The following is a 144,179-nucleotide window of genomic DNA, read 5'->3' on the forward strand; positions in this document are numbered from 1 at the left end:
AAGGCGTGCGCCACCACCGCCCCGCGTGGCTTTTATGTTGTAATTATCAGGAAAGTGTCAGAATAGCAATTTTTTAAAAGTTCAAGGAATTATCCCCTTAGGTCTAGAATAAAGTCTAGAGGGCCAGCTGATTTCAGCCAGTGCTAATCCGTGGAATTTTGCCCAAAAGAAAAATGGCCTCCTGGGCGTCAGCTCCCTTTTCTATGTGGCCCAATCAAAATGTAGGATCCCGGGCGTCCGCGTCCTCACTTCCGCCTGGCCTTCCCTGACGCCTAAGTCCTCTGCGAGAGTCGCCGCCGCGCTGTGCTTCTTCCTCGGGACAGTTTCCGCAGTGGCTGCGGGCCGGCAGGATGAGCGCGGTGCGGGCGCTGCGGGTGCCGGGCCGTCATGGCTACGCCGCCGAGTTCTCCCCGTACCTGCCGGGCCGCCTGGCCTGCGCCGCGGCGCAGAACTACGGCATCGCGGGTGAGCCCGGGGCCGCGCCGCCGTCGCCGCCGCCGGGGCGGGCGCGGGAACGCGCTTCCGGGGGCGCGCGGTGCCGCCCGCCACCGCCAGGGGGAGACAGAGGCCCGGCGCGTCCTCCTAGGTCCCCTTCTCCCGACAGTGGGCGTTTGAGCCCAGGGGAAAATCTCCAGCTGGTCTTTTTCCTTCCTTAAGAAGGAAGGATGCACTTCTCAGCGCTTGGAAGGTGGAGGCAACAGAGTCACAAGTTCAAAGCCACCTTCAGCTTATACGTAGGGGGACGCTGACCCTGTCTTTTAAAAAAAAGACTAGAAAAGTACTGTGCTCGCCTTTTGCTTTCTCATGGAGAATGGAGAAATTTGCAGAGCTGTCCAGACGCCCGAGCCATGTATTTAGCCTTCTTTTAACTCGTACCCCATCTCTTGTTTACACAGTGTGTGGCAAACCATTGCATAATGTCAGTGATCCGTAGTATTTGTTTTGTCTACCGTAGGGAGAAAAAAAATATGGTTTCTGAAAATCAGTGATAAATAACGTATTTTCTTAGAGTTTTCACCATTAGCTCTTAGGGCTTGCATGGTCAGGTTTTCAGTCCTTGGCCTCCGGTTAGGATGAATACTTTAAGTCTCTTATAAAGGTTCCTTATAAGGAGCTGGTATATTTAAGATTTATTATTTTTTTTAGAGGTGTGTGTGTGTGTTTTGCTTGTATGCATGTCTGCGAACCACAGCCATGCCTGCTAAGGTCAGAAGAGGAGGTTCAAAGAGGGTGTTGGATCCCCTGGAACTGCAGTTCCTGATGGTTGTTAGTCACCAAGTGGGTGCTGGGACCAGAAACAGGGTCCTCTGCAAGCAGCCAGTGAGGCATCTCTCCAGCCCTAGAATTGGTACTTTTTCATCAGTCATGTTTAAGTGGAAGAACTTTAACACCTTGCAAATGAAAACATCTTAGTGATCACACGAACTCAAAGCTTAATTCTTTTAAGACTCTAGTAACACATGGGTGCGCATGTAAGCTTAATTCACTTTGATCAGATATTAGTAGAGTGAGGAGGGTCATCAGGGGAGAGAAAGAGACATTCGGTTTTTTTTTAATCAAAAAGAATTAATTGCTGGCAGATAACTGAAATTAATACTGTTTTAAACATTTGGCCAAAGAATATATGGTATTTCCACCAATACTTTGTCTCAAAATGCCACATTAGATGTGTTTTACATGTATCGTCAAGGCAGGAGCACAGTCTTGGGGGTCTATAAGCACAAAGTTTCTCCTCTGTCAGTAGAGATGGTAGCACTAACTTGAAAGGTTTGTGTGCCTAGCACCTGGCCTGTTTTGAGTTGGCACTTGGGTATTTTCCCCCTATGCTGGTGTCTGGATCTCAGTCAGGCCAGATTAGGTAAGTGAATATTTATGAATCAGGCATACTATGTAACTTGTAGGCCTTTTGATTATGTGGTCACAGTTATTTTAAGGGACATTTGTGGTAGTTAAAGCAGGTCCACCTTGCCTCATGCTCTGTCTTAGATGTGTCCTGGAAGCTTCAGCAGCATGACCGTATTTTTGTTTTTTTTTCTCTGTAGGCTGTGGAACCCTATTAGTGTTGGATCAAAATGAATCGGGACTACAGGTTTTTAGAAGGTAAAGTGTCTGTCTTCTCTGTTGCTGTGGTAAGACACCATGACCGAGGCAACTTAGAGAAGAAAGTGTTTAGTTTGGGTTTGTGGTCTCAGAAGGTTCGAGTCTGTAGTGACAGAGCAGGGCACAGCTGCGCAGGATCAGCTGAGAGCTCACGTCTCGATTCACAACTAGGAGGCAGAGAGATGCATGCTGGGAATGGGGCGAGTCTTTTGAAGTCTCAGAGCCTGCACCCAGTGGCACACTACTTCCAACAATACCACGCCTCCTAAACCTTCCCACACAGTTCTGTCAACTGGGGGCTGAGTATTCAAACGTATGACCTGTGGGGGCCATTCGCCTACAAACCACTGTGGTGGCTCGAATTAGTATTAAGCTTACGTATATTCTCAACCACTGTCAAAGTCTTAATACTATCCCCCTTTGAATATTTGCTGCTAATAGGTTTTGATTTATGATATGAAAAGAAACTTTTGCATTGGCATGATATAGAAATTATTTTTTCTACTTAGGCTTATGGCACATTCTCAAGCTTATTAGTGTCCATTTAGAAACTGCATATTTTGCTGGGTGATAGTGGCGCATGCCTTTAATCCCAGCACTTGGGAGGCAGAGCCAGGCGGATCTCTGTGAGTTTGAGGCCAGCCTGGTCTACAGAGTGAGATCCAGGACAGAAACCAAAACGGCATATTTTAAATTTAAACAGTGTAGTCTGTGGCCCACCCATCTTTGCTGTCTTAAATATCATTTAGCTTTGCTCAAGCCAGAACTAATGCCCATTTTATGGATTACCCAGTGTTTCTCTTCTCTCTGTACCTGTCTTCCATATTGATTGATGGACTCATAATACTTCATTAGGGTTAGTCAAAGGCAGAGAAGAGGGATTCTGTTAGAATGTGACTTCCTGTTCACAGCCCAGGTGAAAGATTTATGCAATAAGTATCATACAGCTCAGAGGAAAGATTTATGGGAGTGTTTAAAATTATTGGTCTCAGTATTTTGAAGCGCTTGCTGGTGCATGCTGGGAGTCACAGGCTACTGCAAGCAGCATGCCCTCAGTAGTTAGCATCATATTAGTGGCTGCAAACCTCCTGTTAGTTCAGCTTTCTAGTTATCTACCTGCACTTCCTGGGCCATTCTTCCTGCCTTTCTGAACCTGTTTCTGGGAAGAACCTGCTTTATTTATCTCTTGTGGTTTGGAAGACCAGATGAGATAATGTGTGTTAATACATGTGGAAAACTAAGGAAAAAAAAACTAACGATAAACTTGAGATTGTTAATCGTTTTCTGATCATGTATTTTTTTTTAAATTCTGGTGTAGCTTTGACTGGAACGATGGATTGTTTGATGTTACCTGGAGTGAAAACAATGAGCATGTCCTTGTCACCTGTAGCGGGGATGGCTCACTACAGCTCTGGGACACCGCCAAACCCACGGGGCCCCTCCAGGTCTACAAAGAACACACTCAGGAGGTAGGAGGGAATCTCTGGGATGACTGCTTTCCTTTCTTAGACTCTGGTTGAAATCTCTTTGGGAATGAACATGGGGAAATGTTTTCAGGGGACAAGGGTAAGCTTTAATGTCTCTTGTTCTTAGTAGATGTCACTTACTATTTTATTATCCAAACATTAAGTAGCTCTTGGCCTAAGACAAGACAAGAAAAGGTCAGGCTCCTCACTAGGCAATACCAGTGCCTCCAGCAGCGTACTGTGGCATCGTTTCCTCCACAGAGCGCCATGGTGTTTCTCGTGCTCTGTGAACATCCCTGCCATGCAGTGCCTTAAGGGGGGGGGGGTGTTCACAGGCTGTGTCATGACTGTCCCTATGCCTTAGAGAGACTCGGAATACATTCAAGTGGCAGCATCAAATACCAACCAGGAGGCTGAATTTACTAAAGGAAATTTAAGATCCATTGTTTGTAGTGTGTGTGTGTGTGTGTGTGTGTGTGTGTGTGTGTGTGTGTGTGTGTAATATGGACTTAGGAAATAGTTTAGACTTTAGAAGAACCAAACTGCATGCGTAAGTTTTAAGAAATGTGATGAAGACATTCTCTTTTGGTGTTTTACCTTGAATGTTTTAACCTCAAAGTAGCAACGGAGCCTTCAGATGCAGACTTGAAAATGTGCTCTCAAATTTTTAACCTACATTTATGCTTGTGTCATTGTAGGCCTTCAGTAAGTGTTTACTAATTAAATGGGAGACCATTAGTGTTTTGTGATAAAAATTGAGCTGTGTGAGCATCCTAGATAACATTATATGCATGGTTACAGTTATTTTAAAAAACCAGTATTCTACTGTTAGAGCTATTAAAAAAATCGGTATTTCTACAATTAGTTCTAAAAATAATGAGTGCTTTCTCTTACTTTCTTGTGTTGGGAGGGCTCCTTGAGTAGTGTGCTGGTGTATGACTGTGGTTCTAGAAAATTCCCTGGGTAATGGCAGCTTTGGTGAAGGAGGAACTCGGGTTTCAGGGTGTTCAAGGAAAGCATCCTTCGGAGCAGCAGGTCCCGAACTCTGACACTGTGACGTTCCATCAGTTTGCTGACAGTTTTCTTGTTACTTCTTGGATAGGGGCTCTTGTAGCCCAGACTGGCTTGGGGTCCCTGTGTAACTGAAAATGACCTTGAGCTGGTGGTGTTCCTGCTTCCATGTCCCAAGGGCTGCCATCACAGCTGTGAACTACCGTGCCTTGCTTATTTTGCTTTTTCTTATACAACTTGTGTTACAGATAACTCAATGTTTTAACTTTTTTTCTTTAGAATTATTCTTTCCTCTCAGGATTTTTTTTTTTTTTTTTTTTACAATTTGTTGCCTTTTATTGATTATTTATGTAAATGATAGAATGAAGGAGTAGATCATGAGGTAAGATCTAGTTACAGGAAATGGTGTGCCTGCTTTAATGTTTTCCTTTATCTTTTGTTTTGTTTTGTTTCTAGACAGGGTTTCTCTGTGTAGTTTTGGTGCCTGTCCTGGATCTTGCTCTGTAGACCAGGCTGGCCTCGAACTCACAGAGATCCACCTAACTCTGCCTCCTGAGTGCTGGGATTAAAGCCATGCTCCACCACCTTTATCTTTAATTACTGTTTTGTCTGCTCCAAAAGTAATAGTCATGAGCCATCGGGTTCATAGCTGTATATATTCATTTGTTTTTAATGTATGTTAAAGCAAACGTGTACTGAATGTATAGACCATTTTCATATAACCAGTGGTCTCTGTACAATCTCTAAGAAATTCTGTATAGAATGTCCCTGATGGCTGATCACCCAATCTTTATGGATTTTTCTATTTCAGGAGCTAATGTATTTGACTTTTAAATTGTCTTAATAATGGTCAGAAAAATGGCTTCTCTGGTGCTCAAATCTACTTCCTATTGCCGCCAATCTTTGCTTCACACCCTTCTCTGAAGAGGTGAACCTCAGCCCACACCTTCTTCCCCTGGAGAGAAACTTTGGAAATAGCCATCATGTCCCTTTGGTTTTCCTCTTTAGGAAACTTGGCATTTCTTCATCTTGTCCTCAGCTGACACTACTTCTGCCCTTCTAGAATTCTCCTTTGATACTCCTCTGTCTCTTTAATGTCCTGCATTTAATAGATTCTGAAATGTCGTGATCGGTACCCCACAGTCTTGAGCCTTTAGTTCTGGTGACATTTTCTGAAATGGTCATGCAGCTTCCCTTGCCATGTCGTGTCTCAGGGTGGGGTGACTTTGGGATCACAGAGAAAGCACTAGATCTTTGGTATGTGAGCTGGGGTTGAGTCTGTTTCCTTTATTCTCTAATTATGAATTGTTTTGTTTTGAGTTGAAGACATACTTTGTTTTGTGCTGTGTGTATGTGTGTACTATTCTGGATTGTTTTCCTCTCATAAGTTTTAAACATTACGTTTTATTTAGGTATGTATTTTATTGGGGGGGCATGTATGTTATATATGTGCACATGTGTGTTCAAGTGTGTGGGAGTGGCACGTATATTATTTGTTTGTGTGTGCAATGTATGTGTGCAACATGTATGTTATGTGTTCGAGTGCGTGTGTGTGTGTGTGTGTGTGGGTGGGTGGCATGTATGTTGTGTGTTTGAGCGTGTGTGCAGAGGCCAGAGGGAGGATTCTGGGTGTCCTTTTCTATCACTTTCCTCCTTATTTCTTTGAGACGGAGTTTCTCACCGAACTCAGAGCTAGCCTAGCAGCCAGGAGGCTCCAGTGATCCTCCTGTGTCTGCCCTCCACCCCCCAGAACTGGGGTTACAGGTGCACAGCCACACCCCACCTTTTATGGTGTCCTGGGGATTAGAACTCATGTTCTCATGTTTGTGCAGCGAACACCCACTGAGCCATCTCTCTAGACCCCGCAGGGTAACGTTTGATGAACACTTTGGTTGTTAGCTAAAAGTGGCTCTTACAAATTTATTGTTTGATTACTACTAGTATTATTATTACCTTTACTGATTTGCTTGTTTATGTGAACCAACAGCCTTTTTGGATGTTTTTTTTCAGTGCACACTCACGTGTTGATACTGACTTGTGTGTTAGTGTGGGCTGCTGTTGAGGAGCAGGGTGTCTATGATTAGTACTAGAATATGTAGTAAGCCAAGAAAACTCACTAGTCACCTACACCCAGTACTCCAGGAGGAGTAGCTTGTAGACAACAGAAATCTATCATAGTTCTAGAACTGAAGTTCAAGGTCAGAGTGCCACAAGATCAAGTTCAGCCTTCTTCCTGCCGTTGACATGATCCTATTGTCTCATCACGTGATAGAAGAGGGTAAAGAATCCCTAGTTTTGTTTGTTTGATTGTTTGAGGTTGATATGTTTCTGCCTACACAAAAGGCCAGGGCAGACCAACTTAAGAACAGATAAATGCAGGTTTATTGGGCATGGCTCTTGGGCGGGTTCACTGGTCCTAAAGAATGGGGCCAGAGAAGTCATGCCCAGGCTAAGACGGGGAGATTTTATAGACCTTAGGCTAGGGGTGATGATGATGTACCAGTCAAGAGCTGGGACTGTGCCCAAGTATGGTCAAAAGCTAGGTCCTAGGGCTGGAGAGATGGCTCAGAGGTTAAGAGCACTGACTGCTCTTCCAGAGGTCCTGAGTTCTATTCCCAGCACCCACATGGTGGCTCACAACCATCTGTAATGAGATCTGGCGCCCTCTTCTGTATACATAATAATAAATAAATCTTAAAAAAAAAAAAAAAAAGCTAGGTCCTAGGCGGGCACTTGGGTGTCATTCCTTTGTTCAGAGTTTTCTCATCACGGGTGGGGTGGGGGGAGGTAGGGCAGACGAGGTTTCCCAGATTGTGCAAGGGAGAGTCAGGGTTCCAGCCCAACAGAGGTAAAGTCTTATTCTTAGTCCTGTAGACCAGGCTGGCCTGGGACTCACTGTTGGCCCTGTTTCCCAAGGGTTAGGATTATAGTCCTGAGCCACCATGCCTGGTGGGAATCCCTTTTATAAGGACACTCACCCCATTCATGAGGACTCTACCCTTCCTATCTAGCTACCTCCTGAAGGACCCACCTCTTCACATCAGATTGGTGGCCATGATTTCAACACATGAGTCTGAGAGTGGTGAGGAAAGGAGGGATGCAAGTCCATTGCATATTCTGAGTACTAAGAAACGAAATAATTCCAGGTCAGAAACTAACGTCTATTTGTGGAATAAATTTGTAACGGAGTGAGCACAGACAGTTCCTGTTTTTTTCACCAGTGTATTCAGGAAAGCTACATTACAAAGTAAAACAACAAGCAATGGATTGTCTCCTGTGCAGCTAAGTTAAACAAGGATGCAGGATGCACATCATGGCTTTGGTACCCTGGGCTTTGAGTTCATAACTTGTATGCAGAGTAACCTTGGATATATTATTTGTTTTTCCTAAGCCCCAGTCTCTTCATTTCTAAACTGAGTACAGGAGTAGTTTAGGTCAGGGTCTTAGGGATGTTTCAACTCTAGCTAGCACTGACTAAATATGAGCTAATGGTATGTGCTTTCATAGTGAGATTGGGAAAATAAAACACTGCATTTCTCTAGACACTTGACTTCTTTCTTTTTCGTTTTTGTTTTTTTGAGACAAGGTTCTCTGTGTAACAGCTCTGACTGTCCTGGAACTCACTCTGCAGACCAGCTGTCCTCAAACTCACAGAGATCCTCCTGCCTCTGCCTCCTGAGTGCTGGGATTATAGGCGTGCACCACCATGCCTGTCTCTAGGTACTTGACTTCTTGTATTTAATTTTAACTCTAAAAATTAGCTTGTAGGGTAGTAGGTTTCCTACATGGGGTTTTCACACATACTTCAATTCCCCCTCCAATTTCTCCACTGTATCCTTTGTCCTCCACCAGTCTTCCCGTCCATCTTGTTCTCCTGCGTTCCTCCTGGGAGAGGAATGTCCGACAGTCAACTTCAGATGGAGCGAAAAGGGGAACGCCAAGATTTAGGTGGGGTTAGGCCTTGAGGATTGAAGGGCTTGTTAGAACCAAAGAGAGGTGGTGGGAGAGATGGCTGGGTGGGTCAAGGTGCTTGCCACCAAACCTAATATCAAAGCTGGAATCCGATTCTTCTCAGTGTTGTTTAACTGGTGTCTGCAGAGGCTGTTACATCTTTTAAGCTCCATAAAATGACTTTGCCTTAGTCAGTGCCGAATATAACAGGGGTGGAAGAACAGGAAAGAATGCAGAGTTCAGCAGATGAACTGAGAATTCTGATTCCTCTGCTTCCTGACTTATGGCAGCACTGTGCTATGGAAACCGAGGTAAAGTGGCCTTCAAGGTGGGTGCAGAAATGCTTACTCCAGTTCCTCACTCTCAGTTTGCCGGTACAGTCTTAAAACTCTGAAAAGTAGTTCTCCTTGCTGAATAGCGAGGCTTGTCCACTTCCCGAATCAGTCTCCCCACTCCTCTCTCCCTCTCTCTTTCTTGACAGTTTGGTCCAGGCTAGCCTGCAACGTGAACCTCTCATCCTCTTGTCTCTGCCTCCTGAATGCTGGGATTGCCGTCTGTCTGGCCATGGCAAGAGGATGTGACACTGGAAATGGAACTCAGATCCCACGGCCTCATGCGTGCCAGGCGGACGCTCTACCAATTGAGCTACATCCCAGCTTGGATTTTTAATTTTCAAGATGTGTAGTTTTCAGGTGCTTATAAAAGCTGATCTTTGCGCTGAGTGTGCCACTGTCAGTGTTCTGTCACAGAGAAGTGGCCTTTATTTATTTAGAGTAATAATGTGCCATGTAATTTAAGTCTTTAAAATGTGAATTAATAACATCTACCCTTTGATAATGACAGATATATATATATATATATATATATATATATATATATATATATATATGGATACTAATAAAATATTAGTATAGAACAATAATCAGTCATGTGCCAGGTGGTGGTGGCGCACGCCTTTAATCCCAGCACTCGGGAGGCAGAGCCAGGCGGATCTCTATGAGTTTGAGGCCAGCCTGGACTACCAAGTGAGTCCCAGGAAAGGTGCAAAACTACACAGAGAAACCTTGTCTTGAAAATTCAAAAAAAAAAAAAAATCAGTCATGTATTTAACACTAGTGTGGTCCCTTTAGACATGTTTATACTTAAAACTGCACAAAAGATTTCTCCACAAAAGAGATTTTTTTTCCCTTTTCATGTTTCCATTTTCGGTGATGCTGGTGATAAACCCAGTTCCCTGTGCATGTTAGACAAGCACGTTACTGCAGAGCTATACTCCAGCTTCTCTTGTTCTCTTTTAAAAGATTGTAATAACTATAGCAAAACATCAGCATGATATATTTCCCTTTGCATATTTAGTCACAGTCGGCCATTTATTTCAGAGTAGATTGCTACATGTGGATTTTAGTGGACTTTAAAATGGCAGTTTAAAATTTAGAAACTGAAGGGAAAACTAATCAGCCTTCTTTGTATTTTACAGCCAGTAGGATGTAGTGTCTGCCATCACTTCGAGGAGCAGCATGTAGTATTTTAAAATCTGCACTGTATTCCGAGTGCTAGCATGCCTGTCCCGGTAGCACATACTATGCATCAGGAATGTCTGAGACTTGTATGATAATCTGCAGTAGCTTGGGGTCATGCCAGCAAACTGACTTGCTTGGTTTGACGGAGCAAGCAGTGTGTGGTACATTGGTGGGAGAGGAAGTTGGGAAAGTGAGTATGGGTCATTTCCCTGTGCAGCCCAAGTATAGTATGGTCCTATCTAATGGCTACCGGCTGAAGAAGTAGATATAATCCCCCCCTTCATCTGCTTCCGCTGCCAGCTATTAGATAGGCCTGTACTACAATTCCGACATTTGAAATGTCCAGATTTAATGTGAAAAAGATATGCAAAATACTTAATTTAGTTGTTCTCAAACTTTGCTGGACGTTGAGCATTGCCTAGGATGCATTAAAATGTTTTCATGCTCAGGTTACACTGTCTGGGGTGTGGAGCAAGTTGTCAGGGTTAAGGAGTCCCAGATGACTCCAATGTGTAGTGTTGTTAGGAAATCACTGCTTTAGCTCCATAGGCATGCGATTCTGATGATCTTGATGTGTTTGCTGCCCAATGTTTTAGAGATTATAATAGAATGTCAACTTAAAGAACCTTTAATAGCCGTGTGGGTTAGTGTTAACTATGAACTCGACACAGCCTAGAGTCACCCTGGAAGAGCAAGCATCTTAATGAGGAGTTATGGAGATCAGGGTGGCCTGTAGGGGGTTCTAGAGCTTCCAGCCCCTGGTGGGCAGCACTGGTCCCCAGGCACGGGGTCCTGAGCAGTGTCAGGAGAGCAGCAAGCGGGCATCAAACGCTTGGTCTCTCTTCACTCCTGACCGCAACTATGATGTGACCAGCTGTTTGAGTTCCGTCCTGCCTTGATGCCTTGAAACGATGGACTGTACCCTGGAACTGCAGGACAAACCCTCCCCTCCCCGATGTTGTTTTTGGTCAAGGTGTTTTTCACAGCCACAGAAATGAAACCAGGACCTCGTTTTTATTCATATTGCATTTATCCAATCTCAAAACTTTCTTTTAAACGTCAAAGAAGAGAAAATGGTGCTTTTAGCTAGATAGAAACTGTAACAAAATGTTTGAGTAGAGGAGGGTTTTCATGCATGATCATTGCTACTGTATCTGTCATCTTTCTCATGCACTCAGTGTGGGTGTCAACACTAGAGCGGGTTAGCCAGGGAGTCATAGATAAGAATTAGAACTCCATCTCCTGTTGTAGAATCCGTTAGGAGACATATGTAGGAGAACTATTCAGTCTTTAAATTTTTTTTTTTTTGACGAAGTCTCTGATGGCTGTCTTAAGTTAGGGTTTCTATTGCTGTGAAAAGACACAATGACCCCCAGTAACTCTTATAAAGGAAACATTTAATTGGGGTGGCTCGCTTACAGTTTCAGAGGTTCAGTTCATTATCATCATGACAGGGAGCGTGGCAGCATGCGGGTAGACATGGTGCTGGAGTAGTAGCTATGAGTCCGACATCTTGCAGGCAACAGGAAGTCAACTGAGGCACTGGGCGGTATCCTGAGCATAGGAAACCTCAAAGCCTGCCCCCACAGTGACACACTTCCTCCAACAAGGGCCATACCCAGTCCAACAAAGGCACATCTCCTAATAGTGCCACTTCCTATGAGATTATGGTGGCCAAATTACATTCAAACTACCACAATGGCTGTGTAGCATAGGCTGGTCTTGAAGTTGCTATGTAGCCAAGAATGACTTTGAACCCAGGACTCTCCTACCTCAGCCTCTCAAATGCTGTGATTATAGGAATGTGTCACCAAGACTGCCTTTATTCAGTCTTATTTTATAACTTTATATGAAACTGGAAATTACTTTTAGTTTTGTTATAAGCTCATATAAAGTTTATCTCATGGAAGAATTGTTTTAAGATATATAATACTTAGATTTTATATAAGAAGAATATAGTTTAATAGACACAGCTAATAGTTTAAATTATTTGCTTTATTTGTTACAAATATATGCTATATATTAATTTCAAAAGAACCAATGGAAATGCAGTTCTAAAACTAACAATATCTGTTGCATGTAGAGCAAGTGGGAGAAAAGGGGCACCGATACAGAAATGGAAGTGAGATTTCTCTAATTATAACTCACTATAATTTTACAAAATTAGAAAATGTTTGAGAAAATTCAAAATCACAATTTAAAGCAGGACAAAAAAGGCAATACTAAAGAAATTGCCTAGGGCCTGGTAGCTGACCATAGTCAAGTGTTGGAAACCATTCTTTCCAGTGACTTTAAAAGTATGGTGGTGTGATTGCCATCTCTGGTGTGGTTTGTCTCATGAATGGAAAGAAATTTTAAACCTCATTCAGAAAAATCAGTGTCGTTACTTTGAAAGTCTCATCTGTGTATCATAAGATGATGCTTAACAACAGTCGTGCCATTGAAACCAACCATTTTACTGTGAGAGAAAAGAGGTTTGGGAATAAAGAAGATATATAGGACATTTATCTTAAAATGGGGGGTGAACTAGCTGCGTAAACTTGTGACTTATTTTTCCTCTGTTCAAAATGTGTATTTCCTGGGTCTTGGCCCTGTAAAGAGAAGCACTCCCTCCTCTTCAGCAGTGAGCTTCCTTAGTGCCTAGAGGCAGCTTCTAACTTGTCTTCTAGCACGCGCAGTGGGCTTTGGAGAAGTCACTAATTCTAGGACTGGATAGGAGTAGACACGAGGAATCTAAGACATCTTTTCTTGTGTCAGAAAACAAGAAAGCTGTGAGAAGACTTTGGAGCCATGGCCAAAGTTGAGAAGAGATGATTTGAAGGGACTCTCCGTGGCCAAAGATCACACAGTCTGAACACTGGCAAGAACAAATGAAAACACTGAATACACACACACAGATCCACACAATCATGTGTGTATTTTTTTTTACATGAAATGGTGATAATCAGAAGAAAGTTACCACTGTTAAAGATTAATAGGATTGCCAACTCCTTTTTTCTGATAATTAATGAGGAATCATGGCAGGTCTTGCCTTCTCTGTAGGAATTTGTTGTGGAACAAACAAGACGTTGATTAGAAAATTCCTTAGAGTAGAATCCTGTGAAACATATGCAGAAGGAAAGCGGCAGCACACTGGCACTTAGTGGCCTCTAATGAAGTAGTGACTCTGAGAGAGGGTCATCTGCAGATGCTAAAACCATCAACACAAGATTGAAACATCCTCTGAACAACCTAGGATCACGGAAAGTGGGCCAATCAGAAGTTATCTGCCTCCTGATTCAATAGGAAGCCGAAACAATTGAGCTGAATCTGATTAAGTCTCCAGATCTAACTTCCAATTTCAAGGAAATAGGAAGCGTGATGGACTGCCATGAGGAAATGGGCACATCCAGCGTGTGGGGCCTTGTGCAGGGTGAACAACTTCATTCCTTCAGCAGATAGAGGTCATGGGGAGGTGGGGAGAGAAAGCAGAGTGGGAAGGGGCATGCCATCTTAGCCCAGAAGGGACTCAACAGCCACGGCTCAGGCTGTACATGCTATTTTTCTGACAGTCAGAGGATTACAGCTATATACTACTAGATGCTGTCAGGGAGCCACTGTTAATCTTCTTAGGGATACATATGACTTTGTGCTAAAGTTGAAAGCAAGTCCTTATCTGCAGAAGTACTTATGAGTGAATTGATCTGATTGTAAAGTATTCTGGCCACCAGTCAGTCGGTAATGCAAACAGTGAAGAAGATGGACAAAATGATGGACAAAATATTGACAGCTGGGAAATGCTGTGTAGCTTTATATACACTGTCAAATTTCCATAATGAAAAAGATTCAAAGTGTGTCCTACAGGAAAAGAAATATAGAGCCCCCTTTAATCACTCAGTAATTAAAAGTCACTGTTCCTTCCTTGGCATTCATGTGGGTAAGTGAAAATTCTGGGCAAGTTCCTCTTTGACTATTTTAATTAAGTAGACCAACTTACAAAAGGGCACTGCTTTAGGGCAGATTAACATGAGCTCTTGGGAGTTGGAATCAGTCATAAAATACATCCTTTCATACTGGTTTTGATGAAGGGCAGCTTTGGTAAAGTGGCACAAAATACTGCTGGTGACTTTTGGTTTGTTTTTCTCTCCTGTTTTGCCAGTTAATTGATTCAGTGCCAAGAGTGATTTCTTAAGATAGGCCTTTATAGTGCCCTGCTTTGAAAACTCAAACTCAGATACTGCACATCTTTTCTTTATTTATATTTAATTTGACTGTTTGCGATGCTCATGCTTCTGGTGATGGTGGTGGGGGGAACTGGGGACAGAGAAGAAACAGACGAGCACACAAAGACCAAGATGTGCTTCCAGTCAGGGTTGGACTGCATTCCAAGAGCTCCTCATAGCTCTGCTGAGTGTGAGGTACCGGCTTGGCCCAGCTGGGGAAGTGAGCAGGTCTGCCACGACCTTGTCCTCTGGGGTTCTTGCTTGCCCCATGAATTGACTGTGACAGAGCTGAGCGTGGACACAGTGCTGCAGATGAGGAGACTTGTCTGGGCAGGGGCAGGAAGAGCATTCCTGAATCTGAGGAGAATAGGGATGCAGAATCAGGCAGAAAAGGGAGAGCAGCAGAGTAAAAGGCAAAGCAGAGAGGATGGAGGCAGAGGTGCTGGAGGCAGAGGTGCTGGAGGCAGAGGTGCTGGAGGCAGAGAGGATGGAGGTAGAGGTGCTGGAGGCAGAGAGGATGGAGGTAGAGGTGCTGGAGGCAGAGAGGATGGAGGTAGAGGTGCTGGAGGCAGAGATGCTGGAGGAACACAGCATTTGGCCATTTGGCTTGGAACACAGCATTTGGCCATTGAGTGAAGGTAAATGGGAAGGCATCGCTGATTTCTTGTGTTGTTATGAAATATTTCATATGTATAAAGTATATGGAAGATGTAGAAATGGTGCATTGGACACTTAAACATTTGCCATGCAGCTTAATAAACAAAGCGTCACTTATTTTTGGGGCGTCCCCGATTCCCTCTTCATATCTGTGATTCTCCCTTTTGTCTTTGCCTTCCCTTTTCCCCCAGAAGCAACCACTCTCTTTAGTCCCTGTTTACACTCTCTTTGCTGGCATGTGTGCGGTCCAAAGCCACGCACAGTTTTGCATGATTTCGACCTTTGGGCAGTGCAGATCATCATGGATGAATCTCACAGAGTGCTGAGTGAGACTGACAGGCTGCAGAGGCCACATAATGTTGAAAGGCTTTGGACAGGGCAGTGACATTAATCTGCACTTAGAAATATGCTTTCATGCGGGCTGGATAAAGGCTGGACTGCATAAAAACAAGCAGGAATGGATGGTGAAGGTAGTCAGAAGTTGCTGTTCTCTCAAGTGGTAGCTAATGGTTGATGACAGTCGCTCACGTCAAGGCATCAGCAAATTTAGGCATGGCTGCTAAGATGTTCCCTCTTAGTTCTTGGCTCTCTGTCCCTGGGGGGAGGGCAGGCTTTCCCTTGCTTCAAGTCTTCCCCTGCTCCCTCTCCCCAAAGGCTAATATTTTATTTTGCTCAGGTCTCTGCTGGGCAGGTTCTTCCCTGCTCATTGTATTGAGAAGTAACTGGCTGCGCTTGTTAAGTCTTGGTATTCTGCTGTACTTTTCTTCATAGTTTATAGAAAATAACACACTTTTATGTTTATGTGTTTATAGGCATCTTCTCTTACTAAAGTGTGAGGTTCACTGGGGCTCCTCTCGTCTGGCATTCCAACCACTTCAGCTTCATGCCCTTACTTCTAGGTATTAGTGTCTGTTGACAGGATGAGTGAATTGACTTGAGGCTAGTTCATTGGAGCCCAGGTTTCTCTTTGCAGCTATATCTCTAAGTATCTCTCAGGCTGTGAACTGTTTTTAGAACTTGAGGTCATTGCCCATTTGTCCTAGACACTCAGAACATGTAGTTTCATATTATCGTCCTTCCTCCAATCTTCTACTTTATAAATACCATGCTCACTCACAATTGCCTGAAACCTTGGTTTTATCTTTTAGTGTTTCCTAGTCCTAATCCCTGGGTACTGAATCTTCCTATTTATATATTTTTTTCTCTCTTTGAGATAGGGTCTTACTATGCAGCCTAGGCTGGCTTTAAACTCATGAGTACTGCCTCTACCTCTTGAGTACTGGGTTCATAGGCATGTGCTAACCATGCCCAGCCTTGTTTATGTCTTTGGCAGTATCTCTGCCGAAGTCACCGATTCACTTCTGCTTTTTAAGCCTACGAACATTTTAGCCATCCCCATGTTCTGCTGGAGCCTGCTCTCTGAGTATCAAGCCAATTCTTCCACCACAGTACTTGTCTTAGGGTTTCTATTGCTGTGAAGAGACACCATGACCACAGCAACTCTTACAAAGGAAAACATTTAATTGGGGTAGCTTACAGTTTCAGAGGTTTAATCTATTATCATGGCAGGGAGCATAGTGGCATGCAGGCAGACATGGTGCTGGAGAAGGAGCTGCTACATGTTGATATGCAGGCAACAGGAAGTAGACTGGCTCACTGGGTGTGGCTTGAGCATATATGAGACCTTAAAGCCCGCCTCCACAGTGACACACTTCCTCCAACAAGACCACACCCACTCCAACAAGGCCACACCTCCCATTAGTGCCACTCCCTTTGGGGGTCATGTTCTTTCAAACCACCACAGTACTCCTTTTGTACTTAGGTCTGTTTTGAATTTAAATTTCATTGAATTGAATTTTTTGCATATGTGGGTGTGCATCTGTGTATGAGTTCATGTCAGAGTTGGTACACTTGCACTTAGAGGCCAGTGGACGATCTCTGGTGTCACTGTCTTCCTTACTTTGGGGTTGTTTGTTTTCCCCTCTGGCGTGGACATTGGCAGTGGACGCGGTGGACTAGTGTGAGTGTGAAGCACTCAGGATGTTCTGTTAATACAGTTTGTTTGTCTGGGAAAACAAAACGAAAGCTGGGCAATGATTGTGAATGGCTTTAACCCCAGCATGCCGGAGGCAGAGGAAGGCTGATCTCTTAAGTTCCAGGCCAACCTGGTCTACAGAGTGAGTTCCAGGACAGCCAGCTACCTGGAGAAACCCTATCTCAAAAAGTAAGCAAAACAAAAACCCAAAAGACAAAGCGAAGCACTTTGTTTGTTTAGTATTCGAGACATTGTCTCATTATGTAGCCTTGGCTGACCTTGAACTTACTATATATCCACTCATTTACCCGCACCAATTTTACTGACCTATAGTTAACAAATAAATATAATTTATATTTAATGCAAACAGCAGTGTTTTTAGGTAAGGCATACTTACCTAACCACTGAGTATGCCCTGAGTTATGATTCCTACAATAAAGTTAATTAAATTAATCATCACTTAACATAGTGACCATTTTATGTGTGTATGGAGAGAACATTTAAGATCAATTTCCTTAGCATCTCTTAGGCATATGCTATGATTAACTGTTGTTAATATGCTGTGCCTTGTATTGCTAGAATGTATTGATTTTGTAACTGAAAGTTTACCTTTTGGCCAAAGTCACTTCTACCTCTATGCCCCCTAGCCGATAACTACCACTGTTCTAAGTTTGACTTATTCGGATTCCATGTCTTAGCCACTGTTCTATTACTGTGAAGAAACACCATGACCAAGACAACCCTTACAAAAGAAAGCTTGTGGTTTCCGAGGTTTAGTCCATTGTCATCATGGCGGGGAGCATGGCGGCATGCAGGCTGGCACTGGAGCAGTAGCTGAGAGCTCCATTGTGGTCCTTGGGAGGGAGAGACTGGGCCTAGTGTGGGCCTTTGAAACCTCAAAACCCACCCCTAGTGACACTCTTCTTCCAACAAGGCCACACTTCTAATCCTCTAATCCTGTCAAACAGTTCCACTGCCTGGCAAATAAGTGTTCAAATATATGAGCCTATGGGGGGGCCGTTCTTATTCAGACCCCCACAATGTCTTAAATGACAAAACATCAAAATTTAAAATAAAGTCCAGATCAGTATTACTGATGTTTCCCCCGCAGCCACTTCACAACAAACCCCAAACACTGATATTTGCAACTCATATGTAGGAGGTAGAGTTTTAAGACGCAAAATAGCCTGCTGGCTAGTAATAATGATAAGCTCAGGTGTGTGTCTGGACTACTCTCATAAAGGATAATTAGGCACATATGTCATTGAATGCAAGTTACAGTAGCGATGTGTATATAATTTATTGTAGATAGTGATAGAATGAAAACTGTAAGTTTTCCGATGCCTTATTTGAACTAGTTCACTGAGATGCAGGAGTGTGCATGGGAGTAACACAGCTGAATCACCAAAGCTGCCTGCCAGGGGGTCGAAAGGCCTGCTGGCTCCTATGAACATTTGTTCTGAGGAAGGCCAGGGGGGGAGAGTAATTGAGTTAATGCTTTCTGATGAACACTGGGGAAGCAAGCTGACTTTCTTTTTTTTTTCCAAGACAGGGTTTCTCTGTGTAACCCTAGCTGTCTTTGAACTCACTCTGTAGACCAGGCTGACCATGAACTCACAGAGATCCACCTGCCTCTGCCTCCTGAGTGCTGGGATTAAAGCCCGGCTTTAAGATGGCTTTCTTATCTGCTTTGACATTTCTTTGTAATGATCAGTTGGTGGATTTAAAGTGTGTACAGCTTGTCTCGGTGAAGGAGGTTTGGAAACTGTAGACTTCTATTAAGGCAGAGTGGAATCAACCTCCAAGGAGTGAGCATGGGAGAATGGACGGGATCACCTTCCTGGTTTTCAGACACCATGTAGAAATGGGAAGCACTTAATATTTTAATACAGTGAGTTGCAGGTTGACACTGTTATAAAGTGCTAAAGTACAACATTTAACTTGATGCTGTTTTGCTTTCTAAACATTAGGAATTTTTGTTTTTTTAGGTGTATAGTGTTGACTGGAGCCAAACCAGAGGTGAACAGCTTGTGGTGTCTGGCTCCTGGGATCAGACTGTCAAAGTGGTATGTCACCAATACTGCATTTAAAAACAATTAGTTCCCTCCCAAGCTCCCACTGAAATATTTTATTTTCTAAAATATTCTGTAGCTTTAAATGTGATCTATTGATTTTCTTTTCAAAAGTATATATTAAAATGTTTATCAAAATTTAAAAAAATGTCGTCTTGGCTACAACCTAATAATTAGCTTAATGGTGATTATTTTAGTCCCCTAGAGACAATCTTATTTTATGGAAAAATAAATGCTAAAAATCTTTGAAACATGTATCTTACATGTGTCTATAAATGTGTGTGTTATTCATGTCATACTTACACATATTGTGCTGTCTAGTCTCTATAAGAGTGTACATTCGTGTTTACCTGTCTTGAGTAACGATCTGCTTGTTTATTCTCAGTGGGACCCAACTGTTGGAAGTTCCCTGTGTACCTTCACGGGGCACGAGAGTGTCATTTACAGCACCATCTGGTCTCCCCACATCCCAGGCTGCTTTGCCTCAGCCTCAGGTAACTAATTCTCATTTCCCAGAAGCCTTATGGATGGGCTACTGTTTTACCATTAGGTGGCGCTGTGTCCCCTCGATTCAGAGAAAATGAGAGCGTGGCCCATTTCGTAGCCTTAGGATATTTGATTTTTTTTTTCTTCCAGAGTTTGGACATGCTGAGCATGTACTGAGCTACATCTACAGCCCTTAGGACCTTTCTTCTGTCTGTCTGTCAGTCTTCTTCCTTCCTTCCTTTGGCAAAAATTAGCAGAGAGCTGAGTCCCAGCTTGTGTTTCAATGAATATAGCCCTTTTACAATAAATGTTCAGGTTCTTTTGTGTGGACAGATTTGTGGTTTATAATGCCACAACAGATTTTAAAATACATTTGAAAGAGGAGGTTTGCCTTTGTTTTCGTTTTGTTTCAGAACACTATTAATCTATGAGACACGAGTGGGCTTTTTAACAATAGTTCGAGTTTGGATCTGAGATACGTGTCTTGGTGAATGAAATTGTGTCTTTGGCTCACAGTTGGTTAACTAAAGCCATTTCAGTTAACCAGAGCACCCAGGGAAGATAGAAGAGAGACAGGTGGGCACGCTACAGCCCTCAGAGCCAAATGACTCACAAGCAGGATTTGTAAATAAAGTTTTATTGGAACATAGCCACATCAATTCATTTGTGTATCGTCTGTGGCTGCTTCCACACAGTCCTAGCAAATAAAGTAGTTGTTACAAAGACCTAGTAGCTCCCAAAGCCAAAATATTTGCTTCTGGCCTTTTATAGGAAATATGTGATGACCCCTGGAGCCTTGGGGGGGGGGGAGAATTAGAAGCTCTTCTGCACAGTGAGTTGTTAGAGGAGAGAAAGCAGTAGCTAGAGAAGGACGGGAGGAGCTTCCAATGTTGACTATTTAGTAACCCAGCCAAAGTCAGGCCGCAACCAGCACAGCTCGTGTCCCTTTCCTGCCAGTACATGGTATCAGTGTCCTGAGCTGCTGAGTTATGATGTGGCTTTCATAGAAGTAAAATCCACAGCCATCCTTTGTTCCTTTCTTACATTGTAATTCTAAAAATTAAGAAATAACCACATTCCCTAAATCCTTGGATTGTTGTTCAGTTGAAGATAAATAAAAGCCTTTAGGTAATTTTGTCCATTTAAATTATGTAATTTTTGAGATTCTAATAGTAAGTAATCATAATATCTTTTTTTTTGTTGTTGTTGTTTGTTTTTTGTTTTTGTCTTTTTCAAGGCTTTTACAGGCTTTCTCTGTATATCCTTGGCTGTCCTGGAACTCACTCTGTAGACCAGACTGACCTCAAAGTCAGAGGTCGGCCTACCTGCCTCTGCCTCCTGAGTGAGTACTGGGATTAAAGGTGTGCACCACCATTACCCAGCTGAAATGATATCTATGTGTGAAAGTATCATTAATTTAAGAAATGCTTTATTCCTTGACAAGAATTACCAGTAATCTTTTCTGAAGCAAAGAACAGCTTATAGAATGAGTCAGCTTATAGAATGAGTATTATTATCTCTAAAATTTCTGAGCTTAAATCCTAGCTTTCTTGAAAATCTGTTATTGGAATGAAATCTTTTCCAAAATATCAAGTCTTTTGGAATGTGCCTAGTGATACACTTTTTCTAGTTCCATTTTCTTTTCTCTTTTGAAGATATAGTGTAATCTGACTGTCCTTTGGGCCTCCAGCTCACAAATAATGATACTTATGATTAATTTTGAAAGCTCAGTCTTAGCTTAGGCTTGTACTTCTAGCTCTTATAACTTAAATTAACCCATATTTTTATTAATGTAGTTCTATCACGTAGCTTTTACCTCTCTCCCATTTTGTGTGTCCAACTTGTTCCACTTCTCGATGGTGTCTCCTACCTCCTCTTTCTCTGCCCAGAAGTCCCATCTATACCTTCTGCCTAGCTATTGGCCACACAGTGTACAGATATCCCACAACATTTACCCCCTTTTGTCTAAATAAAAAGGAAAGGTTTTAACTTCAACAGAGTAAAACTATATACAATAAGAACAATTATCAAGTAAGAAATACCTTCACAATGCCCAGTTCAGTAGTATTTGGCAAGTTCAAAGAAAACACTATTGTCTAGACTATGATGGTGAGTTCAAAGTTTTGTGCCTGATTTACTTTCTATCAAAACTACGGAAAACTGTAGCTATAACTACCTAATCTTCAACCCCATCAGAGACCTGAGAAGGTTATAATATTACCTGATTGAACAGGAAGTGCAAAGCAAACAACCTCCAAAACTAAGAAATGACAGAGACAGCTGGCTGCCTGGACAGTCACCCAAGGTTCCTCTTCAATGTTGGGGCATCCATCTTTGGCCTCCAGGCCTAGAATATCTGACAGACTTTTCTGTGAAGCAGGAATTTTGAAGGACTATTCTACCTTGTCTTGGCAAAGTTTGGCTGTTACCCTTTTTTGTGTGTCCTGCTTGTCCAGTTTGACAGCATTCTGTCAGCAGTTGAGGCAAGAGCAGTTTCTTTGCCCACTGGCTAACTTTGTCACAAATGCAAGCAAACCTCCATATGGAGGTTTTTTGATGCTCATCCTTTTTTTGAAGTAAATTGGCACTACCAGACGCAAATGTGTCTCACTGTCATAAAAAAGCTTTATGTTATTACAACATTTTAAATGCCATATCCTGTAGGTCTTTGAAATGTGTGAAGACCATCTATCTACTTAAAATATATCTGTTTGACCTTTAAAACATACTTAACATGACTGTAAGTCTGATTGTTATAGATGACTAACTACTAACCTGTATTTCTTTATTATTCTAAATATCTTTTAAGGACTAGAAATTTACATTACACTGTAAATGAAGAGCATAGGTACAATACCTTAAACAAGAGTAGAAACATATATACAGTGTAACAAAAATAACCTTGAATTCGTATCAATATACAAAAATCCATATTAATGTTAAATATTTGAGACTAGTAGTTGCTTTTTAGTTTAAAAGTAGACACAACACCTACCCTTTTTTATCCCATTTCTATACTGTGTTTCACCATTTTCCCTTCAGAAAGAGATCCTTGAATCTAATCTCCTTTGTTCAGCCTTTTTCCTGATCATGACCAATAACAACTTATAACCAACCCCCTAAACAATGACAAACATCCATAACCCACCCAATGATCAAAACAATCCACCCCACCTCTTGGGAATGTGGGCGTCATGTTCTCTATATGACTTCCTGTTGTCTGGGAATGACAGCATCTTTAGGGAACCTTGAGAAAATTGGGATAATGGTCAAGTCCTGGGAGAAGTAGCTGTATTGTTTTTTGGTTAGTCTTTGTGTGATGGGAAAGTGTAGAGGTTATTTGAAGTCTTGGCTGGAGTAGTCTGTGAGGCTGAACCATTTCAGCTAGCAGCTTTGAAGTTGTTCTGGATACAACAGAGGCATTCTGAGAGGCTGAATTGCCTGGGCTACTTGTCTTTATCAGTGTTTGGTACTTTTTTTTTCTTGGAAAACACATAAACTTTTAAAGGTAACATATATGTCTGCATTAAAGGTAACACATATGTCTGCATTAACACAAGTATGGAATGTGTAGTGTGCACAAGTCAGCTAAAGGTGATTTTCTGTTTTCTGTTTGAGCAGGTAAAAGGCATCTGTTAACTTTCTGTTTGTTTGGACTGTGTAACCAAACATCTCTCCATGCTATATGAAGGGATGACATGTAATAATAAGTCATGAGGATTCTGTCCCAACAAGACTCACCATGTCTCATCCAGTCTCAGAGCTGTTCCCATAGTAGGATCAGTACATATGTCACCAGTCTGTTCAGTTTCCTTTTTCATGTCTGTAGTCAAGATTTTTAGGAGGTCTCCTCCAGTCAAATATGATCTTCATTAATTTTGAAGAGAGCCATAACTTTTTGTTTCCTATGGAAACAAAGGCATAACCCCTTCCCCAACGCAACATATTTTTTGACTTCCAATTTGAAGTTAAGACATTCTTAAAATATATAGGTTGGTTTAATTCAGCAATTTCCATAATCCAGTGTTTCTCAGCAGCTGTTGATTTTTTTTTTTAAAACAGCTCTTAAAAAAAAAAAAAGATTTATTTATTTATTATATACAGTGTTCTGCCTGTATGTGTGTCTGTCCACCAGAAGAGGGCACCAGATCTCATTACAGATGGTTGTGAGCCACCATGTGGATGCAGGATCCCTAGTGTTCTTCACCTCTCCAACCTGGCTGTTGATTTTTGCATATTAGCATTTAAAAAATTCAAAGTCAACAAAACACCATACAGGATCCAGCCACTCTATGTATTTTTCATCTTTCTGTGGCTTATTTTTTTATATTACTTTATTCTTTCTTTAAAGATTTTATTATTTTTAAACTGTTTTTTCTATGACTGTCTATACTCATTTTCCTTTCTTTCTTTAGCGTCTAAACACATTTTTCAAAATACTGTACCCTTTTAGAGGTTTTCTGTGTCTGGACCTGGCTTTACTAAGCGCCTGCACTGTTCTCTGACCACCTGAGATAAATCTTAACTGCCATGTCAGCGTGTGACTCAGCTTAGTGAATGGTACATGGTGCTAGCTGCTAGCTCCAGCCCGCAGGCAGCAGCCAGTTGTTGCACATCTGTATGCTGAGCACTTTGCCCACCTGAGAGACTGCAGGATTAGGAAGCTATGTCTGGCTCCTTGTCCAGAACTTTTCTTAACTTTCTCAGGCTCTATATTTGGATATTCAAGCCTCTACATTGAACGCCATTTGTAACCGGATTTTTCTTTGGGCCACCAGCCAGCTCCCAAATAATGACATGGCGACTTCTTATTAATTATGAAATTTTGGCCATTAGCTTAGACTTATCCCACTAGCTCTTATAACTTAAATCAACCCATTTATATTAATGTATGTTCTGTCATATGGCGTTACCTCTCTTTCATCTTGTAACTCCTATTTTCTTTCCATGTCTCTACGTCTCCACCTTTCTCCTCTCTCTGCCCAGAAGTCCCACCTATACCTCTGCCTAGCTATTGGACGTTCAGCTCTTTAACCAATCACAACAATATATCTTCCCACAGTGTACACATATCCTAGAACAATCTAGAGATTGACCAGGGCATCACACTTACTGGGCAAGCAGACTGCCATTACGCTAGAGCCCCAGCTATTATTACTTTTTTTTTTAATACTGGGTTCATGTAAGCCAGGCTGGACCCTGAACTCCTGCTCCTCCTCCTTCCAATGCCAGGTTCTGTGTGGTGCTGAGGATCAAGCCCAGGGTTTCCTGTATGCAGATGAGCACTGTTTTATAGAGCAGTGCACTCAGCCCTTCAGTTTTCTCTTTAGAGCTGAGTGTGGTTTTTCATCTCCCTGTGTCACGGCTGCTCGTGAGGTGTGGCATATATCCTGAGCAAATGGTAGCAGTAGTAGTTCACTTAATTTGAAATTAAAATATAAAGCCATGTACATAGCTTGATATCATCGTATTTAATGCTTTTGGTTTAATGTAAATGTTGTAGGTTTCGTGCTTGCTGTGAAACAATCTGTAAGCTCATTCTAATGGTTCAATTCTAACGTTCATTCTAATGGTTAGAGTTTTTCCATTTTATATTTTTACCATTGCCGAGAGGTTCTAACATAGAGGGAGTTGAAACTCTTGTAAGGATGTACATTGAATTGAAATTGGTATACTTCCCTCTAAAGAAGGACCACCATGGCCTTATGTCCTCTGGTTTCTGAGGGATCGTTTCAAACCCTGAATGAATTAGGGATACAGACTATACCTACCTCAAAATGAACTGAAGGATGCCTCCCTTCCATTGAAACTGGGAATTCTAATTTGTAATGTTTAAAATATAAATTAAATTTAACAATCGTAATTTTTTTTTTTTTTTTTTTTTGGTTTTTCGAGACAGGGTTTCTCTGTGTAGCTTTGCGCCTTTCCTGGAGCTCACTTGGTAGCCCAGGCTGGCCTCGAACTCACAGAGATCCGCCTGGCTCTGCCTCCCGAGTGCTGGGATTAAAGGCGTGCGCCACCAACGCCCGGCTACAATCGTAATTTTTTATATGTGGAAAATGTTAAGTAAAAATTCTGAATTAGTGGTAACTTTTTAAAGATTCCTTTTACCTTACTCTTTATGTAAATTTGTTTATTGTTATTATTTAAAGTTCTAAAACTGCCTGTATTTTCCTCCTTTGTGTGTGTGTGTGCGCGTGTGCGCGCGCGCGCGTGTGTGCGTGTGTGTGTGTGTGTGTGTGTGTGTGTGTGTGTGTATGTGTGTGTGTGTGTGTGTGTGCTCACGCTCTAGACTTAAGCCCACTCTACCACTGAGTTATACCTTCAGCCCTTCTTTTAAATGAGTCCGTCCCCTTTCTCCTTTTTGTGGTGTTGAGGATTGAACGGATACAGGTGCACTTATTTAACATCTGTGTCACAATTATGTGGATTAGCCCTTTATTTGAGCTGGGTCACCTTTACCTCTTCCTTTTTCATTGACCTTTGTGTAGTCTGATATATGTAATACTGACTGTGGGTATTGTGGGTAGAATAGTCCATGTTTGATACTGAAGAGTCCAAAAAAATGTCTAATCACAGCTAACCATATGTTGTAAATGAGTAGTATATAAAAAGCATTTTAAATCAATAGACCGGCTGTTTGACTATCTATATATTAACTACCTTCCTCTCTTATGTTAGAAATAGAAGTAGTGATCATACAGGCCAAGATTTCTTTTGGTTTAAGTTTTTTGTTTTAAAAGGGTCCAAGCAGCCAGGCAGTGGTGGTGCACACCTTTAGAACCAGCACTCAGGAGGCAGAGGCAGGCAGATTTCTGAGTTCTAGACCAACATGGTCTACAGAGCGAGCTCTAGGATGATCAGGATTACACAGAGAAACTCTGTCTTGAAAGGCAGATGATAATGTATTTACTGCCATGGGTGCAATGTCTGGGAGTAGATCTGGCTTTGTAGGCAGAGCAGGATTTAGTTAGGGCTCTTTCTTCTGTTCTAGAGTTGGCTCCAGCATCAGGCGATGGAAGACAGTAGCTTCAGCCCCTGCATTAATTCTGACTTCTACCCATGAGATTCCTCTTAGACACGTAAGAAGGTTTGACTTTCTGTCATGGGTGCTAATGGGTCTGTGTAGATGTTCCCGAATGAGTCACTGTGCCTGGGGAAAGGGGATTTGATGTTTGGATTCATCAAGAGCCAGCATTTGTTCTTGTAGTTGAGAGTAGGAAATAGAAGGTGATGCCCAGAGCCCGTGTGAGGAGGGTGGAGCGAGTCGAGAGAGAGAGAGAGAGAGAGAGAGAGAGAGAGAGAGAGAGAGAGAGAGAGAGATTGATTTATTTTTGGGTCATCAAAGTCTCACTATTTAGCCCAGACTGGCCTTCAGCTTGCACTCTGCCTCCTCAGCCTCCTTAGTGTTGGGACTATATGGGTGTGCCACCACATGTAACTACTTATCTTGTTTTTATACATTTCCCGCAGCATCCGTGCATTCTCTTATAACTAAATGCCTTTTGTGGCTGAACACTAAAATTCTTGATTATTATTATGCAAGATATGTAAGTCTTATTTGCTAGAATTTCAAAAACATTTGGGGGTTCATTTTGATTTCTGAGACATTGTCAGCTGCTAGCTCACTGCATGCCCACTGCTGCTGGGCACTGGAGAATCAGTGACGAAGTTGGGGCTCTTCTGCCCAACTGGAGCCCGCCTTAGTAAGAAAACAGCTTAGAAAAAAGGGAAGAAGAAGAAAAAAAGAGGAGAAGAAGAAGAAAAAGGAGGAAGAAGAAGAGGAAGAAGAGGAGGAAGAAGAAAAGGATGCTAAATGCTGTGACATTCCTTTGAAGGAGTTGGTAGCAAGGGCTCTGGAGCCTGGCTGCTTGGCATGCAGTTCCTCTTCTCCTCTTCTTCCCTGTCCTGTCTTTGGCCATGCTCTTTAACCTATGTCTCTCTATTACTTCTACAGCAATGGTGGTGATAGTGAATGTGTCGGGAGGTCATTATGGTGACTAAGCTAGTGTGCATCAGGCTTAGAGACACTGTCTGGATGCAGGGGAAGGACCCTGGGAATGAGATCTCCTTTGATGATGTGAGGGAGTACTCAGCTTCTGGAACTAGAGTGACTCCCGAGGTCGGCAGGCCTGCCGAAGGATGCTTCCCTGAGGAAATAGTGTCTGAGCCCCTCCCTCATGAGCAAGTGAGAGTGAGGGGACCGAGGCATGGAATGTGTGGTGACAGGGCTGCCTGAAGAGCATCCGATTAGCCTTTGTTGTGTACATGCTGCCACTGAACGGACAGCCAGGGCCCATCTGAGAACGGTCTCTAAAGTGGCTGGCTCTAGATTGTTGAATGTGCGGTGGTTATGTAACAACACACACACCAGCCTAGTGATTCCATTCCTCACCTGCTGTCACCACAGTCATCCGGGAAACTTCAACAGCAGCCAAGTACCCAGCCTTCCTAGTCCTGCTGAATCAGAATGCCCTTGGGGAGGAGTGAGTTTGGGGTGTTTTGTAGCTGAATCCAGTGATTAGGCTGATTTGGGAAGCGCTCCCTAGTCTTGGAACAGCTCTGTTGGAACTGCTGAATTAATGGTGTATTTCTGTTGATGTAACGGGAGCTGCCACTCTGGGGTTCATAGACACATCTCCATCTGCATTTTAAAAGCCTGCAGAGTAGACTCAGTGCTGAGTTGAGGGAGAACATCTTTGGTCTGAGATCCTTAGTTATTTTCCTTTTCGTTTGTGAGTTGTACTGTGATCTTAAATAGTTTGCTTTGTCTGGCTCACGATAAAGCCCTGCTCATAAAACAAAGCAAAATCTCTCATAAACATCATCTCTATCACAAAGCTTATGACAGTGAGACCCAAGTGATTTTTTTTCTTTCCTTTTTTTTTTTTTTGTTATGAGACAAGGTTTTTCTGTAGAGGCCTGGCTGTCCAGCTGTCCTGAAACTCACTCTGTAGACCAGGCTAGCCTCAAACTCACAGAGATCCACCTGCCTCTGTCTCCCAAGTGCTGGGATTAAAGGCTTGAGCCACCACTGCCCAGGTTAAAATACTACTTTTTAGTGGGAGGGGGAATGCTTACACCAGCAGTTCTCAACCTGTAGATCGTGACCTTTTGGGGGGTTGCATATCCGATATCCTGTATATCATATATTTATATTACAGTTATGAAGTAGCAATGAAATGATGTTATGGTTGGGGGTCACCACAAGATAAGGGACTGAATTAAAGGGTCTCAGCGCTAGGAAGGTTGAGAAGCACTGGCTTACATGATAAGCAGTCATGATTATTTTTATATCTAATTCTGTGGCACACAAATCGATCATTCAAGTGTCTAAAATTACATATTTTAAGATAGTACATAAAATTTCAGCACATAGGGTATTCCCAGAATTTAGTCGTCCTGGGGTTTGGGAGATGGCTCAGTGGGTAAGAGCACTTGCTATGCAAGCATAAGGACCTGAGTTCGAATCCCTAGCACTCCTGTCAAAAACCAGGAGTGGCTGAGTGTGGCCATGACCCCAGCCTTGGGGAGACAAGGGGACCCTGAGAGTTCATGTCCAGCCAACCTAGCAGACATAGCAAGCATCTGGTTCAGCGAGAGACATTGTCTTACAGAATTCAGTCACAGGGATGGAGGAAGATACCTGGTATCCTGTTCTGTTCTCCACATGGGTGTGCACCTGCAAGCTAATGTGCATACACACACACACACACACACACACACACACACACACACACACACCACATGGGTGTGCATTGGGCTGTGCACCTGCAAGCTAATGTGCGTGCACACACACACACACACACACACACACACATACCACATGGGTGTGCACTGGGCTGTGCACCTGCAAGCTAATGTGCATGCACCACACACACACACACACACACACACACACACACACACACCACATGGGTGTGCACTGGGCTGTGCACCTGCAAGCTAATGTGTGTGCACCACACACACACACACACACACACACACACACACACCACATGGGTGTGCACTGGGCTGTGCACCTGCAAGCTAATAATGTGCATGCACCACACACACATACCCCTCCCCACACCACATGGGTGTGCACTGAGCTGTGCACCTGCAAGCTAATGTGCATGCACTAACACACACACACACACACACACACACACACACACACACACACCACATGGCAGGTGTGGGGAGGGGTTCGTTACCTCCAAAGTTGTAGGGTATTTGTAAAAATAGAAATTTGTTGTCGTTAGCTGGTAATACCCAAAGGGAAGAATTTGGGGAGCACCAGATCTAGGCTTGTCTTTCATAGCAGAGCTCTCTCAGGATATTATGTTGTTGTGTGATTCCTGATAGTTATATTAACACAGAATTCGTGTTTATAAACTGTGGGACTGAGAGGAAGAATATTTGTGCTATTTCTATAAAGAGGATTCATGAGAAGTAAACTTTCTTTTGAACCATGGAAACTAAATTATTGTTATTACAGACTCCGTATAATTGCATAAGTCATAGCCAGGCCTGAGTGTGGGTTCCAGCTGGTCGTTAGATAAGCCTCATTCTGCTTTAAGAAAAAGTCATATTACATCTGACAGGCATCTGGTGTTTCAATTAAATTCATTTCTTTGGGGCCCAAAGTGCTCTTTTGGTGTTCAGTTCACCTCGTGCCACACGTTGAGACTGTTTGCAGCCTCTCCCAACCTCCCCACACTTCCTGCTGTGTGGGCTTCGCCGTGGCACAGATGGCACTTCCTGTTCCGCTGCATCTGCTGTCAGTGCAGGCCTGCAGTTTGTAAGACTCTGGGCATTCAGGTGGGCCTCTGGCCCCACCCTAACTTCCTCATAAATGCCTGGGTGACAGCGAACGGCCAACAGCCTGGAGATGTGGGTTTAAACAGCCAAACAATCAAAAAAGCAGTGTTCGTCCTGGAGGCTGGAAGAGCTGGTCATGTCATTGCACCATTCGGCTGGAAGGTCCCTTTCTTACCCGGAAACACAGTGACGAGGACAGAGTGCCAACTATAGACAGCTGTCAAGGAAGTAGGACCCTGACATCTACAGTAACTTCAGAGAGGGTGACCTAAAACCAGGGCCTCTAACAGGAAATGCTACCGGACTGTGGTGGTGCTGAGCAGATACTGTGTCCAAGAAGTAAAGGAGCCCTTTACACAGGTTTTAGTGTGGTTCAGCCTGACACACATAGAGGGCGCTGTGTGACCTTCCGTCTGCAGTTGGGTTTTCACAGCACACCTTTGTAAGCAGTGCCAGGAGAAAGAGGTAGAATTGTACCAGAGGACCCTTACTTTCTGCTGCCCCCAGGATGACCATATTTACCTCTTTTCTTTTCTTTTTTTCCTTTGAGGTAGAGTTTCTCTGTGTACCTCTGGCTATCCTGGAACTTGCTCTGTAGACCAGGCTGACCTCAAACTCACAGAGATCTGCCTGCCTCTGCCTCCCAAGTGCTGGGATTAAAGGTGTGCACAGGCCTGGCCATATTTGCCTTCTAATGACAGGTATTACTTAATGTACCCACTCATGCCCACTTTCCCTGTGCTGAAGTCACGTCTTCACATCCTACTCTGCACTCATTGTCATGTGCTGGTGCTTGAAATTAACTCACACACTCAGGGAATACAAGCCCATTGGACTTCAGATGGTGGTTTATTCACGCTAAAGCGACTTTATGGTTTCCAACCCACTGTTAGAAAGTTTGGAGAAGTTAGTGAGCATCACTTGGCATTTCATGTGATTCAATAGAAGCCTCAGGCTGAATCAAATGTTTTCTTCTGGGACTGGACTTTTCTAGAGGCAGAAATTTAGGGAGAATACTGTTTGCTCTCCCTTTAGTGATGTGTCTCTTCACCTGCAAGTGGTAGAACTAGATCTACCCTAGGTCTTTGAAATATGCTGAAAGCGTAGCTCAGAATAAGAGGTGATGCTCAGACCACTCACTTCGTATCTCTGCTTTGTGATAACTCCATAGCCCAACTTTCTCCATGTGGTGAGAAGCTTCCAGACGATGTGCTTGGTCAATTCTGTTTTAAGAGAGGAGATTTTGAAAAACTTGTAAAATAAAATTGCATGTTTGTGGTCAGACCAAAGAGAGGGTGGGGGCAGGCGGGAGCTGACTTTTTTTTTTCCTCCCATAGTTTTTTTTTTGTTTTTTGTTTTTTTTAAACAAAACAACTAAACACTCACCTTTGGCTGCCAACTAAGGTCTGGGTCCCTCTGGAGCCGTAGGTGGTTTCTCTGTCCCCTGGTGTGGAGGTCATGTGCTGTCCTTGGAAGAAAGGCGTGGCGACAGACCAGACACTGACATCCATGTCAGTACTGTAGGCACTGAGGGCTGGAAGAGACCCAAGAGACTGTTGAATCCTGGCTGTTTGGAATCCTGAAACAAATTCTACTGGCTGGTGGCTAAACTGGAGAGAGTGGTTATTTTTAGGCCCATTGAAGATATTTGAAGCGCTCACTTGTACCAGAACTCTTCCCATTTGGTACATTCAAATTCATTCTTTCATCCCTGCCATTCTTAGATCCCAAAATATTACTTATTTTCATCCACCAAAGTGACTGTGCATTTAAACAGTGCCAACCTTATTTTAATAATGCAAAATATAATAATTTTGGGGCTTGTTTTTCCGAGGAGAAAATTTTTCCTCTAGCTGCTCCATTAAAATGTAGCGCATATAAAAACCTGAAGGAGCTGGAGGCATGGTTCAGTACGTTGTGTACTTCCCATGCTTGAGGCCCTGAGCTCACTCTCTAGTACCAACACAGACACAAACAGATACTCCTAAGGTAAAATCTTCTCCATTTCGGCATCTCATTGTGAGAGTCAGATTTTCCTCTTTGATGTAAAAGCACTACCATGGTATTACCCTAAATACTCTAAATTTATTGCTCTACACTGTAGTTCTTATGCATTGTGATGGTTTTCAAACATGTCCAGGTGCAGGATCCTGACTGTGGCATTTTTCCACTTGACTTGCCATGAGCTCGCTCTTGGGCTGAGCACCCAGGTGGGGTGCGGAGATTGACCAAGTCTTCCCTTTCTATCAGGTGATCAGACTCTGAGAGTTTGGGATGTGAAGACCGCAGGAGTCCGAATTGTGATACCAGCACATCAGACAGAGATCCTGAGCTGTGACTGGTGTAAATACAACGAGGTACAGCGTGGCTCCCCGCAGAGCGCTCCTCTGAAAGTCAACATGCCCCTTCACCTGTCTTGTTGATGTGGGTGTTGGTGATGTTTATGGACCATTAAGTTAACTTCAGGCCCTGTCACTTGTAGTGAATAAGTGACTGGCCTGCATTAGCATTAATTGGACTTAAGTGCTCCTGAAACAGGCAAAGTAAGGAATAGATAGATAGTCTTAAAAGTTCAGCAGTGCAGCCTTTCTTGTGTGCTTTGGAAAACTGCTTTACAGTGTATGTGATGTGTATGTGTGTGATTGCTCTTGACCCTGCTACTCCATGGTTTACTGTGACTTTTTTTCTTCACATGTCTGGTCAGGCTGCTGAACTGTTTATAATACAATTTTCAACTTGACAGTCCACCAGTTTTTAGGATTTTGTTTTTTCTTCCTTTTTAAACCAGACGGTTTTCATGCTTCTGTAAGATGATGATGCCCATGTGAAACTTTTTGTAAAGCTTCAGTTAAAATATCTGAGCATAAGAATTAAAAGTAGGAATATAGGAATGGATTAAATGTGTTAGTATACTATCTGTATGCTTCAAGAGGCTTTTTGGTTGAAAACTAAAAATACCTACCTTGTTTTCTCTTCCCTAGCTTTGAATTAACTTGTGAGAATTAAAAGAATGCCACACTGGCAGAATTCTTTAAATAAAAAGAAAGAAAATATGTATATTCAATAGAAGTATTTAGGCTTAAAAAAACAAACAAAACTTAAACACTTTGTTTTTTCAAACAACTCTGAGTCGTCTCCCCCCCCATGTGTTTGTTTGTGGGTGCACATGCATGGTGTGTGTGTGTGTGTGTGTGTATTTACTGAGGATTGGACTCAGGGTCCGTTCATGCTTGCTAGACAAAGGTTCTATCACTGAGCCACGTTGCCAGCCCAGTGTCTTGCCTTTTAATGCCTGGTAAGACCTCAGCGCGTGTTTAAACCTCTTAAAGAGAAAGACTGATTTGTCACAGATGTTTTAATTCCTCATCTATCTATTACTACTTGTAAAGATAAGTTAGAAAATCTACACCACTCTTTGAGACTTTGCCTCTTTCTCTTGTGTGTGGTGTTCTGTCTTATATATTAAATGTATTTAGTGTCTTTCCTCTCGAGTTATGTATTTTTGTTTTTGCTCTGAAATGACTATTTTGGTTCCTTTGTATGCTTGTTATTCAACTTTAAAAAATAGATCCTGGGTCTATATTTAACTACAAAAGTGTGTTACTGTTTCGAATGGGAATGCCTTAGTACTGTTTAATTGCAAAGATGTCATAGTTGTGTTTTGTTTCTGAATTGTTTTCAGAACTTGGTGGTGACCGGAGCAGTCGACTGTAGCTTGAGAGGCTGGGACTTAAGGAACGTGCGACAGCCTGTGTTTGAACTTCTTGGTCACACGTATGCTATTAGAAGGGTGAAAGTAAGTCCTTATTTGTTACCACAGACTGAAACGTAAGCCTCAGTGTAGTCGGTGGAGCTGTATAAAGTACTTAGGGGTGAGGTTTGTAGTGCTGACGATCAAGCCTGGGGCGGTGGACAGGCTGGGCGGGTGCTCTACTCCTGAGCTACAGCCACAGCTCTTAGTGTTCCGAGACAGACAGGGTCTCAGTGTGTAGGCCGGGTGACTTCCCAATCATAGTCCTCCTGCCTCAGCCTCCAAAGTGCTGGTATTATTGATTCTTTCTTATGGGTGCTTTTATTAGCCAATTAATGATGCTATTAGAAGCTAAAATCAGGTTATACATTTGAGTAAGCTGGGATGATGTAATTTCTCATAATGTTATATTATCCAATTGACTATTTCCTTTAACATTATTTTAGCTGTAGTAGTTTATATTTAGGGTTTATATGTTCATAATTGCCTGTTCATTGAGAGCATGTGTTTGGTGATAGGAGAGATGCTCATTTTCCCTCTGACATGATGATGTGTATAAAAGCTCACAGATGTGGGGTGTAGAACCTTTCCAGTCTGTGCACAGAAGTCAAGCTCACTCTTTGCTGCTGCTCCAGTAGGTATGGCCTCCATCGTAAGGGGACTTAATTCAGTGCCGTAGCTTCCGGTCAGGTGATTCTGCTGTGTTACTGGCATCTCCTGAGGACCAAATTTTTACACCAAGAGCTACAAAAAGTACTTGACATTTTTTCAATATGATAGTTGTGTATTTGCCCTATTTTAAATATTCCAAATTATCAAATTAATATTTTAAATTATAGTACATGGTAACATTTTACTTTCATTAGTTTTTAATTTTTTTTTATCTACTCTCTTGAGAATTTTATTCATGCATTCAAAGTATTTTGGTCATATCTACTCTTCCTCCAACTTTACCAAGACATCTGGCACATCCCCTTCCCAATTTCATGTCCTTTCCCCTTTTTCTTTCTTAATAACCCACTGAGCCCAGTTGGAGCTGCCTCTTCTCCACGGGTATAGGCCATCCAGTGGAGCCTGGGCATCCTATCAGAGAAAACGGACTCTCTCCCCCAGCAGCCATTCACTGACAATAGCTCTCAGTTAGAGATGGCCCTCATGAGGCCTCTGCCGTCGGAGCTGGCGTGTTCTCTGTCCTGGTCTCGGGCAGGTCTTCTGAAGGCAGCCACCGCTGCATGAGTCCATGAGTACCACAGCTGTGGTGTTGAGAGGACATCGTTCGACAGCATTCTTCCCCAGCCCCGGCTCTCATAGTCTCACCATCCTTCTTCTGTGTTCTCTGAACTGCGGTAGAAGGGGCTGAGACAGAGCTCCTCCTGTTTGGGCTGAACAATCCATAGTCACGTGTTCTCTGCGCTTGCGTTGTCAGTTTCTGTGATAGCCACCATCTACTGCAAAAATAAAAGGAAGCTTTTTTTTTAATGTTTTTAATAATGCTCTTATATGGGCAGGTTTTACTAGTAGAAAGATTTTTTTCTGTGTTTCAGATTTTTTTCTGAGACTGAATTAAGGTAATGCCCACTGTGTAAAATACTGTCCAGGTGTAGTTGTGGGGGTTGGACTGGGACTCAGTTGGTAGAGTGCTTGCTTAGTATAGAGCCCGGGGATTGCTCCCCATTACCACATAAACCTGGGCATGAAGGTACATGTCTGTAATCCCAGCCCTTGGAAGGCAGAAGCAGGAGGATCATGCGTTAAGATGATCCTCTACTTCTTAACGAGCTGGAGGCTGGCCTAGGCTGCCTGAGCTCCTCCTCCACCCATACAGCTGTGTAAGTGTGTGCAGCGGTTAAAATCAGATAAAGCCTGTGGTTAAGCTCCATGGCAGAGTACTTCCTCCGAATGCATGAGGCCCTTCAATCCCTAGGAGCACACACTACATATGCATAAGTCAAAGCAAACACTCATCAGATACAATTGCAATGACACTTGGTTGTTTATCATCTCTGCTGCTGCTGATGCCACTTTAACGTTACTTAGGGAAATGGATGTAATCCACAGTTTCATGGTGGCAAGGCAGGTGGCTTGAACTACCTTGGGTTGCTCTGGGATTATGGGAGCCTGCAAAGCAGCTTGCTCATATCGCCTGGTGACAGGTAAACCAGCTCATAGTCCCCACATCTATGCTTGTAGCTCAAAATTAGACAGTGAGTCCCCATGTCCAAAAGATCACACAACCTCTTCAAAAGTCCCACCAACTAGGCACCAGCTCTTCAAATGCAGGAGCCTGTCAGGGCTTTTCCCATTTAAACTGCGACACTGGACTTAAATTGAACATTTTTATCCTTGGTATCATTTTTATCCTTGGTATCATTTTTCATGAGCTATGAGATATAAATACCATTAAATTATTTTAAAATTTGTATTTAACATTAAGTGATTATTTTGCTGCAGAGTGTGTGAACATCAAATGTATTCATATGATGGGCAAATTCTGTAGTTGTCTCTCTATATACTACCATACACTTCAGTTCTCTATATTGATAGAGTCATGTTTAGGTAGCTAGTAAGAATTTGTATTTATTTATTTATTTTTCAAAATAACAGCATTTAGGAGTACATGTTACAAATTATCTCTATGAAACTTGAGGGATTTTCTTTGGAGAATGTAAAATAAAAGTTTTGCTATAAATGGATACTTGAAAGGTCAAAGTGAGTATGTGCGGCCCAGGAAGTCACAATTTGAAGTGACATTCCTGGGTATGTCCCGGTTGGTTGTGCTTATGGAGTGCCTGTTGCAGCAGCAGCCTGTGACCACACCTGACTGTTTTCTCCTGCAGTTTTCGCCATTCCATGCAACAGTGCTGGCCTCCTGTTCCTATGACTTCACTGTAAGGTACCGAGATTTTAAATACGTTCTGTGGACAACGTCAAGTAGTATTTGTGTCTGTGCTAACCACTGTGCCTTTCCTGCCTCTCCCTCCGGACTGGTCACTCAGTGCCACATCCTCTCTTTCTGTGTGCTCTAAAGTCAGTCTTGGTTCGTGTGAGGATCTAAGCATTGAGCTTACACTGGCCTTGTTGCATTAACCCCCCAGAGCTCCTCTCCCCTTCCTTCTCAGTCAGTGTTTGATCTGGCAGGATTCCATGACAGTCTTCGTGTAGTGTGTCCTTCTGATAGAACAGATTGAGGCGGTGCCGGGAGAGAAAGTACACGCCTCTAACTTGCTTGTCTGGATGGAGCCCATGTAAGAATGCAAATGGGCTGGAAAGGTGGCTCAGCAGTTTAGAACACTGGCTGCTCTTCTAGAGGACCCAGGTTCAATTCCCAGCACCTACATGACAACGCATACCTGTCTGTAACTCCACACAGATATATATGCAAGAGAAACACCATGAACATAAAATAAAAATAAATTACATATATTTTAAAAAAGAATGTGGACGAACTGGGGAATAGATTCACATTATAGCCAGGTTGGGGGCGGGTATTGTTTATTGGTCTTGCCCCATGTACCCGGTCTACCTGTGAACTCCATGTGCAGCTGAGGATGACATTGCACTCCTGATCCTCTTACTCCTGCCTCCCTAATGCTGGGATTGAAGACATGAGCCACCACACCCAGCCACATTTTGTTTTTAAGTGTTGTATATAAAGTAGTAAGGCATGATTACAGAGTTTTTAGTCTGTAGTGATACTGGAGTTTTTAGAAAACAGCATCAGTGGACCGGAGGAAAACTTGTTGCTTGCTTGCCATCAACCCCAATCATTTCCAGATTGACACTGTGGATCTGTCGGTCGCCCGCTGACAGAGTTGTGTATGTGGGTCTTAAAGTCCATTAACTTACTGATAATGGAGTCTGCAAGAATGAGTGAGCTAAGTGGAGATGAGTGTGTGGGAGACTGAGCAGGACACTGTTTGCAGGAGAGAGTTAATGTTGGTAGGAAGAAGGGTGCATTCCTCTGAAGGTCGGAAGAGGCTCCAGAGCAGTATATCACAGAAGCTGCTTGGAAAGGATCGCCAATTATGTCTGGTGTCTCAGCCTGGCTGAGCAGGATGCAGAGGAGACTCAGAATCTTCTCTGTCACATCTTGTCACTTGTGTGACTCAAGGGATTTCCAGATGAGGATCTTGACTTTGGATTTCTAAAGTTTTCTGTGTCTGAAACTGATCACCTTCACCAACTGAGGTTGCATATTGATCTTTTGATGATCTTGTTGCTATTCTTATAGAGCAGTTAGCATGGTGGGTGTTATATTGAAACTATGATGTATAGTTATTTTAGTATGTAACATGTAAGTTTGTGTTACATTTAAGTATGTGTACATCATATCTAACAGGAGCTTTAAGTCTTTTACTTGTATGGTAGGTCATGTCTCAGTAGGTCATAAAAGTTATAAAACTAATATGTAATCTCAGGTGTAGAGTACCTGGTGCTTTCAAATTTGTTACTGCATTTATTTATATGCATGTGGGGGGCACATGTTTGGAAATTAGAAGACAACTTGGGGGTTCTGGGAAGACCCGGGATCAGGCTCAGATCAGGTCGTGGGCTTGGGTGCAGGAGCCTTCCCCTGCTCAGCCGTCTCAGCCCCGTCACAGTACATTATTTCATCAAGTTTAAGTTGAGTCAGAACTCCAGACTTTATAAAAAATGCTCATAAGATATGCCTTGTCTTAGGCTGGTTCTGCTTAAGATTTTTATTTTATTGTTGTATGAAAGCAGTGTGTCTTCAGCAGAAACTGTACTTTGCATTTTAGCTCTTCCTGGACTAGCAGTATGGTCCAATACTCTCTTTAAAAAAAAATTTAAAAATACAATTTTAGTAGCAAATATTTTTCTTTTTAATTAAGATTTTCTTAAAATATAATTACATCATTTTATTCCTTCCCTTTCCTCTGTCTAACCTTTTCCATGTCACTGTCACATTTTCTCCCAAATTGATGACTTCTTTTCTTTGATTATTATTGCTACATGTATGTAAATGCATAGACATACACACACAGTCTGTTTAGTGTGACTTGTGAGGATATAAACTTTAGGGCTGATCACTTTGCCGATCTTCTCTTTCAATGCTGGTCAGCAGTAGAGAGCCAGAGCCCCTGTGGCCCTGTGACCTCCTGGAGGAGCAGACACAACAGCGACCTTGGGAGGTTAGGTGGATTCCGAATGTTAAATACATTTTCACCTTACAGTATTTGCAGTTTGTGATGAGTTTACCAGGACATAACCTCATTGTGATGTAATCTCTTTACATTGATGCTTCTAAATTTCACTCAAGACATACTAAGTCCGAAGTGCTTCCTAGAGGGGCTGGTGGGACGGCTCAGCAGGGGAAGCCTGCCCCCAGCCTGGTGCCTGGAGCGCGTTCTCTGGGACCTATATGGTGGAAGGAGAGAACCAACTCCTGTAGGTTGTCCTTTGACCTCTTCATATAAGCCATCCCCAACAAGTAATAACTTGTAATAAAAATTAAAAATGGTTTATAGTACATTCTTTATTACCATCAGAGATTTCAGCATATTACTTGTTTCCTATTAGACTCTCTGCTAGGCTAATTCTTTATCCTGCTAAGCCAGATTGCTGTACTAGCAATACATAAGCATGATTTGAGATTTAAGTGCTTGTTTTTTGTTTCATACCAAGTATATCAGCCATTTCATAAACAAAATCAGCAAGTTAAGTTTGTGGTATGTTTGACAACCTAAAACAAGCCATCCAATGATGATTTTTTTATTAGAAAGATCAACATAGGCCGGGCGGTGGTGGCACACGCCTTTAGTCCCAGCTCTTGGGAGGCAGAGCCAGGCGGATCTTTGTGAGTTTGAGACCAGCCTGGTCTACAGAGCGAGATTCAGGAAAGGCACCAAAACTACACAGAGAAACCTTGTCTCAAGAAAAAAATAAAAAATAAAAGAAAGAAAGAAAGATCAATATGCTGTCTTCTGTGTTGTAACAAATATGTATCAAGTAGTTACATTTTCATAGTTAAGCTAAAATGATCATTCTAGCCTCAGAGTTAACACTTTAGATTCTTGATATTTTCGTAGATATTTCTTTAAAATATTTCTTTATGTGGCCTTCAGTAGTAATAAATCAAACCAAAACTTAATTTTTTTAAGAGATATATTTTGGCAAGAAAAATATGGTAAGAATTTAATGCTGTTAATATCAAACTGTTTGTACTCATGTTCTACATGATGTCTCTCTTAACCTAGCAGTATCAATGTTTGAGTCCTTTACAGTTACAAAATTGTATAGCTGTTGTGATGGTTTGAATGAAAACAGTCCCCACAGGCAAGTATGTTTAAATACTTGGTCCCCAGTTGGTGGAACTGTTTGGCAAGAACTAAGAGGTGTGGCCTTATTGGAGGAGATGTGTCATTGGGGACAGGCTTTGGGGTTTCAAAGCCTGCACCATTTCCAGTTAGCTCATTGTTTTCTCTTTGTGGATAAGGATGTTAGCGCTCAGCTCCTGCTCTAGCACCATGCCTACCTGCCTAATGCCATGCTTCTGGCCAGGATGTCATGTCCTCCAGCCCTCTGGAATTGTAGGCCCCCAACTGAATGCTTTCTTTTATAAGTTGCCTTGGTTAAGTTAGCCCAGCAATAGAAAAGTAACTAAGACAGATGTATCTAGCCTTAAAAGTCACAGGTATTTATAGATCTGATATTATCTACCAGGCATTGTAATCGACAGATTGAAGTATGTGGCTGAGGAAATGTATAGTTACTTACAATTTTTATTTATTTTGTTTTTAACTTTTCTTGTTGCTGTGATGAAATACCTGTCAAGATACAGCCTCAGGGCTGTAAGAAAGGTGTCCTTGCTTTGCAGTTAGAGGAAGGACAGTCAGCATAGCGGCAGGACAGTGGGGCAGCTGTTCACATTGTGTCTACCGACAGTCAGGAAGCCGAGGAAGGACTGGAGGTTCCTGGAGCTAAGAAGCCTTAAGGCCTGCCTTAGCACCCCACTTGTTCCAGATGCTCCAACGAGGTCCCACTTCAAGGCCCATCCCAGCTGGGGTCCAAGTGTTCAGAGACATGAACCTATAGAGGACAGTTTACATTCAAGCTATGGCAGAGAATGATTAAAAAAGGGGGGGAGGGCGTGGAGAGGAGAAGCAGGCTTCAGCCTGCCAGTTTTGTTGGCATAGTAAGAGATACGTAGTCACAGATACAGATGGAGGATAATTGAAGACATCCTCGTCATAAAATCATTAGGGATGGCATGTACTTGAGTGTCCTCATAATGGAGGCTGGCCGTCAACTAGCTATATAAACTTGAGCAAGTTACAGGAAACCTTATGGCCTAGATTCCCATCTATAACATAGAGATGGTGGAACATACAGCATGGGATTGTCGTGATGATCCAGGGAACTGACACACACGGATACTGACACACTAGGTGCTACCTCAGTGTCCTGTGATCATCAGCCTTACTGCGGGACCGGTGGTCACAGAGGCCCCCTGTCTCTTTGAACTTAAGGCCCATCTCAACTCTGTCTTCAAGGGTGAAGTGTAGTCACTTATTATAGAGAAGGAAAAACGGCCCACACCTGGCCTGTTGATGCCCTCTCCCCTTGGAGTTGGGAGAGAAGTAAAGCCGGGGTAGGAAGATGCAGAGAGCCAGTCCCGCCCCCCCCCCCCAACCCCCTTACTCTTTGGAGAACTTAGCGAACACTCTCTGGGCTAGACATTGCTAATGTGGGGCTATTGGACCTTTGAGTCAGTTGATTTGAGATGAAAGGCTGCCTCCTCCATTTGCTAGTCATGGATTAAAGGAAATGATACCTCCTTTGCAGGAATGTTTGGAGGATTGGATGAGGGAGTACCCAAAATGTACTTGGCACATTAGTGTCTACAAAATAGCAGATGTTCTAAATTAGATGCAAATAATAATAATAAGTTTCCTACTTTAAAATGTAAGAAGCTCAGGGAGACTAGAGGTGTTAATCATTCATGCTTTACCTAGCATTGCATTAATAAGATAATTATACAGCTCAAAGCCACTGAGGAGCCGTGTGAGTGGGACTTTTATTGCACTGTGAAGGCGGGTAGAAGTGAACCCAGCGGTATGGTGCAGCGGGAACCAGAATGGGTCGCCATGCAACAGTGAGTAGTACAGCATTCTATTCAGATCCATAGCTAAGGGGCCACTTCTGGGCTCATACTCTTTGAGTTTGTTCTCTAAATTACTATATATTATGTACAGTTTGGTTAAAGAATATGGAGACAACATGGTATACTAGAAATAGAGAGTTTACAATCCTAGAGTTTTCTATCACCAGATATATTTTATATGTATATATAAACTGTATACATTCTCTATACTTGTTACATAATTATACTTAGTTGCTAATATTTATTATATAGTTAATATTTATTTGGTATACTTAAACTATATACTCAGTTATTTAATGTGTAACTTTATTTAATTGACTTGTATCTTTTATGCTCCATCTCCCCCAGGCTTTATGTCCTCCATAATGTTTTTATGACATTTAAGTATCTTTAAATAGAAGCTGTGCACATTGTATCTGGCACATACTAGACATCCAATAAACTTCAGTTTTCTTTTTTAAATTTTGTACTTACATAGTACCATTTCACTATAAATGTATGTTCTAATTTTTATGATTACATTTATAAAATTTATAAAAGCTAATGAAATCACAGACACTCAAGACACAATGCCTGAATTTTTAAATGATGTAGCAAAAATATTACACACACATACACACACACCCCACTATGTAGAGAGAGGATGCTAAGCAAATAGGATAAACTTTTAATAGTTGGTGAACTAGATGGATACATGGCATTCATTATATCAGTCTTTGCATTTTTGGGTATTGGTAATTCTCAAAAACACTGAAGGAAAAGTAAAATATTTACTCATGCTAAATATGATACTAAAATGTTTCTTACTAATGCCTTTTAATAGTGCGACATGATATTTAATTTGGAGTAAGATAAGGATCGGTTATTTTACTGCATGGCAGGAAAATGATCTTTAATTGGATTGTACTAACTTAGAACCTGGACAAAATGCATTACCAACCCAGTCCCTTTTATCGTAGTCACATTCACTCATGGGACCTGCCTGTCTCTCCCCAGTGTGGGCTCTGCTGTGGCTGACGGCCTTCTTGATCCTTGAGTTTATTAGCAGAGATTTCCACAGGCAGATACTTCTCCCTTTCCCCCTTCCCCTAAAAAAAAAAAGGTCAGCCAGTGTAAACAGACAGTATAGCTGACTATGTACTCTGTCTGACGAGGCTTTCGTTTCCGCCTTACCTAGCCCCTTCCCCACAAAAAAAGGTCAGAGAAAGCAAACAGCTAAGGAGTGGGCTGAGTTGCAGCTTCTGATGACTGACTTTTAAGACAGTTTCTGGTTCCTCTACGGTTTTCCGCACCTGACTAATGGTATGATGTTAATTGTTAACCTTTGCAAGGCCTGTGACTGAATTAATAAAATGATCAGAGATGTGTCTAAATGCTACACCTTCAAGATATGCTAAACATAAAGACTTCTGTCAGCCGAGCACGCTTTCCCATGTTGCAGCACAGTTTGATAGACTTCTCTGATAGAAGTAGGGTATCTCAAGGTAGTTGTCTCTGGCTTTCTAAGAGGATACCTGGTCCCATATTTGTTTAATTCTTACAAGGGCACTTTAGTATTAAATGCATTTTGTGTTAACAGAACATATTGTTTGATTCCAGGATAGAATCTGTGTATTTTATTGTTTATCTCTAGCAATTGGGATATGCTAAATAAATGTTTACAAATGTAAGTGAATTAAAATTAGGTGGAAAATTATGACAACTTTGGTCACTCTGATTATAAAAGCTCGCAAACATGATTTCACTTTAGTTATGTTTGAAGTAGTCATTAAGAAAATGGAATTTAATGCATAGCATCCTGTTTGAATGGGAGAATGTTTGTAAGGAGAAATGGGGCTGTTTTGTCTGTTCAAGTTAGAGCTGCTTTGATGAGTGGTACAGCAGCCCCAGACCCTCGGGGTAGTTACACTGGTGTCTCCATCAGTAAGCTGGAGTCGAATGCAGGGGTTTTTTTAACTACAAAGTAACACATGATATACCCTAAGTTGCTCTTTATTTCCCATATGACATGTGCAAATCCTGTGTCAGTTATTTCCATATTGGAAAGTTCTTTTCACGAGGTGAACTGTAACTTGGTAAATTAAATGCTAAGTAAAAAAATTAAAACGATTTCCTATAAAATGAGAGAATATACATTAGTTAAGAAGAATTTGTAAGCTGGGCAGTGGTGGCACACGCCTTTAATCCCAGCACTCAGGAGGCAGATGCAGGCAGATCTCTGTGAGTTCAAGGCCAGCCTGGTCTACAGAGTGAGTTCCAGGACAGGTACCACAACTATACAGAGAAACCCTGTCTCGGAAAAAGCAAAAACAAAACCAACAACAACAAAAAAGAACTTGTGAGACTTTTGGTTTTAAGTACCCTGCTTTTTAAGTACAGAACGTTTTTCGAATTCTTTAATAAAATGCTTTTCTTTAAGAATCACCCAAGTGCATGTCTAATCCACAGCTAATGTAAGCACATGAATAGATGGGAAGGCCGGGAGGGATTAAGCCCTGGCTTGGAGCCGTGTGAGGTACTACTCTGAACTCTGAATTGTGCTGATTAGCTCCAATGGAAAGGTTTTGGATCTTGACAGCTACTTTGCATTTTATTTTCAAGAGTTCTGTTGTGTAGTTTCAATAAGGCACTGATGTAAACTTTGTTGGGTATGTTTTCTCTAAGGATATGTCGCTTTGTCTCATTCTATAGTAGGAAGTAAAAGACGTACCTGAAAATGAAGACCAGGTTGAGTATATGATTTAGAAAGATAAAGTCAGAAGTAGTGAAGAATTGAGAGTGATTGCCTCTGAAGCAAGGGGGAAGGGCCGCACGGGGCTGCTGCTCCGGGGGGACCTCATCTGTGCAGGACGGTTTCTAAGAGGTGTGGACGTGGTTGAGCAGGCAGCCTTGGTCTCTCCTCCTGCTCGCTATTTGTACAGGAGTGAGCCTGTTTACTCAGATCAGCTGGCTTCTTACACGTCAGCTGGTCGTAGTTTAATATGCTCTGAGAAGTCAGGGCTAAATAATTCACCCTGACTGAGGTCTGGACTGAAACCCCAGTCTAGAATATGCATTCAACTTAATGGGATGAACTATAAAGAGACTGTGTGCACTAGTTATTTATCTGTTTTCATCTGACATTCAGCAGTTTCTGTCTTTCTGTTATGTAGGCATGTGTGTGCCTGCATGTACACATGTGTGTAAACCAGAACCCCTTACAGTTAGTGGAAGTGGGGGAATGCTTCGAGACCAGAGCGCAGCAGGGTCTGTGGAAGGAACTGAGGCTACTTTACTCTGAATACCTGCTGCTGCTGCTGCTGCTGCTGCTGCTGCTCTCCGCCCCTTTGGGACTGATTTTCTTTCTTTGCAGCACCTCTCACGTCCTGTCACAAGAAAAGAAACAGCATTATTGGTCTGCTTTTTCTGTGTTTCTGTCCCTTCCTGTCTCCTCCCTCATGTCTGTCTGTCTCCTTCTGTCTCCTCCCCATGTCTGTCTGTCTGTCTCCTCCCCCATCTCCTCCTGTCTCCTCCTTATCTCTGTGCCAGTGTCTGCCGAGTAGGGAGTTAAGGCAAGAAAGGAGACTGACGTAAGCTGTGCAGACACTTTACACCTTACAGCCCTGCTGGATGAATTCATAGCTGTGTACCTGCAGAATGAGAACACTGAGTATTTCATATGGTAGAGCCAGGAAGGGGTCAGAGCACAGCTGGACAGGTGCTACTATTTAGGTGTGATGCTCCAAGACACTTGCTCAACAGCATCATCTGCCTGTTCTTCTGCAGAATTCTCAGTAGCCCTGGTCCCTGCTTTCCCATAGTAGTTTACAGTCCAAATGTGCAGAGGCTGTTCTTACGACATTATTCATCAAGATACTGATATTGATACTATTTCATAAGAAGTTTTTCCAATTTTCTCTCCACTAAAATATTTATTTAAAATTGAGTCTCACAAAAGGTTTCATGATTTTTTTTTTTATTTTTTTTTATTTTTCGAGACAGGGTTTCTCTGCGTAGCTTTGCGCCTTTCCTGGGACTCACTTGGTAGACCAGGCTGGCCTCGAACTCACAGAGATCCGCCTGCCTCTGCCTCCCGAGTGCTGGGATTAAAGGCGTGCGCCACCACCGCCCGGCTATGATTCTTTATACTAATGAACAATGAGCTCTAGGGGAGCTTTTCCTTTTCCTTACTCTTGTTGAGATCTGCTGTCCTTTATGTATCGTCCCGCATGCCTGTGGCTCGCAGCCACGAGTACTCCCAGAGCCAGCCTTCCATCAACCTAATGGTTTTCTTTAATTTGTCAAGTACTCTAGGCTGCATGCTGTGTGGTTCCTGGGCTTGATGCTTACTGTGATGAATTGGAGCCTGCCTCTTGAAAATATTGATCTGATTAAAGTTTTAATTGAAATATTATAATTAATTCATTTTGATAGAGAAGCTAAGTCTAGAATTTTCATTGTTTCACCTTGAACATTTGTAAACATGGTGTAGCTTCTGGATATTTGTAGCTTTTTAAAAGTCATTTTTGAAAACTGTTGAGTAGTTTTCCAAAATTAATCATTAATTTATTTTACATTACAAGGCAATTAGAGCTTTTCAGTTTTAAACTTGATTTTTGTTACAGTTATTAGTTCCAGAAACAAAACAAAACAAAAAGCTAAATAGCTTTCCATTTATGCAAATCAGTAAGCATTAGATACTGATAAATATTTTTGAGTGGATGAATTTTTCCTCTTTGCAAATTGTTTTGCTAGGCTACAGTTTTTATTTTTAAGCTCCCTTAAAAGTGATAAGACTCTTAAAATACTGGGCCCATGACTTCATCGTGAGTCTGGGTGTTGGCTTGTATGTGCCTCTCAACAATCAACTTCTTTTGATTTCTAGTTTTCTGACATTCACAGCAAACGATGGAATTCTTTGTGTGACAAAAGGAGCCAACCAGTTGAATTACTGTAAGTTAGGGGGAGGCAGCACAGGAGATGAGAGGACGAAGTGAGTGCTTGCAAAGATATTAGAAGAGGAAAGACATTTGGGAACTCTGTCATGGGAGTTCACACTTAGGCTGGCTCATCATTCTTTAGGGTGTGTGTTTTGAGCGCAAGTTGTTTGGCTAATGGAGTTCTGGCATGGGCTTTAGCTTATGGGATTTTCTATGTAGTTTGAGAAGGTAGGAGGAAACGGAGTTGGTGCAAGATGCAAGCCCATTGAAACCTTTAGAATGTTCATCAAAACTATCTCTAGAATCCTAGACGGTGCCTACATATGATCTCCTGAATTGATTAGAAAAGCTAATGGGCATGTTAGTAGAACGTGTACTTTGTTTGGAGCTGCTGTTCATGAAGTATGGTGTCAAGGATCACAGGATTTTCCATGGCCTGTTCCCCTTAGCTGTGAAATGAACTTATATCTGTATGTACCTTGAAATTTAGGTGATGATCAAAAGCAGATTTGCATGTGTCTGTGTGCATGCGTGTGCACAGGTGGAGGCTGGAGGACAACTTCACGTGTCTTTCCATAGAAACCATCAACTTTGTCTATTGAGACAGGGTCTCTCCGTGGAACCTGGGTCTCTGAATTAGGCTAGGCTGGCTGCCATTGAGTCCTATCTTTGTCCCCTTGATGGCTGGATTACAAGCACACACCACCATGCCTGGCTTTTTATGTGGGTGCTGGGGATGGGTCCTTATTCTTGCATGGCACACACTTGACCAATTAAGCTGTTTCCTCAGACCTTCCTTCAAAAGCAAGTTTATAAAACAACACAAAAGCAGCATCCAAACTGCACTAAATGAGTAATCTTGCTGGAGACAGATGGAGTAAAGTGGGAAACTCAGTCTTGTATCATCTTAATTCTTTGTTACTGAGAAGGAAGAGTTAACATTGTGGTTCATTGTTTTCTAGTAATAATGTAGAAGATAGCAGCCTTGTCTATAGTTTGTTAAAATAATTGACTTTAAGTAACAGTCTTACCTTGCCTGTGGGTCTTTGTCCCTTCCTAGAATTTTGCTGGAGTTGCAAGAGTATGAATAAATTCTCACCAGTGGCAGCCCCCGGACAGGGATTTCCACAGTACCAGCTTGGGACAGCAGCCTGGGCAACATTTGGGACTTGTTTCTTGCACAAATTCTTGAGCAATTCGTTTTGAATTTTTGTGTAATAAGTTCTCCAGGTGATTCTGATGTGAGTTTTAAGTTTGAAAACCCCTGGTTTAAAAATCAGTGATTCAGATGTTGGGTAATGCCCCCCACCCAACATAGAGTTGGGGCTGTATCTTATACTCACCTGGAGAGTCTCTGCGGGCCTTCAGCTGGGACTTACTCATTGATTTTTTTTTTTTTTAATGTCTCTTCTCAGTTGGTTTCAGTGTAGCCAAGGTTAAGAACCACTGCACTGTTGGCTTTTCCTTCTGCCCGAAATTGCTGTTGGTCTAAGGGGGACTTTGTCATGTCTGCTGATGTACATTTAAGAACCCTTGTTTTAAATGGTGGTTCCCAAACTTAGTTCACTGGGCCCCAGCGTTCCCTAAGATAAGCTTTTCCTTGATGACATCAGTTGGAATTTTCAGGCACAGATTGGAGGGATTTTTTGTTTCTGAGTGACTGAAGTATTGAATCCATGGTCTGTTATTTGGGAATCTGTTATTTGGCAGTGGAGACATTTATTTTCCATTCATTCATGAGTATTCTTTGGGTGTGTGGGGGTCTGTGGAGCACACACTTTGTTTTTCCGTGCTGGAAATTGAACCCAGGGCCTTGCACATGCTGGTTTATTGCTCTCACTGAGCTGCGTGCCCAGCCCATGTCCGACACTTTATGCATGCATGAAATAGAAAGAATAATACTCTGCCCCTCCATTCAAGGGGCTTAGAGGGCACCAGAGAATGATAGATCTGTACGTTAATCCACAGAACCCAGAAACATGGGGATCATTCGGAATTTCTTTGTTTCATTAATCATCCCATGCATTCTGTGTAAATCTGTCTCCAGTCCATCACTTGGTCTTCATCGTTCTGTCCCGAAATGAGCCCTTGATGCTGCCATCTCTCTTTACACTACTGATCTTCCCAAACTCACTTTCTGCAAGAAAGTCCGTTTTCTCCTAGTGGCCAGAGACATCTCCTTCCTCCCTCCCTCCCTCCCTCCCTCCCTCCCTCCCTCCCTCCCTCCCTCCCTCCCTCCCTCCCTCCCTCCTTCTTCTCTTTCTTTTTTTGAGTTTTTGAGACAGAATTTCTCTACCTAGCCCTGGCTGTCCTGGAACTCACTCTGTAGACCAGGCTAGCCTCAAACTCACAGAGATCCACCTGCCTCTGCCTCTTCAGTACTGGGATTACATCTGTGTCCCACCATGCCTGGCCCCAGAGACACCTTTTAAAGCAAAGCCAACTATACTACATGAAGATGTCCCTGGTAAATGACCGTCTGAGTTATGGGAACCCTCTTTACTAGCTTCGTGATACTAGATTTGTAAATTTAGACTTTTCCTAGTTGGATGTGGTGGTATATGTTGGTAATCTTGGGAGCTGGGAGATAGAGGCAAGAGGATCCAGAGTTCACGGTCATCCTTACCTGCACAGTGAGTTCAGTGTCAGCCTGGGCTACAAGAGGCTTCCTGACCCTGTTAGCTTCTTGAGCCACAGCTCCCCTTCTTTCCCTGTTCTCGGCCCCTGTCACCTGCGGCCAGGCTCCTGCTGACCCGGGCAGAGCTGCTCCTCTGCTTTTCTGCTTCCCGCCTGACTGGTCCTCGGCCTCCCTTGCTCCAGCTGTCGTTCTTGCATACACTGCATCGTCTTTAGGGAGGATGGGGCACATGCCATCTTTGCTGCCATATGTGTTTTGATAGCTTTTACATTTATTTGTTCTTTATTTTCATCGCTGGAGATTGAACCCGGACCTCACATGAATGTTAAGTGCGTGCTCAACTTCTGAACTAACTGCCTACTTTGGCCATTAAAAAGAAAAGGAGAGGCAGTCCATCAGTCTACTCCATTGACTTGTGAGCTGTAGGAAGCCCAGCCGTGTTCCTTTGGCTTATGGTGCTTAGCATCATAGCATGCATATCGTGGGACCTATAGATTTTTGATAAATTATTAAATGAATAGAAAAAACCTGCGACATTTTATGTTTATTGTTCTCAAGACTACTTGGCCATTAGCAACACAAATGGAGGAGACTGCAGTGGTACTGTTTAAAATGGGAAAATACAGCTGTAACTGATACATGGGCAGCACACTGAAAAGAGCCAAAACAGGTCCCTGTCCCTGTTTTGTGGTGGCAGAGTCATAAAGAATTGACAGCTAACTCATAGGCTGTCGTTGGTCAAGGGGAAGGGTGAGGTTTTAAGAGTATTTTGTGTTTGCTGATTTCATCTCTTACCTAAGCTTCAACAGTGTTACTATAGATATTTCAGATTACCTTTCAGGGAAACAAAGTAGCTTCTGCTTAATTCTTGAAATAGTTTTGATGTTCTGTTTAACAGTGCTTTATACTTGCTTTGTTACAGAACTGTGGAGTCAGAAGGCAAAAAGCTACTTGTAATATGATCTCCAATTTAAATGAAAAATGTTCTACAGTTCTGTCATATTTTAATCATTGGAGTCTTGTCCAGTATTTACTTCCCATCAGAGAGCTTAAATAGTCAGTGATTTTATCAGCCTAGAGACAAAAGGGCACCAAGTAGTGTATATGCTGCACCAAAACAAACATTTCACTTGAAAACAATGTGCTTTATCTGCCCAGCTAATGTCTGTGGGCCGGCTTCTACCAGAAAAGGGCAGGGCAGCCCCTGTTCTGCTGTGGTGAACTTTTGAGTCCAGGACAAGGATGCAAGGGAGGAGCAGGCTTCTCACAATATTGCACAGTCAGGAAACCTGGAGAAACACACACTTTGCCTCTCATAACTCACTGTTTCTGGTGGAGCTTGAGTGGAGATAAGTGTTGCCATTCTGGAAGTGTGCATACTGAAATATTCACATGGCTGCTATTACAAGTATTTCTTTTCCTGTTGCAGAGGATTGAGGGAAATAATACAAGTATTTCTTCTGTTATTAAAAATCTATTTGCAATTTGAAGATAAATTATAGTCTGATGGCATACTGCTTCGTTTGTTTTCTCAGTGTATTTAGCTTGTAAGACTTACCACATCTCATGATATTTTTAAAATGCATTTTAGAGTACCAACATTTTTAAAATTAGTGTGTGTGTGTGTGTGTGTGTGTGTGTGTGTGTGTGTGTGTGTGTGTGTTTTAACTTTCCCAGCTCCTGTTTCCATCAAGGTTGAGAAAACGGAAGCTTCAGAAGTGGGGTCATCTCAGTGCATAGGAAGCCAAGGCAGGAGGATCAGGAATTTAAGTCTAGCATTAGATGCACGAGCCAGCTCAGGGCTACCCTGGGCTACACGAAACCTTGTCTCAAAACACTGAAGGGACACACGAAAGTAGAAGAGGGAAGATACTAGAAGCTGTCCTTCTCCATGTTTAGCAAATCCCTTCCCAGTTGGCCACTACCCCACTTACTGAATTACAATCTTCACTTAATTTACCCAGGGTGTCTCAGGTATGCTCTTGAGATGGTTTTTGGTGGTTGCTTGTTTGTTTCTGTGTTTTATTTAGGGCTTTTAGTTGTTTTTACAATTGTAGGAACTTCTACCATGTATTTTGTTTTGTTTTTTGTTTTTTTTTTTTAATAAATTCACAGACCCCTGATAGATAATTCCTGTAGTTATGGTAGCTGTGACCAGGTTTAGAACTCAGAGGCCTTGAAGGCATGTTTCCTTGCATACTGAGCGCATCTGAATCGACTTTGTTCAAGTCTCAGCCTCCTCACACTTGTAGCCCATTTTGATGGCTCCGTACACACGTCCTTCTTAGGCATTTCATTCCACTCTTGGTGTCACGCAGCATAACCTCAGTTGGCTCACAGCAGCAATAACAGAAATTGTATTCTGGGAACCTGTTTCTTTCTATTATCTTTGAAAACTTCTAATATAGGAAGCCAATTGTTGCAGTTTATATAAAGATGATTTAGCTTACCCAATCTACTGAAATAACTATAAATCCACAGCTCAGAGAGCTGGGTATCTAGAATATATGAGCTGACCACTCAAGATCCTTTGGGTGATGCCATTGACTGGCAAGAGGCAGCTGGCGACACATCTCTATGTACTGAAGAGGTCTTAATATATTTTTCATTATGTAAACATAGTTTGGTCTATAATTTCCCAAAGGAGAGTTTCCCAAAGTGATCGATGAGCAATGTGCTTGTAGGTCCAGGGCCTGATGATATGTTCCTTTCCTGGGGGCTGCTAGAAAACTTAGCCTCCTGAAGTGCCTCCCTGTCAAGCACATATGACTTCATGGGATGAATTGTTATTTATTAATCTCATTGAAAGTTCCAACTTACTTTCCTAGCTTTAGTTTTCCCTTAACTCATTTTTGTCATACTAAATGCATATTTTAGAAAACATTAGGAGTGTTTGGAACACTGTGGATATATGCAAAATCATCTGATTATTGTCTCAAAGAATGCAAATCAATGTGTAACTAGTTTTTAAAAACAAAACTGTACAATTGCAAGTTTACTTTTGCTTATATAAACATCATTAAGATTCAGAAAATTTCATCTTGGTACAGTTCACTGTCTAGGAACAAGTATGCAGAAGCAAGAAAACTACCATTAGCATTTCTGAGGTCTGTGGCTTGTACCCTCAATTTATTTTGAAAAGGCACCTTTTCAAAAGTAAAATTTTCTCCCTAAATATCCTGTAGCTCTCAGTAATCAGATAAATGAGCTATTTGTTCAGTGTCTCTCTGGTCCCCACACAGGAGATTATCCATAGCAACAGTCCTTTTCAAAACTTAATAGTGACAGCGCTGTGTTTATTAGGGAAATAATACCACCAGGTTAAACAAACCGTGACTGTTGGTTCTGTATGTTTGCTCTCTTTCAGAGGGGCCAGCCCAGCCTTCAGTGTGTTCCATGTACATCATTAGATGGGCTGAATTAGGAGATGATTCCTAGGATTCTGAATGTGCTGTTTTTATAACATGTTTAGAATAAACAGAAAGATGTTAAGCAGATAAAGCTGTAGAAAGCTCAAGTACTATTTTATGTATTGAAAATAGAGCAGATTTTCTGAACAACAGAAATCAGAGCTGTATTATGGTAAATATTGTCATTCTCAGTTTATAAAGGAGAAGTAGAATATAAAATACTGGCTTGACTCTAGAAATGGCATTGATGGGGAATCTCTAAGAAAGGCTACGCCTGGAAAGAGTTTCAGCATTTACAGTGGTGTTCACAAGAGAACAGATTCATTTTAAAGAAACCGAATTACTGTTGAAGTGTAAATTAAACCTAAGTGCTTTTCATGCTACTTGTTAAGAAATGAAATAGAATTTAAAAATCACAGAATGGTAAGCGTTCATCTGATCCAATACTCTTGCTTTCCAGACATGATTGCTTTTAGAAATCCCCATGAAAGAAAGCAGTGTCTCATTCCAAATGGCCTTGTAGAGTTTAACAGTTTATTTTCTAAACAAAACCTTTTCTGAGCTTCCATTTCACAAGCTATCAAAATGAGAACACAGTAATGTTTTAAAAACTTGGCAGATTGGTAATCCATTTTGTTCTTTGATCTAATAGAATGCAATACATGCTTTCCTTATTAGATATTTTATGTAAATCCATAGTGGGGCCTGCATTTATGAATTAGTTGAGCCTGTTGTGATAAAAATCTTTTCTATGTCATATATCTACTTGTTAATAGAAGTGTTTTAGACTTGCGTTTTCTTTTTCTCTCCTCTCTCTTTTCATTGTCACAGATTCTGGAATTTTTCAAAGCCTGATCCGCTTCTGGAAACAGTGGAACACCACACAGAGTTTACCTGTGGCCTAGATCTCAGTCTCCAGAGCCCCACTGAGGTAATGGGTACAATTGCAGGGTTTTTCACAATTAGCAAGTGGCTCTCCATGTGGAACATGTGGCCCTCAGGGTGTCTCCATGTGGAACACTTGACCCTCAAGGTGTCTCCACATGGAACATGTGGTCCTTAGGGTGGCTCCATGTGGAACATGTGGTCCTTAGGGTGCACTCACTCAATTAACCTGATCTTTGCCTGTGAGTGAGTGCCAAAAGGACAAGGAATAGAGTGTGCAGAAAAGAGACTCAAAGCCTTCCTCTTAAACGTTTGCCAAGCGGTTTTGGAGTGTTTTGTCATCGTTGAATTGTCATAGGTAGTCCGTCTTGTTTGTCATTGATGATCTTAGATAATAAAATGTGGGCAGGGAACGTTTGACTTCCTTGACAGGAAAAGGGCCCCCCCCCCCAATGCCGTGTCTAGGGCGCCTCTCCCTGAGGCAGGAGGAGAGGGGAAAGAAGAAAGGCAGTGCTCTGTCCCAGAGCTTGGCAGGAGTCAGGAGCTTGTAGCCTGGCCTCAGCACCGGGCAGTCAGGTGACTGGCAGATTGTTTCTCCCCGGACCGGCACCCTCATCTCCACACTCCAGGCCCAATGGGAGGCTTCAGGTGGACAGCAAGGTAGAAGAGAATTTCTGTTCTGTCCTCTTGAGAACTTGGGGTATGTCTTCAGAGTTCGTTAAAAATCATATTGTTTTCGTGTGAGAAATTGTAAAGTCAAGTTGGGATCGCCATCACACAGGAACGCCATCACGTGCTGAGTGATACAAAGCTTGATAGCACAGGCTGTGAAGGGCATAAATGAGAAACGGTGATGTGTGGGTGGGGCTCAAGGCTAGGGGAAGAGTTTGCCTTTGTGCTAAATTTTCAAGTTAAAAAGAAAATCCCACTTGTCACTACTGTATACCCACCTTGAAGTAAGCACACAGCCTTATTTTATTTTAGGAACTTAATGACATGATTCTAAGTTGAAAATAGTCCCAATAAACTTTTAAACATTTAAGTTACCACTAAAAATAATTGTTTTAAACTGACTTAATAACCTATCAAAAAAAAAAAAGAAAGAAAATGGAATGGAATTGTCTTTAGTGTAAATATAATATGTCTTAAGTGACCTAGCTCCTTTTCTGAGAAACATTTATTAATGCTATTTTTAAAGAAGATAATTGCAGTTACTTGCTATTCTAATTTTGAAAAGGCTGTAATGTACCACTGAAACAAAGCAACACCAAAGGATCAGGTCCAAATGTACATGGAGTATCCATTGTTACAGCTTTGTTACCTGTTCTCCGTGAGACCCAGCCAGGACTGGGGGGCACCTGCGGCTCCTATGTCCTTCATTGTGGTGGTTCCTTCCACCTGCCTGAAAAATAGCCAGTGTTTCCTGGAGCTCCCATAGACCGGGTTATTAAAAGGGCGTGACGAGAGGTTTATTAACCAACCACAACAATAAGAGATGATATTGCAAAGCCATCTATTTGTCTATAGCCTGGCAATTGATGTGTGTCAGTAACCTTTGATTGACCAAATTCCATTTATATGAAGAAAGTGTAGTTGCTGTTCGAGAGCAGCCAGGAGTGGAGAAGCAGAGATCTTTAACTTGTAACCCACAGTTCAGATGTGCCAGACATGAGAAATGAGTGCCTGCTCGCTCTCTCTCTCTCTCTCTCTCTCTCTCTCTCTCTCTCTCTCTCTCTCTCTCTCTCTCTCTGTGTGTGTGTGTGTGTGTGTGTGTGTGTGTGTGTCCGTCCGTGTCCTCTCTCTTTCATTTTAACAGTTCTCTTGCTGGTTAAACTATTCTACAGTTAATGGCTTAAAATAATTGTTCTATTTGCTCCCAGGTTTGTGAGTCAGCAATTTGAGCCCATCAGTTCTTGTGCTGGTCTCACCTAGGGCTCTCCCATGGTTCCTGACAGCTGGCAGCTTAGGTAGAGCAGGGTGACCTGTGGTGACCTGATTCAAAACTGTCTGTCTGGTAATGCCAGTTGCCATCTGGGCCATGAGTCCTTTGTAGAAGCCCAGCTTCATCTAGCCATAGTGTGCTTCCAAGACAGCAAGGGCAAAAGCTGCAAGGCATCTTGGGACTAGTCTTGGAAATCACATACCACTGTCTATGACTCGAGCTTCGAGGAGCTGGGACAAATTTGTAGTTATATAGAGTTTGCCACGTTCACCATTGTTGATAATTTTGATGTCTCTTAATTGTCCTCCTTATAATGTGTGGCCAAATTCATTGGTTGCAAGTCAGTGCAATTTTATCCTTTGTTCATATTTTATTCTCTTAGAAAAGGCCTCTCACCTCTTAGAGCCTTCCCTAGCTCCTCACACCCCCTGTCGTGTGATCTGAGGCTCACTGACTGCTCCCAGGACTGTGTGAGTCACAGCTATAATCCTTGTTCCTTTTAGTGTCTCCATTCTTAAAGATCTGAAAACCGCTCCAAAGGCGTTCGTTCTTACACCACCTTTCTTCTCAGCCGAGTGTAAGATCTTCTCTTTAAAGGCTAACACCTGACAAATAAGTGTCTACGGTCGTTCTTTAAGGACAATTGCTGAGACACACTCTGTGTCTTCCCTTGTTAGCCAGCTTCGTTACCTTCACTTAAGACATTCTTTCTTTGATGGTTTCCTGCCTGATCATGAGTCACACAGCCCTTGCATTTTCCCTTTCTTCCTTTAGCCTTATTCTGTCTAAAGGGGAGAGCCTTTTCTGTTGTTAGGTCTGTGATAGTTGGCCTGTAATATGCCCACTTATATAACTGAAATTCCTTTTATATATTAATTTATCTTTAGAACTCCTGACTTGGTGCTCTGCGGCATCAGGCCGGATCTTTTGGAAGCTCATTGATACTCTGACAGAGTGTAGGCCAGGTAGATTTAGGTAACTTTACACATTCCTTCCACAGTTCTTTCTCTCAGCAGGATATTTTAACATGGGCATTATTAGTTCATTTTAATAAAAATTGACTATTTTCTCATGATGAAAGTCAGCCAGTTACATTGGAAGATTGTCTGTGATCTTTAGAAAGAACTGCTAAATAAATATTGGTGTTTCAGTCATTAAAAAAGAGATTTAAACTTTTAATTTGAGTATAGGCATTCTAGCTTAAAAAATACACTTGTAACTTACAAGCATGAGGTCCAGGATTCAATTCTTCAAACCAACAAGCAAACACGTTAAAAACAACCTAGGTGTTTGTGATTCACGCCTGTAATATCAGCACTCCAGAGGCACAGAATCAGGAGGTTTGCTGCAAATATAAGACCAGTCCATATTACATCATGAGACTCTATCTCAAAGTCAGAGAACTACTAAAATGGAAAACATGCTCACCCAAGAAAAAGAGGAAGTATCAGAGTTACTACCAGATCCTCTACGATTGGAGTGTGGATACCAAGGTAAGGGTTGTTCCTTGAACTTGGAGACCCATGTCTTCCTCTGAGTTATATTGGACAAATGTCAGATGCCTCCCATAGCTTGTCACTTCCTTCTTCGCTTACCAGGATCTTCTGCTGGCCATACTTAGCTCTGTAGTCTGTTACCTAGTCAAGCTTTTGCCACCTTCCTGGAACTCCCCAGTTTGGACAGCTTGAGGTAGCTGATGTTCTAGCCGGTGACTGTGTTCTGAGTGAGTTGAGAGTATGGGAAGCAGATAGCATAGATCTGTCCTGTTCAACCTGTCTCCATAGTTCAAAATCCAGGAGGCATTAAACACCTGGCTGGAGCTAAGAGGCTGTGGATGTCAAGTAGCCTGCCAGAGCTGACAAGTTCTCCATCTATATAGTGGTGACAAATGTGCTGGATAGGTGGCCCCAGAGTTTGTTAAACATCTGGTTAGTTTGTGTCAACTTGACACAAGATAGACTCATCTGGAAGGAAGCTCTGTTGAGAAAATGCCTCAGTCAGATTGTCTGTAGGGCATCTTTTGGATTAATGATTGATGTGACAGGGCCCAGCCCACTGTGGGCAGTGCCATCCCTAGTCAGGTGGTTCTGGGGGATATAAGAAAGCAGGCGGAGTAAGCCACAGGGAGCCAGCTAGCAAGCAGCCTTTGTCTGTGACCTCTCAGTTCCTTCCTCCAGGTTCCTGCCTTTGGTTCCTGCCCTGACTTCATGCTAGACTACAAACCGTAAGCTAAAATAAACCCTTTCCTCCCTGGAGTCGCTTTTGGTCAGTGTTTTATTGCAGTAATAGAAGGCAGGACAATGCACCAGCTGATCTTGGCCTCTCCCCATCGGGGAGCTGGGCAACAGCAGCCTGTACTACTTCTTGCTGGTGTCCTTCAGCTTCTCACCCCTTCAGCTCTTCTGACACTCCTACTCTGATGTCGGATGCTCTTGTTCTTTTTGGATAGTCTGGTTTCCATTATCCTGCCTCTTCTCCCTCACTGTGTCTCGGGGAAGGCAGCTTCTAATCTCCACCTTTCTCTACATCTTCCTGTTAGTTCTCCTCATTCTCGCTAAGGAGGCCATATGTCATGCAGATAATTACAGTAGATTGAGCAAGTTTCCCAAGGGCAAAAGTAATTGCCCACAAAATTGAGAGAAAATAGTATAGTGATAAATAGGACATGGAAAGCTTGTCAGTAAAGTAAATCTCTTTATGAATCCTTGGTGATTCTTTATTACATGAATGACCGCATCAGCTTATCTGAGATGAATTGCTGTATCAGTGGCCCGTGCAAACATTTTTAGTAATTAATAAAATCAAAGTCATAAGTCACCTCCTAATGTTCACATTTGCAGTCTGCTCTTTTCAATGTAGTTTCATTTTCTACAAGCCGAGTCAATCCATAGCACCATTAGAATTAAATGTGAACTCTGGTTTTAATTACTGTTTTATTTATTTATTTTGTTATCTATATGTATGGATGTTTTGCCTGCATGTATGTCCTGTACACCACATGTGTGCATGGTGCCCACAGAAGCCAGAAGAGGGTGTCTGATCACGTGAGACTGGGGGTGAGCTGCTTCGTGGTGCTGGGGACTGAACCTGGATCCTCTGGAAGAATAGCCAAGCTGCTAGCTGATGGGCCATTGCACCAGCCCCTGTTCCCTGATGTCTTATTGGACACACCAAAGATCAGTGTTTGTCGTAAACTCTTCATTGAACACATTTGCTTCATTCAGATCTTTGGGTCTGTGGAGCATGTTACCTAGTAGATGGCACACAGGAAGTGATGCAGTAGTCACCAATATCATTGATCTCAAGCATTCTATCTGTAGTAATGTTTTGATGTATATGCCATAGCTATACTTAGGTAGTTTTTGTTTTTGTTTTTTTGTTTGTTTGTTTGGTTTTTTTTTTTTTTTTTTTTTGGTTTTTCGAGACAAGGTTTCTCTGTGTAGCTTTGCGCCTTTTCTTGGAACTCACTTGGTATTCCAGGCTGGCCTCGAACTCACAGAGATCTGCCTGCCTCTGCCTCCCGAGTGCTGGGATTAAAGGCGTGTACCACCACTGCCTGGCCTTACTTAGCTAGTTTTGATAAAGAATTCATTTCTATTGGTTTTTTAAGATTTATTTATTTATTTATTTATTTATTTATTTATTTATTTATTTATTTATTTATTTATTTATTTATTATGAACACAGAAGAGGGTGCCAGATCTCATTACAGATGGTCGTGAGCCACCATGTGGGTGCTGGGAATTGAACTCAGGACCTCTGGAAGAGCAGTCAGTGTTCTTAACCTTCTGAGCCGTCTCTCAGCCCTTCAGTTTTTAAATAATGCTTCATTGTGTGTTCTAAGGAAATTGATCATTTAGTACAATAATGGATATTTCTTACTTTTATATCATAACATATTTTTTAAATTAGAAAGGCCTATTTTAATGCATAAAAGTAAAGATGAGATAATTAAATGGAACTTACATAGCATAGACCATAAATCTTTTAAATTATTTTCACTACCTTGGAAGGTTGCAGGTTCTGAAAATAATGAAAATGAGTTGATTCTCTTTAATTTTACATTAAGTACGTTAAGTAGCAGAAGTGTAACATTTTAACAGATCACCATTTTACCTCTAATGGTGATAATATCAGTTCTGAGTTCTTTTGTATTTGGAGCTCAGGTTAAAAGAAATCTGCAAGCGCTAAGGGGTGAGTGAAGGAATACATTTCCACTTGAGCCCTTGGGTGGCGGCTGTGGAGCCTCAGGGCCCTTGCCCTTCAGCGTGCACATGCACACTTGGCCTGGAAGGACAGTGGGTCTAGTGGAGACATGCCTTGGCAGCCAGCCCTCAAGAAACCCTGGAGCATAGTCAAGAAAAAGAAAAGGTCTCATGTCCAAAAGTTAAGGTTTTCATTGGAAAATTATTTGCTGACTCGGAGCTGGAGGTTTGGCTCTTCCTTCAATCTTCTTTACCCCCTGCCCAGACATTTCCCTTTTCCCTCTGTCCCTGGCCCAGCAGACACCTGCACATGCTTTCAGGCTAATCCTCCATGTTAAGTACAACTTAGATAGTTTCCGTCTATATATGAATGCTGTCCTGTAGCGTACATCCGTGTTCTTGGCTGGCACAGAGCACACTGCAAGTCTCGTGATGTACTCACCTCTGTCTGAAGCCGATATTTCCTCTAAAGCAGATTTTGCTTTTTGTTAGTTTGGAATTTGCTAAATCATTATACATTTTATTTGGCACTGTGGGCTAATATACAAATCACCACAGGCCAGTTAGAACCCAACAGAGTACATGTATTATTATATAATAAACCTCAAATAAGATAAATAAAAACATTAACTTGTTTTAATTTAATTTATTGTTAGTAACAATTGTTATTATAGCTTAACTAGTTGGTAGCGCCTCCCCATGTCTTTGAGTACTGATTCTGGGTTTAGCTTCTGCAGAACAGGAGGAAGAAACATAGGCCTTGGATTAGGGGTGCTTCGGGGAGGACTGGGGGGTTGTTTAAAGACAGTTCATGCTTTATCTTTTTTGCCCCCTTTTCTAAGACAGAGTCTGGCTGTACTGTGCCAGAATACTATCAGATTCACAGTCCTTCTACCACTGGGGTTACAGTTCTCTTCCTTATCAAACTTAGATTTTAAATGAAATTATTGCATACATTGTTTTCCATTACATCAGAGACATCCGTTGCTAACCTTTTCATCAAGGAAAGAAGAGATTCTTTCCTAAGTATATATTAAATAATTCTGACAACATTTGAAGTTGTTGGGGAGGGGCTATATACTTTAACAATTGGTTTTGTTTTGTGTGAAACAGGGTCTTATGTAGCCTGAGAATGGGCTTTAACTCAGTATGTAGCTGAGGATGACCTTGAACTCCTGATCTCCTGCCTCTACCTCCTGAGGGCTGAGAGGTGTCATTATAGACATGAGCTGATGCCTAGTCCCCAAATTTGAGTTTCTTTTAGTCAACAAGAAAAAGTTTCTACAAATAAAGTTCTCCCAAAAATACTGTCTTACTTAAGTGCCAAAAACCCAGTTAAGAAAAGTGTTATACACTGTGCCCTGTGTCTGAGGGTTTTCAGTCCCAGCTGCATATTAGACAGTTCTGTAGAGGACTTTACCACACAGCTGGAGAATGGTCTTCATTTACAGTTTTGAGGTCAGGAGCTGAGAATCTGGAAATCACTGATCCCTGCATCCTGAGGTGCATGCTCCATGTTTCACTTCCTGATTGAAACCTACTGAGGACTTCGGTTTGAAGACCCTCAGCTGTGTGTCAGCCCTAAGTGATGCTGATCCCAGGACCACGCTTGGAGAACAAGGCCGGGGGAATGGGGCCAGCTCTAAGACCCCATCTGGTGCAGACCTGTGCAGGTCCTATGCGCACTGCCTCAATCTCAGGCGAGTTCTTGTATGCACCAGCCCTGATGTGTCTGGAAGGCCTTGATTCCCGTGGGTGTCCTCCATCCCCTCTGGTTTTTAGACTCTTCCCTTCCCTTCTGCAGAGTTCCCTGAGCCCTGAGGGGAGGGATTTGATCCCTTGTAGGACTCAGTGTTCTAAGATCTCTTGTAGTAGAATATTTTAAGATGTGGTACTTTTGTTTATGTTGCATTTCTTTAACTCTGTGAAGCTGTGTTACTTTGCCTGTCTAAAACAACTGATGATCTAATAAAGAACTGAACAGTCAATAGCGAAGCCGGAGAAAGGATAGGCAGACCTGGCAGGCAGAGTATATATAGAAAGAGAAAACTGGGAGGAGAGGTCAAAGATCTAGCAGCCAGAGAAGGAGGAGGACTCCAGGGTCCAGCCACCCAGCTACATGGCTTTGCCATGGAGTAAGAGTAAGATTTACAGAAGTAAGAGAATAAGGAAATACCCCGAGGCAAAAGGTAGATAGAATAAGTTAAGGAAAGCTGGCTAGAAACTAAGCCAAGCTAAGGCCGGGCATTCATAATTAAGAATAAGCCTCCGTGAGTGATTTATTTGGGAGCTGGGTGGTGAGCCCCCCGCCCCCCAAAATCAACAATCTCCCACTCTCTGCATAATGTCCGGCTGTGGATCTCTGCATTTGTTCCCATTTGCTGTAGGAGGAAGTTTCTCTGATGATGGCTGAGCAAGACACTGATCTACAAGCATAGAATGTCATTAGGAGTCTTTTTATTGCTCTGTTCCTGTAACAGAACAATAGTATTTTGTTTCCCCTGGCCTATCTAGTCTCAGGTTCTTGGCCACCCAAGCAGAGTGGGTATGGGGGTCCATCTTATGAAATGGGCCTGAAATCAGATGTTGGTAGGTTACTCGCACATGCTTTCTGCTGCTGTTGACCAACATACCTTACAGACAGGTCACTCTTCTAGACAGAAAGGTTTGTAGCTATGTCGGTATTGGTGTTTCTCTTTCAGGAGTGTGCAGAGGACCTGCCTATACCAACGATGCTAGAATGTAGGGGTGAAGGCTCTAGGCAGGCACCAGCCTGACTTCTCCATGTTGAGTGAGTTGTGAAGGTGTTGTCTCCAGCAATAAGGCCTGGCTGTCAGTTTGTGGAGAGCTACCAGTAGCTTTGGCTATAGTCTAGGTTGTTTGGGGGTTTCCTGGGATGCTTTTGGCCAAGGACTCAATTAGATTTTACTCATTCCTGATACTGGAAGCTTCATTTGGTCAGGAGAGATGTCCAGTTGAGGCTGTGTTCTCCCTGTTATTTGGCAGTTTCATTTAGATTGCTTCCATGTATGTGTATATATTATCGGAAGTTCTACTGTTACTAGTTTGCACACCTCTCCTCCCTTCAGTAATGGTTTTCACTTTAGAAGTCTCTGTTTGTCTTTTTGTCAGCCTTTATTATGAGCAGTTTAAAAATACCCTGTATGTTGGCCACAGCTGGGTGCTGTGAGATACTGAGATCACCCTCTGTTGACTGCAGTCCTGGGGTAAAGGGAAGCAGTCTTCCTTCCAGCAGCCATCCGGGTAGTGATGCTAACTCCTGAGAGGCTCCACGAGGACCACGTGTTTGATACCTTTGCTTACCAAGAGGCCACTACTGTACCATCCATGGAGACTCAGGGGCTTGTCTTTTTCAGTAAAATACTGGAGTTTTAAACCTCATTTTAATTATAAACATGTTTCAATTTGTAGAACTTAGTAAATGGTTTAACTGATAGAGGAATGCCGTAATTATTTGCATTAATTTGAATGACTATATAATCCCTTATCATTAAAGTTTTTGTCTTTCTTGTACACTATTCAGATATAGTCTTAAGAACATTTGCTCATTCAGTGGCCCTAACATTTGTTAATTATTATGAATCGTGACTAAGTAAGAAATTGGATTGGAGAGAAATGAATTAGGATTCAGGAACATAATTTATAGATACTTTGTATTCAAATCCTAGGTCTCATTTCTTTGAATCTTTTTTTGTGTGTGTGATATAGTTGGTGTTTCCCTGACAGTCCCAACATTTGAAAAACATATACCTAGGAGTAAATTAATATTTGTGCCCTACAGTGTCAAATCTGACTTTTAAGGTTAAGCAAGTAATGCTTGACAATTTGTCTCTTTTGAGGGACTGTTTTTAGCAGAGTGTTTGAAGTGCTGCTTTCAGCTCTGCCCTTCAGTTGGGGTGTCATGACTCGGTGAAGGCTTTAGACACTGGCACATGTGTTCCGGGTCTCTAGAGTGTGTTCCAGACTAACCTCAAATGAGCCGTTTTGTCACGAGAAGAACTCTACCTTGTCTGTCTGTCCATACCAGCTTATACGTTCTGACATGTATTCAGATCTTTCTGAACATTGTTCCCATGATGCCTTAGTGCTCTCTCCCTATGTCTTTACTGTCAGAAAAATGTGAAACTGTCAGTTGAGTAAATAGTCTCATTTCTCAGGTTTCAACATTGTCTCAGGAGGCAAGGGGTTATTAGCTCTCCAGGAGTGCACAAGCAGCTTCACTCAGTTGGAAACAGTCCCCCAAACGCATCTTTAAAAGAGAAATAGCTTTCAATCAGAAACATATCCCTATGTATTTTATTTAAAATTATGCTTCCTAGTAAATGACCTACAAGCTAAGGGGTTGGGTTTGCATCTGCTACCAGCTTTGAATTGGTTTGCCTGCATGTTTTCTGACTTTGCCTGTGTTTTGTAGGTAGCTGACTGCTCCTGGGATGAAACCATAAAGATCTATGACCCTGTTTGTCTCACGGTTCCTGGTTAAGAGATGCTGCTCTGGTCAGCCACTGGGATGTTGACTGAGGAACGGCTAATAACAAAACGTTAACTGAAAGGATGGAAATTAGGCCTTTCTGTGTACTCAGATTTCAGAATTTTCAAACTTACATGAAAATCAGATTTAAGGCAGCTGCTAAAGACATTGTATCATATTGTAAGACTGGTACATAAGCCATATTTTCTGTAATCCTAAGGAATGATTATCGATATGCTGTATCTTGTAATGTCTATTAAAGTGTTATCTCTGTGTTGTAAAATGGACTAAAATATGGGAGGTTAGTAGATAACATGGACAGTAATATATTTCATTTTCTAATTGTCATTTTCAATGTAAAATATAACCACTCCTATTGATAAAAATCAAAATAAACTGCATTTCCTGATTGTTCATCATTGTGTGACATCCTAATGCGGTTGCCTTTTAAAAATGTATTGTGTCTATAGATATACTTTTGTATTTTAATGTAGATATAGCTGATGTTCATAAATGATCTCTAATATGGCTTGACATTATTCGGTAGTTATTTACTGAGCATCCACCATTGGCTGACATATACACTGAGTGAAATTCTCTCAGGATGGTGCTGTGCTGTAAGCTATGGAATCCTGTGAGTTAACAGCTTACTTTAGAATTTGTATTCCAGTTCTTTTAGGTACTGTATCCATGACATTTTTTCTTTTCCCATTTCTCCACCATCAAAACTTTTATCCTGGTGTGGCAGTTCACACCTATAATCCCAGGCCTTAGGGAGCAGAGGCAGGAGGATTGCAAGTCTTAGGCCACCTTGGGCTAATAAGACCTTATCCATCCCCTATCCAAAAAATAAATTTAAAAAAAAAATGCCCTGGTCCTATTAAGTCTTTTAATTATTGCTCTTTAAAGTGTCTCTAAATTATACTTTAAACCCTCTTGGCTACCTCTCTTAATGAAACAATTATAAATACTGATGGAAAAGGTTAAAGGGAACAGTTAGTAAAACAAAGCATTTTCATAGCACTTGTTATATGTCAAGTATGCTTTATAAATGGCAGAGATTCTGATTCGTAAGCTTTTGAGAATGTTAATTAAGTATTTATTTTGAGTGTGAATGTATGTGTATATACGGGTGCCATAGGAGTGTGGCAGTCAGAGGACAACTCTCTGGAGTAGGTTCTGACCTTTCACCATGTAGGTCTGGATGGAGGTCACATTGTCAGGCTGGGAGGTCAGCACCTTCACTCTCTGAGCTAGCTCATCAGCCCTTAAATTAGAAGGTAGAAAGACACCCCCCCCCCCATGCTCATGGATTGGGAGAATTAATATTGTGAAGATGACCATCCTACCAAGAGCACTTTACAGATTGAATTCAATCCCAATCAAGATCTGCATTCTTCACAGAAATAGAAAAAAAATACAAAACAACAAAAGCAACCCTAAAGTTTATAGGAGAGCAGGAAAGACTATGAAGAGTCAAGGCAATGCTGAGCAAAAAAGAACAGTGTTGGAGGGATTACCATACCAGGTTCCAAAGCTATATTACAGAGCTATAGTAATAAAAACAGTATGGTGCCGGTGCAAAAACAGACATGTAGATCCATAGAACAAAATAGAACACCCAAACATGAGTGCCTGTAATCGCAGCCATCTGGTTTTTAACACACATTCCAAAAATACACACTAGAGGAAAGACGGCATGTTTAATTAATGGTGCTAGGAAAACTGGATATCCTAATTTTTGAAACAAAATATACTTATAACACTCGGGAAAAAAAGTGAACCCAAGTGTATATGCCAGACATGTTTATGTCTTAGTCCAGAAAACACAAGATGAAGACAAGACAATATAAAGCAGCATAAATTTAGAAGTAGGACATGAGACAAATGGAGCCATCACAGGGCTGGAAATGGCATACCACAGAGTTCTGTAAATTGCTACTGACTGGACCAAAGATTGGCTTCTAAGGTTTCCAGCTTCATAAATGAGAAACATGATCAGTTATACAGCTCAGTGTCCATGGTCTGAGGACCCAAGACTGTCTCATCACCAGGCCTGGCATGTAGAAGACACACAAAACGTATTTGTTCAATGAGTGACTCATGCCAGGGCAAGGACACTGTTGTCTTGGATCCTGGATCCGCAATGCTAGTTTTGTTGGTAGTGGACATTGCTTAGCAAGTGGACGGTAGTGAGCAGGGTCCTGGACTGGCCTTACGGTGGTGACTTCAGAGTTGCATACAGCGTTTCCTTGTCCTTGCCCTCCACAGGAACTAAGAGCATCTCACCAAGGTGTGTCTCAAAGGGTCCACAGTGGGTACTTGGTAGAACCTGTAGTAAACCTAGATCATATTTACAATGAAATGAAATTATTTTCCTTTTTGAATGTGAGATCATAGTAACAAAATAAGATACCATGCTTCTTTTGAAACAAAAATCTCAAGATTTAAAAGCTAACATTAGCCAGGTGGTGATGGCACACACCTTTAATCCCAGCACTCGGGAGGCAGAGGCACAAGCAGGTGGATCTCTGTGAGTTCGAAGTCAGACTGGTCTACAGAGTGAGTTCTAGGACAGCCAGGACTACACAATGAAACCCTGTCTCGAAAAAAACAATATTAGTAATAATAAATAAAAATAAAAACTAACATTTTTCTTTCTCTGCTGAACTACCAGATACTGATATGTTCTAGGGGAGGGCCAGTCATTATTGTCTTTAGTTATGTACTCACTGAAGATTCAAACAGGCCGCAGCAGGTGCTTCCAGATTCATGGCCACACAGGTCTCAGAAACAAAAGTCATGAATGTAGGAAGGAGTCCAGTAGGGAGGAGGGGTAAGAGAAGTGGGAGAGAAATTGGAGGGATTTATAATAGTCAGAATGCACATTATTCATATATGAAATGATCAAATAACAAAATCCAAAGCCCTTTTAAAAATGTTGCCAAGTGTACTCATGCATGCCTGTAATTCCAGCACCTAAGAGGATGCAGCCTGGGCTACTCAGTGAGTTTGAGGCACCCTGGACTACAAAGTGAGACCCAGTTTCAGAAAATAAAACCCCAGAACAACAAAGTTCCCCCAGCATCTCTCTTGATCCGTTTTCCCCTGTACTCAGGGATGGGGGTGATGTTTAAACTCTGACTCTCTGATACATACCTCAGGTTCTTGGCATCTGGTCTATGAGTAAGTGTTACCCAGTTGGTTCTGGAGCTAGTGTTGGAAGATGAAAAGGGGACCAGCTGGAGTCTGCCCTAAAAGTGAAGGGGCATGCGTTTTTGAAACCTTGGTAGCTCATGAACTCAGTAGCTTTTGGAAGAAAAGTCCTTCCTGGGAGAAATCAGCACAGATGTCTGGATTGCCTGCTGTTAGCATCCATCCTGTCTGCCTTCCAGACTCCTGCATTTGCTGTGACGGGACAGTGTGAAGGACCACATGACCCATCTGCCATCAGGGCAGTGTATGGCATGCTCCATGTATGTTGTACTTTTTGTTGTTATTTTGTTTTTTGTTTTGTTTTTGTTTGTTTTTTGTTTTTTGTTTTGTTTTGTTTTGAGACGGGGTTTCACTATGTAGCTCTGGCTGTCTGGTTCTTAATTACTTATTTGTCTTTAATCTTAATTACTTATCTGCCCAGTGCCGTGCTGCTTTCTGGACAAGGAAGCTGAGGGTGTCAGGAGTCACAATAGACAGCAAGTAATAAGCTGAGTTGAAATCTGGCAGAGCAAACTCCAAACGTTTGCCCCTGCCACATGACCACCTTTCTATTAAGATGAGTTGGCTTGCTAAGAAAGAATCGAGCCGGGCGGTGGTGGTGCACGCCTTTAATCCCAGCACTCGGGAGGCAGACCCAGGCAGATCTCTGTGAGTTTGAGGCTGGCCTGGTCTACAGAGTGAGTTCCAGGAAAGGCACAAAGCTACACAGAGAAACCCTGTCTCGAAAAACAAAACAAAACAAAACAAAAAAGAATCGAAATGTGAGCTCTCTGGTGACTAGATTCTCACTCTTTTGAGAGGACTAACACAATTGCATTTTCCAGCCTAAAAGGCAAAGAAGTTGAGCGTGACTTGGGTGACCCTCTGGAGCTCATCTTCACTCTAGATCACATTGATTTTGTCTTTCACACTTCTTCACTTAATGTCTTAGCAGTATTTTGAGTTTTTCCAAAGATGAATCCTTAGTAATTTCTTACTAACCGATCTCTCCTTAGATGTGCCTCAGGTGTTTTGAAAACTTCCGTACATATGAACTGAATACTGGTTGCTTCCTGTGTTCCCCTGTGGGATCTCCCATAAGCCTGTGAACCCATTTTCTTCCGGCCAAAATCATCTTGCCCACTAACCCAGCAGCTACCTCCTGCATGTGCTTTTCCATTAGTTGCCAAGGAAGAGTCAAGTTAAACATCCGTTGGGGTCAGTTGAAGACCTACATGCCAACCCCTAGGCCCTCTCCACACACCCTGAACAGATCGCTCTGTGTCCTGTCCCTTTCTCACTGCTCAACCCAAGCACCATTACCCCCACCCACCCACCCCCCCCACCCCCGGTTTCTCTGAACAATCGCCACCCGGCTCTGTGTAGCTACTCTATTTCTAGCTCTGGACCCCCAGAGCCACCTCGCTCTGTGCTGCTGATCTAAAATGCACCCGGAGTATCCCAATCCTAGTGGAAAACCTTTCTCTGCATATAGGCTTGCCTCCAAGAAACAGTTCAATGCCACTAACCAGACAGCTCCGTCCTAGTCGCTGCCCATTGCAAGCTCTCTCCAGCCACACCAGCATGTTCACAAAAAGCCCATGGAAATCATGCAAGTTTTCAATTCGATCTTTGCTCGAGTTCGTCTGTCTACTTTAGGTGTTCCGCCTTTGGCTTGGCAAGTTCTTACTCATCGTTTTAAAAGTTACATGAAACGACTAGAGAAAAAGATTGGCAGCAAATTCTAAAATAGCAAATGCACAGTTAGCAGAGCTAATGGAGAGAGGACCTAAAGGAAGGATGTGCTTTCAAGGATGCATTAACCCGTTAGCTAATAGCCGGACTTTATCATTGAGAGAGAGAGAGAGAGAGAGAGAGAGAGAGAGAGAGAGAGAGAGAGAGAGAGTATGTGTGTGTGTGTGTGTATGTGTGTGTGTGTGTGTGTGTGTGTGCATGTTCATGTGAGTGCGTATGCATGTTCATGTGTGTGCAGGTGCACATGTGTGTGCATGCCAAAGGACAACCTCCACCTTGGTATTTGATGCGGTCTCTCACTGGCACTGAACTCAATCATAAGGCTAGGTTGATTGGTTGGTGAGGCTGGAGAATCACCTGGGAGAGTGTCCACCTCCCCAATGCTATGATTACAAGTGTGCACCACCACATCTGACTATGTTTACATGGGTTCTGGGGACCAAACTCAGGTCCACATGATTGTGGCTCACTGACTGGGTCATCTCCCCAGCCCCAGTATCCAGAATGTATAAGAAATTGTTAAAAATCAAAATACTGAACTGTCCAATTAAAAAATGGGCTAAAGAGCTAAACAGAGAAATCACAAAACAAGAACTACAAATGGCTAAAAGACATTTAAAGAAATGCTCAACATCCTTAATCATCAGAGAAATGCAAATCAAAATGACTCTGAGATACCACCTTACACCTGTCAGAATGGCTACGATCAAAAACACCAATGACAGTCAATGTTGGAGAGGATGTGGAGCAAAGGGAACACTCCTCCACTGTTGGTGGGAATGTAAACTTGTACAACCACTGTGGAAATCAGTATGGCGGTTTCTCAGAAAATTAGGAATCGAACTACCTCAAGACCCAGCCATCCCACTCTTGGGCATATACCCAAGGAATGCTGATTCATATCATAAAGATACATGCTCAGCTATGTTCATAGCAGCACTATTTGTAATAGCCAGAACCTGGAAACAATCTAGATGCCCATCAATGGAAGAATGGATGAAAAAAATGTGGTACATATACACAATGGAGTACTAATCAGCAGAGAAAAACAATGAAAGCATGAAATTTGCAGGCAAATGGATGGAACTAGAAAAAATCATCCTGAGTGAGTTAACCCAAACCCAGAAAGACAGTCATGGTATGTACTCACTCACAAGTGGATTCTAGATATAAAATAAAGAACAATCAGACCACAACCCATAGAACCATGGAGGCTATATATATATATATAGCATGGAGGTCCCTAGGACGACTGTGGCTTATAATAAATTTTGGTTTTACTCAATTATTGAAAAAAAATAGCCAAACGAATGGAAACACATGAACTATGAACCAAAGGCTGAGGAGCCCCCAGCTGGAACAGGCCCTCTGAATAGGTGAGACAGTTAATTGGCTTGATCAGTTTGGGAGGCAACTAGGCAGTGGGACCAAGTCCTGTGCTCGTTGCATGAGTTGGCTGTTTGAAACCTGGAGCTTATTCAGGGATGCTTAGCTCAGTCTGGGAGGAGGGGACTGGACCTGCCTGGACTGAGTCTACTAGGTTGATCGCAGTCCTCAGGGGAGGCCTTGCTCTGGAGGAGGTGGGAATGGGGGGTGGTCTGGGGGTAAGAGGAGGGGGTGGGAGGGGGGAGAACAGGGGAACCTGTGATATGTAGATATGCTGATATGTAGAACTGAATGGTATTGTAAAATAAAATAAAAGGAAAAAAAATCACTAGACAGGAGCTGGGGGTGGGGTGGGGTGGTCCAGCAGTTAATAACCCTTCCTGCTCTTCCAGAGAGCCTATGTTTGGTTCTTAGCACCCAAGACAACTGCCTATAACTCCAATCCCAGGGGATCCAACAACTTTTTCTGGCCTCTCAAGCACCCAGACACACATGGTATTAACACACACAATTACACATGAATGAAAGTAATGAACCTTTTTAAAAAATTGCCAGACAACAAAACACAAAAGTAGATAGAGAATGTCAATGGAGAGTTCACAGAAGTAGGAAGGGAAATGTTTGATATGCTTCAAAATGTTTGACTGTTCTTCACTGATGATAAGGAAATACTAATTGAAGTGAGATCGCTCCCCCTTTTCTGCATATTGCTTTGTCAAGCATTTAACATACTGATAAAATCCAACGCTGCTTAAATTGAGAAGATGGTTACACACTGATCCTGGCAAGCAATCTGGCAACAAGTCAATATGGTAAATTCCCCTGTGACCCAGCTGTTCCCAAGTATTCTCAGAATGTCCAGGAAGAAATACCACGATGTATATCATATCAACGTTTGGTAAAACCTAAATACCTTCTACAGAGAAAGATTTTTGGGGATATAGCTCAGTGGTAAAGCGCTTGCTTGGTATGTGTGAGACTCTGAGTTCAGTTCCCAGTATAGGGAAGGAGAGGAGGAAGAGGAGGAGGAAAGGGGAGGTAAAAAGATCCTGTTACACCACAGTCATTTAAGAATATGTGTGATGACAGCTCAGTCCGTAAACTGCTACCATGAGAATCTGAAATTGGTCTCCAGTGACCATGTGGGCTCCTCCTAGGCTGTGTGAGGTGTCCACATGAGAGGACATTGGACCTCCCCAGAAGTGTAAAGAGCAATCCAAGATTGAAGCTCTCCAAGATTGTCACTCTGGAGTGACATACTCATTCCTGCCACGTTCTGTTGGTTACCAAGACCAACCCCAGTCTAGTGAAGAAGTCAACAGGGGTGTGAAGAAGGAAACAGGACCCCATGGGCAATGGAACTGCCTTAAAAGTTGTTTATGACAAAGTGCTTTTAAAAATGACAAACTGTGTGTGCAAGTGAATGATCTCCCAATGTTACTTTTTAAAGAAGAGTTTGTCTATAACTACATGAACAAAAGATTGCAGGGCAGCCAGCCTTGAGCAGTGGTAGGGTGGAGGATGGTGGACGCCGAGGACAGCATTCTCTTGTTATTTATAGCTTGTTTTCTTTATATGGACTACAATGAATGAGCATGTGCCACATTTACAATTAAAAATGATAAAGTAAATTTGTTTAGAACCATACTTATTTCTCCCGAAAATCATCTCCGCTCCCTGTCAAGCTGATGTAATTGCCTTCCTGGGTCTCTGTCTCTTGCTGAAGCAAGACTTCCCTGCTGCATTATCTTCCTGGTGGTGCTCCTCCCCCACCTGCGACTCCCCAAGGACCAGCTGAGTGCTCATCCTTGAATCCTCCGGCTAACAGACTACCCAGCACGGAATAGTTGCCCAATATGTTTGTTGAATGAATGAACTAAAAGATTGATTTTATGCCACTAATATTTATTGAGTAGCTCCAAAGATAAAGAGCTTGTGTCTAGACCTTTGGGAACTTGATGCCAATTGGTCAAATGGCTTTGTGACCTCAGAGGCCAATTCTGGTTCAGCTGGTCTCAATCTACTATGGTATTTATCATTTTCTTGATTTTTCTTGAGGAACTTATCCAGTAACTAGTTTTGTTGGAGATGGGGTGAATTTGTTAGGTCCTACTAGAAAACTACATATAACACAGCAGAGAAAATCTGCTGCTTCATACTCTGTAGATCAGAAATATTAAGCTAAGTATTCTTGCCTAAATGAGAAGGGTAAGGTAGCTGAGTCAGCCCCCAATCCTCCACCTAATGTTAGTATCACAAATGGAAGCAATTATAATTGCTGGCAGAAATGAATCATTCCAAAACTAGGTCTGTATAACCATTTCCTTATAACATTCGCTTATAATAGGACGTCTTGCAGCAGCGGCCCTGTAATTGGAGTGATAAGGAGAAAAATCTTTTAAAAAGAAAAAGTTCACATTCGTCTTGATCTCTGTTCTCCGCATATTTTTTTTAATATACCTTTAAACCATGCAAGTAATTTGCACTACCGCTTCAGCCTTCGTTATTTCTTAAACCCTTGAAAACCAGAGTCTCTTAAATAGCTAATAGTGTGTAACCACAGCTTACAGTAATAAAACGCGCAGAGTTCCCAGGGGAGCTGGAAGCTTCAGCACAACACCTCTGGGACTTATTCTTGCAAAGTCAGCTCCTTGGGGCCCAGACTCTCCTGAGTGCACACCTGTCAGGGCCAGGCAGGTGGCTGTACTAGGCGCTGGGCACTGTCACGCCTGAGCCTGAGGACTGGCTGAGATGAGGGCGCTCTCCCCACAAAGCGCCCACAACACAAAAGCTGGCCCAAAGGAGGAACTGCAGTGAGCCGGGAATTCCTGCTCGAATCGTCTTTTTTTCCCTTGGATGAGCTAACAATCAGTTTCTACATCTGTACTCTACTATCGGGCTCAGCATAGGAGAAAAAGATATTAGATTTTGAGGAAATGTATATTTCATGTGTCCAGGCAAAGAGGTGTGGTGTTTAAAAATTTGAAATCCCTGTGGCTAAGAGATGAGTCTCCCGTGACTGAAAGGGCCGCAATGCGAAGATCTCAAACTCTCCACTTCTCACCCACAGCCTGGCCTTGGCTATAAATTTCAAATAGCATAAGAACTACTGTGGCTGGCGCTTAGAGAAGCCGAACTAGCGGCTCTGTTCCTGCCAAGTTCGCTGCGGGTCAGAGCATTACTTCTCCACAAGTGAATTCAGATCAAAGCCTCACTGGTTTGGGGATGGGGGTGTCACAAAAAGAAAAGTAGATTTCACAGGGAGGAGCGCACGCACCTTTCACAAGTACTGAGGGGCATAGGTGTATTTTCTGGCCAGGGAAAGTGATACTCACACCATCCTACTCCCCAAAGCTGCCCATGACTGTCTAGCAGGCTGCAGCCAAAAACCGTTTTTACCGAACCTCCCGACAGGGTGGAGTGTCTGACGTTCATCATTGCCAAGCCCACCTATTTTCTCCTCTTTATCACGCATCTAGCCCTTCCCCTCCCTCTCTGGGGCTGCTTCCCTTCCAAGCTCCTCCACTACTAGTCCTGTCCGCTGGGTTTATGCTGTTTGGCCTATTTTATCTCTTTGCCTAAATTAAATGTGTCCCTCCACTCCCACGATCCACTGCCCAGACGCCATCCTCCTCCATGAGGAAGCTCCCGCAGGGCCATGCATGATCCCAGGATCTTTCCTGGGAGGAAAGCAGACTCCAAGCTCATCGCCTGGCACCAGAAAAAAGCTCAGCCTTTGGGCTACAAAGCCTTTCCAGGCAGCAGCGGGTTCTTTCAAGGCACTGGGATGTTGAGTGTCAGGGCCCCCGCCGCCTTCCAGCACCACCGACGTGTCTGTTTCCCGTGCAGCGCTGGGAGAGACCGTGGGTGGAAAATCCGCTGCAACTCGCGGGCCACCGGGCTGGGGGCGCCGTCACTTGTTGCGACCAATCAACGGTGTGCAATACTGGAGCGTTGTTGTTTCTAATATCGTCTTGAGCGGTGCAGGGGATCCCCCCCAGCCCGCACCCCTCTGCTCTGTCGCTGTGGGAGGGGAGAAGGAGCCGCACCCCGACAGCCGACCCAGGTGGGCCGCTGGATGCCCGAGGGGCTCAGATTCATCCCGCCCCGGGGCACCCGCCCCAATGGTCCAGCCGCCAGCCCCGCACTCCGCCGAGCATCCTGCTTGACCCGGGAACAGCGCGGGACCCAGCTCATCGCAGCTGCTCACCTACTTCCAAGTCGCGGTCGCTAGGATTCCCGCCACTCCTCTCAGACCCATCCTCCCCACCCTTGCCACTTTTCGGAGTCCCCCGCCCCCGCCTCCCGGGGGGAGCTGCGGGGCAGTCGCACGCGGAGCCGCGGAGCCGCGAGGACGCCCGGCAGGAGCTGCCCTCGGTAGCCGAGCCCGCACTCGCTGCCCTTCGCTTCGCCCCGCCGCCGCCGCCGCCGCCGCCGAGCCCGAACCCCCGCCGCCCTCGCTCCGTGCCTCGCCGCTACCCTCCCGCCGGTCCCGAGCTCCGCCACCGCGGGGTGCGTGCGGCGGGGCCGGCGCGATGCGGCAGCTGTGCCGGGGCCGCGTGCTGGGCATCTCGGTGGCGATCGCGCACGGGGTCTTCTCCGGCTCGCTCAACATCCTGCTCAAGTTCCTCATCAGCCGCTACCAGTTCTCCTTCCTGACCCTGGTGCAGTGCCTGACCAGCTCCACCGCGGCGCTGAGCCTGGAGCTGCTGCGGCGCCTGGGGCTCATCGCCGTGCCCCCCTTCGGCCTGAGCCTGGCTCGCTCCTTCGCGGGGGTCGCGGTGCTCTCCACGCTGCAGTCCAGCCTCACCCTCTGGTCGCTGCGCGGCCTCAGCCTGCCCATGTACGTCGTCTTCAAGCGCTGCCTGCCCCTAGTCACCATGCTCATCGGCGTGCTGGTGCTCAAGAACGGCGCGCCCTCGCCGGGGGTGCTGGCGGCCGTGCTCATCACCACCTGCGGCGCCGCCCTGGCAGGTGAGCGGGACCCGCGCCAACCCCCGGTCCACCCACCCCACCCGGTAGAGATCGCGGGGACCACTCGGTGCAACGCCCTCGGTGCCGGATGGGGAGACTGAGGCAGAGTGAGGCAGGCGGAGAGCTTTGAGCGGGTCCTAGGGCTCACAAGAGGGACTTTGCTCCTGAGACCCAGCGCAGCCTTCCTCAAGCCTTCTAGCCTCCTCCATCAGCGCTCCCCACCCCCAGGTGCCCCGGCTTCCGCCCCCCGCCCCTTTTCTCAGCGCGTCGCCCCCACCCGGGTCTTTCTTGTTCAGCCCTTTCCTGCGGGAGGGATGGAGAGTCGCCTGAGCCGAGAGCTGGAGTCTTGCCCCGGGACTGAGCCGGAAGGAAGGGGGCCGGGAACTTCCTCGGATCACTCGGGGTCGGGAAGCTAGGGAGATGGGAGGGAAGCCTGGGTGGCCCAGGCTCGTTCGCAGTACCCGGGCGCTAGGCAGAAGGGACCGGCCTGGGGTTCAGGTGCGGGAGGGGCCAGGAGGACCCTGCGGGATCCAGCTGCGGGCAGCGGGGGGCGGGAGGGGGCGGGGTGGAGGAGCCCTCTTTCCGGGGCTCTGCAGGCGCTCGGGTGAGGCCACTAGCTGGGGTTCCCTCTCCCTGCCCACGGGGCGGGGTGGAGGAACCACCCACCCAGGTGACCTCCGTGCTGGTTCGGAGACGCCCAGAGCCTTCCTCTCAGCCAAAGGAAGATGGGGTGCATTGACTGGGCTTGACTGTTGCATTTTGGCACAGTAGTGGATGGAGGCACGGAGGGCTTCTGTTGGGTACCCGGGAAATTTGTGGGCTTCAGAAGCGGGATGCGAAGTGTGTTTTTTTCCCCCAAAGCGACATGCCACCTGGAGTGGATACCCACCCACACCAACCCTGTGTCTCCTCTCTTTTTCTTTCCCGCGCTGGCTGGACCCGTCTTGCTGCACTCAGGAGCTGGCGACCTGACAGGCGACCCCATTGGGTACGTCACGGGCGTGCTGGCGGTGTTGGTGCACGCTGCCTACCTGGTGCTGATCCAGAAGGCGAGCGCAGACACGGAGCACGGGCCTCTCACGGCCCAGTATGTCATCGCGGTCTCCGCCACCCCTCTGCTGATCATCTGCTCATTCGCCAGCACGGACTCGATCCACGCCTGGACCTACCCGGGCTGGAAGGACCCGATCATGGTTTCCACCTTCGTGGCCTGTATCCTGATCGGCTGTGCCATGAACTTCACCACACTGCATTGCACCTACATCAACTCGGCGGTGACCACCAGCTTCGTGGGCGTGGTGAAGAGCATAGCCACGATCACCGTGGGGATGGTGGCCTTCAGCGACGTGGAGCCCACCTCTCTGTTCATTGCCGGAGTCGTGGTGAACACCCTGGGCTCCATCATTTACTGCGTGGCCAAATTCGTGGAGACCAGAAGGCAGAGCAACTATGAGGATCTGGAATCGCAGGCCGTGGGAGAGGAACCAGCGCCAAGCGGGGACCAGCTGCCATTCGCTATGGAGGAGCTGCCCGCCGAGGGTGGAAGTAGCGGGTCAGAGGGTGCAGAAGGGGTAGGCGGCTCCCTACAGCAAGGTGGGCAAGAGGCAAGGGGCAGCCTCCGAGGGGTCTCAAGATTAGAAGAGCATTCTGATGAAGGGGGTAGGAGGTCCTTCAAGGATGCTTACTTGGCGGTGTGGAGGTTAGTTAGGGGAACTAAGTACATGAAGAAGGATTATTTGATAGAAAACGAGGAGTTACCTAGTCCTTGAAAAAGACATGCATGTATGTACATATGTACATACGGCTATTTTATAGGGCAGAAATAACGTCTAAGGAGGGGCCTCCAGTTTTCTTCTGAGGAGTACGGAAAGGGAAGCAAACAAAAGCTGAAAGGGACCGACAGACGAATTAGCACCGATTTCTTATTTATTAATTCATCTAGTGGCACTTTGCCTGGGGTGCCACAGAAGGAAGACACCCGTGCAGGTGCTTAACAAAATCAAAAGTGATTTCAGCTTCAGACTCCTGGACATGGATTTTTTTGTCTTTATAACCATAACCAAATATTTGCATGTACCAAGAGTCCCTCAGCCACCCCTTCCAAAGATGGCTTGTAGCAATGATGACATCACTTAATAAATTCAAAGATCACATTCAGGGGCACATTTCTGGTGACAGGACTATAGTTTTTATTGCCCGTGAGGCAAAGAGCATATTATTGAAATGACATTTATAAATACACTGAATTGTTTACTCTTCGGGTCATCTGCAATATCGTGTTTACTCGAATTTTTCTTCCTTCGTTTTTTTTTTTAAAATGAGTATTCTATAATTCTATTATATATTAATAGGAAATGTTGAAGCTATTTTGAAGACGTGTTCTTAGCTTTGATTATGAAGTCTAAAGTTTGCTCTTTGTAATTATATATCTTAAAGGCTGTTTGGGTTCCTTGCTTTATAATATTTATTATTGAATGCTGTAACCTTTTTGAAAGCCTGTTTTCCCTCCATGTAATCCTCTTTCAAGCAAATATAGTGGCTGGAATGTAAGTCAGTGTTGGCTGAAGAGCAGCCAGAAGGGAGACAGGCCTCCTTGGAAAGCAACCCAATCACTGCACACCCCCAAACTCTGTTACAAAAAAAAAGAGCAACTGCTATATTCACATTATGATATTTTTCTATCTTATATTTGTCAAAAATAAAGCGTGAGTCTATCTGTAAAGGGGTGAATTGTCAGAGTTTGTTCCAGACACATGTATGCTCTGCTGGGCAGTTGAAAGCTGCTTTCCATGTGTGGAACACAGTGGCTGTTTGCAGGTACCAACCCTTTGGGAGCTTTCTTTCATCTGACCTTCTTCAAGGGTGACATCTCACTTCTGACCCTCCTGCTTTTACCTTCCTGGTGTGGAGATTACCAGCATGCAATGCCCGGTCAATTGTGATGCTGTGAAGGGAGGACCAGGGGTGCCTCTGTGCTCAGCAAGCTCTCTGCCAACTGAGCTACACACCCAGCTGCCATTGGGAGCTTTCTAAATTACCCATAGCAGTTGGATTTAAAATGATACAAACAAACAACAACAAAGAATTTCTGGTAAAGAAAACCATAAAGAAGTATAATAGCACCTCAGACTGAAGAAAGAAAGCCACCCACACTAGACAGCAGTATGAATGGAAGTTGAGATAGTATAAATGGCAGTAGCCACCAATAGGGAATACAAGAGAGGGACCGTGACACTGAGGCTACCTCTTGTCAGCCAGCATCTTCCTGAGAGGCTCAGATAGGGTCGTCTTACATTTTTCTGTCATTTACAAAAATCAAAACAACCTAAAAAAGCAGGAGCAGAAGTCAAGTTTTGGCCATTCACAGGTCTCTGCAGTCTGGTAAGCAAATGGAATTGTGGCTGTGATTGCTCCTGCTTGCCTGCTTCTTCCAGGCAATATCAGCTGCTTGGAATATCAGGAGTGCCACAAAGGTCAGAAGTTAGAAGTGGATAAATAAGAAAAGCCAGAATTATAATGGCTTCTTAAGAATCAAAATAAAAAGCACCAATTTTGACATCAGCATGCCAGAGGGCAATGTCCTGGTACACCAGGATAAAGCTCAGAATTAATTAAAAGCAACAAAGTTGAAGGAAGTCTGGGATTTCTTTTATACCATCAACGAATCCCACCTGGGATTTTATACCATCAACAAATAATTGTTTTTTACTGAACAAAATTCCCCTTTGGTCACAAGTGTGGGTTTGCACTTATTGCAAAAAGATGAACCCTTTCTTGCCAACAAACTTGAAACATTCATTTAGAGTTTATTAGAGAAATAGGAGACATGGGGACATCAAGGATTCATGATTGTGGAGGTGGCTAGTCTGAAATCCATGACAAACTTAGGCATGGCCCATGTGCTGACTGACATCTTGAGGCAGAATTCCTCCCAGAAATCTTAGTGTTGGCCCCAAGGCTCAAAACTAATAGGAAGAGGCCTATCCATGTCAATGGAGGGTAATTTGGTTTACTCAAAGTTTACTTATTAGTTTCAAATGTTAATTACATATTTAAGATGCCTCCATATCAGCACTCGGATGGCTATTTAATCAGATTGGTCTGACACTACAATCTAGCCCAGTTGGAGGCGATTATGGTGATAGGATAAGCAAAACCCAGAAAGACGTATCAGGAAAGTTCTGTCACACTATTTAGACAAAACTTGGGCGTCTCTACTTAAGGTCTCTCAGGCAAAGAGCAGACAGAACACACGAGAAGACAGGTACCATAAGCAGCTGGGTAGAAGCTAGGGAAGGCTCAAAAAGAAATGCTAAAATTTGAAAACAAAAGCATCCAGCAAGACAGCAATGAAGAATTCCTGGGGAGGAAAGACATCACAGAGTCACAAGTCAGTGGTGGGACTCCTTCCCTGGTCACTAGCAGCTGGCAGGCAGGCCAGATCCCTCCACTGTCTTTAGCTCTCAAGACCACAGAAGGAGCCTGCCTCACATGCCCTGTGACTTCACTGTAACTCCTCTCTGTAACACAACAAGGTGTCAGAGTGTTATCCATTCAGTGCTGGCCTCCTGAATGCTCTCCAGCTCTCAGCTAATGCTTGAGGCAGAGGTTAATCAGAAACAGAGGGGTAAGGACTGGCAGAGCTGGGCAGATGAGAAGGTGGGCGCTTATCACTGCAGAAAGCTGAGTCCAGCTGACCAGTGGCCTAAACTCCCGTAAGACCAGTCAGTTTACAGAGCAGTCACCCTTTGTCACAGGGCCTGATTCTCTAGGTCTTTGATAGCAGTGCTCAGAAACAACAAAACAAAACAAAACAAAACAAAACAAAACAAAACAAAACAAAATAAAACAAAACAAAAAAACAACAACAGGTGAAATTCACTAATCCTAATCTAATTGGCAGGAGGGTTTTCTTTTTGCATAGTTTTGGGGGATTATTTACTTATTTGGAAGAGGATAATGAATTAATTTTGAGGTCATTTATTTTTATTTTTCTGAGGTAGGCTTTTATATAGACCAGGCTGGCCTCACGTTCTTATAAGGCTGAGGTTGGCCCTAAATGTCTTACCTTCCTGTCTCTGCTTTTCAAATGCCATGATTACAGGCATCACACCAAACTGTCAGCTTAGGAATTTATTTTCATGGAGTCATCTGTAAGTTCACTGACTCTTTCCTTAGCTGAGTTTAGTCCACTGAGGAGCCAGCCAGTCAGAGAAATTCTTCACTTTTTTTTTTGTTGTTGTTATGTGTTTTGGTTATCAACATCTAGCATTTCGTTTTGATCCTTCCTCAGTTTTCTCCATTGTGCTGCTCATTCTTCATGCTCAGAATCTGTCTGTTCTGGCGTGCTGTCTGCATTTTGCCTGAGAGACCCCAACGTGGTTGTTCATCATTCCCTCTCAGATCATTCTGAAGCCTGCGTTGTTCACATTCCCATCCAATGCAGAGGCTTGCTTCTCCTCTTTAGACCTGCTTGGTCTTCTTGTCATTCTGCATGCCCGTTACCATGACTTTCCCTGAGGAGACATGAACAGATGCTATTCATCTCAGATAGGGTACCAACCACAGGTCTAAGAAATGACTGCACCCAAGTCGAGTTTAGGGAACTAATGAGTTTGGGGGATTTCTTACAGGGAGCAGGAGTGAGGAGTTCCAGGAGCAGGAATGACTCAAAGACAGTGGCGCCACCCAAGGCCCACCTAGCAGGAGCGATGACTCACAAAAGCCGCATCCTTGAGCTCTCTGCTTAACTTTCATTCTGTGCCTTTCAAGAGTCTCCTCTCCTCCAGCTATTATTTATTTCTTACATAAGCTCAAGGAGGGGCCTCATGACTCTTATAAACTCCTTGTGAATTTTAGTTCAGGAGGCTCCTCACTATCTTTCTGGCGGGGGGAGATGTTTCAGTTTGGAGGAAACAGCTCCACACCAGTACTTAATGATTTTCTTATTGTGGAAAGCCAGATGATCGATAATGCTGGAGGATAGGAGCCGAGGCAAAGAGGCCTCTAAATGAGAGGTGTCATGCTCATAGGGCTAGAAAGTGGGCTCTGTACTGTCTGCAGCAACCATGGTGCTAGACTCCAAACTCCTCTGCTGTACTAGTTCTCTTTCTCTGTTGTCTTCAGCTCCTCCTGCTGCAGTCCAGACATTATAATGGATCCCTGCTGGTGTGGTTATACAGTGTGGGGGTAAGAGAGATGCTCTACAATAGTGGGTAGGGACCACCTCAGTGTAAATATCATTTTCCTCTTGTCTTAGGTAGCTTTGACCACTTGACACAGCCTACAGTCATCTGAGAGGAAAAGCCTCAATTAAGGAATTGCCTAGATCAGATTGGTCTTTGGGCATATATGTAAGGGGTTGTATTGATTATTAATTGTAGGAAGGATCAGCCCACTGTGGGTGACACCATTCCTTAAGCAGGTAGTCCCAGGCTCTATAATGAAACTATAAAACATGAGCCAGCAGTAAGCATACCTCTATGGCTCTTACCTTTAGGTTCTTGCCTTTCAGGTCCTGCCTTGAATTCCTTCAATGATGAACTGTGACTTGGAAATGTAACATGAAATAAACCCTTTGCCCTCCAAAGTTGCTTTTGGTAAGAGCATTTTATCCCAACAATAGAAGAGAATATAAGACATTTTTCTATAAATGTTTATAATTTCTTCGTGTTGAGAAGTTGCCAACTCTTCTCATCTAGTTATTTATACAACATATAAAGTGTTGTGAACCATGGTCATCCTGGACTGATGACTCTTAGGATCCTCTATTTAACTGTATTATGCTTTGTGATAAGTCCCCCACCCTTCTTTCTAGGTTCTAACTCATCACTGTCCAATACTAGTTCTGTGAAGCCAACATTTTTAGCTTGTACATTTTAGTGAGAACATGTGGTAGTTGTCTTTCTAAGCTTGACTTATTAAACTTTGTATCCTTCAGTTCCATCCATGGTGCTCCAAGTAAAAGAATTTAAGTTTTTATTACTGAATAGTATTATATTATATAATGTCATTTTTATCCATTATTCACCCATCATCCACGGTTGCATGCATGCATGCATGCATGCATGCATCCATCCATCCATCCATCCATCCATCCATCCATCCATCCATCCACCCATCTACCCATCTCCAATCGATCAATCCTTTCTTCATCCATCCAAACCTTGGATGATTCCCTATCTTGGCTGTGCATTCTTTTTTTTTTTTTTTTTTTTTTTTTTTTTTGGTTTTTTGAGACAGAGTTTCTCTGTGTAGTTTTGGCACCTTTCCTGGAATTCACTCTGTAGCCCAGGCTGGCCTTGAACTCACAGAGATCCGCCTGGCTCTGCCTCCTGAGTGCTGGGATTAAAGGCATGCACCACCACCGCCTAGTTGGCTATATGTTCTTAATAATTCCCAATCTTAGTGGACTTATGACCCTAGGTTTTTCCCTCTTTGTAAATGTTTCTTAGCCTCTTCCCTCCTCATAGATGAGACAGGAAAGCTAGAGGGGCTTAATGTAAGAGAAATAAAGACCTTTCCCCAAGGTACAAGAAGCTCTGTTACATCTTGGTAGCTAGAGAGGGAGTCTTTGATGGGAAAAATACTCAGGGCATGTCTCACAAAAGTCACTCTTCACCTTTCTCTGCCCGAAGGCTAGTGAACCTTTTTCAACTCCTTTCCAACTGTGAAATTCCTGGATGTCAAACCCATGAATGAATGAGTGCACCCAAGACTGTGGTCCTGAGTTAGCTATTTATTATAGTCACAGACAGCCACATTCATCCATGAATTATGAAAATCATCATTTAAGCATTTCTACAAATTACAGCTGCAGTGGTTTCTGATTCATGTAAGATCCTAGCTGTAACTTTCTCCATCCACTTAGCCCTCCAGAGTTAGGGGTGGCAGCTTGCTCCTTGTCTTCAGTTCTCAAATGGGTCCAAGAGCAGTCATTGATTTTTGGTTTGTTCATCACCCCCCCCTCAATGAGGATGGGAGTGAATGACAATTTATTTTTTAAGAAAAATGTGTGTGTGTGTGTGTGTGTGTGTGTGTGTGTGTGTGTGTGTGTGTGTGTGTAGAATTCTGTCTGCAATTGACCAGAGAGAGTTGAGGCACTCTGACAAGCCAAGTAGAGGAATAGGGCTCAGTTGCACTTATAACTCAATATACCGGCTAGCCAGCGTTGGGATCAATGGCTCCTCTAATACTCAAGTTAAAATAACTCTTTCACCTCTGCACCTTCTATAACTTTGAAAAGGTTAGTCCTCCACGGGGTTTCTTAGGATTCCTGGCATATCCTCCCTCTCCTGCTTTCATTGCTCAATGCTGCTGGTGGCTTCTGTGTTGATCATTAAAAAAAAAATCTTTAGAGTGCAATTGAAATATGTTAGGTGCCCCCAAAATTGCTTATTTTAAGTGCTCAACTACTAGGCATATTAATTAATTAATATATATATATATGTATATATATATATATATATATATATATTTATGGAACTGTACAACCATTGCCACAGTGCTGGTTAATTTTTGTCCTCTTGACACAAGCTAGCTTCATCTGCAAAGAGGGAACCTCAACTGAGAAGTTGTCTCCACCAGACTGACTTGAATACACAAGCCTCTGGGAGCATTCTGTTGATTAATGATTGATGTGGGAAGGTCCAGCCTACTTCAGGTGGTACCACTTCTGGGCAAGTGGTCCTGGGGCATATAAGAAACCAGGCTGAGACAGCCATGAGGATCAAGGCAAGTGTTCCTCCATGGTCTCTGTTTCAGTTCCTGCCCTGTCTTCTTTCAGTGATGGACTATAAGCTCTAAGATGAGATAAATCCTTTCCTCCCTAAGTGGCTTTTGCTCAGTGTTTTATCATAGTGGCAGAGAAACCTGCCCAGGACACCCACTGTCTGATTTTAGAACATGTTTATCACCCTAAGAAGAAGTCATCAATCCATTGTAAGTTTCTCTTTCTACCCAATCTTGGCCAGCCCTGGGCGATTCTCACCTAGTTGGATTTGCTTGCCTATCTGGACCGATGAATTCTTGCTCTTTAGAAATTACTTTTCAGATTACTCTTCTCAACCTATTCCTGGACAATTATTTTTACTGAAGGTGCTGGTAATACAAAGCTAGCTTTGGGATACATTTTACAATTTACTGAATATTCAAAGCCTCCTAAGACAAGGGTGTTTCAATGTAGGAAACGCAAAGTCTAGACCCAATAGTCCCTGCTCCATGAGTTTCTGGTCTCTTCTTGGGCCCTTCCTGCTGCTACATGACTACTTCCTCTAATTCAGAAGGGAGCCTTTCCTCATGGTCACCCTCACTGTGGACTCAAGCTCCCATTTTCTTAATAGTTTTTTCTTAAAAAGTAACCAGAAGGGTTAGAAAGTGTTCTCTAAAACGAAAGGGCAGAATTACTTCATGTAATTTTTAACCACTCTTTGGAATGTCAAAGACAGTTGCTATGGTTTAAATAGGAAATCATGTCCATAGGCTGGCGTTCTGAGCCACTGGACTTTACCTGGTGGTCCTAATTTAGAGATGGTAGGCACTAGAAGAAGAGACCAAGTGGGAGGAAGTAGATCACTGAAGACAGGCTCTTGGAAGTATTGTTCCTGGACCTCTTCTTTGGTGCTCTCTGATTCCTGTTGTGAACTATGTATGGCCTGTCCTCCTCTGATACAGGCTTCAGCAGCCATGATGCTCTACCCAAGTCAAGGGCCCAAACAACCATGGACCGAACAATCTGAAACCAGGAACCAACATGGTTGGCTCTCTCTTGAGGTAGGTTCTGTGAGTACTCCGTCACAGCCACAGCAAAGCTAACAACACAACAGTTTGTTAAAACATCACCCCACCACACCGAACTCATATAGAGGGTTATCACGGGGAATTTTACCACCTGCGGAGTTTCTGGTCTGTCCATTTGCCCTCTCCCCTTCCCTAGGCTTCTTTGCACCGGGAACTCTAAAGTTGTTTGGTACCAGTCATGCTGTGTTGAAATCAGTCACCGCAGATGGGTGTCTCTTGGCTAATAATTGGCTTAGGCAAAGCACCCATGGCCAAGCTCTAGCAGAGGAGGTGAAGGGACAAGTGTTTGAGAGACGGGTCATGGGAGGGGTCTTTTTTTTTTTAATGCTAGGAAGAGACTCCCTTGATTCTGCCTTTAGGGGCAGGTGGTGAAGGTGGTGTCTGATAGTTTGCCACTCTGAGGGGACGATCACAGGGATGAGCACCATATTGAAGGCAGCTTCCAGGAACACGGGGAAGATCCTGGCTTCCTGCCTTTGCTGACATGCTAACTAATGGGACAGGCATCATGGTCCCTCTCCCTGCTATGATGGCAAATATGTATGATGCATCCCTTTCTCTGTGTCATTCCCCTTTGGTGAATAGAAGAGAGAAAATGTGATTCAAATCATCTGATGCCAAATGTCCAGATAAAAATATATTCATCTTGATGTTTTGGGTAACATGATCAAATCTGGGGACTTCTGTTTTGCTACTGGGCTTCATGTAGACTGTACCTGTGTGTTTCCTGGTATTTAAGATTGTGTAACAAATAAGAAGTGCTGCTGATCTTGGGGCTGGCTTTTCATGCAGTTATGGCTAGAGTGCTATTGTGTGATTTATGATAACACTACCAGCTATGAATCTTTGCTCTGTAGCACCCCACCTTGGATTCACGGTCATGACTGCAATCCAATAGCCTGGCTATATGCAGAGTGCTTTCCCACTGATTGCTGGGCTCTCCAGAGGACTCCCATTCTTCCTCATCAATAATTGCTATGCCCAGGTCCCTGACAGCGGTCTATAATAAGCAACTCAGTTCATAGGACTAGTTCCTGTTCTTCCTTAAGGAATAATGATCAGTTTTCTGATGAATTGGACAAGCAAAAAAAAGTTTTACATTTTTGCGATGCACCTGATGGCCATCTTCCAAACTCTGCAATATATTTCATAAACATTATTGCTGCGTTGGTAAGCAGCCATTTCTGTAGGCACTTACTGTCAGTGCAGGGGTACAAAGGGAAATCCACTTTGCTGAATATTACCTTAGCCTTCCAGAGCATTGCCGCAAGCTCAGGACGGCATTGCCTTTCTCGGTTGATGAATGGCTTTGTAAGTAGAGAGCCTCTTCTTTAATTTCCTAACCATATGGAGAGATGATTGTAGAAAGGGAGACAGAGGCCAGACAGTAGACCTCAAAAAAGGCGGCATTCCAGCCTGCTTATCTGCATTCATCCTTCGTATGCCTACCGCCACTCTCGGACCACGGTCTAACCCTCAATGAATATATTAGTTGGCTGACTGACAAAAGAAAGCCACGTCATGAAATGAAAGCTCGACTTTAGTTTTCTCATTCAGTAGGGAGCCACTGCGGATTATAAACTCCCTTTGAAATGGTCCGATAGCTAAGTCTGGCTTGCCCATAGTGCCAGTCTTGGAAAAGGAAGCGCTGTGAATTGAATTGATGCAGGAACAGGCTTTGTGGTGTCGGCACCAGAGGCAGCCAAGCAGGATGGCTTGGTGCAGAGACTGGACTTCCAATCAGCCCAAAGTGCCACTGCCCAGCATCTTGGTGCCCCAGGGCACACTTCAGCTAGCTTTTAGACCTTCCTTCACCCAAAGAAACATTTTATTTTAGAGTGGCTAGGATATTTGTCTAGAAAAATAATACAGAACATTGTTAATGATCCAGACAGGGAAGATAGAAATAGGAAAGACAAGAAACAAAGAGTGACGTTGTCCTGGCCTTTCTTTTAATCTTTGAGCAGTATTTGAAATAGCTCTTGGCAGCTGCAAGTTTTTCTGCAAAATATCTGTGCCAGGGTTTCTGTCTTTCCTCTGGGGATGGTGATCGATATAACTAATAAAAATGAAATGACTAGACTGGGTATATGATATTAGAAGCCTCCCTAATGTGGCCCCACTTGAAGCTATCCTGGAATCCCTGCCTAGCATGCCCCAAATGGAGAAATGTAGGCCTTAATGGGGTAGTTAGCAGTCATTAAGTTAAGAAGGATTTGTGTTAATGAAGGTAGGCAGTACATAAGGACAATGTTAAAAAAAAAAAAAGGAGCTAGCAAGAACGTGAACTGAAGGAAGAAAGAAGAGGAAGAATGGGATGGGAACAAGGCAGGGGAATCTCTGTTTCCTTCTTCTTTCCCCTCTTCCCCCATTCCTGTCTTAGGGTGACTATTGCTGTGATAAAATAGCATGAGCAAAGCAACTTGGGGGGCAAAGGGTTTGACTTACACGTTCACATCACTGCTCATCATGGAAGGAAATGAGGACAGGAACTTGGAAGCAGGAGCTGATGCAGAAGCCACAGAGGGGTGCTGCTTACTGGCTTGCTCATCATGGCTTGCTCAGCCTGCTTTCTTATAGAACCCAGGACCACCAGGCCAGGGATGGCACTTCCCATAATGGGCTGGGTCCTCCCCCATCAATCACTAATTAAGATAATGTTCTACAGGCTTGTGTACAGCCCTATCTTACGGAGGCATTTTCTTAATTGAGGTTTCTTCCTCTCAGATGACTTTAGCGTGTGTCAAGTTGACATAAAACTAGCCAACTCTCTCTCTCCTCTTCTTCCCTCTTCCTCCTCCTTCTCCCCACTTCTCCTATTATTATTATTATTATTATTATTATTATTATTATTATTACTATTATTATTATTCTGAAGATGAGTCCTGGGGGCTCACACATGCTAGACACTCTACTACTGAGCTATATCGTCATTCCTTTTCCTACTTTTAAATATCGAGCCAGGGTCTTACTAAGTTGTCCAGACTGTGCTTGTACTCACCGTATAGCCCAAGCAAGACTTAAATTTACTATTCTCTGGTTTCAATTTCTCCACTTGCTGAGGTCTGTGCTACCAGGCTTATCTAGGAAAGCCTTTCTTTAAGAACATCAAGAGGATGAGCCAGCATGACCTTAATGATAGCTAAGATAATTTTAGGAGTGCCAGTGTCATGGAATATTATCGTAGTACCAACACAATTTAAGTCACACCCAAGAGACCCTGTGACTAGAAAATAATGATAATGAAGAAGAAAATGTAGTCACTTCTGTGTGGGATATTTGTACACTTTGTGAAGATGTGCTGTTGTGATTGGTGTAATCAAGAGTTGAATGGCCAATAGCTAGGCAGAAGAGGATAGGTGGGACTTCCGGGGAGAGACAGGAAGTAAAGGAGGAATCTAGGCCTTCAGATTTTGCCAGCAGACATAGAGAAAGTAGGATGGTCTGTACTGAGGATAAGTAAAAGCCATGTGGCAAAATGTAGATTAATAAAAGCAGGTTAATTTGAGTAATAAGAGCTAGTTGGGGACAAGCCTAAGCTCAGGCCAAACTTTCATAGTTAATAAGTCTCCATGTTATTATTTGCAGGCTGGTAGTCCTAATGAGAATGTACAGCTAGAGTCACTCACTCAGATGCAACAGCATAAAGGTTGTTATGGTTAGAGATGCTCTTTCAGAGTCCAGCAGAACTTGTTGGTCCGGGAGAATTTAAAGTTTAGTAGTCCCATTAGGAAAGTCAGGGAAGTGGCTCCCTTTGGAAGGCAGCCAGACAACTGCTGAGCAAGGTACTAGACCTAAGGACCGAGTCTGCAGTTAGCATTAGGAGGAACTAAGGAGCTGGGTGGAGACCCTGAAGCCAGGAGCATGTGCCTTGTGGCAAAGTCTCCTGTTGCCTTGGGGCGCTTCATTTTCCTCTTTGAAAACCAAGATGCTCCAAGAGCTCCAGGAATACATCCTTAAAACAAAATAATGAGTATATCCCAACTGCTTTTTAATTTTATATTCTTTTACTATGAATTTAAACCAGGGTCTCATACACCCTAATGGTCTGAGCCACATCTCCAGTGCTCAGCTCCTCGCTTGAAGTTAAATATGCAATAATTGAGTTGCTTTGCAGAAGTAGTCTAAACACAGTTTCTTTAAATAGGGTATTTCCACAATCTAAAGAGTCTTGCCAGCCTCCTTTGGCTTTTCTAGAAGAGTCTATTAAACCTGACATGGGACCATATCCTGTGTTTTTATATATGTTTCTGTTTGTATGTTTATATATGTTTCTGTCCTCATTAGGCTAAGTGGCCATGGAGCAGAGTAGGGGTCAGTCTCTATTAGTTTTCCTGTGCCTTTGGGTTTTTGAATCTGGTTGGCACTAAGTAGGTGCTTACTTACTCAATGCACAAACCTCATCTGGTGCATCCAACATGTATTTAGACTTATTAGAATTATTTTCTAAACTAACCTAAATTCCCCAAATACATTTATTATGAAAATGAACAACAACATACTGGCAACAAAGGGACCCTTGAAAATTGGCAACTTGCTGAAATCCACACTGAATTTTCTGTTTGGGGGATTGTTGTGAAAATATCAGCACCAAATTACAGCCCAGACAACATCTAATTTCTCCTTCTCTTTTCATTAAAGTGAGTTATTATTCTCTGGCTGAAAAATGAGGCTCTCCTTTAAACCTGGGCGAGAAAGGCTAAGTTATGTAAGTTAAACATTAGAGATGCATGAGTTTTGTTGTTTGGCTTTATTTTCAGATTCAGTAATGGAAAAGGGTCCTCAGGGATATTTGCAAGCCTAGACAAACAGGAAGAGCCCAACTGTGGAAGCCTAGCAAAGGCGGCCCTCTAAAAATGGCCTCTTCAACACAGGTACCTCTGTGCATCCAAGGGCGTGTTCAAATTTCCGCTAGAGTGTACTATTAGTTCCCGATGAATAGTGACTATGATCATTTTTATTGACTTAACTTTGAGCATTCTCCCAAAGCTGGACATACTCCAGTTCAGTCTCCACATCTTTTAATTAACAAATATCCCTAAGTGTGTTAGAGAGTCTCCTGGTTGAACACCCTTAAGACACAGCATAGAAGGGGGCCATACTCCATTAGGTAATTATTTAAATGGGGTGCTGCACACTTGGCTGAACAGACATCTTAATGAGCAAAACAGATATGTGCATATTTTGCATTTGAAGTACTCAGTAATACTAGTATTCAAGATTCATAAAGAGTCCTTTGTCTGAGAAGGTCAATGAAAATCCCTACCTCACTCATTAACATGCATCCTCAAGTGGCTTCCTCATTTCCCGCTATTCATGTGGCTCCCATGGATTGCCCAAGGAGGGGTGTTGTACTCTGCTAAGAGAATAATTGTCACTGTAAGCATGTCAGGGCATATTTTTTGAGATGATACAGAGTGGTTGAAGCGAGAATATGATGTAAGGTGTTTTGGAGGGAACCACTTTTGTGCGACGGTTTTGTTAGTTATCCTGGGGGACAGGTCTTTGAAAAAGAGTGATCGAGACTGTGGGTCAGCTGAAGAAGCTACAGTTAGGATCCCAAGAGGACCAGGATTGCTCTCTCTGATGCTCAACCTTGGTAGGTAGCTGTTTTGCTTGTTGTCTGCAGCAGTGGACTGACTTTAAAAGTGTCTTTTCTAACATTTTTATAGCCAATCACCTAACTAACACATATCGATTAGCACTCTGCTGTGGATGGCACCTTGGACATCCCAGAAAGGGTAAGGCTGTGTTCTTTCTGGGAAGGTGTTTTCATAGAGAGAACATTAATAAATTGAACATTAGTAAATTGTTAAGAGTTACACAGTTATTTGAGATGGAGTTATTTCCTAAGCAAGTTTATCAAAATTAGCCAACCTAAGATAGAAGTAGCTAGTTTTAATTGACATAGGTTAAGTAGCTAAAGAGTTCAATTAGAAGGAGAAATACTGGCAGTCTTCTTATTGGTTGTTGAATCTCCTCTCAGAAAGAGTCAGGTAGGTGACTGGCCTCTTATCCAAAGCACCCTGGTTTCGGATCTTGAGATCAATGCCAAAACCAGGTTTCATATGGCATAGAGAAATGCAGATGGGGAGAGACAAACGTAGAGATGATAAAATCAAGAGAAGTAGGCTGGTAGATGGCATTGAAGTCAATAGCACAAGTCCTCAGTCATAGGCTTTGGCTGACCGTGGGAGCTGTTGTAACTATATACCTGTGTCCTACAGCTGATGCTTATTCCAGTTATTAAATTATAAATGTTTATGATTGTTATGCCCAGATTTCGGGGACCCCCAAAAGACCACCACAGAGACCAAATCCCACATATAAAAGCAAAGAGCTTTTATTTCAAGCTCAGGGACTTGGTCTGTCTGTCCCACATAGCGGTGAGAGCAGAGAGCCCTGAGCTCGGGTGGGTTGGGGTTCTTATCATAGCAGAGGTTGGGGTGAAGGGATTTCCAGGGTTCAGGATCTTGATTGGCTGATAATTGTCTAGGGGTATCTGTAGAACAAAAACAGATGTGTGCTAGACTCAGGGACATCTGGCCATCGTATCTAATGGTTGGAATGTTTGGGATATTAGGTACTTCCCCATCCCTGGGTGGATCCTTGGGTGGTGTCACCTTAAGGCTTTTCCTGGATCTGGGTGTTGCCTGCCAGTAAGCCTGTCACAGAAGCTGTGCCTGGGCCCCTAAGCCTGTCATGGCAGCTGTGTGGTCAAGCTGTTTTAGGGCCCCTCCACAATGATATTTATTGACTATTGTTCCAAACTATGTTGCTGTTTTTAAGAGATTTTAATACATTTTTATTTATTTATTTATTTATTTATTTTTAAAAAGCCTTTATTCCTGATTTTAAAGGAGTTAATAGTTTTAGAAAGGCAAGAAACACATGATAGGTGATCTACAAATCTAAGATAACAAAAAAGACAGAATCCAAAGCAAAGTATCAGGATCTTTTCAGATGGGAAGCAAAAGAAAAATGAATTCCCTGAGGTTATGTAAATGGCAAGGCTGATCAAAATAACTTGAAAAGTGTGTTAGCACCAGAGCTACACAAACAGAATCTGTTTAAGAAACAAATGAGCCAGGCAGTGGTGGCACATGCCTTTAATCCCAGCACTCGGGAGGGGGAGGCAGAGGCAGGCGGATCTCTGAGTTGAGGGCCAGCCTGATCTATGGAGTGAGTTCCAGGACAGCCAGGGCTACACAAAGAAAACCTGTCTCGAAACAACAACAAAAAAGAAAAGAAAGAAAGAAAAGAAATGAACGAAGTACAAGTTGTGTTAGTGCTGAGCATGGTGGTGCTTGTCTTTAATCCCAATACTTGAGAGACGGAGGCAGGTGGATTTCTGTGAGTTGAAGACTAGCCTGGTCTACACAGTGAGAGCGCCCCGTCTTAATTAAAAATGAGGGACAGAATAGCTGACGAAAAGCAAGTTGAAGGTTGGGGGCAGGGGTTTATTTTGGCTCACGGATTGAGATAGTACAGTCCACATGGCAAGGAAAGCATGGCGGTATTCACGGAAACAGGACTGTGGAGCTGGAACTCTACATCTTCATGAACTAGGAAGGAGAGAAGTTGGGTGAAAAGCAAGCTGGCCTATACGTCTTAAGCCCTTTCCTTGTGGCCTGGTATCTGCCAGTCAGGCCCCATGTCCAACGGTCCCTGAAACCTCCCAAACATATATTGACTATTATTTCAAACCATGTCACTATTTCAAGAGATTTTTTAACTTCTCCCCAGACAGTGCCATCAACTGGGGACCGAACATTTAAACACATGAGCCTGTGGGGAATAATTCCCATTCAAACCACAGCAGAAAGAGAAGCAATCACTCCAGATAGTCTCCGTTAGGTCATGGATACAAACAACAAAATTGATAGTGCAAAGGAGACCTTCTTCCTGTGCCTCAAGGAGTATCATCGTTCTTTAGTTTATCTTTATCCTACGATGCCTGATGTAACATTGACGTGTGTGTGTGTGTGTGTGTGTGTGTGTGTGTGTGTGTGTGTGTGTGTAGGTGTAGGTGTGGAGAGGGGCACATGTACATATGTGTACACATGAGTATAGAGGCCAGAAGACAACCTCAGATGTCTTTCCTCATGCACTGTTTATGTTTTTTGTTTTTTAAAGCTCCTCGAAGTAGGCTTAGCTATCTGGCTACCAAGCCTCGGGAATCTGCCAGTCTCTGCCTTTCCAGTGCTTGGAACTGCAAACATGCATGGTCTTACCTGGCTTTTTAATGTGGGTTCTGTTAAGTTAAATTTACATTCTTCTGCTTGCAAGCCAAGCACTTTACTCATTGGGCCAACTTCCCAGCCTATCATTGACCTTGGGCTTGGGAATCTTGTCTTCTTCTTGCAGTTTATGACAGGGACTCTGTTCCGTCACTGGTCTGTTCCAGGAGGCTCCTTTCTTTATCCCACCCCTACTCAGGGAGGTAGGAAAAGCACCAGTTTGTCTGCATGTATGCCTTTAGGCCAGAAGAGGGTGTCAAATTACAGTAGAGATGGTTGGGAACCACCATGTGGTTGCTGGGAATTGAACTCAGGACCTCTGGAAGAGCAGCCAGTGCTCTTAACTGCTGAGCTATCTCTCCAGTCCTACCAGTTGCTTTCTTGCATCACTCATGTGCTGAGCTCACCTGAGCTGTTTCAAGCCTTGACCTTCCAGGCTACAGCAATCTTAGGTAGCTCACAGATGGATGGAGTTCGAACCTGAATATGGCTCTCTACAGAGCAGTATTAAGAATGTCTGCAAACCAGGAATTAAGGCTGGGGACCTGTGGCATCTGAGGACAGGACCAACTCACACTCCATGGAGGTTGTGTCGAGGCAACCAATGTTATTTCCAACACAGAGCTTTGCATTGCTGGAGGAAAGGACAGGGAAGAGAACCCAATGGAAAGGGGAAGAGGGTTGACTCCGAGAATCTAAACAGGAATATTTCAGGTAACAAGCTGTCGCTAGTTTAAAAATTCACAAGTCTCTGTTAAGTTGAATTTCAAACACATCTCTTCTGTGATCTGCTAATAAGGACAGTTTGACATTCTCCCAGGTGAAATAATTTCAGTAGGAACCATGTGACATTATAATCAATTTAAGAAGCTCTCTACCTACTTCACGTTTGTCAAAGTGTTTTTACATTTAAAGCTATAATTAGCTAGCCCTTCTAAATTCACTCTGAGGTAGAGAGTTGAATTACCAAGTAAGCTTTAAAACCGTGAGAACAAAGAACAAAAAATTCTCCAAAGGATTCAGTCACTTAGGTGCTGGTAACCTGGGTGTGTTAATCTCATGACAACTTACCAGCAACATGCGCAGATGTGTTCACTGTTGCACACTGCAGAGCAGAAGAAAGCTACAAGGTAACTTATTCATTTATTTACTTTTTGAGACAGGGTCTCATATAGCCCAGGCTGGCCTCGAACTCACTTTGGAACTAAGACTTCTGATACTATGCTTGTTTTATGCTGTGCTGGCAATTAAACCCAGAGGGTTTTTTTAAAATTTTAAACGTCACCACCAAAACATCTTACCATGTAGCCCAGGCTTTCCTACAACTCACTATGGAGCCCAAGGTGGCCTTGAACTTATGCCTTAGCACCCTAAGCTCTGAAATTACAAGTGTATGCCACCATAACATGCCCAGAGAAATTTAAATTTAAATATTCTAAGAAGGCTGATATAAAGAAAACAATTTCTAACCCCCTCTATTGGGTGAACTCTTCTGAAACCGCCAAGGGAAGGTGTTGTTCTAAACTTAAAGACTTCAACATGCTGAGCCAGCCACTTATGGCACTAAAATCAGCCCACTTCCTCCTAGACTTAAATAGAGTCTGGAAAGAATAGGATTGTGTGCTCATGTGTATAGATGGGAGTTAGAAGGGCAGGAATTCAAATAGATGGGTTTTTGCATGGTCTGACTGTCAATGGCTGGCTTCTGCAGTCGGCCACTTGGGTCTTAACAGCAAATTGTACCAAACACATCTGAGATTGAGGCCTCCCAGCCCAGCCTTGACATTCCACTGATGGGGAAACAGATCTCCAAGGAGAAGTCATCTCAGGGCATAGGTCCTTTCGCTTCAGACAAACTTGGAAGGAATAGGTTTGTGTGGCTCAATGGTAGAACACACGTCTATCATGCGCAAGGCCCTGGTTCTAGTCCCAGTATCTGCCACTAATTCCTAGACCCAATTTCCAGCTGTGTAGCTACCAGCAGGAGGCTTTGGACAGACTAGAGGACATTTCTGACTCAGTTTCCCTGAAGCTTGAATAGAGGCAGTGCAAAAATGTCCGCAAGGTGGAATTTCTAGAGAACAAAGGGACAAACTCCAGTGAAGTCTCTGATGCATGGAAGTGTGACTGGAGTATTGATCCCCAGACCATCTCCACTGTGAGTGTTGTTGATTCCTAGACCACATACACCAGGAGCATCAGCTCCCGGACCACGTACACTAGTATTTGCTATTTTACCTGAGAATTGCATTAGACCCAGAGTTCCTACTGAACAGGAAGTAAAAGAACATTAAAAATATGTGTATATGTACAGATGAATGTGTATGTTTCATGCAGTAATTTTCTTTTTCAGTATTGGGGATTGTAACTTGTGAATGCTCGGTAAAACCTTTCTCTAGGCAAGACATGGCATTCACTTCTCCCTCTCTGTGTCTCTCTCTTACACACACACACACACACACACACACACACACACACACACACACACACTTTGAGTTGCCTCCAGCGCTGGGCTCCCTTAACCGGAGTCCACATCCCTGTGCCCTTCTGAGTTCCCAGACCCATTAGTCTCTGAACTCTGGATTCTCCCGGGGGTTCTTCACTGGGGCTAGAATCTAGGATCTACAGGGCTCTTGTGGTTTTCGTTTTGCTCATCTGCCTGCTCTCTTTCATCTCTTTTCTAGAGCCCCTTACATCCTGGGGGGCCTCCATGTCTCCTCACCGATGACTTCCACACCCCCCAGCAGCACCCAAATGTATCTTTCTACCCTGCTTTCTGACTGAATTCTGCTTTTCTGTATCGGTTGTCCTAGGGATGTTTCCACGGATGAAATGCGTCCCATCCAACTGTGCCCACATGTGCCTCTGGCCCCACTTTCCCCTCCTCGTTGACACCCCTATTTTGAGCCCCAAATTGCACCATCAATGCCAGTGCCTTGGATTTCGTTCACTGACTCCATCCAGCTCACCAGCTCCTCTGGCTTCCTTCTTTCTTATAAATACCTCTGGAGGCTTATTCGTTCGTTCTTTTGTTCTCAGTAACATCGGAGTTCCATGGTGCTTTTTGTCCCAGCCAGCTAGCCCTGACTGGAGTCACTTGGAGGAGGAAGTAGCAACATAGGCTATGCACAGCAGTGCTTCTGTTAGTGCAAACCCGGAATGATTCCCCTTTACTATGCCTACGATGGCATCCCACCCATTCCAGTATGAAATCCAGACTCTTTCTTGCACAGCCTCCATGGAGCTCTGTGACGACCTCTCTTTTCCAAATCTCGCTTTGCTATAGCAGAATCTTACATCTAGGAAACATGCAGCTGAGACGATCGGCCATGTCTTTCCTTTCCCGGAACTACTTCTGTCCACCTTTCCATGGAATGTGAGCTGTCATCTCCTTTGAGAAGGCGTCTGTCACCCTCTGTATGAGGTCCCAGCCAGGGTAGGGGCCTGGCATACTCTGTTTTGCCCATCAGTAGACCTCCTGAGTATCTCTCCTTTTGTGCTTATTTGTCTGGCTTTCTCGCTAGAGGCACGGACTATGTTCTTCTCAGGCCATGAACACCAGGACCACACAGACCGGTCCTTCCACACATACAATCTGAGGGAGCTGAGCCGGGATTCGGTTAGAACAAGTCCTTTGGAAACTTGGGCTGTGGAGGAGCCAGGAGACGTGAGTGCCTGTGAACTGAGCAGTTTATCAACTGCGCCACATTCTAGAACCAGCTCGAAAGTAATTTAAATAAAAAAAAACTGAGAAACTCATCTTTTTCCCCAGTCCTCCCACATCCATCATTTCCCCGCTGCCTGGGAGACTAAAAACCATATACGTTTCTGTTGCTTGCATGACCGTGTCAAAAGATCTGAAACATGTCAGGTTATGAGCAGCCTCTCGAGGCTGCCACCCACAGCTCCAGACTCCTCCCAACCTGCTTTTTCCTAACTCGTCTCAAACTTATTACATATGCCTGGGAGCTTTCTCATCTCAGGAACAATTCATCCTCTTCATCTTGTTCCAGCCTCCCTCTCCACCACCAATAAACCTCTGTGGATAGAACACAGTTATTGATTTGAAGAATCCTTTATTAAGCACCCCGAAGAAAGGCATAGAAAGAGATCTTAAAGGAAACAACCGACAGTTTGAATCTTTCTTGTAAATGCATCAAAGTGAAATATGGAATTTGAATCCCAATTGTAAAATAGGAAAAAAGAGTCCCAATTGTAAAATGGAAAAACAGAGTGTCCATTAGCGGGAAATAGAAGCTAAATGGGGCTCCAACAATCCCATTGCAACAAAGATGTTTCTCCCTTTGAAGCGGCCTAAGTAAATGCTGCTTGTGATGTGTTTGACTCCATCTGTTTCCCTTCAGAAGTACTAACATAAACCAGAGGCGAAAAATTCAAAGGTGAATGATTAAGCTTAATCTTACCTTTATTAATAACTCTCTTCATTGCTATTCTACATCAAAGTCTAGATCCACTTAATTTATAAGGAAAAGAATATCTTTTCCATGACTATGTGAAGCTGGGAAGTCATTGAGTTAAAAATGGTACGGGGCGGGGGGAGGGGGGAGCATGCAACAGGGAGGCAATTTTGTGCCTTTTGTGGAAGTCAGTCTCTGAAGCAGCTACCTTACAATAATAAAGACTCCCATTGCCTAGGTGAGAGAACATCTCTTGCAGGTACTATTTAATCAGACTTCCTCCATTTTCAGTGCTTTCCTAATAAAATGGGAATGCAAGGATAATTATTTGAGCAGCTCCCTTTTCACAGTTAATAAGCAAGGTCTATTTTTTTCCCCTATGCATCTTTTGATCCGGTAAACACAGACATGAATTCCTCAGCTGTGACCAAGCACTCAGCTATGAGCTGCTGTTGCTGCTGGGACAATTGAAAACAGAAGAAATGAAACTGGAATTGCAAAGTCACAGTCGAGTCCCTTAGTGGCACAGGCTTCCATGTCAATTCCCAACTCACCTCTACACTCCTTCCTCTCTGCACAGGGGCCGCCCAGCCTCGGTTTCCCTCTGAAATCCTCTTACCCTACCTTGGCATCGATGTTTACTTGGCACCTAGTAATGGGACTTTGGCATATTGGGCTCACCAGTGAGTTTGAGTCCTGTGAAATGAAAATACTCTCTAGGAGACTGGGTTTCTGAGCTTGGGAGGTGATGGGGCCGGCTCCCTACTACTGGCTGAAGAGGACCTTTTTTGGGGAATGTTCTATTTATCCAGAGTTTTAGCATGATAATCTTGCATTGTGTTAATCTGGACAAGGTCTTTTTCTGAAAGGGAGATCATTGACTGAGTCATTTATTGGGGAAAAAAATAACTACAGCACTACACATTCATGGAAGACATGGAGAAAAAGATTTTCAGGAAACCTAGTAAGTTATTTGTTTCATGGGTGTCAAAAAACCCAGAACGCAGGAAGGAGAGTCAACACAACATTGAAGGCAAGGAAGACTGTTATTACTTTAAAATTTACTGAAGGGCCGGAGCTGGAGCTGAGTTGGTAGATCACTTGCCTCGCTTGCATGAAGCCTGAGGATCTCACCATGTTAAACTGGACAGGGTGGCATATGTCTGTAATGCCCTTGAGGTGGGCAATAGAGGCAGAAGGATCAGAAGTTCAAGCTCCTCTTGGCTACATAGCAAAATCAAGGCTAGTCTAGAATACATGAGACCCTGACTTGAAAAAAATAAGCAAGCAAACAAAACAAAAGTATCTTCCTGTAAAGTCAATAATTAGTTAATTGATATTGGTAAATGAGTCAACAAAGAGGTCAGTGGAGGGCTGGGGGGTAGCGCAGTTGAAAGTGTGCTTGCCTGTTGTGCATGAACTCTGGATTAGACCCTCGTGCTGCATAAAATGAGTGTGGTAGAACACGCTTGTAATTCCAGCATTCAGGAGTGAGAGGCAGGAAGATCAGAAGGTCAAGGTTATCCTTGGCTACACAGCAAATTCAAGGCCAGCCTGGCCTATGTGAGGCCATGCCTCAAAAACAGTCAAGCAAACAAAAACTTTAATGTAAAGCTATTGTAATCAGACAATGGGATTGAAAAATTTGAGTCAATAAATATATCAATGGGAATGAGTATCAGGTTCAGAAATGGACCAAGAAAAACATAGTCCATTGATCTTCCAAAAGGGGAAAAGGCAATACAACAGAGAAAAGAGACTTTTCAACATACTAACATTGACTTGCAAAACAATGAATCTGACATAAGCTTTACCCACTTCAAAAAGCATAAACAAAAGTGGATCACAGACCTACATACGATACAAACCCATAAAAATGCTAGATAATAACACAGAAGAAAATCTAAAGCGTTTAACAATGACCTTTCAGATGAAACATCAAAGACACAATTTGTGAAAGAAATAATAAACTGAACATCATTAAAATTAATTTTTCCCCTTCCCAAAGGACAAATTTAATAAAAGACAGGCCGTTGACTTGAAGAAAATACCTCATATCTCCTAAAGGCTGGTCATCTCAAATTCATAAAAGACCCTCAAGACTCAATAATTTAAAAGACAAACAAACAAACAAACAAACAAAAACACTTTTCAAAAAAAAATGGGCCAAAAGCCTTCAGAGACACCGCCTTACAGGAAACTTACAAAAGGAAAACAAACCTATGGAGAAGTCTCCACATTCCGTGTTACCAGGGGAATGTAAATAGAGCAATAGTGAGAAGCCATACCTATCAGAATGGCTCAAATCTGGAGCCCTGGCAGCATTTCAGCACCAACAAATGCACAGAATAGCATAGCCACTTTGGAAGGCAGTTCGGTGGTTTCTTACACTATTAAACATACTCCTACCGTGAGTAGCAGCGGTCAATAGCCCTTAGCTAAGAGTTGCCTATGGTGGTTTGGATGAGTGCTCCCCCCCCCTCCCCCGGCCAAGCATTTGGATACTTGGTCCCCAGTTTGGGGCAGCATTTGGGGAGATTTAGGAGGTATGGCCTTGTTAGAGAAGGTATGTCACTGGGGGAGGGCGCTAAGGTTTCAAAAGTCGCATACCATTCCAAGTTGACTCTCTGTTTCCCGTTTGTGGTTCAAGATGCAATCTCTCAGCTGTTCCTGCTGCCATGCCTGCCTGCTGCTTGCCATGGCTCCCTACCATGATGGTCGTGGACTCGTATCCCTCTGGAACCTTAAGTACCACATGAACCCTTCCTTCTGAAAGCTGCCTCGGCCATGATGCTTTGCCACGGCGATAGACAATTAACTAATACATCGTTCAATCAAGCTGAATACTTATGTCCGTACAAAAGCCTGCGCAGGATGTATATAGCATATCTATTCATAACTGCTCAAGCTTGAACTAAGAAATCCTTCAGAAGGTCAGTTGATAAATAAGCTATGGAATTTCCAGATATAAGCCACAAAAAATGGAAGAAGTTAAAGTACCTGCTACTAATTGAGAGAAGTCCATCTATACGATTTCTACCATATGATATTCTAGAAAAGGCAGAATTATGGAGACACATAAAAAGTGATTATCAGGGGCTAAAGAGCAGGAGTAAATAAGTGGAGCACAGAGGATTTTTAGGGCAGTGAAATTGCTTTTTATAATGCTGTGTGATGGTTAGCATTGACTGTCAACATGATGGGATCCAGGATCACCCAGGAGACACTTCTCTGGGCATACCTGTGAGAGACTATTTATGTTTTCTGAAGATTATTGAGACGAGGCTATTTGAGACAGAAAGATCCACCTTAACTGTGGATGTCACCATTTCCCCTGGGTGGGGGTCCTGGGCTGAATAAAAACAAGAGAGGGAGCTAAGCACAAGCAGTTGTCATTCTCTGTCACCTGGTCATGTTGGGGGAGGAGCAAACAAGGACCCCAAGTTTATCTTCAGGGTCCTGATGTGAGGTTTAGGTTTAAATAGAGGCCCAGAGGTATGCATAAGTAGGCAGTTCTGGTCAAGGCGTGGTCTCATCCATCACTGGCAATCTGGCTACAGACTCTCTTCCATAGTCTGAGAAGTTGTCAGCACTGTGAAACCTCTTCTTGGGAGACAAGTCCTTGGTCGGTAGGCTTTAGCTAAAGCCCTATTCCTTCTTCCAGTATAAGACTCTAGAGGTAATTCTAATTCCTTGGGGACCACTGTGTCAATTACCTGGTGGTCAATGTGAGGGGCACAAGTGTCTGTCTTTAGAATATCTTCTTCCTTCCAGAACAGTTATAGGTTGAGTGAACACTTAGTATCTCATGACTCTGTTAAAATAGAGGCAAATGTATTTGTCATTGTGAAGCCAGAAAGCAACAGCAACCAGGGATGGGATGGGGGTGGGGGGACCAAATATGTCCTCTTTTTTTTTTTTTTTTGAGCTGAGGATTGAACCCACAGCCTTTTGCTTGGTAGGCAAGCACTCTACCACTGAGCTAAATCCCCAACCAAATATGTCCTCTTAATGTTAGTGCTAGGACATGAAAGGTGTGGCCTTGCATTTCCTCTTCTTGGCATTCTCTTCTTCCTGGAGTGATGTCTTGAGCCATCTGCACTCAGTACTTGGTGACTGAAAGCTTGAGGGTAGACCCAGGTCCTCCAGGTGGATTCTAACAGTCAGCTGGAGAGTGAAAGGGGAAATGATTAAATCTTCCCTAAACACAACATGTATTTAAGTACCTTATTCAAGTCTGATCCCAGCATTCCGAGGCATTATTTTGCATTTCCATTCATAACAATCTTTGGGAGGGCATGCTGTTAGGTTATATTGCTACATCTTTAAGTGGTAGTGTATTTTCAAATGAAGATATGCAGATGGCCATAGAAATACATGAAAAATTATTCAATATCTTTAGCCTTTAGGGAAATGCAAATTAAAAATGCAGAATTACATTGAGATTCCATCTAAACCCAGTTAGAAAGTCTACATTTCTACCCTGTTGGTGGGGATGTAAATTAGTATAGCCATTAGGGAACTCTGTGTGGAGGTTCCTCACCAAGCTAAAAATAGAACAGCTGTACATTTCTGAGATTTGCCTCAAAAATAAGAAGAAGAAGAAGAAGAAGAAGAAGAAGAAGAAGAAGAAGAAGAAGAAGAAGAAGAAGAAGAAGAAGAAGAAGCAGAAGAAGAAAAGAAGGGAAGAAACCAAAGTCAGCTGAGTATACCAGCACACCAACGTTGACTGCAACTCTAGACACAATAGCCAAGTTGTGGAACCACCCTAGAGTCCATCCATGAAAAAAGAAAAATTCCCTTGAAATGCTGTGGAGTCTTATTATCCTCCCCATTTTATGAATGGGGATCTGGAGGCTCAGAAATAATCGACCAGGAGTTTTATGCAAAATGGAGTTGTACGTAGCCATGAAGAATGGAAGTATGCCATTTGAGAAAGATAGGTAGATCTAGAGATCATCATAGTAAGTTAATAAGCCAGACTTAGCAGGATGAGCATCACACATTTTCTACCATGTGTGTAATCTGGGGGATGGGGAGAGGACATGAAAATAAAGGGGGAACTATCATGAATGTAGAAGGAGGAAAGGAGAGGGTCATAGAGGGGGTGAGTATGACTAGAGCATACTTTCTGCATGTGTTTTCACATGAAACTCCCTACCTGTGCAACTACTAAAAATAATACCAAACCCCAATGAGAATCTATGTGGGAATATATATATGTCATATATATGTATATATTCATTTACTCATATATACATATATATGAGTCCTTATATGTACAAATACAGTCAAGGACAGAGCTTGTCCTTTAGCATTGGTTTTGAGATGGAGGGACAGGCTTGAGCAGAAAGAGGGCACAAGTCAGTGTAAGTGGAAGAGAGAGGCCAGCAGGAGACAGGGAGGAAGGTGGAGGCCCCCAGAGCACGACAGCCCCACTATGACACCCTGCAATTGAGAAAGCTGTGGAAGCAAGGTTACCCCCACCTTCCCCTGCCTTTCTTGAAAAGTAGCCATGAGGGAATCCTCTGACTTTCCTCACCTGAAAGTAGACCGCTGGACCCCCATGCCAGAGGAGTCCTGACCATACACAGAAGCCCCTAAGGAGCTGAGCTGCCTCCCCTCCCCATTTATCACCATTAGGCCATCTTCCTTTCTGGCCAGTCAGACTTCTCTATGACTATTCATTGCTCATTAAACCCAACCACAGCAACCCACAGTTTCCCTTGGGGTCTTTGGGCTTCATTTCTGAGGGCTTTAGTGCCACATAAAGCATCACATAAGCAGATTTGCATGCTCCCCTTTTGTAAATCTGTCTTGTGCTAGGGGTACCGGCTGTGAATCTTGTCATGGGTGAAGATAAGATAATGCTTTTTCTCCCCTATAGACCGTGTTCACAGTCAGTCAACTGGCTGTGTGTGTGTGTGTGTGTATGTGTGTGTTTGTAAGAAAGAGGGGGGGTGAGGAGTCCTCATTAGGAGGTTTAGAGATCCTTTCCTTGGGCAGAACACATCAGCAACCTGTATTAAACAGCGGCCATAGGCAAGCACTTTGCCAAATGTCCCCCCCCCCCCCCCCCCGCCATCTCTCTACTTCAACCTTCCCTTGAAATGCTGTAAAGTGGTATTATTTTGTCCTGTTTTATGAATGGGGATCCTGAGGCTCAGAGAAACGAAATAAAAGAAGAACTCAGTAGTAAGTAAGAAGAAATGAAGGAAGGCTCTTCACAAAGTTTAGGGAGGTAAGTGCTGGGCTTCATGTGAGAATAGCATCCACAAACACATAGAACTCCATCTTTGAGGATATTTTTGCATTTTTATTCAGAATGCCCTTTGAGTATTTAGGTAATATTGCACTATGCATAAATTAAATGAAGGAATTTATACGGCCATACAAATACAAATGCCTGCTGGACCTTTGGCTCAGGAAACCATGCTTGGTGCCCCCTGGCAACCACGCCTGTGCTCTCAGCCACTGTACCGCAGATGTGGACAAAACAGTCTGGGGACAGTGTTGTGGTGGGGACTGGAAAGAGGCAGAGTAGGGGCTGACTGTTAGCATTTCCGCCTTTGAGTTCCCAGAGGACCAAATTTAGAATTGTATGTTTCTCGAACATTTTAAAGTTGATTATCTCAAACTTTCAACTTAGATGTGGATAGTTGCAAATGACTCAATCTCTACTTTTGCTTTATTTGACATAAGTTATAAAGTCTTGCTGTGGGATGGTCTGTATGTCAAATTGCTCTGATTGGTCAATAAATAAAACACTGATTGGCCAGTGGCCAGGCAGGAAGTAGGTGGGACAAGGAGAGAGGAGAATTCTGGGAAGCGGAAGGCTGAGGCAGAGAGACACTGCAGCCGCCGCCATGACCAGCAGCATGTGAAGACACCAGCAAGCCACCAGCCACGTGGCAAGGTATAGATTTATGGAAATGGATTAATTTAAGCTATAAGAACAGTTAGCAAGAAGCCTGCCACGGCCATACAGTTTGTATGCAATATAAGTCTCTGTGTTTACTTGGTTGGGTCTGAGCGGCTGTGGGACTGGCAGGTGACAAAGATTTGTCCTGATTGTGGGCAAAGCAGGAAAACTCTAGCTACAAAGTCTTCATTGGAGTCTTATTTAAATACAATAAAAAATTTAATTTTATTTCCTTATCCTTTAAACTCTTTGAAATTATTTTTAATTCTACCTACTAGTAAAATTTTTATCATATATTTTCTGTGCTTGGAAGTTTGAATATACTTATGGAACAAATACCCACATAGTTCAAAATGGAAATTGGCTTTTAATTTCCTTTGACTATAGGACCCCAAGTATTTAAAGGTCTTCTGGGTTCATCACATATACTCATTACAATTATTGGTTGTATTCAGTTGGTTCTTAGTGTCTTTATATTATGAGAATTAAAGTTTTTAAATAGCAACCTAAATTCTATTATAAGTACAACTCTTATGATATGATGGGCTATTAAAAAGTTATTTTACGCCGGGCGGTGGTGGCGCACGCCTTTAATCCCAGCACTCGGGAGGCAGAGGCAGGCGGATCTTTGTGAGTTCGAGGCCAGCCTGGGCTACCAAGTGAGTTCCAGGAAAGGCGCAAAGCTACACAGAGAAACCCTGTCTTGAAAAACCAAAAAAAAAAAAAAAAAAAAAAAAAGTTATTTTACTTGTTCATGGAATAATATTATTGTTAGTGAGAAGAGATAGGGTTCAGCTTCCATTCTCACTATTACTTTTTATAGATGTTAAGTGTTGAGAAACTTCATTCACTAAAATAAGTTGGTATGAATGAGAAGAGTTTTGGTACAGAAAAGGCACTCATTTCTCAAGATATAGGTAGACATGTATGGCTGTGGTCCCACAAGATTATGTTGCATAGTGGTGTGCTAGCTGTTCTTTCTTTGTTTTTTAAGTGGCTGTGAGGCAGGAGAGGAGCATGAGGAAAGGAAACAGTTAGCAGAGGAAGACTGGATCCCCTCCTAACTGAGCTACTTACATGCAAACAACAGAGCATGTTAGGGCCTGGAGAGATGGCTCAGTGGATAAGAGGACTTATTGCTCTTGCATAGGACCCAGGTTCAGTTCCCAACACCCACATAGTGGCTCACAACCATTTGTAATTTCAGTTCCAAGGGATCTAACATACTCTTCTGACCTCTGCTGGTACCAGACACACATGTGATCCACATACATAGATGCAGGCAAAACACTTACATAAATAAAATAAAATAAAATAAAATAAAATAAAATAAGTAAATCTAAAGCCAAATGTTCAAACAAATAAAAACAGAGCATGCACAAGAAAAACCCAGTGACTGGCATCACAGGAGAAAGTGAGTACTATTTAAATGGCCTATGAAAGGCTAGCAGTCATGGCCCTTGTACCTTTCCAGCTCTCTAGTCCATTTGCGTTTTCTAGAGTGCCTTTCTCTTCCTTAACAAACTTTTTCTACATCTATCCCCATCCATTTGTTCCTGGTCCAGTTCTTTGAATGGGATAAGAACCTGGAGATCTGAGTGGGTGCCCTCTGGACTCAGCTCTGTGCCTGTAGCAACTCTACGGTTAGCATAAAGAGAAAATTGTCAAATGTTGCATTTTTCAGAATGTATCCCTGCCATTAAATGACCCACAAGTATACATCCTAACAGAGTCATATGATCTACATGAAGGATTGGATGTCACTTGGTTTGAAAAGGATTTGTCACCCAGTAGTGACCCACTCACAGTCTCAACACCAACACTCTGAAGTCAGCTTAGGCCTGGACACACCTAGACACACATTCCTTCAAGAGCAAACTTCTCAAGTTTTCTTTGGGAAAAGCAACAATAATCCATTCTCAGATTGTTTGAAATCGGCTCTTCAAGGACAGAAATGCTCAGAAACCATCTCAATGGTCAATGATGTTTTGATGTTACAAGCTCAAAGTCCACCCAAAGAAATAGGTGACCTGTAAAGAGGTGTGACTGTTTACACCTGGGCAAAAGGACCAGAAAATTCTGGTTTCTGAACATCTCACTAGCAAGCAACTTTACCCCTTTTCTTTCCAATAAACTTCATTCCCAGCTGATATGGAAGGCAAATTTTAGTGTCCCACTAGTGTGTGTGTGTGTGTGTGTGTGTGTGTGTGTGTGTGTGTGTGTCTGTCTGTCTGTCTGTCTGTCTGTCTGTGTCTCTCTCCCTTGGTTTCTCTTCCTTCCCTCTTCTTTCCTGGCCTCTTGGCTTGATGACTGCACAAAAAAAGACCTTTCTCTTTGAAAACTCAGGTTCCTTTGCTCTATGAAGGTTAACCCCCATTTGGTAGCAAACCCAAGATTTTAAATTGCTATCATCCTGGATGGCTCTAAGGGTTTTAAGCCCTGAGGAAATGTTAGGACCCGGTAATCTAAAGTCACTAGATAGAAATTAGCAGCTTTGGAGACCATTGAGGATGGACCCTCCTTCATAGTTAGCTTTGGACCCCATCTCTGTTTCTCCAAAAATATCAGAAAGAACAATTTCACAATCACCTCTCTTTAGGAATTAAAATACCAGATGAAAAGGTGAAGGTATCAGGGCTCTGTTGAACCCTGTTAACTGCCAAAAGAATGGAATCTGAGTTCCATTTCTGGCCCTGGGTGGAGATACACCAGTCTGATAAACTACAGAGACAAGAACATCTCATAATAAACACTCCTCTCTTAGAATTAATCCATGTAGACCTAACAATCACCTGGGTGGAAGACCACCCCACAGGAAATCGGATTCACCTGAAGCCATGGTGTGGCAAAGGGAGGAATAATTATCCCCCCTTAATGAGATAACATACTCACCCCTCCCAGAAGCCCTTCGCCCATGCAGTTGCCTACAGAACTTTCTCTCAACAGTGCAGCCAAGTCTATCTGCTTTTCTGAATCCTGACTAAAAAACACAACTTTCTTTTTTTCTATTTCTTTATCAGATACCAGCCAAAAGTCTGACAATATTTTCCCCAACATTCTGGGAGTGCTCACTTGTTTCTCTGAAGGTAACCCCTCTCCAGGCCTTCTATCTCTTCTTACTTAAAAGTCAAGGACTTCTCCTCCTCTTCTCTGGCTCCTTCTTCCTGGTAGGGTGGGGATTTGGAACTTATCTGCCCTGTTGTTTTTTTTTCTTTCAAAGTCTAACAAAATGATCCTTGAGCTCCCTTGTGAGTCAGTCTTTAGATTGCTTTATCAAGGAGACCAAGAACCCACAGAAAAGAGGGTAGAATTCCCTAGTAGCAGTAGACGAGGTGAGTGCTTCCTTTTCTTTGTGGTGAAGGATGTTAGAAAATAAGGGATGGGCATAGAGAGCTGGTGTGTTCTCTGGATAACCTCAGGCTCATCAGGGTCATGGGGTCTTCTTCAGCTCAATGGTTTTTTACCAAAAAACCAAAACAAAACAAGCAACTTATATAGACTTTAAGGATCTGTGAACAGATTTCCATAATGATATACAAGGAGCACTGGAGCAGGGAGTGGTGGACTTTAATGAGAAGAGGGTAAGACTGTTCTGAAGGCTGGGGTGGAGGAGGATGGGAACAGGGTGTAGAGAGGTCAGTGAACAGGGAGAAGGTAGCGGGGTCAAGTAGGAAAATCGAGAACTGAAGGACACAAATAATTCGTTCACTTTTGTGTGTGGCCTGTTGGTGTCATTCACTGGCCACTGGCACATGCCACCGGCGTAAGACTCAGAACCCAACGATATTGACTTGCGCGCAGAAAACCAGCCCGACAGAACAATGCACGTTTGACTGAGAGGCAGAACATTGCATTTAATGAAGAAAGGAACCAAGATGAAGACCAGAATGGCATTCACCAAGGAAGTCCGGATCAGAAGATAAAGAGGGGACAGTTTGGAAGGAGGACTCATGATCGAGGCTGTGCAGGTGGCTTTTGTGTCCCTGGTTTCTGTCATTAGCACAGATTTATATGCGGATGTTGCTTCCGCAGCCCAAATTAAGTTAAAACATCCTTTGAGCTGCAATAATTCAGCCCCGGTTCTTTCTCAACTGGAAATAGGATCTTTCTTCAAAACTTCTTCTGGCCTTTTGTTTGCGTGGGACCTGGTTTCTAGGGCAATGTATATGATCGTTTCCGGTGCCATGCAGAAGCAGGCTATGTTCCGGATCCGTCTACTCACTTGCAAATTGACAGGTCTGTATTAATTCAGGGCAATGTTTGCTTTTGGATTGACATGGTTAGGGATGTAATTCAAAATCACCCTGGTTAGGGTTAGACTCCAGCTGGAAAATCAATTAAGCTAATATTTAAAAACCATCTCTAAATGAGAATGGAAGTCAAACAAGATTAAAATTTAAAATCTTCGCTTGAATCCGAAGTTCACAGAACCGAACTGCTAACTAATTCTGAATACATGATGTCAAAATTGGGAGAAAAAATGAAGATGAGTTTCTCAGTTTTTAGCATAATCTTTAACTGTGCTCGCTGAAATAAACCGTTTATTGGCTTTTTGGTGAAATTCTGCTCACTGTAGCTTTTAAGCAAACACACACACACCACCACCACCACCACCACCACCACCATAATGTATTGTGTGATATAACACAACCATGGGATGTTCCTGGGTAGACAGTAGCTATTTAAAAAAGAGGGGGGCTGGGCTCTTCTTATTCAGTGCACTCACCTAGTTGGTCTCAAGCAGGTCATATCCTGAAGTGGGAATTAAGAGGGAGTTCTTAATTCATAAAGTGGTTGGGAGAAGATTTTTTTACTTAGGCATTCTCATTAATTCTAACAACTTGTTTCTTTCTCTTCCCAAAGACAACTCATTAGCAAATGCCACCTAAGTGGTACTGCCTTTGTGACTTCGCAGCTGTCATTGTCAGGCATTCATCAGGCCCGAAGTGCCCTTCTGTGTATTTCTGGAAAGCTATTCATCCGCCTTTAGCTGAACAAACGGAGCTGTTTAAACTGTTAAAATACAGTGCCATAGTCATTTGTTTGTGCATTTTCAAGTTGCATTTAAATGAAAGGTTCAGGCTAATTGGTTCTAGGAATAGTATCAAAAAGCAGTCCTAGAGGGCGGGTAATTAAGTGCCTGCGTTCTGGGCCGCAGCCGACCTCATACGGAAGGGCGCCAGGGCTCTGTCTTCCCAGTGCCTCTGTTTATCTCTACCAGCTTGGTGGCTGAGGGTGGTGGGGGTCGCGGGTGGTGGGAGTCGCGGGTGGTGGAGGTTGCGGCTGGAGGCAGTCGCGGGTGGTGGGCTGCAGGGCGGCCCGCAGAGGAGGAAAGGCATTAATTATGGCACAGTGAGCGCAGACTTGAGTTCCGGGAGGCCAGGACGGGTCCTGCCTGCCACGATCTGTGGCCCCAAAGGGGCTCCCAGCCCAATGACAAAAGCTGCCTTGCAATTCTGAGCCATTTTTCAATTTGTGTGCTTTAAGTGAGGTAGGAATGGGATAGCTGGGGGCTTGGAGCCTCGGTGGCCACTTCCCATCTTCCTGTCCTCCAAAGATCCCACCCACCGTCCTCACCCCACCCTCCCACCCACCTCCGGAACACGCCAACTTCTCTCACCCTGCAAGTATTCCAGTGCCCTTGGCATCGTGACGTGAACTAGCAAATGAAAAACGCTAGGAAGGAGGGAAAGAGTTGGAAACAACAACAACAATAAAAACCTGTAGGAAAAGAAAAAGCCCCCATTTCTCATTCGATTTTGAGCTGGTAGCCGGGCATTTTCGTTTTTGCGGTAGGAGGGGCACATTAGCTCTCCTGAGCTAAAAAAGTGAGATGCTACCATCCTGATAACTTCGTCCAAGTGCCCAAAGCTGCCACACTAGGTATTTGAGACAGCGGTGATAAGCCTGGGGATGCGGGATTGGAGAGATCTGATTTTCGTTTTATTAGACGGGGTCTCATGTATCCCACGAGGGGCTGGAACTTGGTTTTTAGCCAAGGATGACCTTGAATTTCTGATCTTCCGGTCTCCACCTCCAGCATGCTAGGATTAATGACACGGACCTCCACAGTTAGGTTACCCACAATCTTGGTTTTCAGAGAAATTGCCTGCTGTGGAGTTCATATGGAAGCCAGATGGTTGTGGTTCGGTTCTGTTTGATCAGTTATAAAGCTGGGACTCCGGCACACCATTCAGTTGCTCTGTGCTATCATACCTCATTTGTGAATCATTCATCAGTTTGTTTTCCCCCATCTTCAGTCTTACTATAAGATCATGGTTCAAAAAGTTGAGGTCCTTCAACGGTAATATTCTTAAACAGTTTGCGTACAAAGTATTCCTTCCTTTATTCATGCCAGCTGTTTCTCACACATGCATGATAGCTGTGTAGAAATCCTAGCTTTAAAAATGACTTTTTAGAAGGACCAGAAGCAAAGGAAGTGAATCAGTTCATTCTCTGGGAGTTGGTGGCTCATCTATATGTAGACACATATGTGAATTTTAAGGTGGCAAACCCCTCACCATTAAAAGTTGAGGAAAAATATTTCAACCTGCGTCAGACAAAAGGTTAGTGCTAATGCATAAGAAAGACATTACAGTCAACAAGAAAAATTCAAATGCACCATTAAACATCAGGGAAAAGCCATTTTCCAAAGAATTAAATTACAAGTGGTAGTTAATTAATAAAGAAATGTTCATATAGTAATGAGTATATATTTGAAAAGTTTTCATGTCTCAAAACTGACAAAAAGAAATTAAGTGTTGGTAAGGGTCTGAGGGGCCAGAGGTGCATGCTGACTAGAAGCCTCCTGGGGAACCTTAATATCAGCCACTATAGCAATGGTTTTCAACCTTCCTAATGCTGCGACCCTTTAAGACAGTTCCTCATGTTGTAGTGACCTCCAACCGTATAGTTATTTCCATTGCTACTTCATAACTGTCATTTTGCTACTGTTATGAATCATAATGTAAACATCTGTTGTGGGGTGGTCTTAGCCGATCCCTGTGAAAGGGTCATTTGACCCCCAAAGGAGTCGCGACCCTCAGGTTGAGAAGCACTGTACTAGAGTATTAAAGAAGGAAGAGACTTCGATCTGGAGTTCACCTTAAAAAGATTAACCCTGAGAAAATCCTGGCCATAGATATTCCTATGTTTGTAAGAATGATGGTCAGTGTTGTTTACAACAGTAAGAGAGGGAAAAAAACAAAGCAAAACAGGGAGTTGGTTGAATCTATAAAGACAATAATCGAGAACTGTATTTATTTGTGTCTATACACTTACATTTATGTGAACAGATATTGATAGACTACTACTAGGGTTATTAAATTATTTAAATAATTATATAGATATATATTGAGTACATAAAAATTATGTATTTAACATTGTTTTTTCCAGTTCTGGGGACCGAACTCAAGCATTCTGGTCATGTGCTGTACCATGGACGCATGGCCCACCTCTGTGTTATATTTTTTTTTTTTTTTCATCACAGGCAATTTATTTTGTTCTATTCATTCACAGTTAATACAGAAAATACTTGGAAACATTTCCATATAATGTTTGACACAGAAATCATCAAATAGAAGTATACAATGTTGACAGGAGGCAGTACATTTATAATTTATAACCCCAAATGTATTTATAAATTAGAAATGGAAAGATCTACAAATGAAATTATGAAGGTTCACCAAAGTCATTTAATCTGTCAGTTTCTCATTCATTTTATGTCTTAATAATATTCTATTGTATGAATAAGGCACATTTTATATCTCTCCAGTATTTGATAACTATTTGAGTTGTTTTAACTTTTTACTATTAGCAACACACTGCTGTAAACCTTCATGTACATGTTTCATAGGTGCACATTTTCAGTAGTTTGAGGATGTATTCCTAAGGGTAGAATTGTTGAGTAACAGAGTAACAATGTTTTGCATTTTGACCAACCACCAAACTGTTTTTCCAAAGTGGCACACCATTTTACAATCTCACCAAATCCTTGTTTTTAAGGCTCTGATTTTTGTACAAAAGCATTCAATCATTCTGTCAGACCAAACCAGGAAAAGTAAGCTATAGTTCAGAGCTGTTCTATTCCATTTACTATGCAAAGCCATTCTTGGCGTTTGCAACTCTCAGCCCTTTTGAGTATTCTTGCAGTGTTCACCTTTTCCTCCACCACTTTTTTTTCTTCTTTTTTTTTTCTGGTTTATTTCTATCTATTACAAATGTATAAAAAATCCTCCATCAACGCTGCTGATAGCAGCAGAACCTTGAGAAATATACCTTTGGTTTGCCTCAGAAAAGGAACACATATTGCACTGTAAAGTTTATAAAATTGGCACAAAACATTGTGATAATGTTACAATACCAGTTTTAAGAGTTCAGTGACTAATGGGGAGCCAAAGGGATACATGCAGAACTGTGAAAGCGATCTCACTTAGTCAGCTGTACATGTAGACTGTAAATCTACATTCAGATCATTTCTGAACTAAGACTATCATCTCAGTTTATCTGTTGAGGTCAACCAGGAAACCCTAGAATATACCTTGATTTTTGTAAAAAACAAAATAGGGGGAGGGGTTTCTTCAGCATTTCAGTTCACAAGTACTGTGTTATATTTTTAAGTGAAGAAGGCTTGTGCAGTTTGGGAAAGCAATACAACATGGTTTAGTGCATGCAGCCAGACTGATGGATGGAATCGACTCATTTTAAGACATCGGAAAGGTTGTTGGACTTTAAGTAGCTTGATATGTGAATGAAGGTAAGAAATGCAGAACGTGGAAGGTAATGCTGGAAGCAAATGAAGTTTAGCTCTGGACTCAGAGCCTAAATTCCTAACCAATGGCTACGCTGAGCAAAAATAAGTAAACAGAGATGAAGGGACACAGAGAGGGAAATGGATAGAGATGGTACAAGATACAGAATCATCTATGCTGTAAGTCCTTCTAAGAGAAGGGTTTATACTGCTGCTGTCTTTGAATCCCCAGCATTTAGCTCCATGCCTGGTACCTGATGGATACTAGTGGAATAGATACAAAGGCCTGATATAAGAGCAGAAATTCTAATTCTTTGTTATGGGGCCATTGGCTGGGCACTCAAATTCACAATTAAATAAAACAAAGAAGCGAAGAAAGGCAGACAAGAATAGGCCAGCATGGAGATGCTGGTAGAGACGTGGGAAATGATACAGGAGGACCTCCAGTCGCTCAGATCCATGAGCTCTTCTCTTGAAGGCTGCTCCAACTATTTATTAGTGGTCTCTGGGTCTCTAATTAGAATCCCTTGTTTCCTTCTGCTTCCTAAAGGGTTGGAGAGATGCCCTGAGGGCTGTCTCCAGAGGCCTTTAGCCCTTCTAATCAGCCAGATGGCAGCCGCAGGAAGTGGCTGCTGAAGTGACAGTCACAAGGTGGTGTTGACAGCTGAGGGCTTGGGTTGAGCTGAGGGGCCACCAAGAAGCTAGTGCCTGGAGTGTCTTATCCTGGGACCCTAGCATGAGCTTTGGTGGTTGGGGTTTCCTGTAGGAACCAGGAATAACCGAACAACACAACTATTTCATAGAATTGACAGAAAGTGGCTTTGATAAAAATCCCTAGATGAAAATGTCTGTGTGGGAACGTTGATAATCCGCCCCTGCTCTTAAATTTTCTCAGAATCGACCCACTCTGAAAGTGGTCTGGAGTACACGTGGTGGTGTGCCCACGTATTTGTTTACTTATTGTGTCTCCATGAAATACTTTAAAGAAGGAAATAGACTCTGACTTGTTAGGGACTCTCTGTAAATTCCCAGATCTGTGAGGGAAGAGGGACCAGAGAAACATACCTATCACCAGGGATTTTTCCTTGTTACTGTAGCCCTAAGCGTCTTGGCTCTCTTGCAAGGGCAGTATACTGGTTCTGATGTGTCAGCGGAAAGGGAGCAGAGTCTAGTACAAATGCTGCTGAGCCCTTTGGAAAGATGGCAAACAGAGGCCCTGCCTGTGTGGACTCAAGCTACAGACCTCACTAGGCACCTGTTCTTAGAACTGGGACAATGTCCAATCCTATAATTGCTGAAAGACATGCACCTGCCGCTTAATTTCCGTGGTGCCCCCAGTGAATTATACCTAATACTAGACAGCAAAGATCATGTTTGTTCATCCCCCTTTCTTTCTGTTTGTCCATCCGCCCACTTATCTACCTCAAAGACAGGGTGATTATTTGCAACTGGATGTAACAGGCTGCTGCTGTTGGCACAAATTCTCTCCCATGGGGAATTGTGATATGATGGATCGTGGCTAAATGGATTTGCAGCTTCCTATCAAAAAACACTATAATCGACAGCTCAGATCAGCTCAGACTTTTAGGAAAAATTACAAAGAAGACACACAATATTTGCCAGACATATTCAAATACTTGCCCCCTGCACTACACCAAAATGGCAAGACTCTCCAAGACACAGAACCTGATGAATGGAAGGAGCTTTAACAAACTCTTTATTTCATAACTGAGAACATAAAGATTTGAAGAGAAGAAATTATTTGCCCAGTATCACCCCTTTAACTCAGAAAAATTAAGGTAAAAGTCCTGTTCTCACATCTATATTTCTTTTCTGATATCCTATTTATGTGCCCCCCAAAACCCTCTCTCCCCCTCCCTCCCTTTCTCTCCTCCTCCCTCCTTCCTCATCTATTTGTCTGTCTACATATCTATGCACTGATGCATTCATCATAGGGATAAAGGAAACACTCCCTCTATCCCCCTGGCCCCCCAGAATTTGGAAATTGAGTCCCCTGAAATGAGCAGGCAGTACACAGATTCAGAGAAGAGGTATGTCAGTTAATTATAAACATGGCCACCTCATAGGTAAGTGTATGTCCAACAACTTAGTGACAGCTGGAAGATTAAATGCCCTCTTTCTAGAGGAGAAGTGGAGGATGGAAAACAGTCTTAGAGGACAAGGGAAGATTTTTTAGGGTCTATGAATGAACCCCGAGAACAGACCTCAGTCTGTGATAAAGTTTTCCTGTGCCCTGATGTGGTGTCTACCTCTAGCTTTTCTGATCACTTAGCCCTCTGGAGGATCTGCCCAAAGAGGGAATCATTGGAGAGAGCTGGTGCCAACATTGAGGGAAAAAGGGATTTGGGGCGTGGAAGAAGATCAGAGAGACCTTAGTTCTGAGGCTGTTATTTTTGTTCAAAGTTCTTAGCACGTTGATGCATCAGACTTTGAAGTATTGGTTCCTGAGCCTCCATATTACATATCCATCTTCTTTCACATTGTTTAAACAAGGGACTAGAACATACATGTGCATATGGCATGATGAGACATAGCCGTAGTTAATGTGTCTAAATTAATGGCTAGTAAAAGATAAATGTGAGAAAGACAACACATTTAAAAGTTGTATCAAGCTTTATCAAGTTGTAGCACAATATGATGGGAGTCATAGAGAAGCCTGCGACTCCTAATAAAACTGCTCTCTGAGCTGACAATTAAATGGGCTCTATGATTGGCTGGAACTCTGTCTCTCAACCCCACTTCCCCACCCTGGGCAGTGTCTGTGGCTCAGGGGTCACCCTACCTTCTTGCCCTGGGCCAGTTGAACACACAGATGTCAGATGTATTTACCCTTCAGAAAAGGTGTGTATTCAGGCCAGGCACATGAGAGAGGGGGAGCCTGTGGCAGCCGGGGAGTGAGGGTGGGGTGATTCCAACAAGGTGTCTTCTATCTTGGGGTGACTTCCTGGGGGAGATCAGGTCAGAACTTCATTATCTGAGGCACCCCAACTAAGGCAGCCATTGCTGTTTATTGTTTAAGCACATTGCTGCCCTAAATGCACACATGGATGCAAATATTCCTTCCTCTCTCTTCTTCTGTTCCTCCAGGATACTGTTGTCAATCTCCATTACACACAGCCTCTCTGCTTGGCATGTGGGACAGCACGTGAATGTGTCCCTGATTCTAAGGTGCTTGTTATTATGGTAGGGCTTCTCAACCTTGGTGGTTGCCACCCCCCCCCTCCATTATCATGCTCCTAAAGAACATATTTGGATTTCTTTTCTGATGCCCTCTCTGAAAATGTAATGGCATCGATGCACCATGTATGCACACTGCATGTAAACCCATGCCTCATGTATTAAACAGTAATATGTTCTTGAAGAATGGCCTAAAGGAAGAGACAGAAACAGGCTATCATAATGAGGTATGTTATTATAAAAATGGGGTTATTTTGAGAAGATGGGGGCATTGCAGTTTCCTTTACATAATACCCCCCATACTGTGTGCATATTTACAAAGTATCGCTGGAGACTGTTTTGTCTCGAGGCCATTCTACCTCCTTCTTTCCCCACCTCACGCTTTCAGCCTCTCTTGCAGCCGACAACATTCTGGAGACTTAAGGGTGAAAAGAAGCAGGAAGGGCAGTGTGAGGGCTGTGAGGGGCCCAGGGTGGTGTGTCACAAGCCCTGGTTTTACTCCTGGCAGTCTCTTTGTTTTTCTGTCTCCGCCCTGAAGTATCTTTCCAGTGTTTCTCTTCCTTTTCATTTTTGCCATTGTCTCTGGAAGGCTGCCTCCTCTCCAGTCTGAGTAACGGCCACTCTTAAATATTTATTTTTGTTGTTCAGGTCGCGGCGAGGGAATGAGAAAGTTTGACACATGGTCTCTCCCAGTGACACACTCGGGCTGTCACTGAGTTGGGGGGAGGGGGATTTGGAGGGAGTGGCGCAACTGTCCCACACCCTGGTAAGGCTGAGCACTGGTTTGCCCTTGCTCCCACGTGGATGGATAGCCGATGTCAGCGGTCCCTCTAAAGAACGTATCCTTCTAATATCACAGAGGCTCGGAGGAAAGGAATCATGGGAGCCAGGGACCCCAAAATCAAAATCTTATTCTCAGGCACTGGACGGCCGTCCTTCTGTCCACGCACAGACAGAATTTAGCAACTGCCACACGGTGGCAGCAATATCTCTGGCTGTTTAGCCTGGTGGGTGATGGCTCTTTCCTCTCCTTTCCTTCCCTTCATCCCTTCAGAATAAGTCCTTCTTTGGGAACTGGGGGGCCCAAGAGCATGCATTTCAATGAATTTTCTTATTGCTTCTCTTTACCTAAGTTATAAAGTCTTGGAAACATCATCTCAGGTACTTTAATCACCTTTTCTTAAAAGCTCGTATTTTAAACCTGACTCATTAGATCTGTGAAGCTGGTGGTTGTGCCACGGGGTTGTGGGGACAAGGGAGGTGACCAGATGTTCTAATTGAGTCTGCCAGTCTTGCTTCTGGCAGTGGTCAGGTGCCCTGGAAGAAGTCCCAGGCAGGCTCCACTGTGCCCCTTATCTGAACCGAGCTTATGAACTGGCCTACTTCCAGAGGAGAATGGCCAGAGAAGAGAGGGATCTGGAAACCAGAAGTGACAGGGATACTCGGAAGGGAAGGGAACATTTGCAGAGGAGAAATGATGTGACAGCTTCATTTAAATATTGGAAAGGCTGCTGTCACTGAGGGGAGTTTAGAATCTGTTTGCTTGAATATTAGCTTTGGAAGGGATCTTAGAAATCCCATAAAACACTCTTCATTTTATAGGAAGAATAAAAAAAGGCCAAGAAGATGACACTCACTCATCTTTACATCATTTAACTCATCATTGTTACAGGATTAGCTGGTAGCTGACAGAGCTGAGTCCACAGCACAGGTCTTTCGGCTATACCCAGACATGTTCACCATTCAGATTGTGAGCTGTAAGGATAGGTGACACGAGGAAGGAGGGTGGCAGCCTCTAGTGAGGGTTGAAGCAGCAGTTGCATGTTCAGGGAATTTCTGAATCACACCGAGGGCCAGCCACAGCCTAGCCACTAGAAAACCCATTCACTACAGATTCCACACACACTTGTGTGATTGGCATTTGACTCTGAATGGTAGACAGTAACACACAGTGAAAAAAAAATATGTGTGCGTACTCATGAATGGAAGAGTGTTTGGAAAGTCCTGGCCTTTATTCAAGTTCACCAAGGGTCAAAAGAAAGAAAAAAAAAAACAAAAAAACAAAACAAACAAAACAAAAAAACCCTGGCCCAGGCTTCCCAGTGTGCAAGAGTTCACAGCCTGTGTCTTGGGGGTGTGAACATGGAGCTTCCATGGGCACCTTCACTAGGATTTGCTCTTGTCTTCAATCTGCAAAGTCCTTAAGCAATACAGACAGATCATCCAAGATTTGAAATGCTCCAAAATCCAAAATGTTTTCAGCTCCCACATTATGTCACAAGTGGAAAATTCCACATGTGATCTTACAGGATTGGTTACCATCAAAACACAGGTGCACTGAAAACATAATAATTTATGGCCTTCAGGCTATGTGTACAAAGTGCATAGGAAGCATAAACAAATTCATGTCTTGACTTGGGTTCTATCCTCAAGATATTTCATCTTGCATATGCAAATATCCCACCTCCACCCCAGTCTAAAAGCTGAAACACTCTCAAATGTTCTGGAGAGGGGACAGCCAACTTTCATATGATTAAATGTGTTGTCACCTTTCAGTCACCGATTTATTGTCTCGATTGATGTCCCAGATGACGCATGTCCTGTGTAGCTTTGATCTGCATAGTAAGAAATGGGTACAGGCTGTTTCCTAGGTACAAAACACTGCAGTGATCCAGCATCGAATGGCTGTTATTGTAAGGTGTGGGGGGGAGAGCATACAAGGGAAAAATGAAGCCCCACACTCCATTCTACAGCAGCACAGATTGCTTGCTAGTACTAGAAGGAAGGATGGTGATTTTGCTTCTCAAATGTGTCACATGCATTGTGGATGCCAAAATGACTTTAGGTAGCCCACTTTCAAATGAAATTATTGTGCATATATTTTCACAATGTACTACACACATCACAATGAACAAAATATATAGCTTTGCTGAGGATGAGCTAAAGAAATGACTTTGTTAAAAATGTAGATCAGAGATAGCAGTATTATTCAATGCTCTGAATGCAGCTCCTCATTTAATATTTAATTCATTGAACTCTATTTTTAAGTTCTATTTTTTAACTCTAAATTGAAGCAAAAAAAAAAGTTGACTCTTTTGCCCAAATTCTTATGTACAGAGAAGGCAAATCTGCTTGAATCCAGACAGATTCAGAAGAAATTGAATTGCATATCCAGACTTCCAACCATCAGAGAACATGCCGCTCTAGAGTCTGATCAGACCTTGGACAAAGAGCTTTGGGTCCCTGGGTCCCAGAACACAGCAAGTCCTCCTTAAGTCTTTGTCGAATGGACGACTGGATAAAAAGTGCATGGTAGATTCTGATTCTGGCGGAAATGCTAAGGTGATGTGTGATTGTGTGATGCTTGGGTCAGCCTGACCTAGTTCACTGGTCCAGGGAGTGTTCTCAGGCACTACCCTGGGCTTCAAGACTCCAAGGCTGCTCTGAGGATGGACGGGCTAGAGGCACATCTCCACCCCATTCTTCAGCTTGATCTTGGCGATTGCCTCCTCTCCCACTTGAATTTTCTCACGGGTCTCTCCTGCTGCTGAATATGAAGCAAAACCAAAATGAAGCCCCAAAGCCCTGACCACCCGCAGTGGGCTGGAACACGACATCATTAAACGAATGAAGCAACAGGGAGTCGTAGGATGGAGAGCAAAGCAAATGTGTACATTTTTTCTGATTTCAGCCCATTGGAGAATATTTCAGGAGTACCGATGTCCAGTAGATGTCTAGGCACAGTTACAGGGACTAACAATGACCTATGTAAGGATGTATTTAAATGCTGGGCACGAAAACACTAGTTTTCATCACTTATATCCCCCCAAACTGGTGATTTGGAGGAACAAATTTAGGAGGAACAGGTGGAATTAGTTAATCTAATTTTTTATTGGCTAACGGGTGTTTGGGTATAATGTAGCAAAAAAAAATTGCTCAAACTAATATACTTTATTAACTCGTAGATGAAAGATAATTAATGTTGTCATATAACACATAAATACAAGATGGATTATAGGCAGGAACTAGTAACATTAACAAGAGAAAAAATACTTCTAATATGGATGGCTTGAAGTATGATGTAAGAAGTTCCTGAGGGACCTTGAATGATTGATACAGGCAAGAATCAAGGGGAGGGGAAGATATAAGAAAATAGGGTGGGGCATGGGATAAACATCCGTGATTGGTGATGGGTGTTAGTTGGGAGTGTGGTGAAAGTGGAAACTGTCATCAAATCCAATCCTGTTTCACTGTTTACTTGAAATAAAAGATGAAGGAATTTTTGAGAATTTTAAGTCATGTAGAAATGGAAGAGATATACATAATGACCAATAATAATTATTTTAAAAGTTTCTTTAAGTATACATTTTTGTTACACTTTATGATCTAGAAATGTTTTTTTTGTTGTTGTTGTTGTTGTTGTTTTTCGAGACAGGGTTTCTCTGTGTAGCTTTGGAGCCTTTCCTGGAACTTACTTTGTAGCCCAGGCTGGCCTCGAACTCATAGAGATCTACCTGCCTCTGCCTCTTGAGTGCTGGGATTAAAGGTATGTGCCACCATCACCTGGCTTTAGAAATGTTTTAAAAACATAGTATAACAAATTTCTCGAAAAGATGTAAATTGCTAAGTTTAAACTGATTTTAAAAAATGCAAGCATATTTTTGTGAACTATATAGATTTTGATGTTTAGTGTAATCTTGTACCATGTTTTTTTTTTCTTTTTTTTCAGTGCTATGGATTGAGCCCAGGGCCTCATGCATGCTTGGCAAGTGCTCCCCCATTGGGCTTAATCTCCACCCTGTAATGTGATATTATTATTATTATTAACGTATCAGGCAATGTATATATGGAAATTATTCAATTTGTGTGAGGAGAAATAGGGCTTGACACATCCAATTCTAGAAATAACGCTAGTGTAAAGATCAACTTTATGGTGGTTTGAATGAGACTGGCCCTAATAGTCTCACATATTTGAATGTCGGCTTCCTAGTTGGTAGACCGTTTAGGGAGGATTAGCAAGTGTGGCCTTGTAGGAGAGGTGTGTCACTGTTGGTGGAATCTGAGGTTTCAAAAGCCCATGCCCAGTCTCTCTCTCTCTCTCTCTCTCTCTCTCTCTCTCTCTCTCTCTCTCTCTCTCTCTCTCTCTCTCTCTCTCTCTTCCTGCCTGTAACTTGTGGATCAGCTCCGAGCTCTCAGCTGCTGCTCTCAACACTGCCTACCTGCTGCCATGCTTTGCACCACGATGGCCGTGGACTCACCCTCTGAAACTGTAAGCAAGGCCCCAATTAAATTCTTTCTTTTATTAGCTGCTTTGGTGATGGTGTCTTCACAGCAGCAGAACAGTAACCAAGAAAAACTTCAAAGATTACCTACAAAAATTTAGAAAAGATAGCCAATGGAAGAATGCTATTAAAATAAACTGCAATACTTTTTTTATTACTTATATTTATTTATTTAAATTTATTTATTTATTTCTCTTATTTATTTATATTTTATTTTACAATACCATTCAGTTCTACATATCAGCCATGGGTTCCCCTATTCTCCCCCCTCCCACCTCCTCCCCTTACTCCCAACCCACCCCCCATTCCCACCTCCTCCAGGGCAAATCCTCCCCCGAGGACTGAGATCAACCTGATAGACTCATTCCAGGCAGGTCCAGTCCCTTCCTCCCAGACTGAGCCAAGCGTCCCTGCATAAGCTCTATGTTTCAAACAGCCAACTCATGCAATGAGCACAGGACTTGGTACCACTGCCTAGATGCCTCCTAAACTGATCAAGCCAATCAACTGTCACACCTATTCAGAGGGCCTGATCCAGCTAGGGGCCCCTCAGCCTTTGGTTCATAGTTCATGTGTTTCCATTCATTTGGCTATTTTTTTCAATAATTGAGTAAAACCGAAATTTATTATAAGCCACAGTCGTCCTAGGGACCTCCATGCTATATATATAGCCTCCATGGTTCTATGGGTTGTGGTCTGATTGTTCTTTATTTTATATCTAGAATCCACTTATGAGTGAGTACATACCATGACTGTCTTTCTGGGTTTGGGTTACCTCACTCAGGATGATTTTTTCTAGTTCCATCCATTTGCCTGCAAATTTCATGCTTTCATTGTTTTTCTCTGCTGAGTAGTACTCCATTGTGTATATGTACCACATTTTTTTTTTTTTTATCCATTCTTCCATTGACGAGCATCTAGGTTATTTCCAGGTTCTGGCTATTACAAATAGTGCTGCTATGAACATAGCTGAGCATGTATCTTTATGGTATGAATCAGAATTCCTTGGGTATATGCCCAAGAGTGGGATGACTGGGTCCTGAGGTAGTTCGATTCCTAATTTTCTGAGAAACTGCCATACTGATTTCCACAGTGGTTGTACAAGTTTACATTCCCACCAACAGTGGAGGAGTGTTCCCTTTGCTCCACATCCTCTCCAACATTGACTGTCATTGGTGTTTTTGATCGTAGCCATTCTGACAGGTGTAAGGTGGTATCTCAGAGTGGTTTTGATTTGCATTTCTCTGATGATTAAGGATGTTGAGCATTTCTTTAAATGTCATTCAGCCATTTGTAGTTCTTGTTTTGTGAATTCTCTGTTTAGCTCTTTAGCCCATTTTTTAATTGGACTGTTCAGTACTTTGATGTCTAGTTTCTTGAGTTCTTTATATATTGTGGCCTTTTGTCAAAGGCTTTTTCAGCATCTAAGGAGATGATCACGTGGTTTTTTTCTTTCAGTTTGTTTATATGGTGTATTACATTGACTGATTTTCGTATGTTGAACCATCCTTGCATCCCTGGGATGAATCCTACTTGGTCGTGATGGATCATTGTTTTGATGTATTCTTGGATTCGGTTTGCCAATATTTTGTTGAGTATTTTTGCATCAATGTTCATGAGGGAGATTGGTCTGTAGTTCTCTTTCTTTGATGCATCTTTGTGTGGTTTGGGTATCAGGGTAATTGTAGCCTCATAAAAAGAGTTTGGTAGTGTTCCTTCTGTTTCTATTGTGTGGGACACTTTGAAGAGTATTGGTATTAGTTCTTCTTTGAAAGTCTGGTAGAATTCTGCACTGAAACCCTCTGGTCCTGGGATTTTTTTGGTTGGGAGACTTTTGATGACTGTTTCTATTTCTTTAGGGGTTATTGGTCTATTTAAATGGTTTATCTGGTCTTGATTTAATTTTGGTGTGTGGTATTTATCCAGAAAATTGTCCATTTCTTCCTGGTTTTCCATTTTTGTGGAGTACAGGTTTTTGAAGTATGATCTGATGATTCTCTGGATTTCCTCGTTGTCTGTTGTTATGTCTTCCTTTTCATTTCTGATTTTGTTAATTTGTGTGCTCTCTCTTTGCCTTTTGGTTAATATGCTTAGGGGTTTTCTATCTTGTTGATTTTTTCAAAGAATCAACTCTTTGTTTTATTGATTTTTTGTATTGTTCTCTTGTTTTCTACTTCGTTGATTTCAGCCCTCAATTTGATTATTTCCTGGCATCTATTTCTCCTGGGTGAGTTTGTTTCTTTTTGTTCTAGAGCTTTCAGTTGTGCTGTTAATTCATTGGTATGAGATTGCTCCATCTTTTTTATGTGTGCATTTACAGCTATGAATTTTCCTCTTAGCACTGCTTTCATAGTGTCTCATAAGTTTGGGTATGTTGAACTTTCATTTTCATTGAATTCTAGGACATCTTTAATTTCTTTCTTTATTTCTTCCTTGACCCATTGATGTTTCAGGTGGGCATTATTCAGTTTCCATGAGTTTGTGCGTTTTCTATAATTTTTGTTGTCGTTGAGGTCTACTATAAGGCATGGTGGTCTGGTAAGATACAGGAGGTTATTCCAATTTTTTTGTATCTGTTGAGATTTGTGTTGTGGCCAAGCATGTGGTCAATTTTTGAGAAGGTTCCATGGGGTGCTGAGAAAGAAGGTATATTCTTTTGTGTTAGGATGGAATGTTCTGTAGATATCTATTAAGTCCATTTGAGTCATAACATCTGTTAGGTCCTTTATTTCTTTGTTAAGTTTCAGTCTGGTAGATCTGTCTTTTGGTGAGAGTGGTGTGTTAAAATCTTCCACTACTAATGTGTGGGGTTTGATGTGCGTTTTAAACTTTAGTAGTGTTTCTTTTATGAATGTGGGTGCTTTTGTATTTGGAGCATAAATGTTTAGATTCGAGACTTCATCTTGGTGGATTTTTCCCGTGATAAATATGTAATGTCCATCCTGATCTCTTTTGATTGATTTTAGTTTGAAGTCTATTTTATTAGATATTAGGATAGCTACACCAGCTTGTTTCTTAGGTCCATTTGCTTGGAAAGCCTTTTCCTAGCCCTTTACTCGGAGATAGTGTCTGTTTTTGAAGTTAAGGTGTGTTTCTTGTATGCAGCAGATGGATGGGTCCTGTTTTCTTATACATTCTGTTAGCCTGTGTCTTTTTATAGGTGAGTTGAGACCATTGATATTGATGGATATTAATGACCAGTGATTGTTAATTCCTGTTATTTTTTGTGGTTGTGTTGTGTTGTCCTTCTTTGGTGTATGTTGGTGTAGGATTATCTATTGCTTGATTTTTCATGGATGTGTTTATCTTCTTTGGGTTGGATTTTCCCTTCTAGTGCTTTCTGTAGGGCTGGATTTGTGGACAGGTATTGATTAAATCTGGTTTTATCCTGAAATATTTTGTTTACTCCACCTATGGTGATTGAGAGTTTTGCTGGGTATAATAGTCAGGGTTGGCATCCGTGGTCTCTTAGTGTCTGCATGAGATTTGTCCATGATCTTCTAGCTTTCATAGTCTCTATTGAGTAGTCTGGTGTTATTCTGATGGGTTTGCCTTTATATGTTACTTGGTCTTTTTCCTTTGCGGCTCTTAATATTTTTTCTTTGTTCTGTGTGTTTAGTGTTTTGATTATTATATGGCGAGGGGACTTTTTTTTTGGATCCAGCCTATTCGGTGTTCTGTAAGCTTCTTGTATCTTCATAGGTATTTCTTTCTTTAGGTTAGGAAAGTTTTCTTCTATGATTTTGTTGAATATATTTTCTGTGCCTTTGAGTTGGTATTCTTCTCCTTCTTCTATCCCTATTATTCTTAGGTTTGGTCTTTTCATGGTGTCCCAAATTTCCTGGACATTTTGTGTTACGACTTTTTTGTCTTTAGTGTTTTCTTTGACTGACAAATCTATTTTCTCTATTGTGTCTTCAGTGTCAGAGATTCTCTGTTCCATGTCTTGCAATCGGTTGGTTATGCTTGTTGCTGTAGTTCCTGTTCGTTTAGTCAGGATTTCTATTTCCAGCATTCCCTCAGCATGCATTTTCTTTATTGTCTCAAATTCATTTTTTCAGATCTTGGAATGTTTCTTTCATCTGTTTAATTGCTTTTTCTTGGCTTTCTTTGATTTCTTCCCATTTTTTTGTTCATTTTTCTTTCATTTCTTTAAGGGAGTTTTTTTATTTCCTCTTTAATGGAGTTTTTCATTTCCTCTTTAAGGGAAATTTTTATTTCCTCTTTAATGGAGTTTTTCATTTCCTCTTTAAGGGAAGTTTTTATTTCCTCTTTAATGGAGTTTTTCATTTCCTCTTTAAGGGAAGTTTTTATTTCCTCTTTAAGGGAATGTTTTATTTCTTCTTTAAGGGCCTCTATCATCTTCTTAAAGTTATTTTTAGGGTTGATTTCTTCTGTTTCTTCTGTCTTGGTATGTTCAGGTCTTGGAGGTGTAGAATCACTACATTCTGATGTTGCCATATAGGACTTTATGTTGTTGCCTGTATTTTTTCACTGGCGTCTACTGATCTCTTCCTCTGCTTGGTGCAGGTGGTGTATGTGTCTGAGAGTGCCTCCCTTGTTCTAATTTTTAGTCTTGGTTCAGTAGGAGTTCTTGGTTAAATTGGTGCTATTGGGCTGTTGCTTCAGGGGCAGCTGATCTCAGTCAGTGAAGTATGTACTTATTATGATTCTGGTGATCTGGTTTGGTGGCTGGGCAGTACCTTCTTCTGTGTTCCCAGGTCACATTTTGTTCATTCATCAACTCCTCAGTTGATCTTGTTTCTTCAGACTTCAAACTGTAGGCATCTGAATCCTCTCCCGGATGGATTTCAGCTGAGCGGGGTAGTCTCACCAACACCTCCAAGTTGTTGGGTTTCGCAAGATCAGCAGCTGGGCCCTGGGTTGTCCTCAGATGGAGTGTTCAGATTTGTTCTGGTTCCGTCCCACGGAGATAGCTTCTTCCCCAGGTGTTGGGGTTAGAGGCGTCCCTGTTCCAAGCTGTGTCTGCTTGTCTCCATTGCTGGGCCCATCTACCTCTGCGGCCCACTGCTGGACCTGTATGTCTCTGCCGGCTACCGCTGGGCCTGTTTGCCTCTGCCGGCTGCCGCTGCGGGCCTACCTACCTCTGCTTGTCACTGTTGCTGGGCCCGTCTACCTCTGCGGGCCACCGCCGGGCCTGTATGTGTTTGCCGGCTGTCGCCAGGCCTGTATGTTCCTGTTGGCTGCCGCCGCTGGGCCTGTCTACCTCTGTGGGCCGCTGCCGCAGGCCTACCTGTGTCTGCTTGTCTTCACTGCCCGGCCTGTCTACCTCTGCAGGCCACCACTGGGCCTGTATGCCCCTGTTGGTTGTCGCCGGGCCTGTCTACCTCTGCGGGCTGCTGCCGGGCCTGTATGTCTCTGCCTGCTGCCTGCAATACTCTTAATAAAAGCACTGGTACCATAGTAGATATAGATTACTGAAGTCACAGGTTAGGCTCCAGTTTATAAGAGCATTCCCTGTATGGTGCAGATGATGTATGAGTTTCCTATGGCTGCTGTAAGGAAACATCACAGTTCAGCTTCAAACAATGTAACTTATTCTTCTATTTTTACAGAAGCCAAAAGCCTGACATTAAGACCTTGGTAGAGAATGAACTTGATGAAGTTTCAGGGTACCAGTTTCTCTCAGCTTCTATGGCTCTCTCTATGTCATGGCTTTGGTAATGCCATTTCTGCCCCTGTCTTCGTATGGCTGTCTGTGTTCGTATGGCTGTCTGTCTTTGTCCTGTGTCTCTGTACTCGCCAGGCTTTCTCCTCTCCTCTATAATATCACACCAATCATCTGGGTTTAGGGCACACCCTACTCTTAGATGACCTCACCTTCAGCAATCACATCGGCAATGACCCTATTTCCAAATGATGAAAATGGTAATGTCTCTCTGGAGGACACATTTTAACCTACAATAGACAGTAACATAAAAATGGAAGGAAAGAAATAATTGCTCAATAAACGGAAAATACATTTTTTTTTTAAATTATGGGAATTAAGGTGAGGGAGTTCGATGGATTCCTTGGTAGAAAATAGGTTTCAAATGAATAAAGTTAAACATAAAATATGAAAAGGTAAAAAAGGAAAAGAAGAAAATACAGGTGCCTATTTATTGCTTCTTAGGAAGTCAATGACTCTAACTGCAAAGGTAACAGCAGATGTTTATGAACATTTAAATCAATAAAAAATCTAGGAAAATTAAAATGAAAATAAAAGATAAAACCAAGAAGACCCATATACAAAGAATACAATGAACACATGCAGAATTCTTTGAATTCAATATGAAAAAGCCTAAAATATCAATGGAAACTTAAGAGTGGTAAAAAAAATTAGGAGGAGCTAAAACACAAATCATACACTAAGTACACATTACTAACCTACCTCTGTACTGATACTGCACTTACCAAGGCCATCAATGACCTTCCTAAATCAACTCTCCACTTTCAAATTACTTTTCCTGCCAATAATTATTGTCGCTGGTCCCATGTTCCTTTTAAAGTCTTCTCTGTCACATTGACACCTCTGGGTCTGGGTTCAGCCCACCTGCCATCTTCCTTAGGCTGATCCCATCTCTGTAACTGGCTCCATCTTCCATATCATTAGCCTTGCTCAAGCATCTAGAGGTCATGGCTGATACCTCTTCATTCTTCAAGGCTACTCCCAATCCACTAGCCAGTTCTTTATTGTCAAAATGTGCCAAGTCTGATCACTTCTTCACATCTGCAGCCCCACATCCCCTGAGGTCAATCTCCACCGCCTCTCACAGGCTGCTGCTTCCTTCTGGTCTTGCTTCACACCAGCCCCAGAAATTGGTCTTCTCCATTCGGGAATGCGTATACAGTGTCCACAGCCTAAGTTATACAAAAGAGCATAATACAACGCCCCCTTTCCCATCCCTCAGATCACCAAATTCTTTTCCCAGAAGCAATACAGTCTCTTGTATTTCCTTCTAGACTTACCCTATGAATTCACCAGCAAACTCACCTTCATCCAGTGTCTGCAACTTGTGTTAGAATGATTGATCTTCCATCAGCCTATCAGATATTCCCATTATACTCAGAATATAACCTAAATGGATGGTGAGGCTGTCTGTCACCTAGAATAACCCACCTGCCCCCAAACGAACCACTTAACACCAGTGCCTTCTTGCAGTTCCTGGACACAGCATGTTCATTCTTTTTCTCTGCATATTTGCACAGACTTGGAATGTGCTTATCTTATTTTCTCTCTGTTCCTTGAGACTTTTGATCACCTATGACCTTGACAAAGAGGGATTCCCTGACTCCTGTCTAAAATACCACTTTATGCCTAACAACACCAATACCTTGCTGTACAGTTCTTCACAGGTCATCTGCCTTGAAATTGTCTTGTTTATTACTTATCAGCAGCAGGTAAAGTCTATGCAGGAAATAATTTGCTCACTACTGTAGGTACAGGACCTACATCTACGTGTGGTGTATGGTGGCATCCAGTAAATAATAGCTGAAGAAAGAAACTATATGCGAAAATATGTTAAAAAATCTGTTGTTTATCTCATGTGAAATTGGCAAACTTCAAGGTTTATAAATATTGGTAATCAAGCCGATAGGAGCTACTATTGAGATTTATAAGCTGTTACCGTCTTATCCACTGGATGTCAATGAGAAAATATGCATCAAGAAAGATTCTATAGCCAGGCATGGTAGCTCGTATCTGTCATCTCAGCACCCAAGAGTCTGTGAAATGAGGATCACTGCGAGTTTGAAGCTATCTGGGCTCCATTGTGAGATCCTGTTCCTAAGAATAAAAATAAAAAAGTTCTTAATCTATGTGTCCTTTCCTTGTGTGCCCAGGAATCTGCCCCAGGGAAACATTTTGGGTAGCATAGACACCAAAGTTGTACATTAGAGCCATCACTTCCTGAAGGACTAGTTAAATAAGTTACTACAGATGCATAAAGCTATTATGTTATTCAATAATATTTAGTGACATAGGAAAATGGAATGCTATGTTAGGAAAGAAGGAAATATAAAAACACAGACGCTGAAATATAAGTTGGGCACATTTTTCCCCACCTGGCTCTGTTGACAAGCAATGATATTGTCAGAAAAAGCTTTTGCTGAAATCAAGTGAATATATGAGAAACTGATACCCTAGAATAATTTGATGAGTAGACAGAAATACATCAGATTCCCTGAAGTGAGAGGTCTGAAAGATGGTAATCAGAACAAAACAAAGGGAAATGTTGAGTTCAAATGCGGAAGCAGTATTTCAAATCAGAACTTGCCCATTTCCACGCTGTCCTAGCTCCCAGGATTTTATCTGCATCCTAGAGATGAAACTTTGCTGCTTGGCCAGGATCTAGTCTAATGGAAACTGATTGTCCAGGCCAGGAGTTGGTTTCCCTGGAGAAGCAGAGAACTGTGCAGCAGTATTGATGAGGTCCTTCTAAACTCCCAAGAGGGGACAATTTTTCCTAAGCAAGATGTCCATACCTAAGAGCTTGTGCCTGTCTGATTAGGTGACCTGGCATAAAACATGAAATCAGCACCTCCCCCTCCTTCCCCGCCCACTGCCTCTGCCTCTCCCTTCCCCTCTCCCTCACTACTTCCTTCTCCTTCTCTCTTCTCCCCAGGGTGTACACAAAAACATACATGCAGTGTGTGCATGTCAGTGTGTAGGTGTGCATGCATGTGGAGACCAGAGCAGGATATGTGTTGTTTTCCTGCATCACTTTCAGTCCTGCGGTTCTGAGACAGGGTCTCTCACTGAACTTGCGGTTTCTACTAGGTTGGCTGGCCAGCAAGCTCTGGGGGATCTGCCTGTTTCCAACCCTCAAGATTGGGGTTACAAGCACTTGCAGTCACATCCATCTTTTTATGCAGGTGTTGGGGGACAAGCTCAGATCCTCATGTTGCATAGCAAGTGCTCTTACCCACAGAGCCGTCACTGTGGCTCCAGACACCCCTTCATCATCAGGCACTCTGGTTTCTTCTTAAACTCCCTGCCTTCTCTCTATTATTTCTTCTAGCCACAATCCTCTGAATTTCTAGGGAAAATTCTATTTTGTCTCAGCTTCCTTTATTGTTACTGTGATAAAAATAGCCCAATAAAAGCACCTTATTGCTAGGCAGTGGTGGCACATGCCTTTAATCCCAGCACTCGGGAGGCAGAGGCAGGTGAATCTCTGTGAGCTCGAGGCCAGCCTGGTCTACAGAGGACCGGCACCAAAACTACACAGAGAGACCCTGTCTCAAAAAACCACACACACACAAAGCACCTTATATGAGACAGGGTTCACAATTCCAGGGTGCAGTCCATCACCCTAGGGGAAGCCAAGGCAGCAAAGACTTGAAACAAATAGCTGGTCCCATGACATCCATAGCCAAGAGCAGACCGCAATGACTTAATTCGTGTAGGCTAATGCTCAGCCCCCTTCCTTTTTATCACCCAGTTGTCAGCCCAGCCTACGATATGGTGCTGCCCACGTCCAGGGTGCGTCCTTCATCTTCCCTCCTCATCAGCCCCATTGAGAAAATTCTCCACAAGCATGTCCACAGGCCAAAGGAAGATGGACAATTCCCCATGGAAGCTCCCTCCACAGGGGATTCTTAACCCATGTCAGGCTGACAGGAGCCGCCACCACTTACGCCTTCCCACATGTTGGCTAGCAGAAATGACCCAGGCTCATGTACGCCTGCCAGGTACTAGACCAGTGGTTCTCAACCTGTGGGTCGCGACCCCTCTGGCAAACCTCCGTCTCCAAAAATATTTCCATTATGATTCATCACAGTAGCAAAAGTACAGTTACAAAGTAGCAACGAAAGTAATTTTATGGTGGGGGGGGGTCACTGCAATGTGTGAGGAACTGTATTAAAGGGTGGCAGCATCAGGAAGGTTGGGAACCCCTGGACTAGACAGTAACACCATCATAACTCTAGTTCACCTTCTCTGTAGTTCTTATGTTCAAGGCCCTTGTGCTCTCTAAGACAGGGTTCCTGCATGCCTTCTCCTCGTGTATTGTTTTCTGTGTGTGTTAAGCCCAAAAAGATGTAGGGAGGTCATGGAAATGGGGCACTTTTTTAATCTGCTATAAATCATTCTTTTTTACACCTCTATTCTCCTGGATATTAACAATGAATGTATCCTCATGGGGAAATGTGGGTTTTGGTTTCTGTGGGCTGGTCAGAGAGCCAATCTAACCCACCTGCCAACTCCAGGTTCACAGAGACACCCTGTCTCAAAAAAATACAGTGGAGTCAAGGACAGAGGAAGACACTCAACATTGACATCTGGCCGCCACACACGAATGCACACCTGCATGCACAGGGACACCTGCACACATACAGTCACTCATTCACCTATCCCTATACACAGACACACACATACATACACATACAGGTACACACACACACACACACAAACACAAACACAAGAGGAATAAAAATGTTGTTACTCACAGAAGACATGACTGTTATGTGTATAAGATCCCGAAATGTTGATGGGCAAACTGTCTGAACGCATACATTTATTTGGCAAATTTGTTGGATACACACACATGTGTGATTTCTTGGTGCTCCACCATTAAGCTGTATCCCCAACTCTTCCTTTAGTTTTTTAAGACAGTGTCTCACTGAGTTCAGGATAGTCTTGAAATTACCATGTAGCCGAGGATGGCTTTGAACTTGCAGACCTGCCACAGCCTCCCTAGTAATTTTATGACTCAGCAACAATGACTTTCAAGTGAAATTAAAAGCTTTCCCTGTGTGGTATGTAGAAAAGGAGCTCAACTATGAGAATAGTAATGGCACTCAGCAACATCCGAGAGGGGGGGGGGATCTAGAGATGATGCAACCTTGTTAAAAACTGACCCTTTCTTTTGCCCAGAAAATATGCTCACACCACCAAAAGCCTTGGCAGAGTTCAGGGAGAATCCTTGCTAGGAAACAGTGAGCTTCCTATCTTTAGGGGACTGAGATGAGCCAGTTCTTATCTGCTGACCTGCTTACAATGAGCTAGAGGTAGACTCAGCTTGACCCCCCCCCCCTTTATTTCTTATGGAATAAGAAAATATTTCTTATGGTCTGATGCCAGCTCTGGGGGCTGGCTTTAAGCTGCAAGGCTAGCCCTCAACAATGGCGCCAGCTGCTATGATTGTACCCCAAAGACTGTCTATGGCAGAACCGCCCCTTTCCCCGAGCAGATAAAAGACTCAGGTTATCAGAAAAACTCCTTCGGCCCCTTTCCTATTGTATGGAAAGGCGTGCGTGGAAAGGCGATGGCTTATAGCCCCAATTGACGCCTTCCTTGTCTCTTCTACCTCACATGGCCAGGAAGAAGGAATAAAGAGTGTTGGTTGTCTGTCAATAAAATAAAACACAACAAGGTTCTGGCAAGGGAGAACAGTGACTATTGCTCGTAGAGGATTACATAATTTTATAACTTTGAACGACAACACATCCATCTAATTACCACCAATATGTCACCATGTTTGAAAACATGAAAGGGCTTTTGGGTTTATTAAACTCTTGAATCTTCACAACTTTAGAATAGTCAGTTACCTCTTGTGAAGCAAGCGCTTGTGTGTTTTTCTTATTGCCACTTTACTTTTTCTGACCCGTGATTGCTCTCTTATTGCATCTGGCTAGTTTTTCTAAACCATTTCCTGTGGATTAATCTGTTCTATTATGTCTGATCCCTAGGATTGGCAAAATACGAAATTGTTGAGTGCTTAAAGTATTTACTTTTCTTTGCTACTGATGTCCAGGAGAAATGAATGTGATGTCTCTTCATAGTTTTCTTCTTCTGTAATTTTAATTTATTTTCATATTCTTATAAAAGTTTTCCCCCCTCAATGAGTAGTTCCTATATATCATGAAATTTTATTTGGGGGTTGGGGGGAACACAATGAAATAAAATAAAAACCACAGATAACATACCAATATTCTACCTAAAATGAGACTATAAACTAGTTTGTGTGAATTCTTCCTCAGCTTATGATGTTATCTCTGTTTCATAGTATCATAAATAATTGTAATTCATATTTGCTATATAATTTCATTGTTTATAATTGCCTGCATTGTAAGGGATGTTGGGTAATACTCTACTTACACATATATTGGGACATGTCTGATAAACTCCCAGTAAGCAGTACATAATACATTTGTGGGGGTTTGAATGAGAATGTCCACCACAGATTCATATATTTAAGTACCTGGTCCCCAGTTGCTGGAGCTGTTTGCAGAGGCTGAGGAGGTGTGGCTTTGTTGGAGAAAGTATGTCACTGGAGATGGGTTTGGGGACTTTAAAGGCCCAAGTCATTTCCAGTATGACTCTCTCTGCTTCATGCTTGCAGTTCAAGATGTGAGCTCTGGGTTTGCTATTCCAGCTGCCATCCCTGATGGTTTTTAGCGGCACTCTTACCCTGCGAGGAAAAGTCACAGAACACGACAGAATCCACTAACAAGAGTTTTATTAAGACAAGGAGAAAGGGATCGATGTGATCAGGCCTGCTGAAAGGACATGTGTGGGAGAAAGGGGCGCAGGGGGACATGGGGACATGGGGCTTGTCTTTTTTAAGGGCCACCCCGCACATGTGCACATAGGCTCACATGGCTATTCCACGCATGTGCATAGATTACATGGTCAGGCCTTGCATGATTACGTAACCACACAGATCATGGATTACGTAGGCTGCATGACCCAGAAATGACTAGGTGGAAATGACTAAGTGTCCCGCTGGGGCATCCCTGTCTCCACGCCCACCACTTCCTCACCTTGAGGGACTCTTACCCCTCCAGAATCATAAGCCCAGATAACTTTCATCTTCTACGAATTTCCTTTGTCACGGTGTTTAATCACAGCATTAGAAAAGTAACTGATAAAACATTTTAAGGCTTTTGGTAAATAATATAAAAAAAGATACATGAAAGTTTCACTGAGGTGTGCTCCTGAAATCATTGTGGGATCTGTGGTCATGCTACCTAAGCTCTTCTGATCTTATCTAAAATCATTGCAGGAGACTGTGTATATAATCCACACTAGACACCGTTGGAAATTCATATGCTTCAATTTTCCCTTACTTGCATATTAATCTTTCACAAGACTCTTTTTGTATGTAAAAATGATGTTTTCACATTCCTCATTTATTTTTTTTTCCCACCGAGAGCGAATAAAGGAAACTTACTATTTTGTAAGAATTGTTTCTATATGAAAGATTCTAACTTCTTGTCTATCACAAATTTTAATAGGTTTGCAATTTGCCATCTTAATGGTGTTTTTCGGTAACCACAAATAGTTACTGAATTTTATCAAATGTCTCATTGGTACCTATTGATAATCTTTCTTGCTTTGCTTTTAAATCCATAGATGTGTTATACTGCTGCAAAAAAGGCAAATGATATGTTAGACTGCTCTTATATTACATAAACTCTAATATACGCCGCGTGATATGATTTTGCTTGAGAGCATTTTCAGGAAAACAAACCACCTAAAGCTTCACATTGTTCATTGCTTCCTGCCACGGAGAACCTTTGACATTAAGTGGCCCAGCCCTTTCCAACAGTAGCAGGCATCAGGTGGCTGCTAGGGCTGCGCACCTGACCCGAGGGTAGGGAGCCAGTGGCCAGGTTGGCCCAACAGTGAATGAGACCAATTAAGTTTCCCTCTTGAGGGTTTAGCTTATTCAGTCAGTTCGTGATGAGCTCTGGAGCTAGGAGCTCATGCCAGGAAGACCAGGTGGCAAGCGTGTTGGGCCATGTGCAAGATAGACGTGCAGATATGCAGCAAGCCCTGAGGTTCCTGAGTGGAACAGGGTGTTCATGACTTCTGGTGGGCTTTTCTGTTCCTCTTGTTTCCAGTGAGTTCACACGTACTTTGTCCTCAGATGCTGTGAAAAACTGCAGGGTCATTTTATTTGCACATTTCCCTCTTCTTTATTTAGGGTACTCCGAGTAGGTTTTTGATTAGGCAATAGAGAAGCCTTCCCTGGGCACACTGCCACCTCCATATATCCACCATAGATTAGGGTAAAGTGTGTGGCTCTATGGTCCCAGAGCGCAGAGGATCACTCGCCTCTTCCTAACATCAAAAGCTTTGAGCTCAGTATTAAATGAACCCGAGGTGGAAGATTCCTCCCGGCCATGTAGTTCAGCGAATCTTTAAAATTAATGAAGCTTTGTATTGGGGGCATTTTCTAAACCCGGCTCGGTAGAACTCTAAATTAACAAAAGATTCAATAAAAAGTAGGAGCCATGAGGCAATGAATTATTGACAAAGATCCCTCAAGGCAGGGAGAACTTCTCAATTTTAAGAAAATTATTTCTTCTTCAAACCAGGAGTATTTTCCCCTTCCAGCATTGGATTCAGAGGGTCCCTTTGCTTCCTAAGAGGTGTAACCACAGCTGTCATGTGTCTCCTTGCAAATCCAGCAGTTCCCCAGCAGTGAGAGGCAATCCAGTCACCTCAAGGGAGCATGAACCATCAGTTTACATCTCCAGCCTCAGTTGGGTACTGATAGGCAGTGCCTCAGTGGCTCAGTTCAGTTTGTTCTGAGTTTCTGTGCCAGAACTGGGCAGTTTTCTCGGTGAAAGTATTGATTTAGGTCTCTAGAGGCAATTACCAGCCTCATCAACATCAACATCAAGATAAGAGAGATCTACTCTGTGAATAAAACCTTTTTTTTATATGCAAAACAGAACTCTGAAATGGATTTCTTATCACCAACTGAAAAGACCAGCATGATTGCTAGGACTTTAGCAATAGATAATCATAGCCTGGCAGTGGTGGCACTCCCCTTTAATCCCAGCACTCAGGAGACAGAGGCAGGTGATTCTCTGAGTTTGAGGTCAGCCTGCCTGGTCTACAAAGTGAGTTCCAGGATAGGCAAGGCTATACAGAGAAACCATATCTCAACTCCCCCGCCCCCCAAAGAATAGGTAATCACATTTTTTGAGGTGTCAGGAGGTGGAGAATGTCAAGCTATGCTCCTACAGAAGCTGGCACCATGCTGGACAGTGTCTTCACTAACACAGCTCTCAGGCATGAAAAAGAGCCAATCAATACTGTAACAACTATGTTTTGTGTTCCCTGTATTTCTTTCTTCTTGTTGGTATCAAGCTGGAGCAGTCTCGGCTGATAGTGACATCAGTTACAGTGTATTTAAACCAATTAAATGTATGTGTGAAAACAGTACAACACATTTGAACTTTCTAAAGGTTCCTGGGATGGTCTCAGCTGGGATGTGTGAGGAGAGATGAGGATTTCTTCAGACATGGAACCATCATTTAAACTAATTGGCTTTGCCATCTGAGCATGGTAGTGACACCCATAATCCCATCACTTGGAAGGTGGAAGCAGGAAGATCATGATTGTGAAGCCAGCCTGAGCTACATAGAACGACCCTACCTCAAAAACAAAACAAAACAAAACAAAGCAAAAAAACACAAAGCTGATTCTTTTATAAATTACTTTTGGTCAATCCCTTGTAATACCTGTTCTGTATAGCTATCTCTGAATGTGTCTTAGGTTGGGTTTTTAAGAAGTGGTCCAGAAAATGAGCAATCCTTTAGAAAGATCTATAGGAAATATGACCATGAGAAACTGGTAAGAGGCAGGGAATTGGAAGTCAAGGAACTGTGCAAAGTAGTACAAAATGTAATACTCCAAGGTAGTACACAATGTAACACTTCTGGTAGTACACAGTTTAACATTCCTGGTAGTATACAATGTAATACTCTTGGTGGTCCACAATGTAATACTCCAAGGTGGTATACAATGTAACACTCCAAGTACACAATGTAACTTCCCAACTGAAGAAAGGAGTAGACTAACAGCCAGAGGACGGAAATTCCAGTGGCTCATAGTCTGAGGCCAGTCCTAGACTAGAGAGTGGTAGGTACTGCTGTGGGCAGGAGTGAAAGGAGGATGATAGAGGACACCGGCAACAGAAGAGATATCAGAGAATGTGGATGGAGACAAGCAGCAAGATGTAAGTGGTATCTCAATTAACCCTGCATTTGGCTGCAGGGGATAGAAACCTGATGTAGTGAATTACCTAGAGTATGTCTCCACTGCATCATCAAGAGCAGACTGGTTGGCTGGCAGCTTAGGCTTTGTGTAGCAGCTTCATGATGCTATCAGTGAACAGTGGTCCAGCTCTGTCCTCTCAGGGTGACAAGATGACCCTTCAGCCTCCAACTTTCTATTTTCATTCCTCCTCAGAAGAGGAAGGGAAACAGGAAGAAGGCAAACATTTCCCAGAAACCTCTAGCAGACTTCGGCTTTAGTTTGCCATAACTGATCATCACATACTTTTGAGGTAAGGCATTCCAAGAAGATGGCACATGGCTCCCCTGAGAAGAACCACATTTTTAAAAAAGTACAATCAATGGGTTAATAGTAGTAGTTGTTCAATAGGGGATCTCCCTCTGCTTCTCCTTCCTTTCCTTTCTTCTTTTTAAAAAGATAATAGGCCATCTTATGAGTTTCCATGGAGAAGACAGAAACAGAGCTTGGAAAGATAGGAGAGCTGGGCAATCAGAAGATGAGAGAGGACGTTTACAAGAGCCTTGAACTCTGAAGGGACCCATGTTTGGGTAAATATCTGCCCTTGCAACGTTAAAATAAAGAATAATTTCATCTTTGAACTTCTGTTTCATAAGTGATCTAACTGGATAATCATGCTGCTTGAAGCAGAACATATCCATGGCTTAGGCCTGTGGTACTGTGTGGGAAAAGAGAAACTTATTTTCTGTTTTGTTTGAGACAGGGTTTCATGTAGTCTGGGGCTGGGCTCACTGTGTAGGTCAGGAATGACTAGATAACCTTGAATTCCTGAGCTTTCTGCCTTGATCTCCCAAATGCTGGGACTACAAGAGTGCAACACCAATGCTCAGTGTATTGATTTATACACTTTTAGATTTAATTAATCTCCCTCTTTCTAGAACTGCCTCTCCCCAGTAGTGGAATCCAGGGCTTCAGGAAGAAGAGGGCTCTAGCTTTGAACTGTTAGCTCCAGAACACTCTCTCCTTATGTTTGGAGACAGGGTCTCACTAAGTTACTTGGGCTTGACCTTGAATTTACTCTGTATCTCAGGTCAGTCTTGAACCTTTGATCTCCTGCCTCACCCTCCCAAGTTGCTGAGATTATAGGCTTGTACAATCAGATTGAGCTCCAACATTTATTTTCAAAAGAAATAGATTCATTTTGCATTTTATAAGGAAGTTGCCCATACAATTGCATATCTTTCAAAGTATCTTGTTGATCATTTTCAGAGTTTAGAGAAAAAGAATAAAAGTGGTGGGGGGGGGAGAAGAGAAAATAAGAGCTAATGGAAAGATGAGTAATTCATCTGTGGAGACTGAATTACATCATGCTTAAGATTTAGTTTGGAATGTAACAGAAATACTCTCTAATATAATCAAGGTGCATGTGAATCAAGCAATAAGCAATTATTGTGATGGTTAATTTTAATTGTCAGTGTGAGAAAATCTAGAATCATCTGGGAAGACAGTGTGGGTGAAGGATTGTCTCTGTTATGTTAATTGATGTGGGAAGACTCAGCCATCTTTGGGTGACTCCATTCCCTAGGCAAGAGATGATGGCCATTTAAGTGTAGAAAGCAAACAGCATGAACGCGTTCATTCTCTCTGAGCTCTTGACTGTAGCTGTGACTAGCTGCTCTAAGTTCTTGGCTTGGCTTCCCCACAGCGATGGGCTTAACCTGGATGGAAAGCAAAATAGAGTTTCTCCCTTAGAGTTGATTCTGTGGGTGTATTTCAGATAGCGACAGAAATGAAACTAAAACATCATCTTTTCAAATCTTTGGTTTTTTTTGTTTTTGTTTTTTTGTATTTTGCTATCAACTCTGTTAAGCTTAATATGACCTCACTTTACTTTTCTTCCTTCCTTCCTCCCTTTCTTTCTTTCTTTCTTTCTTTCTTTCTTTCTTTCTTTCTTTCTTTCTTTCTTTTCCAATACAGGATTTCTCTGTGTAACTTTGGAACCTGTTCTGGATCTCACTCTGTAGACCAGGCTGACCTTGAATTCACAGAGATCCATCTGCCTTTGCCTCCCAAGTGCTAGCATTAAAGGTGTGAGCCACCATCGCCCAGTGTATGTCTTTATTTTTCAATGCAATGCATCTGGTCACTCAACCAGGACTTTTGCCCTGGCCCAAGTTGGTAGTGATGGCAGTGTCTTCTTCTTCTTCTTCTTCTTCTTCTTCTTCTTCTTCTTCTTCTTCTTCTTCTTCTTCTTCTTCTTCTCCTTCTTCTTCTCCTTCTCCTCCTCCTCCTCCTCCTCCTCCTTCTCCTCCTCCTCCTCCTCCTCCTCCTCCTCCTCCTCCTCCTCCTCCTCCTCCTCTTCCTCCATCCAGTAAGCGGTGGCAGGAGCAGCAGGAAGTTTTCTATGCCAGCCTCACCAAGACTCTGCCCAGGGACCAGTTTACCAGTCTGTCCCTGAAGTACATACATCTTTAGCCAATAATTGGTCCTTCTTTGCAAGTAAAAGTTTGCTAGTAAATTATTACAAAATAAAAATGTACACATTGATGTTGTGATAAAGTCTTTTGGGGAGTTATGGGTTTGTTTTTTTTTTTTTTTTTTTTTTTGGAAAATTATCACATTTTGAAAGGCAAATATTCACAAACTTGGAAATAGAAATCAGTTTTAAAGATGAGGTTGCCTGATGGTACAGAATGCTATTTACATGTGAAGACTCAGATGACTCAGTCATTAAAAAAGCAGGCCATTTTAAATTTAATTTTCTTTTGCAGTTAATGACTCAGTGATAGCCGATAAACAGGAGTTTGAGTTATACACAACCTGTGGGGTCAGTTTTTTTTTTCACAGTCTCCACAAAGCAGCGAAAATGTAAAAGGAAACATTAAAATACCATTGTACAAATTTGCATTTAAAATCAAATTTAGGCTGACATGAAACTGGCTTGTATGAAAAATCAAATCTTTGTAGAATATTCTTCTGTAATAATTATCAGCCCTGGTTTACTGATATTCATATTTCAAAATAATTTATCAGAAATTTACTCAATATTGCCACAACTCATAAAATACACTTAATGGTTGCATCAGCAGAAATACCTTCCTCAAAGTTAAAATTATCAAAAAATGCTTGCAATTTATATTTTCTAGGAGGAACTTGTATTACTTTTAATTATATTGATTGAAAATGAAATGCCAAAAGAATACATTTTGATGACCTAGTATATAGCTATGTAGAAATGACAGAAAAATGTGACGATCAGCCAAGATATCACACAAAGTATTATTTAGTATCCAAGATTATGACACTAAATGTTTTCTTTAATTTATAAGTATGGTGGTTTGAATAGGAATGCCCCCATAGACTCATGTGTTTGAATGGCCCATGGGGAGTAGCACTATTAGGAGGTGTGGCCTTGTTGAAGTAGGTGTGGCCATGTTGGAGGAAGTGTGTCACTATGGGGGCGGGCTTTGAGGTCTCATGTGTTCAAACAATGCCCAGTGTGGCACACAATCTCCTCCTGCTGCCTGTGGATCAAGATGTAGAACTCTCAGCTCCTTTTCCAGAACCATCTCTGCCTGCATGCTGCTGTGTCCTGTTATGATGATAATGAACTAAATTTCTGAAACTATAAGCCACCACCCCAATTAAATGTTTCCTTTTACAATAGTTGCCATGGTCATGGTGTCTCTTCACAGCGGTAGAACACTAAGACAATGAACTATAGGTTAGTAGTCTCTCTTGTTGCGTGTTAACACAATTACTTTGAGTCCCAGTGGGAATGATCTGGAGAAAGGGTCTTTAATGAGGTAGCCAGGTTCAAATGAAACTGTGAGTGTGGGGTTCTAGTCTGGCAGGACCACTGTCCTTCTGCTTGGCAGAGGAAGACTAAAAAGTTTTCTCTCCACAAGTACCGAGGACAGCTGTCTAGGGATACAGTGCGATGAGGCATGGTATCCATAACTGGGCAGGAGGACCTCAGCATGACCAACCTGGTGCCGTCTTTGTTGCGAATGTCTGTTCTCCAGAATGGTGAGGAAATGCAAGTCTCTTGTTTAAGCCATTCAGCTGGTTGTATTTCTTATGGCAGCCAGACCTAATCAGCACATAGGTCATTTTTTACTCTGTCTTAGAAACAGTTTCCTTCTTGCTCTTTTGCAGTGCTGGGCCACTGCGTTACCACCAGACTATGCTATACCTCTGGCCCTTGTCAGATATTTTAAGGAAAAAAAAACTTTATACTTTAGTACCTTTTCGTTGTTGTTGTTGTTGTTTTGAGATAGGGTTTCGCTTTGTAGTTTTGGTTCCTGTCCTGGATTTCACTCTGTAGACCAGTCTGGCCTTGCAAACTCACAGAGATCCTCCTGGCTCTGCCTCCCAAGTGCTGGGATTAAAAGCATGTGCCACAACTGCCTGGCAAACTTTCGTACCTTTAATGACATTTCTTCCTTGCAAAATATCTTTACCAACCCCATGTCAGATAGAGGACTGATCTTTAAAATATATAAAGAACTCAAGAAACTAGACAGCAATATATCAAATAATCCAATTAAAAACTGGGCTACAGAGCTAAACAGAGAATTCTCAACAAAAGAATCTCAAATGGACAAAAGACATTTAAGGAAATGTTCAACATCTTTAGCCATCAGGGAAATGAAAATCAAAATTACTCTGAGATACCATCTTATGCCTGTCAGAATGGCTAAGATAAGAAATACAGATGACAGCTTATGTTGGAGAGAATGTGGAGAAAGGGGAACACTCCTCCACTGCTGGTGTGAATGCAATCTTGTACAGCCACTCTGGAAATCAGTATGGTGGTATCTCAGAAAATGGGGAATCCACTTACCTCAAGACCCAGCAATACCACTCCTGTGCATATACCCAAAAGTTGCTCAACCACACCACAAGGTCATTTGCTCAACCATGTTCATAGCAGCATTATCTGTAATAGCCCAAACCTGGAAACAACCTAGATGCCCTTCAACAGAAGAATGGATAAAGAAAATGTGGTACATTTACACATTGGAGTATTATGCAGCAGTAAAAAAAAATGTCATAATGAAATTTAGCAAATGGATGGAACTAGAAAAAATCATCCTGAGTGAGATAATCCAGACACAGAAAGACAAACATGGTCTGCACTCACTCATAAGTGAATGTTAGAAGCAAAACAAAGGATAACCGGGCTACAATCCACCACCCCAGAGAAGCTAGGTAAAGAGGAGGACACTAAGAAGGACACACATGGATCGCTCCAGGAAGGGGAAAGGGTTAAGGTCTCCAGGCAAACTGAGAGTGGGGAGTAGAGGGGATGGGATGGGAGGTCGGAACAGGGAGGGAGAGCAATGAAAGAGATATCTTGACAGAGTATACCATTAAGGGGATGGGGAGAAATCTGCAGCTAGGGAAAACCCCAGGAACTCACAAGACTGTCCCCTGCTAAGACTCATAGCAATGGTGGAGAGGGTGCCTGAACTAGCCTTCCCCTGCACTCAGATTGGTGACTACCCTAATTGTCATCATAGAACCTACATCCAGCGAATGATGGAAGCAGATGCAGAGGCCCACAGCCAAGCACTTGGCCAAGATCCTGCAGTT

General features: G+C 42.8%; 2 protein-coding genes and 1 long non-coding RNA gene across 3 annotated transcripts; 2 read left to right on the forward strand and 1 right to left on the reverse strand.

Annotated features, from left to right (window-relative positions):
- Window positions 1-246: 246 nt before the first annotated feature.
- On the forward strand, window positions 247-65,086 carry Pex7 (peroxisomal biogenesis factor 7). The gene is made up of 10 exons (XM_006986107.4): window positions 247-465; window positions 2,043-2,100; window positions 3,419-3,569; window positions 18,931-19,008; window positions 19,400-19,508; window positions 32,554-32,660; window positions 33,986-34,099; window positions 36,892-36,947; window positions 53,978-54,077; window positions 64,614-65,086. Exons 1-10 carry the CDS (start codon window positions 351-353, stop codon window positions 64,680-64,682), a joined length of 957 nt encoding a protein of 318 aa, XP_006986169.1. The 5' UTR covers window positions 247-350; the 3' UTR covers window positions 64,683-65,086.
- On the reverse strand, window positions 31,134-31,900 carry LOC121823196 (uncharacterized). The gene is made up of 2 exons (XR_006064571.2): window positions 31,690-31,900; window positions 31,134-31,526 (listed from the first exon to the last, which is right to left on the reverse strand). It is a non-coding gene; the product is annotated as an uncharacterized LOC121823196 (long non-coding RNA).
- Window positions 65,087-75,021: 9,935 nt separating the features above from the next.
- On the forward strand, window positions 75,022-78,683 carry Slc35d3 (solute carrier family 35 member D3). Its single transcript, XM_006986106.4, has 2 exons — window positions 75,022-75,980; window positions 76,938-78,683. Exons 1-2 carry the CDS (start codon window positions 75,542-75,544, stop codon window positions 77,747-77,749), a joined length of 1,251 nt encoding a protein of 416 aa, XP_006986168.1. The 5' UTR covers window positions 75,022-75,541; the 3' UTR covers window positions 77,750-78,683.
- Window positions 78,684-144,179: the final 65,496 nt, after the last annotated feature.

The sequence above is a fragment of the Peromyscus maniculatus genome, chromosome 16 (genome assembly GCF_049852395.1).
Source record: "Peromyscus maniculatus bairdii isolate BWxNUB_F1_BW_parent chromosome 16, HU_Pman_BW_mat_3.1, whole genome shotgun sequence".
NCBI classification, from domain to species: domain Eukaryota; kingdom Metazoa; phylum Chordata; class Mammalia; order Rodentia; family Cricetidae; genus Peromyscus; species Peromyscus maniculatus.

What these genes read in the sequence shown, in the direction of transcription:
- Slc35d3 (XM_006986106.4), top strand. Translation starts at nt 75,542, where the DNA reads ATGCGGCAGCTGTGCCGGGGCCGCGTGCTGGGCATCTCGGTGGCGATC. An exon ending in CTGCGGCGCCGCCCTGGCAG is followed by an intron (nt 75,981 to 76,937) that starts GTGAGCGGGACC and finishes TGCTGCACTCAG; the next exon opens with GAGCTGGCGACCTGACAGGC.
- Pex7 (XM_006986107.4), top strand. Translation starts at nt 351, where the DNA reads ATGAGCGCGGTGCGGGCGCTGCGGGTGCCGGGCCGTCATGGCTACGCC. An exon ending in ACTGGTGTAAATACAACGAG is followed by an intron (nt 32,661 to 33,985) that starts GTACAGCGTGGC and finishes AATTGTTTTCAG; the next exon opens with AACTTGGTGGTGACCGGAGC. An exon ending in TCCTATGACTTCACTGTAAG is followed by an intron (nt 36,948 to 53,977) that starts GTACCGAGATTT and finishes TCATTGTCACAG; the next exon opens with ATTCTGGAATTTTTCAAAGC.